Source organism: Catharus ustulatus, chromosome 4 (genome assembly GCF_009819885.2).
Source record: "Catharus ustulatus isolate bCatUst1 chromosome 4, bCatUst1.pri.v2, whole genome shotgun sequence".
Classification (NCBI taxonomy): domain Eukaryota; kingdom Metazoa; phylum Chordata; class Aves; order Passeriformes; family Turdidae; genus Catharus; species Catharus ustulatus.
In genome coordinates, this window is record NC_046224.1 from 50,261,061 (window position 1) to 50,405,239 (window position 144,179).

General features: G+C 40.1%; 4 protein-coding genes and 1 long non-coding RNA gene across 9 annotated transcripts; all 5 read left to right on the forward strand.

Annotated features, from left to right (window-relative positions):
- The first annotated feature begins 33,018 nt into the window (after positions 1-33,018).
- On the forward strand, positions 33,019-56,819 carry MDM1 (Mdm1 nuclear protein). Of its 5 annotated transcripts, none has more exons than XM_033057896.2 (15): positions 33,022-33,684; positions 34,536-34,641; positions 37,009-37,361; positions 37,850-37,966; positions 39,753-39,896; positions 41,437-41,570; positions 43,672-43,771; positions 47,767-47,805; positions 48,163-48,338; positions 48,724-49,005; positions 50,731-50,843; positions 50,967-51,067; positions 51,930-52,170; positions 53,240-53,308; positions 55,511-56,819. In XM_033057896.2, the coding sequence occupies exons 1-15, from the start codon at positions 33,529-33,531 to the stop codon at positions 55,615-55,617; spliced, it is 2,238 nt and encodes a 745-aa protein (XP_032913787.1). In that variant the 5' UTR covers positions 33,022-33,528; the 3' UTR covers positions 55,618-56,819. The 5 variants fall into 5 exon arrangements, with proteins under 5 accessions (XP_032913789.1, XP_032913788.1, XP_032913787.1 ...); XM_033057899.2 differs by lacking the exon at positions 33,022-33,684 and adding an exon at positions 34,009-34,069; XM_033057898.2 differs by lacking the exon at positions 50,967-51,067 and having other exon boundaries at positions 33,019-33,684; positions 50,731-50,899.
- Positions 56,820-60,935: 4,116 nt separating this feature from the next.
- Positions 60,936-78,864, forward strand: LOC116995305. Its single transcript, XR_004417703.1, has 3 exons — positions 60,936-62,549; positions 62,984-62,985; positions 78,854-78,864. It is a non-coding gene; the product is annotated as an uncharacterized LOC116995305 (long non-coding RNA).
- Positions 67,520-69,648, forward strand: IL22 (interleukin 22). The gene is made up of 5 exons (XM_033057901.1): positions 67,520-67,756; positions 68,542-68,607; positions 68,706-68,849; positions 69,062-69,127; positions 69,535-69,648. Exons 1-5 carry the CDS (start codon positions 67,562-67,564, stop codon positions 69,646-69,648), a joined length of 585 nt encoding a protein of 194 aa, XP_032913792.1. The 5' UTR covers positions 67,520-67,561.
- Positions 78,865-83,085: 4,221 nt separating the features above from the next.
- IL26 (interleukin 26) lies at positions 83,086-89,201 on the forward strand. The gene is made up of 5 exons (XM_042779178.1): positions 83,086-83,256; positions 83,630-83,686; positions 85,075-85,206; positions 88,948-89,013; positions 89,115-89,201. Exons 1-5 carry the CDS (start codon positions 83,086-83,088, stop codon positions 89,199-89,201), a joined length of 513 nt encoding a protein of 170 aa, XP_042635112.1.
- A 19,334-nt stretch (positions 89,202-108,535) lies between these two features.
- IFNG (interferon gamma) lies at positions 108,536-112,053 on the forward strand. The gene is made up of 4 exons (XM_033058556.1): positions 108,536-108,714; positions 110,653-110,721; positions 111,053-111,232; positions 111,892-112,053. The coding sequence occupies exons 1-4, from the start codon at positions 108,592-108,594 to the stop codon at positions 112,015-112,017; spliced, it is 498 nt and encodes a 165-aa protein (XP_032914447.1). The 5' UTR covers positions 108,536-108,591; the 3' UTR covers positions 112,018-112,053.
- Positions 112,054-144,179: the final 32,126 nt, after the last annotated feature.

A 144,179-nucleotide genomic window follows, 5' to 3' on the forward strand; every position in this document is an offset into this window, starting at 1 on the left:
TTTATTTTTTTCCCATAGGATCAACCACAAATAAAACACAAATGTAAATATTTGTTTGAGAAATGGTGCCTCTTCTAGCAGCTAAGTCAAGGCCCTGCTAAATGCAGGGCAAATTTTGATTTTAGTGGTAAAAAGAGTCTTTCACTCTAGTAAACAAATGTTGTGTGCAAGGTTGCACCCCACTGAACCTGGAGGGTATGAAGGAGAACTTTAAAAATAAGAGCTTCTATAAAAAATCCAGGAGATCATCATCTATAAGAAAGGCCCAGATGAAGTCTCTGACAGCCTACTGGATAACACTTTTGGAAGTGAAATATGTTTTAGAGATGGAAGTAACCATTACCCTCTCCTGGCCTGCCAACAGAGAGGCAGAGATGGTGAGAACACAACTGGAAGGACAATGCTTGAACAAGGTCTGAGAAGAGCCTAGCAAAAGATCTGTTCTTTGACTCACAGGCAGCAGAATGGTGACTTGTTTGGAAAATCTCTAAGTATAAACATCTGTCTTTTAAAGATGTTTGGAAGTAAAGAAAGACCTAGGACCTTCTCCAAGGTTTCTTATAAAATCAGCAGAGACATCTTACTTTGGGTAATGGCTCAGTTCAAGAAGTCATAAGCAGAATCAATCAGATTATTACTTAATATTTCAGTGAAGATCTCCTCAGACAACATGGGCCAGCAATAATGCAATGCATGCTCAGAGCTCCTGTCATCCAGGTATCAAAATTACTTTCTTAGAAATTATATAAGCTTCATCAGCAGATAAGCACTATAATTTAAAAGATGGACATGGCAATGAGAGAATTATATAATTAAACAGCCATTTAAAGACAGATCAAGGACATTTCCCAGCCTTCCTGACTCTCAGTCTCCTTTCAATACCATGTGGATAATTTTCTTCTTTCTTCTTTGAAATAAATAATTCAGCTGTTTGTCAATATTGGATGGCAATTGTTTGCAAAATTTGTGGATGAAATACTGTGCTGGATCTCCAGGAAATATGATATAAATTCCATAGGCCTGGGAGCACACATCTTTTTGTAAACCTTCAGCGGCATGTACTGAATTTTCAAAGGTACTGCAAATTAACACAACCAAGAGCCCCACCTGCTTTTCATCCCCTCACCAGTCCCCTTCCTAACATTCTTCTAGGACAGTATTGGCACAAGTGTCCAGGTTTTACTACTGTCTTCAGTAGTGCTTTACCCAAAGGAGTATTTGCTGCTGCCAGTTCTGTGGATTTTTTTTTGTGTGTTGTCAACACTTAATGAAGGGACTGAAACATGGTGAAGGATCTTACCACCACCTGCTTTTGACTCATATATTTCTCCTCTTGTGTATTTGCAGGTTATACATTATAGTCTATAGGTCAAAAAAACCACAAAGAGACTAAGTAATTTTAAAATACTATCCTTTGAAATGTCTCCTGTAGTTGAAGCAATGCTGGTTAGCTATAAGCACTTAGACACAGAATGATGAGAGTAGGCCTCCTTTTTGAGCCTTTGCATGTACACTTCCCAGAGAGTTCATACAACCCACTAATGGTGAACTAATGGGACAGAGCTTGTGGTGCCCAGCCTCCTGACCTACCACACTGCCCCTGCCTCCTGAAGGCCATGTCACCACAATTACATATCAGGAAATGTTTTAAAAAAGGAACTGTGGTACTTTAATCTGCATAATATGATTTTTAGCAGAGGACAAACACACTGTTGATATAGGCGACTTATTACAAATACTCACATTGCATGTGATTGACCCACATAGCACAAATACAGATTCTGACTGAAGTGTATGAAACTACATGTTTCTGGTCCATCACTACAGTTTACAATTGCTAAAAATATCCCTGCACTGTGCAGATGGTGAGGATCATTTAGTCCAAAAGAGTAATGAAGAAACAAGTTTTAACGATAATACGGGATTATTTTTGTGCTTGTGTGTTCCAACAGTCTTGTAAGGTGACTATAACAAAGAGAATTAAGAGAAAAAAAGTGCTGATAATCTTTGTGTGGATGGTAATGCTGTAGTAAGGACAGCTGTCCATTTTTTTTTTATCCATCTGTGCCTGAACTTTAAGAGAACTTTTTTCAGGACAGCATCCTGCCAGCACATCAGCCCTGCAGAGCAGCTCCTCAGAGGAAATACAGACCTTTTTGGTGTCAGGGAGAATACCTCTGTTTCTGCAAGAGGGGTGAAAATACATACTGAATGTGGTGTCCCTAGTGTGACACAGTAAGGGTGTCTCTTCCTTGCAACTCTGGTTCCCTCCTACTTGCACTTTCAATGATCTGGGCCAAGCTTTGACCTGGACATCTGGCAAACACATGGATAATCAGACTAACAGGGTCAAATCCAGGCATCTATCTGGCCTCACTTCAGGGTGGTTTCTGGAGCTGGAAGAATGTGGAATAGTGATGACTGACACAAGTTTTCCTTTATAAAGGACAATAGAGATAATAATCAGAACAATTATGCAAAACTCACTAAAACTTTCAGGAATTTACAAGTAGGTACTGGTAAATATTCAAGTGGCAATCCTACCATTGCAAGAGCAAGTCCTTCTTTTTTAATCCAAACAAAGCAGAGAACAAACACCAAGGGACCATGCAAAAAGTGGTTACACTGATACAAAAAAAGAAGAAGCACAGCTGAAGCAAGAAATGGTTGTTGAATGTTAGAAAATCCATTGTGGTAAGGAAGATCTATGAAAATAAGGACTAACAAACAACAAAAGGATAAATGGGGAAATAAAATTCTCAAGTTGTAGTCAAATCTTTACAAACATCAGAAGGTACATCCAGTACCTTCTTATCGAATTGTAGGCAGAGAAAAAGCTGGTTTAGAAACATTGGAAGATACTGTGTTTATACTGCTTTTATGAAGTCCTTTTCCTCCGCAGTTGTTTGTCCATCTGTTTCCATTTCAGTTTTATAGCTATTTTTGACTCACAGCAGGTCAAAACTAAGGGGGGCTGTTTCATTTTTAACAGTGTTTGTAATGCTCTAAGGGATTGTCTCTGTTGGTACCTTCCCTCTGTGCCTGCCTGGGGGTCAGGGACAAACATGGCTTAACCTCAGCCTGCCTGGCACCTCCGTCAGGACTGAGGAGCCCGTCTGTGTCTTTGACTGCTCCAATAGCCATGGCCTCCTGCTAGCTTTCCTAACACGTGCCTCCATGCTCGGTCCCATGCTGTCCCAAACACTCCAGAGAAGCTCTCCCTGAACCAGCTGCATACCTGCCTCATAATGTCTCTTCAGTTCTCCTTTAAAACTCTCATTTTTTAAATATTATCTCCATGAGTTTGCATGAGACCGCCTAGACTGACAAATATTTGTTTTATCACTTCCTTAAACTTGTCCTCATCTTCTTTTCTGCCTGTCTGTGTCTCTTACTAGCTTTAAACTGTAGGGTGTTGAGAGACAGAACTGTTTTCTCATGTTCTACCTAAAGAAGGTCTGGTAGACCAAAAATGACATTCCTGGCATGAACACCTCTTGATATATTAAATTAATTTTTTTTCTGGATTTAGATGTCTCTACAGAAGCATCCTTACGATCAGTATCAGAGTTTTAACAAGGGCTGCTGAGGTCCTGAGAGATGAACCACGGTCTGATGTACTTGTAACACCTGGAGGATGCAGAAGGCTTGTCTGTCCTGCAGAGAATCCTCCCCACCACGTTCATACCCAGTTTCAGGATTAAAGAGTTTAGTGTCAAACCCATGTCGTACACCCTGTGGGCAGGTCATTATCTAAGAAGCATCTAAGGACTAGACCCTTAAGGGCATTTAGGTTCCTAATGCCTACTTAAGTGACCAATATACCCCAATTCCAATAGGAAGGGAGGTCTCCACACAAGAGTTGTGTTTTAAAATCTGGTACTATCTTGTCACTCAGACATTGTACAATCAGACAGTAAATTGAAGACTTGTAAAACGTTCATTCTCCTAAAAGATCACAAAATTTTCTAGTTACATTACAGCCCTTGTGCTAAAAGGGCACACTTCCCCTTCTTCTCAGGGGTGCATTAGAAGATATCTGTGGAGGAATCCAAACCAGTGACTGTCATTGCCTCAGCAGTTCTTTTGCAATCTAGTTTTGCATTCAGAAATGCATTTGAGTCACAAAAATCAATTGTTACAGAGACTGTGGTGCCTTGTGGGAAGGACACGACAGTGAAACAGTATTGTGGGTGAGGGTGGGTGGGAGGTTAGAAGCAGAGTATGATCAGTGGGAAATGGGCTCTCTGGGTCCTCACTAAGCACTGTGCCGGTTTTTGTGGAGGGACCATGTTACTGTCAACACCATGGGCTCTAATCTTACTGTGCACCCTTGTTTATCAGATCCTGCATGCTAATGCAAGATAACTGTCCTTAGATCAAACAGACACAGATGAGCAGCTTTGCTGAAAAGAAAAAGGCCCAGCTGGAGCAGTTTCCTTCTGAATCATGGCAAAGTGGTGGCAAAGAGCTTCAAACATTTTTAATAAGAAAGGTTGTGTATCTCTTCCCTAGCGATCCATCTATGAACACGGACACAATGGGTTTGTGAAACTGGTTAATTAAAATCTATCAGCCATATTTATTGACCTGCCTGATCAGATCTCAGATTGACTGGAGAGGCACAGCACACACTGCTACAGCTGTCAGCAGCACCTGCAGCCCAGCCTTGCTGAACACCTGGGGGTCAGATTTCCCAGGTAGAAACAAAGTCCTTCTGGATTACCAGACTCCTTGCAGAGCTGATACACCTTTTTATGCGCACAAATTCACCACTGAAACCTGACCCTCGAAACGTTACTGCTTATTAGAACCTGAAGGGCTTGCTGCTAGGTAAATACAACTAAGACACGTACCTGAGACTGTTTGAACCCCACTAACATTTTTCTGGATTGGGTTAAACTTTGTGAGCATAATCAGCTGCTTTTCCTCCAGGATAAGCCTAAAAAAAGCCACCATATCATCTGAAAGGAAGGGGCCTCCACCCCTACTGAAGTCACAGTGGAGCTGGAGTGGGAATGCCCAAGGGTGTGCTGATGCAAGAGGATGGTGCAGGAGATAACCTCTGTTGTGCGTCTGTGTACCTACAAGGACTTCAGCAAGAAGGATTACAGAAATCTTGGAAAGGCATGAAGACCACAGGAAAAGCCTCAGATCCTTAAGGAGAGCAGAGTAATCAAGGTTTCCTGACTGATAACATCGTGGGTGCACCAACAGCCTTACTGTCCGTGCCCTGCCTTTCCAGGGACCGGACCTGTACCCATGGGCCCCATTTTAGCACTTTAGTGCTTTTACACTTCCATCTGAGCTGTGGTGCTGCTCTACAGCTATCCCTGGTCATGAACCCTCTTGACCCTCATGGAGCCTGGTTTTCAGACTGGCCTGCCCTTAGACCTGCCTCTCCACCATGGAGGTGCCAGTGACCTGGGCTCTTGGTGGAAGCCAGCTGTCCCTGCTGCCCCGCTCCCTGCCTGGAGTGAAGTCCTGCCCTGCCATCCCCCTGGTGAGACTCTGCAGGCCCTGGTCCCCAGGGAGGTGCTGGTCCAGCAGGATGCTGGGGAAACCCTGGCAGGAGCATGGGACCACAATTTTTTGCATTATACTGTAGAAAAAGCTGGTTTTTTTGTTCTTTTTTTTTTTTTTTTTTTTTTTTTTTTTTCCCACAGATTGGCTCCTCTTTTTCCTTTTTATCCAGTTGGAAGTGATCTTTAGATTTTCATGTTCTTTACAAACTCCCACAGCACTGAGGGTCTTTGCAGAGGGACTCGATAGTGCTGATACTTAGTTATTGGTGCAAACAGCATTAGTTTCTTGATGTCTTCTCCTTACTACTTCATGTTTAGTAAATGAACTTTTAAAAAAACATGTTAGGAGTGTTTTTAAAAGCTGCTTGGAGCTGCAAAAAGAGAGTGGGTCAGCAGTAAGGAGAAGTGGTCAAAATGACAATGCTTGTGCCAGGCAATTCTCAGACACAAACAAGAAGGTAGCAGCAGTGCCCTGAATACTTGGAGCCATGAAAGTGGAGAGAAGGAGGGACAGACAGGCAGAAGGTGAAAGAGATGGTCAGAGCTGTTCAGTCAATTCATAGCAGAAAAGCAAAAATGAGGATGTTGGCACTTCACTGCTGGTGTCCAGAGCATTTCATCTCCCCTGACATGGTGGGTACAAGCTGCTGGAGTCCGAGCTGCTGCTGGGACTTCAATTCTTGAAAATTCTTTAGTGTGCACTGTGTTGCTTTCAGCTGGATTAAGGCATTTAGAGATCTGTATGGTGCATTTTGTCAGAAGGCCTCTAAATAAAAGGGCTAAAATATGTGGATACTAACTCTAGAGGAGCTGGTTTCTGCAATTTTTGTCAGGGCAAATGGCCATAATTCTAACAGAGAATTTTGCTTACTGCCTTAGGCTGTGTTTTGAAAAGTATTTAGGTGAAGAAAGATAGTTTAAAACTTCTACTAAGACTTTCAGAAATATTGCCTGCTTCATAAAATTTTACTTGGGAACTCATCGGGTTTGTTTGGTACCTAAATATCTTGGAAATCTGGCAATGTGCAGGTAATAAATGCAGAAAAATAATGGAAGTTCAGATTTAAAAATTGCAATTTTTTACAGTATTGGGATTGGTACACTGTTCAACTGTTAACACAAATAAGTCAGGATCTCTTACAAGGTGCATGGAACTAAAAGATAAAAATAAAAACAGACACCTAAAAGAAAAGATAATGAAAAGAATGGATAAAATGCAAAAAGTCTGCTTTATAAAGACCCTATCTTGCAGATTCAGATAATTTACTTTTGCCTTTTTTTCCCCAACCTTTTCTCTTGGTAATTATTAGGCGAATGTAGAATTGTAAACTGAGTATACAGATCTTTCTACATTTGCAGAATGAGAGATCTGAAATCACACAATCAACATTCTTCAAACTGGTAAGGGCAGTTACTTGTTCAAGAAAGTTAAATATATCCTGTAATAGTGAGCAAATCAAACTGAGGTCTTCTAATAATGAGTATAAGCCTCCAGTTTGGTAGGCTTTCTTTTTTTTTTTTCTTTCAAGGGTAAGAAATAGAATGGTTCTTGAATATGTAGATCAGTATAATTTAATTAGCTTTTATGACCAGGAATCCTCAGAGATAACCATAAAAGTCAATTAGACTGTATTAAAATGCAATCATTTTCCTGAGGGCTGTGAAACAACCCTTACTTTTTCAAGAAAATGATAAAAGTCTAGATATCTAAATATGATATAAAGAATAACAATGTAGAAAGACATGACTGTTATTGTTTATAATATAACTGACTTCTTTCTTCAGTATCCCAGTGAAATGCATTGCAAGGTACATATCATACCTGGAGTTAATGCTGTCCTGGACAGCCAGTGTTACAGTATGATCTCACAGTCTGTTTTAAATTGGATTTGAGGAAGATTTTAGCAAAGTGTAGTGCCTCAGGGCAAAAGCCGATTATCTGCAGGAATCAGGAAAGGACCATGTCCCAGCTGTACTCCCCCACCCAGCTCCAGATGTTACACACACAGCTGGCTGAGCACACAGGAAGATGTGCAAATACCTAACCACACAGTCAGATGATCGCATCTTAATTGATGGCTCCTTTCCCCACCCTCGCCCCTCTGTACTGTCATCAGATCTTCTGTGCTGAGTTTAAAAGCAGCGCTGAGGTGGCCCTCAGTGACCATCCAGCTTGGTCTGTGTCCACCCACCCTCCCACATGGCCACAGTTAGTCTTTGCATGATGACTCTCTGTCCCAAGATGAGATTACCTTCTATGAGTTTCTACTGGATCCCAAACTTCAGGTGTCTGCTGAAGTGGAGGCTTTTGAGGGCAGGAATCACAATTAGATTTTGGTGTCTCTAATGAACATTACAGACATACATGACTACATTACAGAATATTCAACATTCAGTTTTTCAGTTTGCACTTTTTCCTCTGAACTACATATTCTGGCCATTCCAAAGAGCACGATTCTACTTTTAATTGTCCTGATGAAGTACATACTCTCTTAAATATTAGTAAACCTATTAATGCCAGGAATGGCTTATATTACTCCTGCAGGTATGGATTACCCAAAGCAGAGTTGGGGAGGGGTCAGCAGCCCCAAGTTTCCCCACAGTATCTTGCTCACCAGAAGTTTGGGCTTTAGAGAAGGAGTGGCAAAACAGCTGGACAGCTTCCCCATCACTGCCACACACATCTGGCCCTGAATTCCAGCTCAGCCTTATTTATTTCAATTAGCTCATTAGACATTTCAAGCCTCCATGCTTATCTCAAAAACAAATATTTGCTGTACAGCACGTCACACTACCCAGTATTATGTTCTCTGCATCAAGAAAGTCCTTGCAAAACACACCACAAAGAGCTGGTTTTAAGTCTATTGTGCAAATCTTCAGTCTGTCTTCACCTGATTTTATAGGATTAAAGTCTCAGAATTGATGCTGCATTAGTGTGGTGTTTCTGTGGAAATTATTGCATTTCATAATTACGTGTTCGAGTTCTAAAGGAGAGAGACAAGTATGAAGTAAACAGAACCCTTACCAAATTTTCAGCACATAAGAACAAGCATTGTCTCAAAATCTCAAATTCTTCTCTCCTTTTTTAAGGCAGAAGGAAAAATATTCGAGAGTTAGCAACCATGGCACTGAGTTGATGTTCCCTTGCATTGACGTAGTTAATCTATCAGCAATTCCATCAGCAAACCTATTTTTCAGACCTGTTAACTGTGGTCTGAAAATCAATTCCAGACTTAATCATGGACAAAGGGGTGCATTCCATGTTCTTCATGCCAGCGATACACATATATCACTTGGAAAATATATTCCAAGGTCTCAGACTATAAGAAATTTAATGCTTACAATATTTATGACAGAATAGCACCATTGTGCTAAAGAGTGTGGAAAAGTAGACAGAATAGGTGATTCAAATGCAAAATAGCTTGAGCATCTGTTTAAAATTCTTTGGCCTTCGGCCTTATCGTACAATCCAAGGCACGTAAAAATTGTGCTGGAATTTGCCTCTTGTCATATCTCATTGCTTAATTATTAAACGTGTTTGGTATGGTACAGTTGCTCTATAATAAAGTCTGTCATTACCTGAGCAAACAAAATTCCTTGTGCTATTGCCCTCACAGGTAGTCAATAGCTGATAAGGGCCAGGGCTGCAGCTCCAGGCTGAAGCAGGGCCATGCAGCTCTCCTGTGTGAAATGGTGTCACTGGGGCAGTGCTGGCACTCACAGAGCAACCAGGCACTGCATTTTCAGCTCCTTATTGTATTCTTCATGAAGGAACAAATCCTGCAGCTTTCTGTCCTGCTGGACAGACCGGGGAAGAGGACAGGACAGTGAGCCTTTGGCAATAGCAAATGCCAAAGCCTTTGGAGCAAGGGGCTGGAGATAAAACTGGCAGAGATATCAGGTCTGGACACCAAAATTACTGAGGTTTCTGCACTTTTCAGTACACTCAGGGAAGCAGACAGAAGAGCAGAGCTTGAAGAACATATTGCATGAGTAGGGAAAAGACATCCTTCCTCCTCTACCCCTGTTTGCCCAAACCCAGTTTCTCAGATGGGTGTGAAAAAAAATCTGTCTGAGACACATACGTGAAGCACTTCTGAACCTGGTTATTTTTAGGCTTTCCACTCGATTTTAACCAGGGACCCCCCAAACAAGGATTAATGAAACAGACCATGAAAAAAATTTTCGTCTCTGTAAGCCCTAGGAGGCTTAGCACCAGAGCAGCCCTTAGCAGACACAGCCTCCTTCAGTTTTACCATCACCACTAGCTTTGTGTGCCCCTACTTTTTGTTAAATTTGGGTTTGCTTGCCTGCTTTCCCAGATAGGGTTTATGAGGCTCCAATTTTTCACTGATGCTTGTTGGAATGGTGCCAGCTCCTGGCCATGAGTATCAATCACAGTCCAGCACTTCTTTGTAGGTACCCAAAAACTGAAATGAGATACATCCAAATTAATGGCTTTTCACTTCATCGGTTTCATCATTTTCTGTGTGAGTGCAAAACAGCCCCTTCAGTTAAAAAGGGAGTGAAAGAGGTGTGAGGCTCAAATACTGATGAGACACACACTGTCTGTCCATGCCTGGGCCCCAGCCACAAGGTGTGAACCCCTCTACCTGAATGTGCAGCCCAGCATAGGGCCAGGCAGTAACTCCAAGGCTACACAAGGAGGTGCCACGAATGCATGGTGACCTCAGGTCCCTGCAGCACCTTTGCCAAGGTTATTTAGCCCCAGGGATAACAAACCCAAGTGATCTCTGCTCTGGTGCAGCAACAGGATTGACTGAGGGACATGTTTAGCTCCAGCAGCATCACTGAGTTCAGGATGAAATGCAGGGTTTTCCTAAACAGAAAATTGTACCTGGGGGCTGCCTGGGAATGTCTGTAGGGTGCTTAAGTTTAGTTTTGCTCCTGGATGAGCCTGGGGAGCCAGGCAGGACAGCATCCTGGGAAGGAGAGACAGGTGGGCTGGTGCTATGGGTACTTCTGTGGGTGTGATGCTGCTAATTTATCTTCATCTGCAGGTTGAGTTACACAGCAGCCAGCAATCTGGGGCAGCTGAGGTGCAGGCAGACCCTCTTAGCCATGAGAGCAGTTCCCTCCAGTGCAGAACTGATGCTGGCAGCTGGAGTGGAGACTGTGCTGGTTGAGCAGCCTTGCAATGGGGTCCTGCTCCTGGCCCAGCTCCCTTGAGCCTTCTCCCACTGCTCACAGCCGCTGTGGGCCCCTCGGGGCTGTGTCAGCTGCAGCCAGCACTGGGTGAGCTCCCTCCCTGCTGCCTCAGCTCCCAGCACTGCAGTGCAGGCATGGGTTCTAACAACCTCTGCCGCAGAGGTGGCAAATTCTGGCAGAGGACAAGGCAGAAAGCTGGAGGGAGCTTTTATGTCGGGGTCTTATTGATGGGGATACAATTTTTCCAAGGCAGTCAAAAAGCTTACACAGGAATTCTACAGTTCTGTCTCATCTCTAGTGCAAACTGTGCACAGCAATGCCATAGCTTTACAACCATATAATCCAGCAGTATTTTCTAAAGAGACAGACTGGGAGTATTTAAAAAAAAATATCTTAGAAGTTCATTTCTTTTGAAGCCAACTAACTGAGCACTTGCAAACCTAACTTTATAAAAAGAGCTGTATGCTTAACCATGGGACATCCCACCCCACAAAGCTTTTAAATGAACTGGAAATGATTTCTCTTCAATGTCTTGACCTCAGGGCTCAAAGGGGGATCTGGCAGCAGCCGCATACAAAAGCCCAGGTGGGAAACATTTAATTTTCCGAGATGTTTCTCCCATGGTGTTCATGGAGAGGAATTGCCTCAGATATTGCAAGTTGAGTTTTTTGAATCATGAAGCTTTGCCAAAGTAGGGGTGAAATGCAAACAAATAAGTAAGTAAATATATATATATCTCCTTTATCATGCACTAGTTGGAGGGTAGTATGGACAAAAATAAAGGTCCTACAGAAAAAAGCTGATGTGAAAACCTAGTTGAGAAGATGCTTAAATTTTATCGCGGAATCTTTTGTCCAAACACTAAAGGTCTGTGTAAGGCCTGTCTGTGTTTGCTGTGTACAGGAGCCCTCTGTGTGTAGGGGGAGGAGAGGGTCCAGCCTGCATTGCCTGGAGTGGGAGCACACACGCTGCTGCAGCCCACAGCCTGAGACACTCCCCTGCCTCCTGTGCAAACACATTCGTTCTTGGGTTCATCTGTGACCTCTTGAGATATTCTGTCTTTACCACTTATGCTTTGCCCATCCCTATCCTGGAGGAAACCATGAGTTTCCCATTGTGAATTAAGTTAATGGAAAAATAATCTAGGGAAAATCAGCTGTTCTTTGGCTGATTACCTTTAGTTATCCTCCTAGCCATGTTGGGGTTCAGCACTACTGAAAGAATGAACAGTAATCTAATTAATATGCTTAGTGTACTAGACTAAAATCTAAAGACTTATTCAGCTTGCCACAGCATGCACTTTTAAATTTTTTACTCAGCAGTAACATTAAAACAGCCAGACTTCCAGCCCTGCAAACTGTGGATAATGAATTTCTTTCATCCCAAACAATTTATTCCCCGGTGTATTAAAACACTTAACCAGATCAGTTGTATTTTTACTAATGCATGCTCTTACATACAGAGCAATGGAAAAAATGAGCAGTGTGCAGTAATGATTATTTTCTTGGTATTTTTTTTCCTTAAAATTATAGGAAAAAAGTAACATATTTCTCAGTCACAAGTGAGCACTGTTTACACAACCAACATGAATAATGATAACAAGTATATTCCCTGCTGCCCTCACTCTCTTTGGATGCTATCCAGCATTTACTGAAGTCAGGGAGAGCTCTCTGTTGAGTTCTCTGGAGCAAGATGGGATTTGCTGCCTGCAGTCGGCATTCCCTCAAACAAGCATAGCCTTCAAAATGCAGTGCAGATGGAAAAGTCCCATGGAGATGGCAGAGCTCATCGTACTCAGGGTTAGTAGGTTCACCCTCTGGGCCCCAAAACAGGGTCAAAGTCAGGAGGAAGGGGAAAAAAAAAGAGTTTAAAAATAAAAGTTTTCATGCTTTTTCCCCTGCCATTCTAGTTTCCGAGGCATTTAGCTATATTTGGTTGTATTTTTAGGCTCTGTTCCAAGAGCAGATTGAAGAACCAAAAACTTTATGAAATGAAAGTTAGGATTTCCGCATGATCACTTCACTTCAAAAAGCTTATGTTCAGAAAGAAATCCCCCACCCTGCCACACTTGTTAAAATACAAATGTTTTGTACAAATGCAGTTTTAAGCTAGCCACATGAATCTGGTTTCAAGAATATCATTCTCTACTTTTAAAATTTGACACAACAGCACAGAAATGATGTTGTAAGGAGCCCATCCTTTCATCATGAGTGTTTTGGGGTTGAGTTCCATGTTCTTTTACAAACATGCATGGAATTAGGGTTCAGTTACAATACACATACACAATTTTTCAAAGCAACTCCCAGAAATGCAGTTAATCATTCCAGCAAATTGGAATTTAGGGACAAGCCTTCTACCCTTAAGAGAAATGAAGAGGAGCAGGGTTTGGCTGTGGGGGTGGGATTCATCCTGGGTGAGGTGTGATGTGGACTTGAAACAGGCCCAGGTTGTCAGCCTCTGACTGTAGTGGTAGTTCTTAGCAATAAGAGTTCACATGAACTTTCCATTCATGCATCCATAAGGAAAGAGATTTGGCTTTGGCTGCCAGCCTCTTCAGTCCTTCGGGCTCTCTGGGGTGGTTCCTCTTGATTTCAAAGTATGTCAGCTGGGGCTTTTCATGCAGTTGTAAAAACAATGTGGGTTGATGAGAGTCACTCCCCACGAGGTGACCCCTGGAAAACCTGCTCAGTCAATGGCAAGAACTTTTATTCCGTTTTGGCTGGAGAGAGATTAAATCCTTAGACTTTTTCCCATCATCAGCATCCTTGTTGTGGAAACAGAGTGGTCAATTTTTATTGTGGTTCAGCCGGGCTGTCCTCAGCACTGTGTGTTTCCTGCTTGGCATCCACCTTCCTCGCTTTTAAAGTTCATTATTGGTAATCTGCTGTGAAAGAGAATATCGAGCCTGTATGTGTTCACCACCCAGGTCTGTACATTCCTATTGTCAGATCTATACACCTCTGCTGTAATAAAAGCACTGGAGAGCAGAGCATATGATAAAGTGCTCCTGAGCAGATCACTGAATCTTATTCTTTGCCTTACACCCTGTTTAGCACTATTTCTTCTGAAGCTGTGCAAATATCTGTGCAGCTGTATATTTTTAGCACATGCCACTGGAAAATAAATTATTCAGGATTGTTAGATTACTTATAAATGACACCAATCAATTAACACCACAGCCGGCAGTCTTTAGGGCTTTTGTCACAGGCCAGGATGGTACAGCTCTTGACTCCACATTTCCCTGTCTGAAGGATTATGGTAATGACAGCTTATTTTTATTGAATTTTTAATTGATGAGTAGTATCTCTGGACTCACTGTGCTAACATTAAGTCTAAGGAGAATTAATCTCTTGAAGGAGAGCATGATACAAGCAGAGCTGCCCTTCTGCAAACAAAAAAACCCATTTACACATGGCACAAAGCAACCAAGTGAGTTTGCTGCTGTCAGTTGTCAGAGTTTTTTCACAATCCTTTGCAATGAAAATTTGTGCCTTTTCCTTACAGAGGGCTGCACAAGCCTTTGAGGACACCACACACTGACATACTGCGCTTCAGTGCTGCCCTGTAACAAGGTGAAAAAAGCAGGGTGGTTCCAGGTCATGTGAAACAAAGAGAGCAGCAGCCTCTATTGATTCCTGGGCTGAAGATGCCACATTTTGGTGGCTGGAAAAGCCCCAGATCCCCTTCTTCTGCATCACTGACATTTCCAGTGTTTCTGCTGGTGTTACCAGCAAGGCCACTGGATAGCCAGGTCGGCAGCCCTCTGACAGAAACAAACCCTAATGCTGGCCACAAAGCCACAGAGCCATGAAATAAAATACTTGCTTCCCTTTCTGGAACAAATAAACCTGGGATCCCTCTGTCCTTCCAAAATACCCAGCTCTTGGTGGTGTGTTACTCATGATGTAGGTAAAGGGTGACCCATGCAGAGAGCTGCACCTAAACACTGGCAAAGAATGATGATGAATGGTGTTATCCATGTTGCTTTAAGGAGCAGTAAAGCTTCATGATGATGGATAAATACTATTATCATGCATTAAACATGTGTGGTTTAAAGACAGAGAGTAGTCCAATACCGAGTTTTTCAATACAGGTTGAACATGTCATTGAACTGTTTGTTTTACATTAAACAAACTAAAATTAGGCTGTTCAGAGTCCAGCTGATTTAACTTAATGAAGTCACTGAGAATAGTTAAAAAAATATACATTGTATGCTGACATGGATTGATTCATTAAGGGTGATGGTAGAGCCTGAATTGGAAGGTGCAGTGAAGACGATGATGAATTTTAATGTGGCCCGTGGCTACTGTTCAGCAGATATGAAATTGGAAATCAATGCTAGCTATTAAATACAAATGGATGCTTTACGTCTGAAGCAGTCTTCCATTCCCAGTCTCTCAGTGTGCCAGTGGGATGCTGGAATGAAGGAAGGAGGGAAGCCCAGCCTTGCAAGGGTCTGCCAGGGCTGCTGCCTGTACTTTCTGTTCATAGCTGGGGTGCATCTCACCCTCTGTGAAATGGATACAAGCAAATGCTCCCAACTGCCCCCATGTTAGATGTGGTGGCTCTACTGGGTCTAAATCTCAGTCTCTGTCTTGGAGCTGCATGATTGCATCAGAATAGAAGCTCATACATATCTCTAGATCTCATGGTCAGAAGGAAAATCTGTGAAGGGTGATGAGGGCATGATGGATGCAACGATGCCTGAGCCTGCTGGCACCCAGAAGACTCGCTCAATGCAAATTAGAGTGCAAACTCTAAAAGCCAAGAGTAACTGCACTGCTGCTGGAGGGTGTTGCTGGGGGAGTATAATATCTCAGGCCACCCTTCCCTGGCCCAGGAAAATGCTGTTGGATGTCCCCATGGATGCTAGCATGGTGCCAGAAGTGGGTGGTAGGTAAGTCTCTGTCTGCCAGAGAAGAAAACTCCCCTGTCAGCTCTGTGTAGCAGTGGAGACACTGCATGTCCTTGGGGGAGCAGAGAAAGCCTCAGGGAACTCTGTGTTGTATTTTGCCTGGGACATCAATTTGCTCTAATCCAGCTGTGTTCCCATATAATGCAGAGACCAGGTGTTTCAGCTTCCTGTTGCCTTGCTTTCTACCATCCCTCTTTACAATGCATACATGGACAATTCAAATAGCTTGACTCTTTTGCTTCGTTATAAAATATTAAATGGAAAGACACACCCTAAAGTGTCTTCTCCCCCTCTAGCAAAGCAATGAAGAAATAAGCATGCCAATCTCATTTAAATATTTGTTGGCTCTGTTGATACAGGAACGTTGAGCTAAGTCCCTAATTAAATGAGAAAACAACAAACACAGCTAGTAAGCTATTGGTTTTCAAACACTGTCTAACAAAACGAGCACCATATTTTAAATATTCACCCTCTAGATCTCTCAAGCCTAATCAGTGATGTTTAACATGCCCTTTATGAAAACACTGGTTTTTTCTCCTGTGCAGGAGCAGAAGAAGGGAGAGAAGCTGTTCCTAGGATGTGGACGATAGATTGCACTGTGCACTGGAAATAAACACAGATTCTCCTGTGTGAGCATGACAGTGGTATTGGTGTAATGAGCTCTTCTTGGGAAAGCTAACACAACAAAGGGGTCTAATTCCCAGCGAAGGGTCTGAGTGGCATGCTCACCCAACACAGGAAAGTCAGGGAGGTAAGAAGAGGATTATGGGATCTTCCAGCCCAGAGCCTGGCTTTTAGCATCAGCCAGCATGGCCTTTTGCACTAAGTCCACAGACAACCCCAGTCAACACAACTGGTTCAGAGAACTCAGACACCAGCTCTAGCAAGGAGGGACAGAAGTGCAGCAGCTGCATTACGTTATTGTTTCCTCTGTGTCACAACTTGTCTGACTCCTGAGAAGCATCTCCCATTATGTACTGTAATTTTACCTAGCATGTCGTCTTTGGCCTGTGCTGGCACAGCACATCTATCTCTCCTTGTGCATAGCTGATGCATATAAATTTAGCCAGTAAGGTTGAAGTATTAGTGATTTGCAGCCATTTTGGATGACGTTTTTATACTATGAGAGGCAGATTTCAGTTTGATGTTGATTGGAGCTGGTGATCAAAAAGCAGGGAAGGGCAGAAGTGTTTCTGCAGCATCTTCGGAAAGCATCCATTTTGTCCATTTTGTGAATATCTGAGGTTTTTTTTGTTTTGTTTTAATTGATATTTGACATTTCAGCCAAGCCTGAAACCTCCAGGATTTAATTGCAGTAAAATCAATGATACACCAGGAGTAATGAGGTGTACCTGAATTATCCTGAAATAGATGTAATTGCTGTGTAACTCACCCAGCAGGTCCCACTTTCCCCAGCCACAATCAGTATCTCGTTGTTTTCCAAGTGAAAAGATGTCAGGAGCCAGTGGGATAGAGCATAATCAGTCAGGGTGCTCCTGCCTGTTTTCCTTTCAAATGTCATGCAATGAGCAGCAGTTGAGAAGAGGAAAGGGTGCTGGAAGAAGGCGATGGTTAGCTGGCACCCTGAGGGTGCTTCACACTCAGCTGGTGGGGAAGATGACTGTGGAAGTGTGATGCCAGAGTGGAGCAAGCACTGGCGCAGAGGACTTCATTCAGCTCAGAGGTCTATGTAGATATGAATGCTGTTCTCATCAGAACTGAGTTTTGACTTTCACTGCAGTATAGAGAAAATCCTTGCTACAGGCCAAGATGAAATGCTTCATAAATTATCAGCTGTCACCTACTGGAGTCACAGCTCCGAGCCATGGCAGTTCATGGAGATGAGGGACAGTAAGGTACCTGGCCAGGAGAGCTATAAAAGCTGCAATTAGGGAGTCTGTTCTCCTAGGGGATGTTGTGGTACATACATCGCTGCTCAGGAATTCTTGCAGCCAGATCTCTGCTTCCTTTCTTTCTCCTGAAGAGAAACATTCCTAAGATGTGATGAACCCAGGCTGGATGTCTTCTGCTGCCTGAGGATGCTTGACACATCCTCTGCTGGAGACCAGCAACACACCAGGTTTTAACTTCTTTTACTGCACTGCCTCTTCTGCTGCAGAGATTTCCTTACACACAGAGTAACTCTGCCTTAATTAAGGGCACTCAGCTGGGAAGGCAGGATTTGCTGCCTGAAGGTGTGATTTGGTGTGGGTCTTCCTACTGCTGCAGCCACTGAGCTACAGAGGCAGCCTCCATGGCACCTCAGAGTTGTGTTAGATTGTCAATGAAACTTTGTTTTTGAAAGACAAATAATTTGATAATTTAAACCTTTAAAGATTTTTTTGAAAGCTCAGGGAGATGTAATGGGAATACACAGTCATCTGGACTTTTACAAAAAATAATACAAGATAAATTTACCTAATGAGTTCAGCGTGTATACGTCTTAATAGCCTTCCCCTGGTAATTTTATACTGGCTTCTGTCATGCATCAATGCTTCTTTCAACACATGTAAATAATACACAGGGCACAATTCAAGTTCCCACAGAAAGCAGCTTGCATTTAGTCACAAACAGAAATAAGTGCAGCAGCAATTACATAGATGCATTCAGGCAATAGATCAAAAACTGTGCCAAATTCTGCACCTTTTGCTCACAAAAATAAACCCTGCTGATTTCCTAATGTTACTGTGATAAACTAGGCTAAATTTTATGAAAGAATTTATGTTGCAATATATTTCATATTAGGTCCCAATGCCAAAGGCATTTTTAAACCTTCCATATATCTAGCTAAAGTGTAGTGGACGGGTTTCCTACACTAATAGAGAACATAACCAATCAACTAGTATAAAGACTCTCCATAATCACCTTAGTCATACATCATCTAACTGAAGTGCTACAATTGCAAGACTTTTAAAATAGCCTATTATTTGTCAACAAGGTAAAGATTTTAATGCAAGGACCCTGTATCCATCAGCGTGGCTTAGATGAGCAGTTTGGATAAAAATCTGAGGTGTAAATTTAAATATGCTTCTGCATGGTGAGCTGGGCCCACTCTTTGAACTGTATTTAGTCTGGCCATTCCTATGTTGCTCAAAGAAGCACAGTAAAGTGTGTCACACGAGGCCATATGTAATGTTCACTTCTTGTAGTGGCCATCTTATTTCACAAGTGTCACTGGGCACCATCACATAACAGTCTGTACACCATAACCTACTGCTAATTTAAACCTGAGCTTATACCGTGGTCATGTTTGCAAGCTTTGCAAAAATGTGTGAAGTAAATAATTTTCAGGTAGACCTTCTTGAATACCAGTTTCCAAGATGGCAAAGATAGCAATAACAGCATAAGTCTTTGTTTCTGCCTTGAGATCTAAGTGATTAGGCTGTGTACATTTTCATTTTTTTCACTCTGTTTCTGTGATGATGCACCACTTTCTTATCAGGGAATCAGGAATGAGCTTGTAGGGATAATGTGTGAGAGACAGATATTTTCTGTCTGACCCTTTGTAACAGCATGGCTTCTTCCAAAGTATTTTTGTCTGGACAAAGCACTATACACAGTTCACTAGCAGAAAGGGGCTTTCAGTATGGAAGTGTGAAGTGGAAGTAGTATATGATTATCTCCTTCACCTTGGTCTTAATCTGTGTCTTCAAGGTTTAATCTTGTGCACATGAAAATCTTGCTGTTGACTTCTGTGGGATCAAGTACTAGAAACATGCAGAGGGAATGACACAAGAAAATGCTTTACAGCCAGTCTGCATGGAAGGAATTAGAAATACCAGGTGCAAGTTCAGGGAGAAGAAAGATGCAGATGTTGCGTTTTCTCCATTTAGAAACTGGCATCCAAAAATCAATATTCTTTATACATAGTCCTGAAATATGCTGCCTAAGGTGACTGGGACACTACAGTGATGTGTGTCCTCGAAATCAGATCAATACAAACATCTGCTCCAAAGGTCTACCTTAGTCATTACAAGTACAACTGCTGACTCCTCAGGACATGGGCAGCTCCTGCAGAAAGTAAGCACAGGCGTGGTCTCCAAATAAGTGTGTGTTTTGGGGATAGCACTTCAGGGACAGTTTGCCTGCCAATTTACTCATTGTAGGAATTCCAGCAGAGATCAGACATGCTTTTGAGACGTTCTGTAAGAAGTAGAAAAAATATAGTCAAATGCAGCAAATTTTGATGATAAATATATGCTGTATTATTTCATTAAAATGTGTACACTTGTTCTTTTTCTCCTCAAAATCTAAATTAATTGTGCAGGTGTATGTAATAAAAATAACAAACTAGCAAGATATCTTTCCTAGTACCTCTTGTTTTTTAACATGATCTTACAAAATTTTCAAATTGAAAAATGATGGGAAGCAGTGAGGCGTAATTTTCAAATCATCTGTTATAAGGGCAATGCAAAATTTCTTGGGCATTCTCAAAAATATTTCCATATTCAAAAGAATTCCTTCTATCTTGAAATGAATATTGTTCCAGAACATTTGCCATTTTTTGACACTCTCATTTATGTTCTGCCAATCACCAACTTTCCTAGGAAACCCATGCTTAACACTTAAGGCTCGATTTGTATACCTGTAGAAATCATGGAAACTGAACCTGTAGGAGGACACACACCCATGAAACCTTTCTGGTCTCTTGTGTTTCAGGTGAGGTGAACTAATACAGATATTCTCATCTTTCTATGCCAATGAAAGAAAAATTTTCCAGAAATGCACATACTTGACACAATAGAGAGAAATAGAAGAGGAATTTCATAACTCACCCCCAATCCCAACCGGGAGCACACAGATCCCAATTATTTCTACAGTACTGCGTTGACAGTCCCACACCAGTAAACTCCAGGCCCAGTAGGGAATGTCTGTTTAAAGGAGACCATTTTGTTGTAAAATATGTTTTTAGATTTTTTTTTGAGGCAGTTAAATGGCATGTCCAAAAGTACCACTCAAATATGGCATTATGCCACCTAATACTTTTATTTAGTAATGGTATAGTTTGAATGGAGTATCTGTTACTTTAAAGCCATTTTGCTCTCAGGAACTAAGGCAAATTGCATTTGTTTTTCTAAAATGATTGCCCTTAACGAGCCTGCAAGAAATCTATTTCTGAGAGGGGCATATTTGAGTGCAGCACTATTTTTCCTAAGAAATTAGTCATATTGCATCACCAACACAAAACAATGAAACTAAAGAGCCAGGGCCATAATTTGCTCTCACGCATACTGATATAACTCCACTGGGTCTGATTTTTGGGCACACCCGAGCTGAGCAGGGATGTGTCAGAAAAGCCAGTTATAGCTCGAAGGCTGCTCTGCTCTCCTGAGGGGTGAGTGTCCCACTGGACTGGATGACAGATGGGATGGGAGCACCATAGGCTTGGCCATCTCCCTCCATGCCTCTCATCTTCTGAGGCACCAAGGGTACGTGGCAGCTTGGTGCTGGACGAGAGCTCCCCAGAGAGAGGGCAGTCAGGTCAGGAGACTGCCTGTTTCCCACCTTCCTTTGTCCTGTGGGGCTGATGCAAAGCATTCAGATATTGAATCAGACAGAATCACTCCCCTTTCCTGGCATAGAACAATTGCAGAAGCCCATCCTTTCTTATGCCTGTTGAAAAGTAAGAAAGAAATCAGGATATTGTGGTAGACTTTGGAGACAGATGCCTTTCTTCTCTGTTTAAATACTACAGTGGTATGTGTCCTGATTGACCTTTGCAGTATTAACATTTGTAAAACATATTTTTTAATTAAAATGGGCTGGAACAAATTTCCATTCTTGGTCCTGGATTGAGCACTTTGATTCACACTGTACGCTCAGTGAGGTTTCCAACAAAACATTTCACAAAGTGTGGAGCTACTTCAGATTTCCATGCAGAGAATTAAGATCAAGATCTACCCTTGACATTTGAGCCTCCCTCCAGCATAGATAGGAGTTTTGACACTAATCCATGTTTAAGACTAAAATCTCATTCTATTTTTACTATCTAAAACCCCTCTCCTGTGCTCTTTTTAGTAACTCTGCAACTTTATGCTTGTGAAAATACTGTAGAGAGAAAAATTGAAACTAGTAACTAAAACAGCAGGAACACGATCTACTAAGCACCATCGTCTGAGCAGTTCTATCCCCTTCCCCCACATGCCAGCCTGTTCTCAAGTATTAAATCACACAGTGAAGGCTGCCCTGCACAGGAGCACCTGAGGAAAGCAGCTGTGGTACGCTAGGGCCACTTACATCCCTACGTGTGTACTCGTAACCGTGACGGATGAGGGTGAGAAAGCTACGTGGGCAGGGAGGTAATTGGAAGTAATCACAAAACAGACTTGCATAAGTGAAATGATGCGTACAAGTAGTCTTTGGAGATTAAAGATATTTGGGTTGGGAGAGGAGCTTTAATTGGAATTGACCTTGTAAAATATGCTGCCTTATGTTCAGGCTTATAATCATGGGTGGGCCATCTGATCTATTTGAAAATGCCTGGTTCACATTAACCACCCAGGTTTTAGAGACAGTTTTTAGATGCTTGGTGGTATCACAGAGAACAAATTACCATGTTTGAATATTGATCCAGCGCACTCGCAGTTAATGGGAATGAGTACAGATGTTCCGTGTAGCACCTTTAACAGCACTATCATGCAATGTTTTGACCTAAGAAAACACTTTCCTTCAGGAATATAAAATACTAATGATGCTGCTGCTCCTTCTAGTACAGATTGCCAGCTGCTGATCTCTAGATAGATTTTTAGCTGTAACAGAAAAGAGATCTAATAAGGCCAGCGGTTGTCCTAGGAAGATTTGGTCAAAATTAGTTCCTTTGATGGTAACACAGGACCAACACTAACCAACATGCCATTTTGCTCAGGAAAGCTGAGCAAAAAAGAAATGCTGTATCTTTGTGCACTCTGGGTTGGGGCATGTGAAGGGTGGGGCTGGAAAGGGGAAAAGCAGATTTTTATGAGGAAGTCCAGGGCTGCACTTGCCAGGGTCTGGATGCAATGAGTGCCTCTCTCTTTCTTTTGATCTCAAAAATAGCACACACCAATTGTCTGTGAAACAGCCCAAATTCCCACATTCCCACCCCTCTTTAGAAAGGAAGAGTGTGAATATTGGCTGTTTAGAATTTGCAGAGTTCTGATTGTTCATCCCTGATGTGAACTGGCAGGGTATTTTTTTTTTAATTAATTTATTTATTTGGCAAATACTGAGCCCCAGTAATTCACTCTGCAGTACTGTTTCAAGGTCTGCTCCCTGGGCTGTTTTCCTGTCACTGTGGTGGGACCAGGTGTCTCACAAAGGGTACTTCAAATGGGAAATAGGGTGAGACCAATCTCTGCTCCACAGACAGGGGAATAGGATAGTGAAACATCTCTGCTTGAGCTGAAAGCCTGCCTGGAAGCAAAGATCCTGGTGCAAGCTGCTGCTCTCTGCAAGCTTCAAGCTTCAGGGTTTATAAGTGTCCATGACATATCTGTTGCTAAATGGCATATAATTGACAACTGCATGTAAATTGTAGTCCCTCTCGGGCAAGGGACTTGCAGTGTGAGAAGACACAAACTGCCTTAGAAATATGTGAGAATCAATGACTGAAGCTTGTACTAATGAAAAGTCAAGTTTTAGCAAAATGAAGTTTTTTCTCAGAAATACTTTGCTTTCCTCTATGTAATATATAAAGCAGTATTTCCCCCCTTTCTTACCTCATTGGCCAACGTTGAGAGTTTACTTTGTTTTCTGCCAAAAAATCAAGTTTCCTGTAAGGAACTCTTTCTTTCTTACCCCCGCAGTTTCTGACCGGCTCCATGCGCATAACCTCCGTGACTGTAATGTCTGGGTGTAGCATCACACTTCCAGGAAACCAGACCAAATTCACATTGACACAAATGACTCAGGAACTTAGAATAATATATTAAAGTATGCTGTCTGTGTAAGAAATGGGAATTGTTAAACCTATTTTTAAAGGAATAGTCTCTTATCTTTTTTCTTCCTGCAGCCTCAGACTTCCTTAAAATCTTTTGACATGCCTCAATTTTTTTTTCAATCTTCTGTTGCTAACCTCTGTGCAGGCTTTCAAGTGGATGCTGTCCAGAAATCCTATTACAATAAATTTACTGTATTAAAAAAATCTGAGGAGGAAATAAGATATGGTCATATTATTAAGTCTGACTGTTCACCACTGCCAGCTTTTCATCCAGCCCTTTGTTTATTGTCATCTTATCCTTCACTTAATCTCATTTAAAGCATAGGTGCTTTAGTACAAGGACCTTCCATTTTCTTTATTTTGAGTGCCTTCTGCATATATAATACCACATTTAAAGCAGATATTCTCTCTCTTTAAAGTGCTTTCTACATTTATAGTGCCATAGAAATAAATTGTTACAAAGGCTTAATCAAGACTTTCAAACCTAACTGAAATGTATTTCTGTGACTCTTAGTCTCCTTTGTCATAAATACCAAGGCCAGCTTTCCTGTATTTTAGGAGAGATCAATTACCATATTTATCTAGAAATGCTGCTTAAAGGAGTGGATTAGATATCAGCAAATCTGAGTTAGAAATGAGTGGCATACTAGAGTGCATATCCCTAAAGAAATCTTGAGGATCACTTGTTTTAACTTGAATTATCTTGGGATCTCTAATACCTATTTTGAGAGCCATAATGTGGAGTTTTCCAGGTTGACAGTCTGCTCAGAGGATACCATGAGAGCAGCTCTCCCCAGAGCTGCAGTGCAGGTTCAGTGCTAACCTGGGGGCAAAATGCTGCTGAGGTACTTCACTTTAAACCTTGGGGCCCAAACGCAAGGTTGCACCGAGTGAGTTGTGTGGCCACAGCCAAAGGGAATGCGACCACCGTGGCAGCCAGCTGACATTTTTATGATGTGGTCCTAGCTGTCCACATCACTGCAGCTCCAAGTAGAAAAAAAAATAATTAAAAAGTGCCTTAAATACCTTAAATGCTACAGAAGTAAAGAAAACCCTCTTACTTATTAGCAATGGATTTTTCACTTTGGCTGGGGGAAGGAGGCAACACTGAGGTTGTGTTCCAAGCACGTTCCCCTTGCCCCATTATTCAGAAGACACTCAGAATGAAGTGCTGTGCTGATGGCCAGCGTGCTGCTGGGGCGGTGGTAGTCCTTTCACTGACTGCACGGCAGCTGCTCAGCGGAGCACCGAGCCTTCAGCATTTCTGGAGATGTTTTCTGCTGCATCAGGTTCCTGCCACCTAGTGGTGACAGCCCCTTCGGCAACGCAGACAGGGGTTTTCACATCTTTTCACGAAAAAAAATAATAAATCAGAGTATACTTTCTAAAGCACAAATGTCTTAGGTTATTAATCAGTACACCGGATCCTCCGGTAGGTTTTGTCTTTCATCTGCAAACCACACATCAGCCCTTAGAAGACTGCAGATGATATCCTTGACTTCGGTGAAAGAAAATGCCAAAGGCATGTGTTAACATCTGTAAACCTGCCTGCCCGCTCCAGCTGGCTCTGCCTGCGTCTTGAAGCCAGAGGCAATGCAGTAATAAAACAGAAGAATAGAGGAGCACTTCACTCGGGTAGTTCTCACTCATTGCCATTCCTTCATCTGCCCAAGTCATCATACAGTTGTCAACATGCATTGCCTAGAAGCCCTGGAAGGTGTATCTGAAAAAAAGAAATGTTTCTAAGTAGCTTTATTTAACTGATCTGGTCTTTCACTTTGATTTGTGCCTAACCTGGAATAGATAGATGTAACAATCGGTTGTCAGCAAACCTGCAGTATATTTCAAATTAAAATTCTTCAATTTGTCCTTGTTCAGTGACATTTTCAGCCTTGCTTAAGCAAAGTACTTATGAAGATTTCTCATCTTTTTGATTAGACAATTTAATTCAGGGAAAAAGAAAAAAAAATACAGCATCTATCCAAATTGCAGCATTGGAGTTGTACCAAGAATGAATCTGGAGCAGCAGATTTATTGACCAAAACACAACAGAAGAAATTGTTGACTTCAATCTTTCTGCACTGATTGAGCCACAGAACAGACTGCAGTGGAAATTTTCTAGTATTGTGCATTCATGTATGGCTTAATGGATTCAGGCCAATACTGAAAAGAAAGTCAGCACACAAATCTTTAGAGAAACTGTCACGCCATAAAAATCTGCATTCTTCCCACTCAGAGAGCAAAGATTCCACTTGCTGTGGTGAAGAGGTACGAAGAAATCTGAAACCCTATCTTACTTCACTTCCCAGGAACATGGAAAAATGTGGCACTTCTGCCACTCTTTCCTGGAAACTGTTAGATTATCTTTAAAATAATAGCAGATCATCTGTGAGTTCTTCTCATAAGAAATGTTGATAAAACCTCTTGCTAATACGTAACCTTTACTCTGGAACCTCAGTAGATGGTTCTGCTGTCTGTGTGATGTGTGGGCCCTGGTCTTGTTTTCAGCCATGCATCCCTCTTCCAATAAGCCTTTCTGCCACTGGGATTACCCAAAGAACCCAGGGAGAAAAGAAAACTTCTGAGTGTAGCAGAAATGATACTATGACAATAAAGACTTTTTGTGGATTTAATCTGTGCTCCTTCAATAATCCAATTCAAAACACAATGAGAACTATGTTTGAGAGATGAGCCATGCATCTTAAGGAATGTAAGAAATGGATTAGAAAAGCATCATTTACTGAAGATTAAATATTTTATAGACAGAAAAAAATGTGATAAATATGGTTTCTTTAAGCTTTCTTAATACAATGCTTTCAGTGTTCAGTGAGCACTGGGGGTGGAGCAAAAATGAAGATATAAATTAGGAGGAAAATCACCTGCAAGAGCTTCTGCATTAGAATTCCATTTTAAAGCTATAGTCAGGATAGATGCAGAATGTCATGACAGTAACCAATGTAACATCTTCCTTAACAGCAAATTGTTTATTTGAGGATGACTATATCTGGGAGGGAGCAGAGGAAAAAAATAAAACAGTGAATCTGAAATAATTTTTCTATGTTTGAAAAGGCAACAACTTCACAGAGGCTGCCGGCATGATCCACACTTAAAGGACATACTGAAAAATCGAGAAAACCCCCAAAAATACCATTCTATAAACTAAGAATAATGTATCAGCTGTGATAATGCAGTCAAGCTGGATTGACTTCTTGTATCCTGTTTATTAACAGAGTTCAATTAACATGCCAAATTATTCTCAGACATCTTCCTGCTATTATTTTTACAAAGTTTAATTTGGATAAGACCAGAGCAGACTGAAACTCCCCTGTTTTTGATTTGTTTTGGTTTTTTTTTCAAGAAAGAAGTAAAATATTTGGAAAATTTGGAAAATATTTGGAATTATTTTTCAATTGGAAAGTTTAGATTTGCTTGTCATCAAGTGATTGCATATGAAATATTTAATGTTCAGATATTTTCCACCTGAGAAAATACTCTGTGAGAAGTTAATGCTACACTGGAGGCTTGCCTTAGACCCTTTTATCCAAATGCAAGGTGGGATATAGTTTTCTGCTTGCCTTAGTGAACCCAGCACTCCTGCAAATGGGTGTTAATTAGTCACAAACAGCCTGTCTTTGCCATGCTGCTACATTGGACACTGTGTAGTCAGAGAGATATTTACCCATTTAAAAAAAAACAGTTAAAAATTAGGACCACTGGGATATTCTGAAAATGTTAACTCTACTTCTTTGTATATGCAAATCCAAACCCAGATGGAATTTTGCAGCATACGTCAGCCAAAAGAAAGAGGTTTTTCCTACACATTTCTATTTTAAGATGGATATTTGCAAACCTACCTATTACTAACATGGCTTCTCTCCTGCAACTTTACATCCTGGCACAGATGAAGGACTGCTTTGTCTGCTGAGAGAATTTCAACTTGGCTGTGATAGTAGAAGTGGTGGAACACCTGCTTGAAGTAACCTTTAAAAACAATTAAGTACCATGACATTAAAACTATGTTGGTTTTAATTCACTGTGACATTGCTCTTTAGGTTAATGCTTCACCATCCTTTCTTCAGAACAAGAGAATTTTTTTCCTTCTCTGGAGGTCATCAGGGATGTTGGTCCTTACATCAACAGAACTTTCAGGATATGACAGTTACAACTTTATCTCTTCACCTGATATCCTCATAGAGGGTTAGATTCTGAGAGCTCATTGCAACTGATGATGGTGACACCCAGAACATCTGCAGGTGGAAATTTTAATCACAAAACCTTTTGCTGCCATTTCAGATTAAAAAACAACAAAGTTTATTAAGATTTTGATGAAACTGACAAGTGGTGATTCTCACGAATGACATCAAACTACCACTCACATGTTCAGGTTCAAGCCACTGACTAGAAAATAAAAGATTATAAGACATACTCCTTTTTAGTTCTCTTAGCAGAGATGATCAGCCAAAGGTCCTATATTTAGATTTGGTCTGAGGAAAGGAAAGGGATACCTTCAGCAGACTGTAACTCTGAGTTTGCTCCATTGATTTCAGTGTGAGTCACCCAGGTGAAGTTTCAGCATTTTTTTCCCAGGTACTGCCACAGAAAGAAAAGCCCTAATGAAATTATCTTTGGAAGTGTACCATAGCAAGTCAGGTATTTTGAAATTAATCCAAAGTATCATATTTAATTGCAGATATTTTCTGAAAGCTGCTAAGTAGACAAAGATCTGGTTTATCTGAAGTTGAAAAGGCATCCAAGACTAAATTGATTGAAACTTAAATTTTGGGTACTGAGACCGAGCAGCTGTGATAAGGACCAGATTGCTGGTTGAGTGGCATTTTCCTGTTCAAGCGGTATTGGAAACTTTAGATTTAGACACAGATTGAAAGAAAATACTAGAAACCACCTTATTTGTGCAGACCAGCTGTAAAAACAGTGCCCATTTTATAAAGGTCCTGAAGGCTCCCACCACCAGGAGGTCTGGCTGCCAGGGCTTGGGAGTGATGCAGCCAAGCAGAGGTCCCCAGGCAGTGCACGGGGAGGTTACAGCTGGGACCCAGCCCTGTCCTGGGGGAGCTGCTGCCAGACCAGTCTTTACTGAGAGACAGCGCTGCTGCCTGGCCTCAGCCCATCCCCACAGGGTGGTTTCCTTCTAGCTGGGGATGTGTGGAGTCGGGATCAACTGCACAGGTCTTGCATTCAGGAAATCTCATTAACAAGTCCCTAGAGAGCAGCACGGAGCACTGGGTCTCACCCTGGGACCAGCAGGGATAGGGCCAGGCTCAGCCTGCAACTCCACACCTGTGTCCCCTACAGCCAACACAGAGACATGCTGTCTTCAGCCAGAGGTGAGTAAGGCCCTCCAGGAACACCCCCAGCTTGCTCAGTTTCCCTGGGGGAAATAATTTTTTGAAGAAACTCGAGATATCTCTGTCACAGTGACATCATATCTGCTGTAGAAGAGACTTCAGGATTTTTGCCAACTGCTGTTTACACAAGACATTATTAGAATGGTGTCCCTGGGGGGCTGCAGATGGAGAAGGAGGTAGAAAACAGCTGTGGTAGTAAACACTAGATTTCTTTGTGCTCGTATGTGTGTCAGACAGAAGTGAAGCTCAGACAATTAAGGAATTTCAGCTTTAGTAAGGACACACCGACAAGATCATTAAGATTTGATTTGTGTGGCATTGGATCACCTACCAGTGATCCAGGCAGGAGCACATGATGGCACTTCTCCTGAACTATCCAGCATACACAGTTTGTTATTTATATTGGCTTTATATTGTCTGAGGGGAACTGGTATGGTATGGATAAAACATACTCAAAACCAATAAAAACTGGAACTCTTTTTTATCACATTCAAATCACGTGCCTGCAGCACTTTGCGCCATAAGGCTGCAGTGTTTCGATGCAGTGTTCAGTGCCCTAAAATATTTCTGTGTATTGCCTAACAGAATTCCAACTGTAAAGCGGATCTGCAGTAACCAAAGGCTTATACAGAATATTCAGAAGCTCTTGTTCTTGTGAACAGCCATAACCATGTGTCAGAACCAGGTACACAGTCAAACACATTTCTTGTGACGCCTAAATAGAGGTAAGAAATGCGTACATCAGCTGATTTGTGTGTGCCTAGGCAGACAAAGGCCAGGAGAACAAGATTTTCATTCTGTCCTATAGGGCTGTTGAAATAGACTTCTGTCCATCCACCTCCTGAAGGATGCTGCCAAGAGCAGCAGGCAAAAGGATAGCTGCTCACATCCTGATTCCAAAACATAAAGAACAATCTCATTTGGACAGCATGGCTAATTTGCACTCCCTTGATGAGTCTTCCCTTCTAAATGGCTATGAGTCAGCATCATGGAAATGTGATTTCTTACTGATGTATGCATATAGCACCAATAGTGTGATAACAGATTATTGTTACAAACGGCATGCAAAGTAAGAAATGCAAGATGACAAAAATTTCACTTAAAGTTCAGTATGTCTCTTACCAAAGGTTTTCTTAATCCAACATAGGGAATTCTGTCTGCCTAACAGATGGCCCTCTACAGTGACTATTAGCTTCTTTGCCTTCCCTTTTGAGGTTGAGCTGTATTACATTGCAAACCCAGCTGAGCATGCCCGTCAGAGCCAAGGTACTTGAGACCCATCTCATGCTTCCATTGTTACAATGCAGTTACCAATGCATCAGATCATCCCGGGATAATACTCACACATCCTGTCTACAGGAGTTACTCCCTGAGGGGTTGTCAGAACAGATTATTTATGCCAGCACTGCACAATTTTGCTACTGTAGTGCACAAATTTATGCACCTTTAAAAACAGAAAGGAGATTATTTCTATAGTATGAACAGTCACGTTGACAGGTAATGACTGAGTGCATAGAGCTGCACACATATCACAAATTAATGCCCTGTGCTCCCTACAGAAACAGAGATCACTGTTTATATGTACAAAGTGAGTACAAGCTCCTTTGCTGAAGGATGAGCAGCTGTGGCTTCTTTGTGCTCTTCAGGCAAACATTAGATCAAAATGACACATGCTCTCCTTTCTTTTTTCTTCTAATGTAAAAAATGAAGTTGGCCATGGTTGCCTTTGCATAATCTACACCCATTTGAGATACTCTGTTCTACTTCTGAATCAGAATTCTACACTTTTTAAAAACTACCTTGTGCTTTTATTTAAAAAACAACCCTCATGATTAGCAGATACCAAACCATAGTTATAAATCTCATTATTCTCACTATAAAGAGGGAGGAATCATGGGCTAAGGATGGTGATTTCCAAAATGGTCTGATCTAAGACATTTTAAAGATCCAAGATCACCTTGGGTTACATGGATGTTGGCAGCCCTTGGTTATGGAAAGCCCTGCTGTATGTGTCTGGCCCTGGGGGTTAAAGTTCTCAAAGGCAGCCATCACTTTTGACAGTGTTTTTGCCCCAAGAACATACAATGCACAAATAAGTAGATGGTAGATTCAGAGCTGGATCTGTCTATCCGTATTTCATGTTTATGACCTCTTTTACAGCTATAAAGAAGAACTACAGAAGCTTTTTTGCTTTTCAGAATGAAATTGTACCAGAGAGGCAGACTGCTTTAAGATGGTAAGAGTTAATGGCTCTACCAAGATCAGGGACATAAAGCTATCTTCAAATCCAGACCCCTGCAAGCAACAAAACACTGCCCTTTAATGACTGCTTGATCAGTTCTGTCACTTGAAAAAGGGATTGAAATGAGTTCTAAAATTAAAGTAGTTTTAACACTACTTTCTAAAGGGGTTGTAAAATAAGCTGAGACAAGTTTGCACAAGAAACATTTACTCTTATGAGTAAAAACCGTGGGACATAAGCCAGGCCAGCTGTGCTACCACTCCTCCTTTCCTCCTATACCAGTGAGTGCCAGAGGCTACAGACTCTGGAGGTAGAGAACACGTTTCATTGCTCTTGTTTGAATCCCTTTAGGCTGACACATGGAGTAGACTTGTCAGGCTTCATGGCAAGCTGCGTCTAGTATTTTCTGGCTGGAGGTAGGGCTGCTGATACATCATACTCTGAATTTTGGCAAGAGACACCACCAGTGTTAAACCAAAGGAAAGAGACTTCAGGTTACCAGCTCCCTAAGGGAGGGTTGCCTGCAGTACCCAAATTTACAAGCAGCGAGAGAAACAGGTCATGGGAAGGTCCCTATTTAGTTAGGTGTAATAATTAGCTGTCCACAGGCTGAAGTTCAAGCGAAAGTTGCTCAAGTCTTGAAATCAAGACTCAAGAGCACAGGTGTCAAGAGACAGAAAAGGTCACAGATTAGGTCTGGATGTGTAGCAAGATGTGGTGATGCTAATGGGAAAACAAATTGTGAAAAGAAAAATACGTGGGTCAAAATTACTCATTTGAAATTACACACATAAAAAATCAAAAGAATTTTTGTATGTGGTTTATCAAAAGAAATTGCATCTTTTGATTAATTTGAAGAACAGCAACAAGATAATCTAGATCTGAAGAAAGAATCAGCAAGGCAAATTAAAATGCTTTTATTTGCTTTATAGGAAATAAAGGAAGAAGATGGTAAACCTCTCAAGTGTGACAGAAAGGTGAAGTAACTTGAACTCAAAACTACTAAGATGTAAATGGAGCAATACAAGTTTTAAATCCTTATTTCTTTAAACAATAGGATCCAATAAATTATACAGACCAGCTACTGATGGACATAAACATCACTCTCTGCAAGTTTGTATTCCAGAAAACTGGAAACAATCTTTTCCTACTTTTTCAGCCTGTGAGTTTGTGAATGCAGTGCAACTTTTTCTGCACACAGATCCATGTTTATGTTTCCATTATTAATTTATTAATTTATTTATTCAGCTCTCATATGGAAATACTGGTACTGGCCTAAGCATCTTAGCAATCTTACATCATATTGCCTTGATACCTGCATGCTCACTAATGTGTATACATTGAACCTGAAGTGGCTGAAGTGATAAAAAACATGAAGTAAAGACATTAGTAGCTCAATGGTTGACATATTTATTAAAGTGCTTCCCCTACATGAGCTACTCCTATCTCATAGCTATAAGGAGAAGATCTAAAATGCAACTTAAATCAATCAGTGCATAAAGTGGAATGTGAATTCCATTGTTTCAGGATAATTTATTGTGTTTTATCTTAAAAAACAAAGAGACACGATGAAATATAAAAAATCTGCATATCAGGATTGTGTGGTGTCCTACTATGCTTCAGCACTAAAGAACCAAATCCACCTCCAAATTCAGACAGCCCCAAACCATCTATAAAAGCATTGTTTTAGTTTGGTAATTCAAAAACACCCTAAAAACATATGGAAATTATGTTTGGCCTGGTTTCCAGACATATCAAAGAGGAAAGATTCCTGGCAAACCTAGAATATGTATTTTGAACATTGTATTTTTGCCAGCTGGCTTTTCACATTCTGTAGCAAGTTTGTACATTACTTTAGCAAATGTACTGAACTGGCTCTGATTGAACATTACGAAATAAATCACTGTAATAACAAAACAAACAACTTTATAGGGTGGACCTAGCAGTTTCAAGTGTAATTGGCTAGCAAATGATACCAAAATCGTTGTCTTGATCTTGAAATTCATTAATAAAGATGTGTGAAACTTGGAAACACTATCAGTGCAGAAGAACATTTTACTTCGCTCGCAAGCTTTTCCTTACAGATAGGTGCTCTCCTCTGTCTCACATGGACAGTAACAAATCGCTGCTCACCGGTTACACAGGGTCCCAGCCGACCCAAACTCTGCTCGAGTGAGTGGGTCTGGCACTGACATTGCTCCCCTTGCCGAGGCAGAGGTGACAAAGCCCCGGCTCACGAAGCTTTCCCGGGAGCAGGCGCTGCTGGCAGGGAACGGGGAGGGTCGGAGCCACGGGCAACAGGGAATGCAAACAGAGCGGCCGGGCCGGCACGTCCGTCTGTGCGCTCGGCTTTGCAGCACCCTCCCCGCTCTCTTTAACGTGACACAGTCAGGATGGAGACTAGCGGGGGGAAGGCAGGCAGAAAAGCGACTCCCGAGGGAAGATCTGAACAAGCAGGTGGATTAGCATCTCCTGACGGGGTGGTGAGGACGGGGGAGGTGGCGAAGGCGGACCGGCAGCTGCCGCGCCACCGCAGATGCTCCAGAAGGGTAGGAAACTTGTTTTTATCCTTTCTCTAAACGCTGTTTTTGTAGCAACATAAAGCAGCATGCGCGGACACACGATTGTTTTTGTAACCAGGCGCCCAAGCTCCCCCAGGCCTTGAGATGCATTAGCAGCGGGTGTCTCCCCGTTGCGCTTCCAGACACAGCGCTGGCCGCGCAGCACGATTACGGGATCAGCGCGTTAGTGCGGACACCACGGCGACAACAGCCGGCAGCACCCCGGGCAGGGCCGGCAGGGGACGCGGCCCGGCCCGCCCGGCACTCCCCGCCCGCCCCGGGCCGCGCCGCGCAGGCGCCCGGCGGGCCGAGGGGAGGTGGCCCGGGCCCGGCCTGGGGCGGCCGCGACTCCGCCATGCCCGTGCGGTTCAGGGTGAGCCCAGCGGAGCGGGGCCCGGCGGGCCGGGCACGGCCGCGGTCCGGGGGGCGGCAGGAGCGGGGCTGCGGCCGCTCCTGGGGTAGCGGGAAAGGGAAGGGCCCTGCGCCACGGCAGCGGCCAGTAGAGACAGAAGGAGTTGAGTCGTGCGGGTGACAGCGGGTCTAGGCTGTGCTTGTTCCTGAAACCGTTCATTTGAAGACATAAGATGCGTGGTTTTTTTTTTTTTTTTTTTCTTTTAAAATTTATATTATTTTTTGGTGCATGAAATGCTCCCACATTTTCTCAGCAGTACTTTTTGTTCTCCGGCGGGGGTGGGTTCGGAGCGTGAAGAGCATCCTGCCCGCTTAGCTCATCCTGCAGCAGCGTGTTGGTGTTTCCCCCTTCGGAGATTTGCTGCTGCAGGAGCAGTGAGGCAGGGGATGCTCCGCTGGCTTGACAGACTCCTCTCTGTTTGCTGTAGGGGCTGAGTGAATACAAGAGAAACTTCAAATGGAGAAGCCCAGAGTCCTGTAGCCCGTCCCCACAGCAGAAATCCTTGTGGGCAGGACTTCGGTCGGATCAGTTTGGTAAGTGCCCCCTTGGTTGCAGCCGAGGCTGGAAAGTTTCGCTGTGATGAATGCGTGCCCACGGTGAACTGGTGGTGTTTACAGTTTGTGCACATAGTATTCAAATTAGAAGTATTATCTTGGTCATCATTTAGATAGAGTGTGTTTTTGAACTCCCTGTTCTTTATGGCTACACTGAAACTTTCTTTTCAATTAGTGCTACTTATAGAAACCTTTGAAAAAAAAAAGTGTGCCCTATAATCCGGTGCGCCTTATATATGGAAAAAGTTTGGAAATTTGCTGACACCCGGAAGTGCACCTTATAATCCTGTACGCCTTATAGTCTTGAAATTACTGTAGTTTCTGATAGGCAGCATAAGCTGAGACCCAAACATGAAACATAGGTACAGTGTTAACCCATATAGGGCGTGTCGAGGGTGGGATTGGGTTATCTGTGATGTATAAAGAAATAATAAATGAAATTTAGTTTTTAAGGGGAGACTAACTTGGGGCAAAGTTTGATAAAGTTGTTATGAACCTAACAGGTACAGCTAACTGAAAGGGAAGGTCAGCCACTACAGCGAAAATCTTGTGATACTTCAGTGTAGGATTTAAGGATTGTTAATATTATCATGACAGGGAAGTGTGGGGCTAGAAAGCAGGAGGAAAAGGAAATAGCAGTTGTATTGAAAAGCCTGTATGGAGCTGAGGAGTGATGACAACTGCATTGCTTTGAAAAGGAGTAGTTAAAAAATAGCAATTATTGTAGGGGTGCAAGGCAGAGTAAAAAAAATTTGTGCAGTTCCCTGCAATTGTGCTGTGCAGTCTGTGTAGTTAGAGTACAATGCATTCATTCCTACAGTAATAAGTGTTCTGAATTACGGCCTTGTAATTAACAACTGACTGCTGGCATTAGGGTTTTTTTTAGTCAAGGTGCTAGACATTTAAATAAATAATTTAATCTTGCTAAAGGTTATGATTTAGATATATTACTGCTTTCTTCCATTACTGCAAAATACATCTTTAACCTTTCTTTCCCTAGCACTTGGGTGTGTTTATGGTTACCTCTTATTGAGGACTATAATTGTCACAAATTCTGAAACACTTAAACATCTAAGCATGTTAACTTCTTTTTAGAATGGCAGCCTATGCTTATTTTCCAGTCAAACTAAACTGCAATTTTACAAGTCTTGCAATAAACTCATGACTTAACCATACAGCATTTTCTTCTCTCACAGTGATGGTGGTTTTGTGCATGCTTGCTGTAGTTTTTCTACGTATGTGTGTTAATTTTCATGCCCACCTATCTTCTGGCCATTTAAACACCCATATCTTTAAACGTCACTCTTGGTACCTCATAGGATTTGCAGATAGTTACTGATAATTTACTTCTTTTACTTTACTGATAATTTACTTCTTCCTGTTGAATGACATAACTGGCAATTTTATGAATCACTTGGACCATTACAGCAAAAAGTTGACAGCTGCAGGTGCTTGGAGTGCCTTTCTGCTACTTTTCCACTGGAATTATTTTCCTGTCCTGTATGTGTGGTCAGACATGTGGATATTCTATATACCTTTCACCATAGGTTGTTCTCTCTTTCTATATTGCTTCTTCATGGGGTGGAAGATATCTTCTTATGGAAGATACTTCTTTCAGACAGTTAGGAGCTTTCACTGATTCTTCCATTGCAGTTGAGCTCTTTGAAGTGGATTACGATTTCCCTCCTGTGATTTTCCTCTTCGATTGTGTTCAGTCGTTCAATACTCTTCTTACAATAGTTGGGTAATTTTATTTTCTCTTGCCTGTGTAAACCCCAGCGATTCTTAAAGTAACTTGATACTCGGCTTTGTTACAAAATATTCTTCGAATTTTGGAAATATTTTTGTGTTCATACTGTAAAAGTTGTCAGTTATCTGAGATGGTCTTAAATTGCAAGTGGATAGAGATCTGTCGCAGTTAGAGGGAACCTGTTGAGCAAGGTGTGTTGTGCATGTGCAGTGAGAAGTGCTTGTAGCATACTTTCTCCCCTGGTTACTCTGTACCTGTGTTAACCACATTTTTTTTGCTTGGATGTGTGAGTTTTGTAGCTGTTCAGCTCCCAGAATCAATTTTCACACGATTGTCCTGTGGACATTTTTGCTTTATAGGGTTTAGTCCAACGTGGTTCTGGGGCACCATGTTCCTGTCTGTGTAGTGGAAAGGAAGGTTATTTGCAGATAGGAAAGAGCACAGAATTCTCAGCCATGCCTGTAATTCCTAGTCTGTCACTGCTCCAAAATTTCTAGTAATCAGTTGTATGATAAACTTTCAGTTTATTCTTGTTATAGTGTGATACTTTGTCATCAGTGAATGTTTCTGTTAAATCTAATATGGCTTTTTCTCAGGAATCACAAGAGAACCAAAATTCATTTCCAAGAGAAGGGTACCTTACCATAATCCACAGATTTCAAAGTCCCTTGAATGGACAGGAGATTGTGATTTGGATGACCCACTGGAAACTGAAGCTGCAGAGTTGTACGCTGACCACAACAACAATAATGTGAATCAGGAAAAACTTGAAACACCAGAAGGACCCAGACTCCCTCTGAAAGTTCAGTCACATGTGGTAGATTCTGGTGGTGAAATAGCTCCTGCTGTTGCAGAGAACAACATGAAGAAATCATCCTCAGAAGCTCCACCAAATCAAAATGAAGCATTTTCATCTCTAAAAAAGGAATCAGAAAAAATGGGTAATGGGGTAAGGGAATAGGTCTTTTTATTATTGACCAATCTGCAAATTACTAACAGTAATTTCACACTCATGCTCAGAGTCTGTTGTTGAACTCTTTTCTTGGTTTTGTATTTTGATCCTCTCTTGTAGCTTCTTTGTTGAGAGAACAGTGTGTTAGAGATCAGATTTTGGTGCTACTTAATTCAATAAATTTGCTCTTCATTTGCATCTTCAGAATGTGTCACCACTTCTGATTTCAATTAAACAAGATTTAGCCAATAATAATATATAGATTTTTTTTGGGTAGTTGTCTATAGTGAGAAAATGTACTTTGCATTCATTTTGTTCTTGAAACCAAAACCCAAACCATTGCTTTGAAAGTGCGTGTTGAAAGATGTTTAAGTTGCAAAATATTGAAGGAAAGGGAGCATTGTTATTTTTTCCTTTTTTTTTTTTTTTTGTTTTGTTTTGTTTTGTTTTGTTTTGTTTTTTTTTTTGTTTGTTTTCATTGTCAGTTTCACAGAGCCCTTCAGAGGAAAACAAACATAATTATCCCCAGAAATTCTGAATATCAGAGCCAGTTTGTCTGGAAGAGTCCTCATGAAAAGTCACCAATACTTGCAGCTGAACAGGTAACATTGTAGAATCCGAAAACCAAATTAATACTTTCTTTTATGTATCAGCAAAGTTTTCCTTTTTTTGCTCTTCTGGTGGGAGAGCAACAAACTTTAACGTTGTTACAGTTTTTTTCTCTCTCACTGTATGAAAGTGTAGCTTCATTGGATTTGTTTCCTTGTGATTCTTTATTGTGGTCAGGCCTAAGTATTTGTTCTCCTTAGGCCTTGTATTTTGTTCTTTCTAACAAGGTTCTGTTCTTCTGTTTGTATTAATTTATCTGTGTTGCCCCAGTTTCTTAGTCTCCCTCTCTGTGCACATACACTTCTAAGCCCTAAGGTGTGTCTCTCTAGTGTTTTATTCTTTCATGACAACAGCTTATATTTAAAAGTGGCTTTTTCAGATTTTAAGATACTCTTGTGATGTTTTAATACATCTCATGAGCTTTTGGGCTTTGTAGGGTTGAAAATGCCACTTTTTCTGGTAAGACCACAAAAAGTAACTGAGTGTGAGACTGCTTTGTGGTTTCAATTAACTGTTACTGGGATCAGGACCTAGGAGACTCAGTCTTTTGGTCATTCTGCGGTGTAAAACAGGCACTTCTGCATTTTTCTCCTCTTTCTTCACTAGAAGCGTGTACATTAGTGGGATTACTAGACATGATGGGCTCTTTATCCTCAGGTGGCGAATTTGTTCAGAAACATCTTTCAGAGGCAATAAATGTCAATAACCTAGATAATCACTATCCTGTCCTTTTCTGTTGGAGTACCAAGCAGGTGGATTTACTGCAGGATATGTTTCCCAGCAGCCCCTTATCCAATGAAAACTCACTGAAATACATCACAGTAGTATAAAGAAGCCAAAAGATCTTTTGAGGAAAAGGCAGTTTCCAGAAAGTCACCTTACAGAAAGAGTCAAAGAGAATTCCATTTGATTCTGTGTGCAATCAGTTTGATAATTTCAGTATTCATTCTTGTGAACATTGTGCTTTTTTCAGAAGAAAGACTTTTTTTCACAGCTTACATAGAAGAAGAAGAAGCAGTGAGAATAAGTCTATAGGCGCTACACATCCATGGATAACTAGAACTTAGGGAAAATTTAATTATAAAAATGGTACATATTAACAAATTATTATTCTTCACTGTTGATATGACTGAGAATTTGCCTCAATACTGACAGTCCCTTTCCCTTGTAGAGATTCTGTGAAAATATCCAAGTTATCCAAGTTAAATTCTCATAGCAAATCTATGGAAAATGCATGCTTCTCACATATGGCAAGAAATGCAGAATCCCATGAGGAGATAATATATGACCACATACTAGAGAAATTCTCTACCTTGATTTATAATACTGTATTAGTTGAAAAGGAATGCATTTTAATTTGCCCAAGCTCTACGCATCCAGCTCTAAAACTCAGAGCAGTTTTCTGTGACATATGGACAAGACATGTACTGAGGACTCATATGCAAATTTTATGGCATGCCTTTAAAAAACCATGATCCTACATACAGCTCTAAAGGTGAACAAAAAATAAAATCAATAAACAACATCTGACAGTAAACTTTAGTAAGTGTTTGATCACAGGTTTAACTGTGTCTGATTTGGTCACTTTTAAATGTATTTAAATCTCTTGAATTTCTCCTAGCAGTTCATTAGTCTACACATGCTGTATGTGTAGAGATGACTGTCTCTCTGCATATGTGAGTGTATTTGTGTGAATAAGTTAACAGATTTTGAAAATTTAGCCTTAGGGTAAACAAATCACACTTTTTTCCTTTGTTTTGTTTTCTTCCTCCTACGCAGCTGATTTGCAACACAAAGAAATCCATACCTCCGGTTAAACCTCCTGCCATTACTTCTGAAACTGCATATGAGAGAAATTCCAAAGGGTCTCCTCATGTTAAGAGTCCACAAGAGAGAGGTGGTTCAGAAGAGAAGGAATTTCTGGTGTGTTAACAAGCAAATACGTCCCAGAAAGAAAAGCTTTACTAGTACTTCTTCAGTTTTGATCTATTCTATATGGGGGTGGGTTTAGGTTGAAATTATTTAGTGTTGCTGGTCACACTGGACTCAGTAGTGGTTTTGGTGTAAAGACCAAAAAGAATTCTGTACAGCCCTGCTCTTTGGGGGTTCTGTAGTAGGTCCTCTATAGAGCGTTTTTTTTCAGTTTAAAGTTTCTGAGTTTTGAAGTGATTTTTTTGTTGTTGTTCCCAATTGACACTTTGTTTTTTGTAATTAGTATAGTTTCTGCAATCTATATCTTTGATTTATACTCTGATTGGTACCAATGTTGTGTCTTGATGTGCAGTAGGGCTAGATGGGAGATCTGTAACTTTTTGAATGTCATAAATCAGAGAATTTTTTCCCCACAGTGGCAAGCAGTATCTTTGTATTCTTTCCACATCACCTGACTGTTTCCGCTGGGCATACATCTTCCCTTTTTTGCTTTTCTGAGTCAGCTCCCTTAGGACCTGTTCCAAAAAGCTGTCATTCTGTTTTTTTAGGAATCTTCTGCCCTGGGTTGTACTGACTGTGTGATGCTCCCAGTTAATCTGAGTCTCCTCACTACCCATCTCTGTTGCTGATAGAACAGAAAGGGCTGTCAGACAAGGAGTTCATAGGACCACTGCTGAGCAGGTGTACTTAACATGCAGTGCCTTGGCTTAAACTAAGCCATTGGTAATTCTGAGGGAATTGTTGGCTTGGAGGTTTTGTCATTTAAAACTCAGGTCTTTAAATCCCATCTGGGGATGAGAAATTTTATGTCCCCTTTTGCCCCTTTAAGTAGATATGAAGAAAACTTGAAAAGCCCAAGGCTTTCAGGAAGCATTTTTCTGGTTTTGGTATTGGAATTTCAGGTAGTTTTTTGCGAGCAGCTAATAAATGAAGTAAGAGGAGTTATGAGAAGGGAATTTTTGCTAAAGTACCTAAAGATTGGTTGTTTATACTAATACCTCATCTCTGATTAATATCTTGAAAAAGTTTTTGGGGGTTTTGATGGGCTTTTAAATTTTTTAAAAATTGACTTTGAACAATATCTATGGCGATCTCTAGCAGAATTAGAAGTCATGCTTTGGATTTCTGAAAGAATGAAATAATCAGGAAAAAATATCTTTGGTATAAAACCCTAACAAATCAATCTAAGCATTTATAAAACAAATATTTAGAATATTTAAATATTTAAAAATTTGTCTTTTGGACTCAGGTTAGAATGTGCAGATGTTGTATTATCTTATCGCTGTGTTTCATGTTGAGTTAATTCTGTAAAGTGGTCAAAATGCATCATCTAGCTAGCAGAATCTAGATGATTAACTTTGGCATTTTGCTAGTTTGTTTTTGTGTTGGCAAAATAATGTGATGTTTGTATTAAATATTCAAAGCGACTAACACTAAAATTAACTATTTGCAAGTGCTTGATGTCAAAAGAAATATGAGGGTTTTCAGATTGTTAGCTAATGTGGTATTTTTAAAATTATCTTTGCCTTAGAGTAAGAGGGAAGAACCGTTTCAAAAACCAGCAGAAGATGCAGCAAAACAAGGGAAATCAGAACAGAAACATCCTAAACAAAATAATAAGCAACATATCAGTCCAAAGCCCCTCACTTTACATACAAGTCGTGGGTATGTATAAAATAGGAAAACCTAGACTAGTGAGTAGGTGTACAGCAGCCCAGTATTTAGAAAAATGGACTGTGGACCTTTAACCACACCTATGCTGCAGTTGCAGGGGAAAGTGCCCCTTGCAGTGCTGAGATTGAGCTTCTTGTGGGTACATCTAAACCTGGTGTTAATTGCCATCCTTTTCTCTGGGCAGTAGCAATTTTGTAAGGTCCTGTTCAGTTGAACCCTGTGATGCAGTAATAGTAGTATTAATGAATACAATGTGAATGAAATGGAATCAGTGCAGTGCTGCTGCTAAACTTTCAAGTGCTTTGGAAGTCATAGTCACCTTTTCAACTGCTTTATCTATCACTGTGCCCACTCTATGCCTTAAAACTGTGCTGATTGTACTTGATGTCTGCTTATTCTGGTCTGTGAGACCTTGTGTGCCTGAGTAACAAAAGGGAGCACTCGAGGTAAAGATAAGAAATCTGTCCTGTTTAGAGTGATCTGGCAAGCATGGAAATGAAATGGTATGTTATTGAGTGCTGTCAAAGTATCTTTTTATTTCTGTCACATGTCTACATTGCAAGATTTGAACTCGTATTTCCGTTTCATACACATCTGAGATATGTCAGGAACAATAAAAGCCAAGAAATAGGCTTTAAAATGCATAGATTAATCCATCTCTCCTGTGTTTGTACTTAATGTATGCCCCCGCCATTTCTTTCATTCTTTATGGCAGTGTTAGGGCATTAGATTGGAGATGGGAGAGGAGACTTACCTGTCTGAATGCTGTTGGATATTAGGAGTTGTTTACAAAATGATCACCCAAAATTCTATGAAATAAAATTGGTTTATGGAAAAGTGATATAGTATAGCTAAAACTTCTAACTGTTTGGTTTGTATACTCTTTGCAGTAGATTGTAGTCAATTTTGAAGTAAGTAATGTGCAAAATTCTTGATTGTTTGCTGGGACTCTTTTCATCTAAGGGCAGATTTCTGCCTCTTACGGCTTCAGTGTAGTAGCACAAGACAAAATTATCTTAAAAAATCACTGGGCAAATAGCTGTCAAAGTGTGCAAGTTCTCAATGTGCAGACAGGATTGTTACTTGAATGCAAGTAACTGTGTTGCAATGCATGGGCTGCATTTGCAGCAGAATGACTGGGATCGAGGCACAACAGTGTTGTGTTTCTTGTGCTTATCCATTGGTTTTGCAACCAAAAGTGAAGGATTTCTGTCAGCTTTAAAGAAAGCGACGTATCAAGAGAGATTTTGAATATAAAGGGGTTTTTGACCTTCGTATTTTTCTTTTTACAAGGTTCATTTTATTCCCTGACTTCAGGCTTTTATGACCTATTTCTGAAGAGGGATTGAAAATAGGGCTTTTCCACCCTGTGCTGAATACATTAAGTTGATAATGTTCTGAAGCATGATTAAATCCAAAAATATCTTTAGATATCCACAATTCAGTGCTTAAGGACTTGAAGTACTACTGACTGCCTACCATAGGTTACATGATGTTAATTTTTCTGTGTTTGTATGTGTGTGGCAGAAGGGAAAAATGAATCCATCTTTTCAAGTACTGAGGCCTTTTGAAGAGCAAAGCCACTAGAACATAGATGAATTGTACTGACCATTGTTCTGGCAGTCAGATGTTTCTAGCCCCAGAAGCTCACCCCACCCATATGCAAAGTGCCTTTAAAGTGGATTTCATAGAAGGAAATGTCTCAGACACATTAATGCCAAACCAGGCATTTTTACTTAAACGTACCTTCATCAGTGACTTAAATCAAGGTCCCACATTTTGCATTGAAGTAATTGAGGTTGATGTGTGTATTATGTTCTGCTTATTGGCTGTCAGGGCAAAAGCTTCTGGTGGAACTGTTGCAAGGAAGGAAAAGTAGGAGTAGCTACTTGAAGGACCACCAACGGTGAATGAATATTTTTCACAACTTTCCTAGTTGTGTTGGTTTGAGTTGTTTGTGCATTATTTTTTTGCATCTCACTGGCATTTAGGTACAAGTATATTTATGCTTGAGTAACTTTAAAAGTGCTCTTAAAGAGTATTCTGGATATCAAACTTTACTTTTTTTCTCTCTTCATTCTTGATTTCTTAGGAAGATGAACACTGAATATAGGTCAAAATTTTTGTCTCCAGCCCAGTATTTCTACAAAGATGGAGTTTGGTCTCGTATTAAGAGTAAAGCTCCCAACCAAGTGAGTATTCCTAGAAAATCTGAAGCCTGAGTATGCTTTGTATATTGATTTTTAGATGCAAAAACTTTGAATTGTGGTATTTATAAGATGCAGATTTGAGATTGTAATGCTAATGACTCAAGCTCCCAAAGGTGAGTATACAAAGACAACTAGTTCTGACAAGTCAGTATAATACATAGGGGAAAAACAAAGATGATGAGACTTAAAAAAAATATTAATGTGACCTCCAAAGTGAGGAAGAAGTTTTGTTTCCCACGCAGTCAGGATCATTCAGAGCAGAGTCTCTCATGACAAGTAATGTTATTCTTGATGTCCAACCCAGGTGTAACAAGCAGAGGTGTTCAAAATACAGCGCTGAATAATAAGAGAGTCCAAGGGAATAAAACCAAAAAGGACAACATATGTATCTGCCTGGGTTGGCTTGATGGTCAGGCTCAGTTCATTAGCTTACCATACATTAATCCATTCAAAGCAGTCAACTGAATTCTGTCATACACAACGCAAAACTGAGAATTTTTCTTGCGAGTTTCAGTCATTGTATTTTCTTGTAGTTTATTCAGAAACTGCAGTCTATATTATATTATATGAAGTCATTTCATGGAACTGTAAAAATGCTGAGTAGCTTCAAGACCACAACATTTCTTAGCATTATTAGGTGTGATTCCTGCATTAGTCAAGGAAATCAAAACCATTAATAGTGTGCTAAGAAACTGCTAGAGCTAGCTCTGCAACATTCTAATTTCTCTGAATTGATACAGTCTTCTCCCAGCTGACACAGGGAGCCTTTGTGAGACACTGTGCTGCTATCTGTGTGCACTTGGAAATGTGAGTTTCCTCATCAATGTGGTCCACGGTAATGTGGAAGGTAGAACTGGAGGAAAGGAGAAAATGGTTCTAGGGTGCTGGACTTTGAGAATATAGGTTCTCTGAAAATAAGGTTCTCTGAGAATTGCAGGAGTGGTCTGGTAGCTTTCAGTTCTGTGTTTTCTTGCTCAGTTTAATCTAGTAAGTAATTTTCCTGTTAGCAAAAAGAATTAATTATAGAACACATACAAAACATTCAATCAGAAATGTGTCTCAATATTTAAAGTATATTGAAGTATGAGATAGAGTTTGTGTACACATGCATGACATAGCCTCAAGAGGATGTTAGAGGACTGAAAAGAAACAATATTTAAATTTTTATATACATTGATATATATGCATTATATTTACTGTAACTAAGGTTTCAAAATGTTAGGAACTACTGCATGCAGCCTAAGTGGTATACTGAATGTTTCTGTAGAATATTATGTCATTTTTCTGGCATATAATACTTTAATTTGTTGATGTTGCATCATGAAACATTCAAACCAATAAGGAGCAATGTTCAGCTTCAAGAGCAATTGACTGGTAGACAGCTAAGGATTGGGCCTTGGGATACAGTGTGTTTGTGGCACATTCAGCTGGGAGGATCCACTGCTGTACAGTTGAGGGAAAGAATGAGGAGACTGCAAGTGGAGGATAGATAGTCAACTTTACATGTGGCATTTAATTAGAGTTTATGAAAAATCAAAGATTTCCTGCACTATCAAGATATGTTTTGAGTGCATCAGAGTTTTCCACAGAGATTTTCTTGCTGGAAAGGGAATTGGAGGAAACTAGAAGGAAGTTACTGCAAATGCCATAATGGAATCTTGGTGTGACCTTAGCCATAGTGATTACTTGTAGGCTGCTTCTCTGCAATTTGTACAGTAATTTCACAATTATAAGCTGCACCATTTTGACTAAAATTTTGGCCTAAACCTAAAGTACAGCTTATAATCAGGTGCGGCTTATATATGGACAAAGAACAAAAAGTTACTGTTTTAGTTTGGAGGACAGGTGTCTGCTGAGAAAGGCAGGAACTTCTCTTTGAAATGGAGAATGTAAACCCCCTCCTTCCAAATTATTATAATTTTGAAATCAAGGGGCTTTCAGGCAAAAATATGGGAATTAGGAATAACAGTTCTTTTCTAAGGAAACTAAAATAGAAATACAGTACTACAAAGAAACAAACTCCAAACCCTGACAAAGTCAGAGTACAACCTGACACCCTGTCAGGCAGGGTGTTGGTAGCAGTCCCATTAAATGGTGGCTGCATCCTCCTGCAGTGACAGATGTGATTCAGTTGAAGCAGTGCTCCTGTAGAAGGTGCAGTTTCCCTCCAGAGGTCCAGTGGTGATGTGGAGAAATCCGGTTTTCCCCTGGAGTCCAGTGGAGAAAGGGGCTCCCTTAGTGGCCCAGAACCTCTGTTTTTATCTTGGTAAGAAATGTTGGGCTCTTTCCCCTGGCTGGAGCAACTTCCCATGGGATGCAGTAATTTTATCAGTCCCACAGTGGGACTCAATGGGCCATTAGCAGAAAATGACTCGCTGGAGGAGGGATGGGTTGTGAAAAGATAAAGAACAATGCCCCGCCTGGTTTCAATGGATGGCCCATTAGCAGAATATCTGCCGTTGAGATAAGGATCACTGCCCCCACCCTCAACAGATGGTGATAGAATATATACCTTTTATCACACTCTGTATTGTAACCTGCGGCTTATAATCAGGTGTGGCTTATGTATGGACAAAGAATGAAAAGTTGCTGAAACCCGGAGATGCGGCTTATACTCAGTGCGTCTTATAATCTTGAAATTACTGTAATTAAGGGTGTTTTGCAGTAGTTGAACAAAAAAAAAGACACTGCCAATGATGCTTTTGAAAAATTAATGTGGGCAATTCATAATCGCAGTAGGACTCTCTAGAGCCTATGTCCTGCTGAGTTAATGCTGCCTGCTGAGTCGCTGCAGGAGATGGTTGTCCTTTGTACTTCTTCACAATTCACTGGAGACTTAGTATTCTTCCTGCTCCTGTGGTACCCTGCTGCTCTGGATTTACATTCCTTCTGTTCTGGCTATCAGAATTAATTTTTTATTCTTCTAGTTAAAGTGAGTAATCCAGTAAATCACTTGCACATCAAATTTTTAAATTCTCCTCTGAAAATGGCAAGCATATATTTTTAATGGGCTATTCTTTGGAAGTTTAGTAGGTCAAATTGTGGGATGTTAGCTGGATATCCGTCTGCTGTGTCCAGTTACTTTTAGTGGGATTAGATGAGTTTAGCCCACTAACTATTCCTTACAGTAGGAATGATGTGAAATGTATCATGAAGGAAGGGTAAAAAAGAAAAGCTATAAAAATGTGGTAGAGGAAATGTCAGTATTACTTTCTTGGTCTTTGACAAAATACTTACTTCCTGTGGACCATTTTTTAGTAAGTCAGCATTCACACAATATCACAAAGTTATTTTTAATAAGTCAAACATAAACTTCTATATTTACTTTTTCTCCCTGCACTCTAATTATGTTTGGGTGAAGGACACAAGCAAGTGTTTAAATGGTCTTAACTGTAAAAATGACGGTGCTTGTTTGAAGAGGGGGGTTATCACTTTTATTGTTTTGGAGTAAAACTGACACCTGAATGTTTTGTATCTCATTCTTGCAGTTACTGATAGCCTAGAAGGAATAATTTTGATCCTATGTCTTGCATACAATAGCACATAGAGTTCTTGTATTAATCTTAACTTTTCACTAATATTTGTTTAGCTAGAGACAGTTGCAGTGTTTTCAGCATGCAAACTCAGTATTACACACGCACATAAATCTGTTGATTTGAATTTATCATAAATTAGTGTAGAATGTATTTATAAAATTTATAGAATGTATTTTTGAGTGTTGATGTTTAGAAATCTGAACTAATTTCCTCAAGTTTGGCAAAAGGCTGTTGGAATGCCAGTGCTGACTGTACTTTTTTGAGAGCTTTTTACTGAATCTCAGGGAGGCAGCATAGAGCTGTGTTGACAGACTTTTAGTATTTAATTTCTTACTTAGACTGAAGTAAAGTTACAAAGGTAATAATAACAATATTGCTCTTGAGTGTTTCTTGAGAGGAAAAATAAGAAATTTAAAAATAACTCTGTATTCTTCTCTTTAGGCATCTCAAAACACCCTAAATTCCATGTGGTATATGGAGGTTGGTTGCATCCAAGTTCCTCTTTCAGTGTTTGGAGCACTGTGTCTGAGCGCTGATGAAAAAAACTAGAATCCAGCACTAAACTTACTCATAGTTACGGCATAAATTTTTGTGCTCGTGGAATGAATAATTGATGATTCTGCTTTGGCTTCATGGCTCAAACATGCTTATTGAATATGTTATTTTTGCTTTCCTCTTCTTACATTTACTGTGATGTGCAATGTTTGTGCTGTGGCTGGCCCTGTATTATGAGTAATTTGCATTTCTAGCTGCTAGTAGTTAATGCAAATATTTATAGTAGCCTAAAAGTGATGTTTGAACAACTGTGAAACTTAAGAAACTGTGATGTACGTGCAGGTGAGAGAGCTTCGAGAAAGAGCGAAGGCTTACAGGCAAAGAGTAGAGGGAACACACTTCTCCAGATACCATTTCAATCAGATCCTGTCTGATAATAACAGTCTTTGGGATGTGTCCTCAACTTCCAGTTCAGAAGAAGGAATCAGCAACAACATCAGAGCACTAGATCTTGCCGGGTAAGATCATTATTCCTGCCTGTTATTCTGCAGCTTTGAAACTGAGCAAAATGCTGAATATAGGCTTGTATGGAAATAGTTTTTTGAGCACTTCTCATAATGTAATTTGCTATTGAAATTGAAAAAACAACCCTATTTTACATTGCATTTTTGGAAATGGTAATATAGAAAGAATCTTCATAAAATCTAGTTTGCAAATGGGATGTGCTTAAGCATCAGATGAAACTGCAGTGGCAATTTAACTGTTCATCGTATCAGCTGTACTGCTTTTTAATGTCTGAGCTCTACTTGCAAAAAAACTGAATTGGATGAATGTGTTCTATATAGACACATATATATATTGTGCAAATCAGTGATAACAAAATGCTGGTTCCTTCTTACCTAGTGTTTCTGAAAAAGAGGCTGCACCAAGTCCTGAAGTGCTACAGCAACCTGACTCCAGAGAACAGCCACATCAGGACAGCACAAAGAAAGACATGTCAGATGCTTTAACTGTTCCAGTCAAAAGACGTTTAGTTTGGGATGAACAAGAAGGTACTGAAGAAAGAAAAAATCAACGATCAACAGAAGAGAAGGAGGAAGAAAAGCCAGATGAACAGGCTGCAATCCTGGCTCAGCAATTAGAAGAAAACAATACGGATGCTAAAGAAGACAAGAAAACTGAAGGGTAAAACTGAACCATTTTTTGATACATATATGTATATATGTGTGTGTGTGTGTGTGTATTTTCTCTAACAGATCAGAAATTTGTAGGTTAAGTAGTTTTTGTATTTAAGAGAGTGTAAATTGGTGTGGTAGTACTTCTGTTTTGAATAATATGATAAGGAATGAAAGTTTAAGACACAACTGGTTTATAAAAGTGGACCTATCATTAAAAATACCGTGTATCTAACTTGCAAGACAGGTTTGTAGACTCATGAATGACTCTAATGTTTTTCTCCAAAACTATGAAATATGCAGTATGGGCTTCTTACTTCATTGTATAGACTCTTCATTACACAGCAGCCAAGTTTAGTGAAAATTAAAACTCATTATTTGCTTCAAGTTGACAGCGTAGAATTTGATAGGACAGGATACATGCTAATATTGTACTTAGGCATCTATTTTGCCTAGAAGATTTCATGGACAAAGATAAAAGACTTAGGAGAAAAAAATAACTAGTATCTATTAATCATTGGTGTTTAAGTTACTAAGCATGGGTGAGAAAAACATGGAGGGGTATATGCAAATAATAGGAGATCAGCTCAGTGTGTGCATAGTACTGTATTTGACATTTGAGAGATCCAAGTTGTATGTAGTTTCAGAAGTCTCCGGCTTTTTACTGTGCAAGTTTTGCGTACCTTTTTTGTAGAACGATATTTTCGTTTGATAGACATTTAATTCTGAATAGCTTTGACCCTTGTAACCATCTCAGCTACATATTTTATCTTTGGTTTTGCAGAACTAATCAAAGGTCAGAAACTGTAATCATCTCTGTTTGGGATACTACCATGTATTCAAACCAGGCAAAAAAAATTGAGATGTTAGGCTCCAACAGATATTAAGTGCAGACCTTCAAAACCATCATCTAGAAACCTTTCTCAGTTTCTGTTTAATTCTAGAGATAGTCTAGTCATAGATGTCTCTGATTGACATTGTCAGTCTTCTGTCATCTTGCAGTGAGGTTCTGTGTGTTCTGGGATGTGTGCTGGACTCAGCCATGCAGAGCAGCTTAATGCTTGCATGTTACACCTTCCTGAGAGCTAGAAATGAGGAATTCTTTGCCTAGATGTGTCTATCATGTACTGATAGAATCAGGTTTCTCCACATTGTGGGTATGCTGCCACCTCCTTTTGAAATGCACCTGGAGCCAGAAGACCAAAGTGGTAGTGCTGATGTAGATTACATATACGTATAAAATGTATTTTTTTAATATATAATATATATATATTTATATCATCTTAGGACATATATTTAATAACCTAGGGGCTATAGCAGTTACATAAATTTGGGATCTTTGGCTTCAATTCCACATTGACTGAAGAATGTCAAGCCCACATTCCCATCTCTAGGACAGCAACCATATTCAGAGTTTTTCTGGGTTCAAAGTTTTCCAGCCCTCCTGTTGAGCCTCTGTGTTGTGCAGAAATACCCTCGGGGTTTGTCAGGACAGAGGGAGCCTGGATTTGTGGCTTGAGACTGTTTAAAATACAGAAATTGAGGCTTAAGGGCTGGAATCCAGGACTCCCCTTGGCAAGCAAATACTTTAGCTATAGGCTGCTGGGTGTTAAGGCCTTAACTGTCTTGCCTTAGGCTTCATTGTGAGAATGGATTGGAAACAGAAATCTTGAGTGCAAAACTGCTGAGTCCTTCCTTAGCTAATCCTTTAATCATTACTCAATTTTTTTTTCAGTGAGAATGCCTTAATATTGAACACTTCTGCAGCTGTGTCAGATTCTTCTGAACCCTCAAGGAAAGGTAGCAGGACCCCAAGGACTCATCATGATCGCGCTACCCAAGCTGTTGGTAAAAAGACTTCTAAATGCAAAGCAATATTTCAAGAACTAAAGAAAAAAACCCACGTAATTGAATTAATTTATTAGGTTATTTAATGTAATAAGGCATTTTTCATCTTTTCCAATACAATAGGAGGTACTGTTCTAGTATCTGCTCCTAAAGTCAAGTCTTCATCTTCACCTCAGAGAAAGCGAAACTTAGGAACAAACCCTACAAAAAAAAGGTCATTGCAGGTGAGCTAGAAAACAGGCTTCCTATTATGAATTTTAGGAATGTGCTTTTTGATTAATAATGAATCATTTATTTAAGAAATATTTTTCTTGAGTTGCTTTTTGCTGTCTTAAACTTGTCAGTATCTGTGACTACAAAAGGCATGTCTGAATATATAGTTTTTTTGGCTTGTCAGACAAAAGAGTTGAGACTGCTGGAGTGAGATTAGATGTACTTCACTTTGACTTCTTTGGCTAAATGCATGGGATCCCATTTACAGAAAAATAAAACGGTGGCCAGTAGGATTCCCCCTTAATGTTATCGTAGCCATTGACATAGGGCACAGCTCCAGATTGCTTGAGATCACTTGCCATAATAGTTTCAATTTTCCTTTCCTTGACTGTTGTGTTGCTTTTACTTTGCAGCTTGAGTAGTTACTAAAAGAAAAATAGAAACGTTTAGTTGTTGTTATCCTTAAAATTTTGATAGTTTTTTGTCAAGTTGTTCTTGCACTGTGTTCTACGAAGAGCTACAGTTTAGTTGAATACATCCTCTGTATAAGTTCTGTAATAGAAGCAGATACAGTTGCAAGAGAAGTTGATTATGTTGTTGTAAAATGTAAAAAATCACAGTTTTAGAAAATAAGCTCTTGGTTTGACCTGATTGGATTACTTCTATGTTAAACTGTTTTTATTAGGAACAGATTTTCTTCACACTCACAGACTTGGAATACTTTTTCTTTTATTACTTGCGTTAGAAGTATAGTAGTTATAAAGTCAGCATTTGTTACATATTTGAGGATCTGTAGTTGGAGGGTGTATATGAGATATTGTGGTTTTGTGCTTTTTTTGATCCTTCCTTTTTTTTCTTTCTATTATGTTGTAGCCTGATGTGAAAATGGAAGCTGCTTCACTCTTTAACTCTGCACCTGCTCGGCTGGGAACTGTGGATCCTCTGCCACTTAGGCAGGATCAGTTACCTTCTAACAGGGTTGCTGTTGAACAAGTTCCTCTTGCTTCAGCCCATCAAGAGCTCTCAAAGTCAGCAGAACGGTGCTCTGTGCCTTGCTGGAGTTCCTCTCATCGTATTCAAGGGACTCTTAAGGATCCAGAATTCCAGCATAATGGTGAGTTTTGTTTATTAAGTCTGTGTTAGAGTGATGCAGGATGTAAATTACTATTGTGCAGTGCTCAGACCAAGAGTTGCTGAGCTTGCTGCCATACACTATTTATCAAGAATGTGCTCTTTATAAACAAAAGTTTTTTAACTTGGTTATATTGTTGGTTAGACTTGCTGAGGAAATGTCCACAATACCCACCTTCATTTCAGATTCCAGTAATATCACTGTATTACAGAGATCAGTTTGTTCTCTGATTTTGCCTTAATAATTTCAATAAATACTCCTCATGAGAATAATTTGGTTTAGCATGAACCGCTCTAAATTGTGATATTTAAGCTGCAATTGGATGGTGTGACACTTTTCCAGCTGCAATTGCTAACTGCAGTGTGTGAGACCTTTATGATGTAGTATTATGTAGTATTATTTTGAAAGAGTTGTGGATTTATGAGAGGTAAGCTCCTTTAAATTATTTCTGCAGGATAAGGAAACTGGAAAGCTTTCTCTAGAAGGTTTATTGAATATTGAGAAAAACCTTTTCTTGGCTGAGGAGGGATTTGTACTGAAGTATTTCAATAGTTTATAACAATGTTTAAGGGTACTGGAGATGTAAATTTGATAAAGAAAAGACTCCTTTCCCCTTAGTGTCCATTCCAGAAAGACTTTCCATAGCTGCTTAAGGTCCCACACTTCTTGGTCCTTTGATTACAGAGATTAGCTAAAAAGTAGTATTTCCATTCTAGAACAGAACAAGTAGTTGTAAGGTAATTGGGAAGATGAAATGCAGAGAATTTCCTCAGAAATATCAGAATGTTTCTAGTTCTGCACCTTGAGTGCAGTTCATTAAGTGGCTTGTAGCATGTACCAAAGAACAGTGTCTTGAGAATAATACAGTGGAGCAAGGTTATTTTACCTCATGGTAAGGTAAAGGAGTTTGGTAGAATTTTTATGTGTGCTCTTTTTAAGACTCTTGTTTTGGAAATAATATTACAACATTTTTAAATGTTCTAAAAGGAAATATTACCCTTAGTCTATTTTGAAATGATTCAAAACTGTGTCTTTTGACTTCTTGTCATAGGGAATCTTGGCAATCCAAAAGTGAGAACTTTACAATTGCCTCTTCGGGAAAGAAACCGTAATGATGAAGGTATTTCTTGTCCCAAAGTATTATTGTGTATTGTGTATGTAACCTAAATAAATTTTAACTTTTTGCGTGAATGTGAGATGGTTCTGAATGCAGTAATACTGGTTTATGTGTTTGTTGAATAACTACAGTGTATTTTCATCAAAATAATTTGAATGTGTTCAACCTAGTAATCTGAAGTACGAATATGAAGGTATAGGGTAGTAGGAATAAACCATTAAATGTGGCTGAAAATTATTAGACCATTGTGGCTCTTGATATGGTTACTATAGCTTGCCTGTTTCCATACCTAAAATTGTTTCCTGCCCGCACATTTTTAAGTCTTTGTGTTGATAGGAACTAAAGGAAACTGCAACACAGCCCAAATTGCAGCTGGAGTAACTTTGGTTGCAACTGTAAAGGTACCGCAAACTTTAAGTTAAAGGTTTTGATGTGAGACTTTAGCCCCAGATGTGCAACATAAAATGGTCCCTCTGACTTTAATTTTCCCACCTGTCTTTTGCTCAGTGTGGTAGGGGTGCTTATGGCATGCTGCTATTCTAATTGCTGTTTTGGCCTTTTTAAAAAAAATATTTATTTTAAAGTTAATCTACGAGAACAGCCATTGCACAGCTGCATCTTCTTGGCCTTTTTGTGGGCAGACACAAATAAACTCTTTCAGTAGCATGAGTCAACCAAGGGCAGTGGATCTGCCATATACTTTTTCTTAGTGCGGTGTCTGAGGTTGAGCCTGGTGTAGTGCTGTGCTAGTTGCAATCACCTGTGTTTGGTTCAGATTATAGGCAGAGCAGGTTTATATCTGATTGCAGTTTATTTATAGTTACACCCCAGAACAACCAAAAGCTTGTTTCTGTACCCCTTGGTGCTTCTTTGCTTCTTGGGTTTTAACCAAGGTTCAGGCTGATTCTCTGTTTTACTCATTGCAGTTGGCTGAAAAATATGTGGGTGATGCAGATGGCTCAGCCAAGCTTTGGTGCAACTGCATAAACCATACAAAATCCTGTATTATTCTGCAGCTTGCTGCACACAGATTGCTGCACACAGATTAAATCCTGTAGCTGCTGTTTCTTTTTTATTTTTCCATGTGAGCTAAATTATAGTGTATGAACTTCCAGGTGAAATGTGCCAGCTCACAGATATTTTGCATGCCCATATTTGTTCAGGTACAAACCTGGGAGTTTTCCAATGACATGTCAGTTTGCAGAAGTGTGGTTCGCAGTTTTGTCACACATGGGAATATAGTTGTTACACATAGTGTGTGATCCTGTTACAGGCTATTAGGATCACTGTATTTTAAGAATTTAGAAACTCTGCTGAAAAGTTAATTCAAATGCTGTCAGAATACTGGTGGTGTTTGGATTAAGTTGAGGAATTTTTTCTTGGATTTGTTTTTTGTTGGTGAGGGGTCTGGAAGCTAGTGATACAGTTCTTTCTAATCCATCGCAGGAGACTGTGTGTAATTAAGGTCATTTTTCATAGAGAGCATCTTGACAGACCTGTAGCAACATTTTAATAATGCTGTTAAAGAATTATAATGTGCTTTATCATGCAAATAATATTGAAACTGATTAGTTTTAGGAGCTTTACTGTGTGTGAAGTGTACCCTGTATTCAAAGGAAGACCCTTCAAAAGTATAGTTCTAAAGCCTACTTCTTCTTGTCTTTTTGGTAAACTTCCGTTGTCTTCAGAAGACACATTTCTTTTAGCAGCTTTTGGCACACTAGCTGGATTTGGCATAGAAGAGTTCTTTTTGGCAGTGGGTTCTGATATTTTAGTCATACTATTCTAAGGTTGTCTGCTTTGCTTGAAGCAGTGGGTTGCTTTCAAGAATGTGTCATTACCAGAGTCTAGTCTATATAGATTTCAGTGGCAGAGGAACAATTCCTGAGGTCTTCTGACACAGGAGAGTAAAGATCAAGATGACTTGGAGAATTGGGCAGTTCCCAGGTGAAAACAGGGGTCTCGTTCTGGAGTTTCTCAAGAGATGGGCATGTAAATCTCTTAAACATACCTAACTAGAGGCTTCCTTGTGAGGTTCTTCTCCAACTTGTCAGTTGCCAAGCAATTGAATTGAGGTGCATTGTGGTACTGTTTTAGCATCCATTGTGAAAGAGGGCATAAAAAATATTCAAAAAATGACAGCTGAGTTTGAATATGTACGTTTAATCTTCCTATTTACTTTTTCCCTTCTTGCTTTCCCCACAGATGACAGATTGTCTCAGATTTCTGCTCGCTCAGCAGCATCTAGTTCTCTTGCGTCTCAGATACTGGAACGAGCTCAGAAGAGGAAGGATTTCTGGGGCAAGGCATAGCTTCTCCTTCCTGTTGTATAGAAACTACTCTGTAAAATGATGTATTTTGCATAGCTTGTAATGTACATTTTAAGAAATTGTGATTGTAGGTTTCACATAGCATCTTTCACTTGATATGGCCCAAGTTTTAGGACTTACCATCCCAGTTAAAAATTAAATATTTAAACGGATGACGTTGAAAATTAATGTTCTTTATATTTGAGAGTTAAGTCTTAATGCACTATGTTACAACAGTCTTGTGAGGCTTTACTTTTTTTACAGTGGCACCTTTTGAATCTGAGATAATTATTTTTTTATGGAACTTGAGTATGACTTTTAAAGGTATTCTGCTGCAGTTGTGCCGTATGACCTGGAATAGTGTTCAGGGGCAATACCATTGTTCACCAATTACCTCAGTTGCTTTGTTTTTATGAAGTTATCTTAAAGGGCAGCTGTGGTATATGTGTTTATGTATGAATTGCCAACATAACGCAGCACTGTAACAAGGAGTTGCTTTTACTAATTACTACTTTTAACCTTTTACCAAAACATTCGTATTTCTCTAATGACACTAACATAGAGTGTCATTAACTGTCAAACAGGACAAACAGAAGTTTAAGAAAAGTGAAGCACGATGGTTTGTTCATTGTCCACAGGTTTTTGGCCAGGATGACTGTCAGAGTTGAGTACAGTACTGCAGTTTGTCAACTATACTGATATGAATGCTTGTCTTGTAGACTAAGACCTATGTTTAGTGTTAATTTCAGCTTCTCTAAAAAAAACAAATTTAGCCACCTTAGCCAGTGGTGTTCCTCAGTTCCACTTCAAACTCGGGTATTTAGGATAGAGGCTAGTGATCTCTTTAAGTGAACTTAAAAGAGTGTTTTTTTCCTTGACTTTGATATTTTAATTACCTCTTATCTTAGTTTCCTGTTTCAGGGAGACTGATAGCATTATGATTGTCACAGTGAAAAGTCTTTGTGATTTATGCTGACAAGTCATTTTATCTTTCCAAGTGATGCAGACCAGTTAAAATGAAGTAGAGGAAATAGGTGACTAGCACGCAATTTAGTAGTGTGTGGCTTCAGGTTTTAATACTACTCAATTTGAAAATTTTGTACAAGAAAAATTTGAAATTTTTACACACTTGACTGCATTTTGATTTGTATGTAATTATGTATGCATATTACTGAAAATAAAAACGGTTGTTTGCTTTGTTTCTATTTAAGTTATGCTGGATAATTTGGTAGAACCTATTACCTTGGCACTTCTCTGTTTAATTCTCTGTTTTCACCTGTTCAGCTGGAGTATCTGTAGACTTAAGAAAGACAAGATGTTACCTCAGAGCTGATCTTCAGAAAGAGTAATTTATTGAAGCTAGATATGTTGACACTAGAAATCATAATTTACTACAGATATTTTGAATGGTGACTCGAAGCAGATAGGTGCTGCATGGGCTGGAAAGGCTGCAATGCCCAAAGGGTCAGTCCCCAAGAAATGATTGAGTGAATTAGTGCTGTCCAGTACTAATGATGTTCAAAAACGGTGTTCCCTTCTTCCAGAAATTGTATGTTATAGTGGAGTTGTTTGAAACAAATCAAGGTATTTGATTTTATCTGAAGGACTTCTGGGATTGTTCTATGGTGTCTGCTTAATATGTAAGTTATAATTGGTCATAAAATTTCTGCTGAAAGGGAAAATGTGCAACAGCATTTATGAAAATTTCCATTTTTCCTCTAAAATGATAGTTTTATGGTGGAAAATGTAATGGCTAAAAGGAGAAATATCTTTCTTCAGGATGGTATATTACTGATACAGGTGCATTAATTTTGCTATGTCTATCTACATTATTCATATCAATATGTTCTTTTTTTCCTGGCCAAGAGCACTCATCATCCATTATTTCTCTGTGATACCTGTTAATTGACTTTTATGAACTGTGTTCTCTGTTTTTCTATATTTGCCTGGGTTTCCTGGCTATCTGTCAGCTCTGTCAAGCTGTGCAGGTCTGATTTTCAGGCCTGTAAGTCATAGATATTATAACACCATATGTGCCAGTTTTGCTTATAGTGGTGTCTGTACTGGTACAGGTGAGTCTGGTACATCTTAGTCTGGTACATCTCTGTTTGTTAGATGCGTGCAGTGTAGTGCATGTATATTGATTTCTGCCAGGGAGACAGTAGGTATGGGAAAGAGGGAGACATTTTTGTGTCATAGGGGTACACACCAATTTAGATAGTAGAATGAAAGTTCATGGTGTCTCAGACATCACTGGACATTATTTCCCATCTGAACAACTTTTAGTATTTGACTGAAATGTTCTGATTGAATTTGCTTTTGGACAGAAGTTTTTAAAGGAAAGTGTAGACGAAATACCTGGTTTTGAGTTACCCTAGTGCAAAGCTTCTGAAGTGTGTTCTGTAGTCTTCAAGGCAGATGTAAAATTCTTTATGCCTGTTCTCTGCTATTGTTTATATTGTTCAAGAGGGATTTTGGTTTTTCTAAATATTTCAGACCAGCCTTGAAACATATTTCCTGTTTTGTTTTCAAGCAAGCTCAATGTGGAAAAAAAATTTCAAAAGTTCACCCTTTATTAGTATTTACAAGTATGTGCTGTGCACCGAATCTGTATTGTTTCCTGCCAAGGAAACTTTAGAAGCCTTGAAAGTGGAGAGACCAAGTAGATAAATAAGGAGGAAGGCAGTTGCCAATAGGAGGTGTATCTCAGGATTAAACAACCTTGTGAGCTTGTCAACTTAAGATCAAGATTTACAAAACCAATGCATGATTACAAGTCAGTAAGTGTTGAATGTCTTCAGCTGCTGTTCCCAACTTGTCATCAGCTGGTCAAGGGAGGTGAGGGAAGACCTCATTTCAGTCTGCAATTTCCTTGTGAAGGGGAGAGCCAGACAGTGATCTATTAAATGTGGTGCCCACTGACAGCACCCAAGGGAATGGCCTAAGGTTGTGTCAGGTTAGGTTTAAGATGGTTATTAGAAAAAGGTTCATCACCCAGAGGGTGGTTGGGCATGGGAACATGCTCCCCAGAGAAGTAGTCACAGCACCAAACCTGACAGAATTCAAAAAGAGTTTGGACAATGCTCTCAGGCACATGGAGTGACTCTTGGGGATGGTCCTGTGCAGGGCCAGAAGTTGGAATTGATCCTTGGGGGTCCTTTCCAGCTCAGCTTACTCTATGATTCTCTAACTGGTTTTGCATATACAGTCAGAATAAGTCACAAAGCCACTCAGTAAGTAGTCTTCTAGTGATACTTTAATCACTATGAGTATGTTGTTATAGGGATTTTTCAGTCTTTTTTGGTCAATAGATCCATATTTACTGAATTCCTGATGGATTCCTATGTGGTGAGTAACAATCTTCTGAAAACAGGTTTGGCTTCACCAATATCTTACAAGTAGCTGGAGTTCCCTCTGCACCCAAGGGCCACAGTCCAAAACCCAGTGTTGCAGTAAGGTGACAGGAAATGAAATTATTTACCAGTCACCAGCTTTTTCCTTCACTTAAAAATTCTTGGAGCCTAGGTAATACGTTCTCCTTATCTGACTTTCGGTGTCATGGCTTTCTGATCAATAAGAGAAAGAAGAAAAAGAGATTTCCAAATCCATAATGCTCAATGAACAAATCTGTACTACTCGAAGATGAGGTAGGAAGCACAGCTTCTTTGAACAATTTAGTGTGTGCTTATTTGCGTGATGCTGTGTTGATTCATTCCATCTTCCTGTTCGGCAAGGCTGAGCTGACACTTAATGTTCTGGTGTCACGGCAGTTCTTAACCATCTGGTGAAATTTGTCAGCAAGGAGCCCCATCACCATTTGATGCAAGTGGAAGTTTTGCTGTGATCTTGTTGACCAATTTTCACTGTAGCCTGAAGAAAAGTTGTTGCATTACCTAGATGCATACAATTGTGTGATAAAGAAAATAGGACAAACAGTAGCTTTAATTGTAAGTGGCCTAAAAAAAAATGGTATGTCCTGATTCTAGCAGTTATTCAGACCTTTCCAGACCTGAGCTGGGGAAGAGAGAATAGCGTAGTGGAGCTGGAGTTAACTTTTAGGTGTGCGGTCATTTCTTTGGTTTTTTGTGCCCTGGAACCCAGTGGGAATGTGTTAATCACAGTAGCAGTGACCACACCAAAAGTGACATTTGAAGAGCAGTCAGTGGATGGTAGGTAACAAGAGAACACCAGTTTCATGGAAATTCAAGTTTCAGTTTGCTTTTTGATTAATTTTTCCCACTGTGTCAAAGAAGGCCATCTGGAGTTCCATGTAGAAATGTGAATGAACTTTCTAAATGTATTAGTATTTCCTACAGTTCATCTGAGTGGGACGTGAGCTGACCTTGTGAGGTTTCTCTTTTGCAGACCATGTCCTAGAGAGAAGCCTGTGGAGTGCCTGAGGAAGCCTGAACTTGGCATGTCAAACGTACTGTGCCTGGGAAACTGAAGGACGGCGCTTGGTGTTCCTGTGTGGTGTCGTGTTAGGGTGCAGGACTGAGAACTGCACGAGATTGGTGTGCAGACTGACTGTCCTTTGGGAAAGCAAGCAAGGCCTGCTTTATGTACAGCTTTCACAGCTTCTGCTTGTTGCCTTCATGGGGCTCTGTTAAAATTGTGAGAGCAAGAGCACTCATTTGCAACGAGCTTGCTCTTTGCAGGGAGAGTTGGATGGTACAACCGGGGCAGCAGATCCTGCTTAGTGTAGATGGTTCTTCAGTGGAGGGGGCAAAGGACAACTCAAGCTTCTTACTCCCCACTTTCTTCAGAGGTCATAATAATGTTTTCTAGTAAAGCATGTCAGCTTTGTAAATGTGACTGACTTACCTTTATGCCAGGTAACCTTATGCCAAGATAACTAAGGTAGTAAATCTGTGAAGGTTTCAAGTGGACCTCAGAGTTCTTCCTTTCAACTATGCTTAAATCTGATATACACATGTACTCTCTGTGTCTCTGTATGTATATATATGTGTGTGTGCTGGAACAGAGTTATTTTTTTCCATAGTAGCTAGTATAGGGCTCTGTTTTGAAATTGTGCTGAAGATAATGTTGCTAACATTATATGTTACAGAGGTGTAAGCTGGGAGTGCACAAGAAATTGTGAGGAGACACAGCCAGGACAGCTGACACCAACTGACCCAGGGGATATCCCACACCATATGGTGTCATGCTCAGCATATAAAGCCAGGGAAGAGGAAGGAAGAGGGGAGACATTCTGAGAGGAAGGAAGTGGGGAGACATTCTGAGATGGTGTTTTTCTTCCCAAGTAACCATTATGCGTGATGGAGCCCTGCTTTCCTGGGGCTGAACATCTGCCTGCCCATGGGAACTGATGAATTAATTCCTCATTTTCCTTTGCTTGTGTGTGGATTTTGTTTTACCTATTAAACTGTCTTTATCTTAACCCACGGGTTTTCTTATATGATTCTCTTCCCCATGCCATTCCAATGGGAAATGGATGAGTGTCTGAGTGGGGCTTAGTTCTGGCTGCAATTAAATCACAATTGTGTGTACATATATATATATATTTGGTTTTTTTTAAATTCAAGGTTTCCTTGTGTAATACTGTCATATGCTGGGATGTCTCCAAAGCACCTACTTTAGGATGTGAATTAGAACAGGAATCACTGGCAGGACCTAGAAAGCAAGTACTTTTGGATTTCTCCCTTTCTAGGCCCTTTTCTGGTTACCGGATTCTTGTGACACATAAATTTAATCTGCAGATGCACCCTGTTCTGGAGAACTGGGTGCCCAGGTCTTGCTGCAAGGTTGGTTGTGTGCACTGGGGAAACCTGCTGAGGCTCAGCGCTCTCCCAGCTAGAGTGGGCCTGTGAGTTCCCAGAATGGTGTTCTCGTGAGGAAGTTTATTTGTGTTTCCAGTGGGAAGCTGGCTCCAGCCTGTTGTGTATTTTAGCTTACATGACACATGGTTAAAAACAGATAACCCAGGAAAACAGCATCATAATTCCTTTGCTATTGCTGTTTTTCTCTGCCCCCATAAATCTCACATTCTTGACAATAGTTCTATTCGAAGAGGAAACTCATTGACTCACAGAACTCTCTTGGGAGATCAGCAATAGCTTAACCCCGGTCTGGGGAAGGGCTGGGGCAGGGGCTCTTATGTTCCTAGGGGTGGACACAAGTTAGAAAGCTGCTGTTAGGGACATGAGAGTTGTCACCTGCTCTAATGTTATAGTCAATAGCTGAGCTACCAGGGGCTCACTCTCAGGAGATGCTGAGCTCAGAGTCTCAGTGGAAGTGTTGGTATATGAACTGTGTCTGGGCACAAGGACATCATCCTAAATAATGTTGCTTCCTTTAAAAACAGCTTCATATACTCTGTTACATGATAAAACTGCTAGTACTTGGTCAGCTAAGGTGTTGTGGCTATTTCTTTACCTGAGTGACTGCTTATTACTGGATTTTGAATTATAAGCCAGTTTGCAGAATTCTGTTCCCATTTAGAGTGGTTTTCATTGAGCTACACTCTGTCATTAATTCCACTTCATCATGTTACTGAGTCACGACTGTGCAACCACACCACACATTAACAGGAAGCTCAGAAGTTTCAGTTCACCTGAGCTGGCTGTTCCCAAGAGATAGCTGGATACATGTAGGTCACTGTATAAAGTGACAGAGTTTTATAATATGTATGTGGTTTTAAACGCTGAGTTAAAAGAGTTGCCATGTGGTGGAAGGGTTAATAGTGGTGCCTTTGGTGCTGTGAGGCTGTGTGCACTGACAGTCTCAATTATCTTTCTTTTCCTCTGGTTAACTGAGTGTTCACTGCTATTGATAAGTCTTATTAATACTTCTGTTTATGTTTTACTGATGTTGGCAAGAGTTTTCTGAAGAAGCAAGACTGCTGGACTGACATCTATTGCAGTTACATTGACACAGGTTTTTGTGTTTTTTTGTTTTTTTGTTAATTAGTTAATGTTTCTGAGAATAAAGTTATTTAAAACAAAGGTTTGGGTTTTGTTTGTTTGTTTGTTTTTTTATTTTTAATTTTTTAAAAATTTTGTGTGTGTGTGTGTGTGTGTGTCTGTGGTTGTTGTTTTGTTGGTTTGGGTTTTTTTTTTTCGTTTTTGGTTTTATTGTTTTGTTCCAGAATGTAACTTAAAGTTGAGGCAACGGGTTCCTTTCCACCTGGATGTCTCAAGATATGAAATACCAACTTTATGATACAGCATAGTTAGGAGATCTAAAAATGATGTAACAAAACCAAGTGAAGGTCAGAGACAAAGATCTTTGATGAAGTATCAGATATAAAAACCTAAGTGTTACTCTCGGAGGAAATGTGTTAGTCTGCGTTACAAAAATGTTACAGCCAGGAAAGGTAGGAAATAGCACTGCAAAAACCCTGAGTCAGCAGTGCCCTACTGCGAGCTGTCTCCAGAGTCTTTTTCAATCACCTAATATTCCCAGGCTAAGCAATTTTGTTAATGCTATTCATTCTTCTTCCAAAGGCCTCACAATTCCTTACATAACATTAAATGTATTAAAAAACAAACAAACAATCAAACAAAAACAACAACAAAAAAACCCCCACAACCCAAACCAAACAAAAAACTCCTGAAGCCAAAATACAGTGGACAGATGTCCTGCATGTCCTCCCAGTCTCTGTATTGGTACCATTTCCTCTGTAGAAATTGAATCCCTTCTGCCATTCCTAACGATCGTGCCCAGAAGACGCTTGTCTGTGTACTATGATGTTTCCATAAGGAATGGCTGGGTTACAGAAAAGCTTATTTTCAGGTTGTGTAGAAAAGAATTAATTTCCATTCCTGAGGTTTTCATTGCTGGCCAGAGAGCTGATTACAATAAGAACTTACCAGAGCTTTAGCTGAAACAATTCTATAGTCTAATCTTTGGAAGTTTGAAAGTCTGGACAAAAGCAGAGAACTGAGATAAAATGGACCTGACAGCTGACTGCTTCACAAATGAGCGGGAGCAAAATGAGGGGATGAGTGTGACCTGAAACCTGAGATGGGGTGTTCTCTTTTACATGACCTGTGGCCCATCCATACAAGTGGTTAAGGGAGGACAATCTCCATGCCAAATCAAAGACTCAAGAGCACAATACACAGGTTCACTTTTTCATGTGCCAACTCTTGACAGTATTTCTAGCCCAATGGCCAGTCCTGACATTTCCAATAACGCAGGATAATCCTGGCTCAGTGAAAATGTACCAAAGCCCAAGAAAATTCCTGCCTGCTAGTAGGTAGCTGCTGATACACCGCAGCTGAATATCAAAGTACGGTATTGATTGCTCACCTGTGACCTCATTCAAAGTCAGAAGGAAGTGTCTGTGGCTTTAGAAGCAGATGTGATGCAGAGTTCCAGTCCTCCTCAAAAAATCCTCTGTCTTAAAAATGGGTCAAGAAGTCATTGTCGAGAATATTTACCACTATAGTTTCTTAATGAATTAGGGAAGTTCTGTGTAATTAGTCTTGAAAAGTTTATAGGTGAGTTAGGTGATAGGACAGGTGCTTAACTCTTGGGGCAGTACCAGGGAGAAAAATTGACCTGTGAACAATTTCAAAATAATTTCCTTAATTGATTTTACTTGAAAAAAAATACAGAGAGTACTTTATAGAAAATCAAATATCTTTAGTAGTTTTTAATTAAAGGGAAAGTAAAGGAGATATATTTTCTTGTAAGAATTTTGTGTTTTAAACAGTGCTACTAGCCTTACACATTAAAAATATAAATAAACCTATTAAAAGATCATGAAATAAGAAAGGAAAATTGCTTCCCCATCATTTGTCAGATGCATTTTGTACAGTTTACTCTTTCTCCACAAAGCAAGACCCTCCAGTGATGGTTTCATCCAGAGTACCACATTTTAAATGAAAGGCAGTTTTCTTTTCTCTGATCTCTCCTGCTGTGCAGTTCAGGGTAGCCTGTTTGGGAAGGGGAATCTAACCAAGCAATTTCCCAGAGATTCACCCTCAGTGCTGGTTCAAGACTTTGTTTTTCAAAAGTCTATTGTATTTCCTTCTCAAACAAGAATAAAAATAAATCCTTCCTCAAATGCAGCAAAAAATACCGAGCTGAAGTCTCTGGACTTCAGCTGGGGACTGGAGCGAGGTCCAGCACTAGTGCAGGTTTTCAGCCCCATCTTTCCCTGGGATGTATCACTGGATGTCTATCTCCCACCCAGGGTGTTGTAGCCGGTGGAAAGAGGTGGCAACTGTGACTAGTCTTTGTTCAGTGCAATCTCATGACAGAAATACAAGACCCTGGGAATGGGAGGCATATCTCCACTTCCAAAGAAATTCTATTGATACGTTACAAGGAATCACTGCAGCCGTGACCGTGGCTACCCCATAGCTCTGTGGTACATCCATGACCAGCATTCCCAGTCCTGGGAAGGGGCCAGGAATGGTCTCATGAACATGGAAACTGTAAAGTCTGCTCGTGTTAGTGTCTGGTAACATCTTGGCTGCTTGATTTTGGGCTGGACCATACTCAGAGTAAGCTAGAGGGACGAAAGACAGTTGTAAGTCACAGCTGCAAACAAAAGGGTAAATAATGCAAAAACTTTAAGAATGTCATAAAAACAGATTTATAAAACATGAATTAATGAAGCTGAAATTTGCATTTCAGCATCTCAGTGCCTAGAAAATAGCAAGGTGAATTAAACAAGTGAAACAGCCTCAGAAGAAGGACATGATGGCACAGCCAAAGAGTGGCATGGCTGAGATAGCTAGCAATACAGATGGGAGGGTAATTTAAGGTGTTCTATGAAAATAGGCACATCCTAGTGCAGTGTATGTTTTCAAACAAAAAAGCATGAAGACAGAAGACATCCTGTAATTACTGCATAGGGAGGGGCAGAAGAAAAATTCAGATTAATTCCTCATTAATCTGCCTGATTTTGTTTAAACATCCATCAGGATAAGGGACGAGGTCTGCTCCTCATAGTGGTTTGAACTGATGGGTGTGGCACAGCACCTACTTATGTCATGCACCCTTTCCATGGGATTGGAGCCACAAAAAGAGATCCGGGAAGCTGGATCTGTGTCTGATGAGTGAGTGACCAAAGGGACGGAGAGGTGACATTGGCCAGAAGGATAAGAGGACAGGCAATCTGAATGCCTGTCCACAGCTCCTGTTCTGGGTATGGGATTTCAGTTCTGATGGATGAGCTGGTGGAGAAACCACAGTTAGAAGCAGAATTTGGTTATCAGACTGTGTTTAACACCTGGGGAGAAGTTAGTGGAAATGCATTTCAGGGAGGGTTAATACTTCAAAGCAGGATTCATCAGGATTCTCCCTGTTTGGTTATAATGCCTGTCTTTTGGTTAAGTAAAACTCAACCTTTCATGTTCTCATTAACCTGTACCCTCCCTGGAGCTATTAACTTGAAATATATGTGGGAAAGAGTTTAGAAATATTTTCTTGCATACCCTTGTGATACATTTGGGTGTGGACTAGATTGTTGACATCCTGGGTCCGGACTCACTTTCTGCTGCCTGCTGCAGCCAAGATGCTGTTGGAGGCTGGTCATGGGAATGGGTGCCATGGACGAGCACGGAAAAGGAGGTGGTGATGATGGCTCCAGGGTGCAGCTTCAAGGGCACAGATCTGTGCAGAGCTGATGTAGCAGGTGTCTAAGGGCAACTGAGGCAGGACTGAGACATGGAGGGATAAATTCATGCTGCAGATGCATCAGAGGGGGCTAAAGAATAAACCTCGTTCCACTCGGCTTTTAACTGCTTTCTTTCAGGTGTAAGAAAAATGTCTGGGCTTTTCAGAGCACGAGGTTAGGCTGATAATGGTTCTTGTTTGAGAACCCGAGCCACAAAGAATGCAGCCCAGCCAGACAGATACCCACCCTCAGAGCTCTCAGGTATCCATTCTTAGAGGCAGAGCTGAAGTCTTGGTTTTCCAGATCTATTTTCTCCTGTTTTCATCTGTGTCTAATACCCATAATACCTTATGGGTATTAGAAAACCAGGAGTTTACATTTGTACCAGTTCTGTGTTCTCATGTACTACTGTCTAGAGATGGTTGTAAATTACCCTCTGAAAAGCGCAGTTTCCCGTTTGGAACATTGCATGGGGTTTCAGGCTGAAGGTGCAGCACTGCCTTCATGTTAGCAGAGGAGCCTTAGGAACATGGAAATCACCCGGATAAGTAGATGACCACAGGTCTGGTCATTATAACTGATTACAGCCTTAAATACAAATAATATTTTTGAAAAAGGGAATTTGGAAATCAGGCATGTGATAAATGTGCTGCTTGGTCCTACACAGCTTCTATTCCCTCAGAGAGGATTGCACAGTGATGTGCAGACGGCCAGTGACTCCAGTGGGAAAGGGTATTTTCAGGGTAGGAACCACAAGTGGTCAGTGCTTTGGTTCTGGCATAGAGTGCAGCAGTCAGCAGTGAAATCAGTCTTGTTCCACAGAAGATTTGATGGTTTTCTGCCGTCAAACTGTCAACCAAGTAAGCGCATTATAATTGGGACAGGAGGCACAAAGTCATAGAATTCTCAAAGATTTTTATGCAAAAAGATTTCAGAATTCCTACCCTGGTAAAAGCCCCTGCTTTGCCCCACATTAATATTTGGGGTTTTATTTATAGGAAACTGATGATTATGATGGCCTTGAATTTGTATTTGTGGGTTTTGAAGTGGTTAGGTAGTTCTCAGAAGAGGATACTGGAAAGTAAGAGACTTGCTGATGTCATTTTTATTTCACACCAGTACCCTAAAAAAAAAAGAAAAACAGCTGAGAGAGATGTTGGTGGCCCTATATAAGGTGCAGCTCACCTCCTGCAGAGCACATCCAGAACCACAGCAAAGGTAAGGCTTGCAGCCTTTGTGCTGCTCTCACTTTGCTTCACCCGCTCTCCTTGGTGCTAACGCTGCCTTCTCTCACATCAGGGCTGAGTCTGGTGTCTGCAGCCTGCTGGGGCAGAAGATTTCAGACTGTGAGCCATGGCCTCCCTGCAGACCTTGTCCAAGAGCTTCCCAGCATGGGTTTTCTTCTGCTGCTGTTGCTGTCTCCCCCTTCTTCTCACCAGCTCTCTGCCTCTGAAAGGGGCTTCCACTGCCCAGCACGCCTGCAGGCTCAGGAAGATCAACTTCCAGCAGCCCTACATCAGGAATCGCACCTACACCTTGGCTAAAATGGTACAGTCATCCTTGTGTTCTTCCTGGTGGGATCTGAGGGCCTGCTCCTCTGTTAGTGCCATCACTGCTAGCCTTTGGCATTCCTCCCTGTTTCCCCTGCCTTTCTCCAGGAAAAAAAAAAAAAAAAATGCATTTGCAGTGAAGGCAGAGTTTGGGTGTGTGGAGCAGGTCTATTGCCTGCTGGCTGTGTAGCCAGGGGAAGCTGCTGCCTCTTCTCCAAGGGAAAGGCAGCTCCTGGGACAGCACAGTTGCTTCTTTTCAGGCAGCTGCTGCCAAGGTGGGTGAATTGTTATATACGGCATTAAATTTCTCAGTTTCCTCAGTCCATTTGGAGCTGGGCCTGTCCATGACTCCAGTCACAGCCAAGCAGATGCTCGGGTGTCTTACCGTGCTCTGCTAGGGCAGGTTTCTTGGCTGCTTTTGCCATGGGTGGGTCTCCCTGGGTGCACACCATCAGCACTTCCCAGCAGCACTGTGGGCCACTGTGAGGTCAGACACCTGCAGCATCTGGTTTAGTCACCATAACCACGACAACTTCTGACTCTGAAGTGGGGGGTACGAATTTACACTTCGGCTTATTTATTTTCCTGTGATACTGGCCTTGAATCTCACCCATCTGAGGAGAGAAAGGGACGTGATGTCCAGTCTTACCTACCTGTAACAGACTGTGGTGTCCATTCCCTCATTTTGCCTGCATTTTTATCACTGATGAAAACTTCTGGGTTTATTATTAATCTTTAAGTAAGGTTTCCATCTCCACCTGACACTTCCTTTTTTCCGCTCAGGCCAGTGCTTCAGACAAGGACACAGACAACAGATTGATTGGGCAGCAGCTCTTTGTTAATATCAGGGTAAGCCTTACGTGAGGAGTCTGCTCTTTGCATCCCTCTGCAGCACTTAGTGGTCTCTTACCTTGATTTTTAACATTGCCTCTTACTTTCATACGTAGGAAAACAACCGCTGCTACCTGATGAAGAGGGTTGTGGAGCTTGTAGTAAAAGATGTTCTCCTCACTGAAGTCAAGAGCCAGTACCCTCACGTGGAGGAGGTGGCACAGTTCTTGGCATCCCTGACCTCAGAGCTGAGAAGTTGTGTGAGTAACACTTGTGCTCTTTCCCTCTGACTCTCATTGCTGCTCCTAAATCTCAGAATGCTACAAGCAGTGGCAAAAGGCAGTGATATGAAAGGAAACCTCAGATCAAAGATATGAAAGTCAGTGTTAATACAAAGGTGTGAAAAAGAAAAAAATAGTACACCGTTGCATAAAGCCATCCATCTTATGTCTGCATGTTTCCTTTCTTCTAGCAATTTTCAGGAAAGAGAGAACACATTGAAAAGAACCTGGAACAAATGAAGAACAAAATGGAGCAGGTACATTTCCCTCAAGTATTTAGAAAGAGCAGTTTCAAACCCCAGTCATTTAGTTGGATTAGGGCTGACCTAATTATGAAACAAACTTGAGATTATTTAGGATGTGAAGCCTACGAGGGGATTAAAGAGGGGATTAATGATATTTCCCCTTCCAGCCCTCCCTCACTGGTCCTGTTAGATCTCTGCACATGTTATGGTAATTTAAATCTTCAAAAGTTAGGTTGCAGGAAACTTATATGCTAGTCTAGATTTGAACGAACAAATTTATATCTTATAATACAGTGACACTAACAGAACTGTGTAAGAGAATTAGGAAAGTAAATTATTGATTCAGTTTCTGTGACAATCCTAAATTCAATTTTCTGAAAAATAATAGTTGCTAAGATTTGCCTTCTGCTCTTTTCTAGTTGGGAGAAAATGGAAAGACTAAAGCCATTGGAGAGCTGGATTTACTGTTTGACTACATGGAAAACGCCTGTACTGATGTCCCAAAGAAGGGAGGTAACAAGAAGAAAAACTGAAAAAATTCTGGATCAGGCTTGAAGAGATGTCTCTGCAGACCTCTTGCAATACCTCAAACTGATTAACTGCAACTATGTCCATTCCCCCCAGATGCATTGTATTTTTCATTTGTGTCAAAACTAGCAAACTAAGTGGGCAGAGACAGGGTGGATATTGCTGCCTTCTCTGAAAATGAGAACTCCAGGAGTCTGCCTCTTGATTGCAACACAGGGCATTAGTTATTTACAAAAGCACTGTTCTGTCCTCCTCATCTTCACCGGAATGAGGCAACCCTTTCTGTCTTTTATGTACTGAAATTCGATGCCTATGAATCAGTTTTGATCGAGGCAGTGATAGTTTGATGTGATGTTTTAGCCAGGATGTTTTGAGCCTCCTAGATGGAAATGTCACTTGCATGTGTTGCCCCCTTCTGACCTTTGCCTGAAAAGTTGGTATTTCAGACTATTACAGAAATAATTTTTATCATTTGTATTTAATGGTAACTTATTTTAAGGTAATAATTATATAATACTTTTATTTATATAGATTAATTAAAAAATATCCAAGGAAATGTATTTATGAAGCTTTACCAGAAATCAACACTGCTGTGTGATATTTATATGCAGATGGAACGTTTTATAAATGCTTGTACTTTAATTTATTGTAATAAATATTTTGGTCCTCAAATATGGCCATTTGCAGAGCTTTTGTCTTTTCTTCAAACACAAGGGAGATTGGACCTGTGGAGCTGCTGGACAGTGGCTGTATTCTTGTTACCAGAAAGGATGCAAGCTCTGCCTGGGGCTGTGCTTCTTCACCATAAGCCTGCAATTTCAACTTCTCACAAGCCAGGGCTTGTGGGGAGCATGTCAGTCAGCCTTTCTTGTAGGGGATGGTGGGAAAATAACATCACTCCTGAAGGTCATGGTTTGGTTCACTGGTTCTGCCTCTGTACACGCAGAAACAAGATCCCCCCTTGAATAGATGCTGATGAAAAGTCCCAATCTGTCCCCATGGGTCAGATGATGTGGCGACAAACAGGCAGCAGCTGCTGGTGGAAACTCAGAGCTCTGCATTCCCGCTGCCCATGCACAGCATACTGAGCACAAATGGTGTTCTGCAGCATCAGGGATCTCAGTCCTTCAGAAGAGAATGTTTGGTGCCTAAGCTCAACACAAACTCCGAGACAGAAAAAAACCCAAGTCCCTGAAACACTGTTTAATCTGTCATTATCATGTCATGTCCTTCAGCAATGTCCTCCTGGCAAAGACAGAAGAGTTGCTCTGGTGTAGCCAGGGAAAGTGGTGACTGCACCAAGGTTAAAGGGGTGGAAAGATTCCAAATAATCAGAAAGCCAGAAGAAATATATAATAGCAGATTCCAGCAACTGCTGAAGTCTTCTTGAACAAGGTCTTACCATTTATTCATCAGGGCCACAAGTATTCTCTCCACATTTAAAAGGTGTTCCTCCTGAACCAGAGCAAACTAAAGATGGATTTAGAAGCATCCATCCATACCTATTTTGAACACAATTTCTGTGGTAGAGAAAGAAACCTCATGAGCTGGAGCCCTGGAAATGCCTCACAGCAAACTTTGTAGAACTTCCTTCTCAGGTTTTCTTTCAGGGTACGTGTGACTTGTGGATGTGTGAAGGATGGTGGTGATGGTCGGTTTTGAACAAACAAAGGAAGTAGAAGTCAGAGCATCCTTAAGGAGGATGAAATGTCTGGGACATACAATTACTGACCCAAAGAAAATAAAAATGTAGTTTCAGTCAGGCAATCTGGGTTTTAATTCAGTTAATAGTTCCAGCTCAAAAAAGGAAAATCTTGCTGAAATGTTTCATTCTGACATTTTCTAAATAGTTTGTGTTTTGGTTTTATGTGCATTTCTTTCAAAGGTTGAAAAGAGAATTGAAAGTAAAATGAACTGTTTCACTTTGAGTTGGACAACTGCTTTGGCCCTACCTAAAATTAATTATTTTGGTTTAATTTTTCGGTTGGGTCACCAAACAGAAACTCCATTATTCGTACAATTCTAATTTCTGCTGCCCTATTTTCCTTTCCACTTTCTTCCTCCAAGTCATGGACTGTTCACAATTCCCAGAGATCCCTGACTAGCAACCTTAGGGAAAGCATCTGCTCCTCACCCTTCATTGAGGACACCTCCACTGTGGGGGCTGCAGGACCTCTTCCTGAGCAAAAATTCACACACCATGCTACTGTCAAATATGCACTTCATTGACTCTTCCTCCCCTTCTCTTACATTTGGTGAACAAAACAGACATGGGTTTTTTTCTACGCAGATAATTATAAAATATTTATAAATCTGCCTCTGAAATGTCATACTGTGAAGAGAGAACCCAAAGCATGAACAGAAGTTTCCACATCCTGCTTAGTAAGCATTGGTGACAGTTTAAGAAACATGTCTTAAATACAGTGCCTGGAGTCTTACTCAGTTAAGAGATTTACATATTCAATGTATGAATATACACTCCCCAAGTGACCCAGATTAATACAGGGTTGATACTTCCAATTTGCTGCTGGAAGCATATTCTAGGCAATGCAAAATGTTGGAGCTATCCTGCTCATGAATCAATGGCATGGGATGATACCTGCTTGTGCTTTAAAGCACAGTTAGTTGAACAATTCAGTGCACAGCTAAACAACTGCAGTGAACAGCAGTAAATGTCTGACAAACTTTTCAGTCACAGTCATCATCAGTAAGGATGTTTGTAAAGTCACTGTAACTGGGAGCAGAACTGGCCTGCTAATGTGAAGCAAGATTGGCAGCGACGTTAGAGTCAGTCTCAGGCTTATGTGTGATACTGCCAGGAGCAAGGTAATGACCACAGAAAGAAGGAAAAACCTGCAGTGCAGCTCTACCTAAAAATATGTTACATAAAATAACATCTTTAAGTAATGCAATCTCTGAGGGGATCCAGACCAGTATTCTATGTCACTCAAGAATTTGTCAGAAAGTCAAATTTGGGTGAGGTAAACTACAAAACACAGATTGTGTTGAGGCTGAGGGCACTTCTGGGGCTACGTATGATTCATAGCACATATCCATTTGTGACACCTTTGTCATGGTTAACACAAAGCTGCAGACATTATCAGATTAACTGCATGAACCTCACCGCTAACAAAAGTGCTAAACAACAGTGCAAGTGAAAAGATTTCTTCTCAAGTCTAGGAAATCACTCTCTCTGTTAACCTTTAAAATACAAATCCCTGGCCAAGTTCACATGTCAGTTCACAGTGTCAATTTCTACAGTTTAATTTGGAATCAATGATGAATGGTTAGAAAAGAAAAGATTCCTACATTTTTCCTTCCGTATGGAGAAATTAAAGCAAAAATTATATTGAGAAGAAAAATTTACCCTCAGCAAACTAGCTCGTGGGACCCAAATTGAAATATTTTTCCAGTATGAAGGATTAAAGCACAGCATTTAATATTTCCAGGATCTGGCCATTTTTCTTATCTAAGTTCGAATTAAAGAAAAAAAAAGGTAATCTTCTAAACTAAAAATATTCTCTGTTCAGATGAGTGCAGCATGGATAAAAGTATTTTGAAAAAGACCAGACTGATAAATATGTCTTTAACTGGCTTATTTGAAACTGTTTTATGGTTGTTTTTTCAAGAATAAGTGAGACTTTTCCCCTGGAAATTGTAACCCTAGTTTCAAATGACTGAATGCAAAGTAATGCTGTTTTCCAAAAACTGCAAAATTGCACCAATTTAAAGTTCACCAGTTTTAGTTCACTTTTTTCTACAGTTTTTTCCAAAAGAAAGATTTCTGACTCCTACTGCACATTTAAAGAATAGTGATGATGTTCCTTAAGATGTGAAAAGAATGGGGCAATCATGCATCTGTGGTAAAGTCTAAAAGCTGTGCAATCATGAGGATTGACTTTCTGATTAGGCCTTGTGATGTAAGAGCACCCCAATGGATCAGTTCATCCTGCATCTGGTCCTGCTCCACAGAAGGTAGAAAGCAGGCACTTATTGACTTCAATGTGTGTAAGATCAGACTTGTAGCTTGTGTATTTATAGGGTTATTTATATCACCAAAAAAAAAAAAGAGAGGAAAGAAGAAAGGTTTCAACACAGATAATGGAGTAATGGAGGTGATGAATTAGACTGTTCTGATGAAAGTATTTTTAAATAAAAATCTGGTGTACTAGCACTTATTTGAGAAGCAGAGGTTCCAAAATACAGTTTAGATGCTGCTTGTCTTTGCAGTGACCTTGTATTTATTGTTGGTGTCTAAAAGTATCCAGATCTTGTCCTCTTGCCAAACACACCTGTAAAGTTTCTGGTTTGACCAGCTTTTCTCCTTTAGTGGTTATCCTTTATAATGTAAGTCCTGACAGTGTTGAATAGGGGAAGAAATTTCAGATTCTCTCTTTTTCGTATGTTGTCGGCAAATAAATAAATTCTGCGACTGAGATTTTTAGGTAGATATTATCAGATTTGGGGATTGTCAACTCTGGGGCAAATTTTTACAGCTCAAAAAGAGAGAGTGCTTGCTTGTCAAGGACAGTATTTGGCAAAACGTATGATTAGTTTGTAGTCATTAACGTGACCACCAACACGTGTTCATTTCTCCTCTATGTAATAGAGGTTCAGTCAGGCCTAGGAAAGCATCACGGCTTGGTGGGAACCATGTGTGTCTCAGAGAATGCAGGACAGCTACTTGCACATGAGATATATGGTTTAATTTGGCATGTGAGTTTGTAGCCTCCAAAACAGAGAGCTGCTCAGTGCTGTCATTGTGCTCTCATTTTAATATCTGCCAATGATTCACTTCTTACACGACACAGATTTCTGGGAACTTGAAACAAATCAGTGACCAAGACTCCAATCCTGCAAATTGTTGCAAGACCACATATTCTCCTTTTTGATAGTAGCCTTATATGAGTCACCTGCCCCAGCTCTGGTGGCAGAAGCCAGCTAGCAGAGCTGAGGAGCTGCCCACGGGCACTGGTAGAGCCAGGCAGAGGAGAGCCTGGCCCCCATGAACCCTGCAATGAGCACACACTCAGACATCAGCCTTGGATCTGCAGCTGTGCCCTACAGATTCCAGGCATGGACTTCAGGGTCTTGTGCTCTTCATGGATCAAGCTAAGGGCAAGTGAAAGAACCAGAATCAAGCAGCCTTTTCTGTGCCCTTTTTACTTTGGAAACCTTTCAGCAGTAAGAATGTAACTGCATTAGATTTCAATTTTCATTTCCTACCTGTTTTCCATTGCTACTTGCAGTTATGGATTTCACTTTCTGTTGGCAACCCAGTGAAGCTGGAAATGAATAGAGAACGTTCTTTTTGGGGAGGTGGACATGTGAAGTTTCTCTGAAAATAGGAAGACAGGAGCAACTAATATTTTTTTTTTTCTACACTGCTGAATAGTAAACCAGAGACTTTCTTAGACCTGCAGTATGAAGTTTTGGCTGGCAGGTTTAGGCTTATACCATAACCTCATTATCAGAATCAAGATAAGAGAGATTGATAAATTGCCTCCTGTTCCTTGCTGTGTGTATATGATAAATAAAATGTCTGCATTTCCAAAGTGATAGATTAATAAAAATAAACTTTTATGTGTTCAGAGGTTTGGGCAAACATCTCCAACCTGGAATATTTTTAAGGGCTTGCCTGAGAGTTTTGAATCATGCCTGAAGATCGAGTCAACAAATGTGTGTTTTATGGAGCTGCTGAGCTAAATGAAGTGAAATCTGGTACAAAAATGCCTTTTCTCAAGAAAAAGAATTCTCAGATGCAAAAATTTGCTTTCAAATAATCTTACCTAAACCTGGAAATGTGAAGAAACCTTCTACAACCCATGTATTTAGAACTGATAAAAGCTTTTCAGAAATGGATACAAGTACTGAAAATTTTTAGAGATGGGAAAAAAAGAAATTAAAATCATGGCTACCTTGTGATTTTTCCAGCCCACACAATGAGCTACAGAATTAACCTCTTTCTAGTGATCTAAGTAATACAAATAATCAGAAAAAGTATGGCAAAGGGTTTTTTGGTTTTTTTTTGTAGCAAATAGTAGCTTTGAAGATCTTATTAAGTTTGAAAAGTCTTTTAAATTGGATTTTAAACATATTTTTCTGCTTTTCTACATAAGAGTGTTTCTCTCCTGGAAACTCAAAAATTGATAAGCCCAGCACTGATATAAAATTGTAAAAAACCCCCAAAAGATGTCAATTTGTTGTTCTCTGCAAACTATATTTTAAAAAATTAAAAGGAGCTATTTCCATATGGAGAACACTAAGAACTTGCTAATTAGTTTTCCTTCACTCCTACAAGCATATTAGATGATGTAAACTTCTGTTCCAGTTACAATATTAATTGGATGTTTGGGAGTTTGCAAAGTCAGCGCTGAGATCTGTAACTAACTTTGCGTATAAGGGTTCTCTGAAAACTCTACCAAATCTGAAAATATGAAGAGATGGAATATTTCTGTTTTGTTCAACAAGCTCTTAAAGAAGGTATCTGTTAAAACATTTCTGTAATTTAAAGTGCTGTGCATGTGTTTATATATTGTGCTACACGTTAAGTAAAAAGTAGACCCTGAAAATAGGCTACAGACTGAAACTCCAAATAAGAAAGTTATCCAAAGTTACATATAATCAGTAGCCTGCTTTTTTATTAGGTTTCTAAAATAAATTTCCTAAGTTCCTAAAATAAAATGTTTCTCTTACTTTAATTGGAAAAATCATAAAGTTTCCTGATATAAAGGGAAAATCTCAGTGGGTATTTTGACATCTGTAGCTTTCTTTCTTTCTTTTTTTCTTTTTTTCTTTCTTTCTTTCTCTTTCTCTCTTTCTTTTTGTGATATTTTATTTTTCTATAACTTTCAGGAGTCTTGACAATGCAATCTCTGTTTTATAAATTCTTCCAAAAGAAACTCAGATTTTACAGCACCATCAGGTACTTCTCTAATGACCTTCTAATACTTTGGAACTTCTCATAAGTAAACAATTATTTGGCTCCTTTATCTTTCCTAGCAAAAAATTGCCAGTCGTGACCATATCTGATAATTAAATGAGTAAAATTTCCCCTGAAAATCCCACTACTGATGAGTTCATTGAAAGTACCACTTAACAAAGAAGGGAATGCAGTGGAAGTGGACAGTCTGAAGCCATGCAGGCGCTGTTGAATGGAAGCTGGGGAGATGGTTCTCCAGCAAAAGCCTCTGACTGAGGGAATCCAGGATGCTTCTGAGGGAAAGACAACAGAGGGAAGCACATTTGTTGCCATTAGGTTTAAGCTCACTGGAAGGAGAACAGCACTTCCAAACAGAAAAACACTCTGGGAAATAATTTTGTTGCTTGTTGCACTGTTGCTTCTGTAGCTGTTGCTCTCTGGTCCTACACTGGAGAGCCAAGGTGGCAGACGCCCTGCAGGAGAGTCCAACAGAGTCCAGCCATGGCCAGGATTTTGGAACAAATCTCACTTATGAGACAGTTGATCTGAGAGATGACTTGGCAAGTTTTTACATTTTCCTGTGCAGGCGGTTTTCTTTGCTGTTCAAAATTGCCTGGCTAAAGCTAAGATTCAACTTTCAGTTAACAGAAGGACTTTAGCTCCAAACCAAATGGATGATTTCACTTCTTTACTGAAACTGTAGAAATACACTGCAAACAAATATTTCCTACATAGAGTATATATATATTCTTTTAATGAAAGACCATTCTTAAAAAAAAAAAAAAGTGATTTTTTATCTTGTGGTGCAATTTATTGCCTGCCATTAGCATGGATGTATCAGCTGAGAGATTCAATGCCAGTGTTCCAGCCCAGCTCCCAGGTGCTGTAACTCATAGAGCTGTATGAGCAGCCTGTGCTGGCATTGCCAAGATGCTCAGGAATGCCCTGGGTTAAGAAACAGAGGGGCAAAAGAACCTTTAAATAAAATTGAAAAAAGAAGCAAGAATGATGATTAAAAAAGATCATGGGGGGAGACACAAAACTGAAAAAGTGGTTCACAAAAGAAGAAGGAGGACTAGCTTTCCTGGATAGGAGCAGTGCCATGCAAACTGACACACTTCTACAGCCTAGCTGTGGATATCCTCCTCCTCCAGAAGCAGACTCAGGTTTCCATGAGGTTAGCTTTTTCCTTTTGCAATTTGAGTACAACCTTTCATTGATGTCATGATGACATTACAAGAGAAAGCAGGTCACAGGCTCTTGAGCACTCCTGTATGTCACAAGAGAAAGCAAGGAGTTTGGAATAGACACCTTCCCACGTGGAAAGGCTGAGCTGTTATTGCTGAGCACAGCTGTACACACTGCAGAAATACTGCTGTGCTGGGATTTCCTGGTGGCAGTTTGGTGGTGGCAAACAAATGTTTTCTAAAGATTTTGGGGATTGAATCACTGTTGCTAAATGAGATTGACTGATGGGAATGATGCTCAAATATTTTTTTCATATTTGTCTTGTTCATAATCTCTTTTTCTCAAATGCAAGACTACATGAATGTGACTAGCAAAGGCTATATACCTAAAGGTTTTGTGTCAAATTCACTTCCTTGTCCAGCCAAGAAGTGATTACTGATTTTTAACTACAGAACTGGACATTTGAGATATATCTTGAGTTACTCAGCACTGAGCATTCTTCTGAAGAAGTTAATAGTTGGCCATAAAAACTGCTACTGCTTAGGAAACTATTTTTTTCTGTTGTCTATTTCTGTGCACAAATGCAAAATTTTAGTTCTAGTACTCTTGGTGGTTTCAAAATGGACACTGAGTATACTCAGTACTCTGTCTGAAAAGAGTGAATGTACTGAACCTTCCTATCAGATCTGACACCGACCTGAAACACCAAAGCAGGCCAGTAGCACAGGGAGATCCACCACTTGAACCAGTCCTGAGAAGGACAGAGGACTGACAGCATGTTTTATAGCAATTTACATTTGAAGCTTACTCGGAAGTTTTTTGCACAAAGTGCAAAGAGGTGCAAATGCCCAGTGAAAATGTAATTGTGTTTGGGTTTTTTTGTTTTTTTTTTGGTTTGGGTCGATTTGGTTTCATTTGTCTTCTTTATCTGGGTTTGAGTCTGATTTCTGCTCTACTTAACATCTTAAAATTTTTATGAAATTTGTGTAAGGCATAGAGTGAAAAACTTCTGAGAGAATTGGATTTGTGGACCTGGTGTTAAAGTACCACAGTGACAGTTAAGGGACTGGAGAGTCTTTTGTCTGAGGAGACGCAGTGAGATTTGGGACTGTTCAGCTTGGGGAAGAGTCAAGGAGGTCTCCCCAATGTGTACAAATGCCTGAAATGAGGAGATACAGTCCCAGCCAAGCAGCTGTAGGTGGCCCTGCTTGAGCAGGAGTGTCGGACAAGATGACTTCCAGAGCTCATTCTGACCTAAATCTTCATTGCTCTTTGGCAAAGGCAGTTGAGACGCACCCAGACAGGCAGCATGAAAAAAGGGTGAACAAACATAGGGATTCTGCATGTAAGGATGGGAAAAGCACCAGACTGACACCCAGTCCTGGACATCCAGTGATTTTCATTTTCTTTGCACTGTCCTTATTTCATTGATGTGGGTTTATTTTTCCTATCCAGATCAGTGTGTGTACAATATGTCAGCTGTAGCTGCTGGTATACCATCTATCTGTGCTATTCTGCTGCTCCCCTGATGTTTATGACTACTGAGGCTACTGGCAGTGGGCCACTGGCTGCCTGTGTGCTCAGTTTGCGTGGGTAGTTTAGGTATCCTTGCCTGAAAAATTGGCTCATAATAGTTCTGTATCTGTACAAAATCTAGAGCAACTCCAAGGGATCCTATTATACTGATAGAAGGTCACAAGAAACAGTTTAACTCTGGTAGGTATTTGGGGCTTAGCTATACGTTCATTACAGCCATTTTTAGAAAATAGCAGACTCACTATTGAACGCTAGGAGCTTCTCTTCTCCAAATCACTCTCACCAAGGCAGGTCACCCTCAGTTTTTGTAAAATTTCTCTAAGCTTCTTTGTCATTTATCAAATCATGTTTCTGAGGACAAGTACTGCACCTCTTCATGAAGAACTCATATTTTTCAGCCAAAATGAATCAAACAGGTAAGGAAACAAAAGAAATAGTAGAGAATAGTCTTAAGGGAAAGCATAACATTAGCAGCAGTTAAGCAAATATGAGTAATGTTCATAGGAAGTACATGACATTTGATTCTAGTTATACTAACAGGAAATGAAATAAACAGAAATTGTGAAAAGTGAGAAGATTCATAAGAAAGAAACAAGACAAGACTTTTGGTGGATGGAGATCAAAAAGCCATTTAAGCTGCAAAACAGCGAGTACATGTGATTGTTACCTTAAATGGACTAACAGAAATTTGCAGCAGTGGCAGGTGTATGTGCTTGTTCTCCCCAGATCAAGACAATTTAATTTTAATAATATCTACTAAGCTCACATAGATCAAGACAATTCTGTGGCTCACAATAAGGCAGGGAAGGAAGGATTTTCCTCAGGTTGTTGTTTTTTCATGCGCTCACATAGTCATACACAACTTTCTTTGAAACTTAGTCCCTACACAGAGTAAATCAGGCAAGATTTTCTTATCCAATAAGCTGGCTACTCTGGTGGTTTCTCTTACAGTTTTTTCTTAGTTATTTTCTTTCATGTTCATTCTTGTGGTGCTAAGCTTTACACATTCTGTATAGATGTAACACATGAACTTAACCTGTGTTATCAGAATTGTATTGTTCCTGAAGTATTTGCTGGTAGTGTACATCTAAAATTTTCCATTAGAGAGAGAGCCCATTTCCTCTGGGGCAGGGTCCTTGAACTTCTCTGGTTTCCAGCCTGCACATGGAAGCCAACATGCTTTGTGGTGTGCTTTGTTGCTGTCCTCAGACTGTCTCTGGATACATCAGCTCCACTGCCCATACAGAGCTTTGTAGGTGTTTTCTGCCTTCATCGCTAAAAGGGCTGGTCTCTGAATTTGCTTTTTCTTCTGCTTCTTGTATCTTTAGAATACTGAGTACTGCTGGTTCTTTGGTATTCTGGATTATTTATACCATAGTTGTGTCTGAGTGCTGAAGTGGCACTAAAATACAGCGTACAAAGTGCTACTACACGAGACTACACAGATCTTTGTTCTGAACAAGTAACACATGGAAAAGTTGAAGAACATTGGCTATTTTTTGACTAGAAATCAAATCGTTGTATCAAAAATTGTGCAAGTGTGATTGATTTTTATAGGATTTTTTATTAAATGATTCTTTTATGAAAGGAGTGATAGGAAAACCCTATGTTATTTTTATTTTCTTTTTAAAGTATTGCTACCTTGCACTTGCATCCATCTGCATCCTTTTACACCAGCCAGTTGAAAAGTTAGCCAATTCAGTAAGACATTTACTGATTCACATCCAGAGGTGTCCGGAACCCAGTGAAAAGGTGTCACTTACAGCCCTGTAAGTATGGTGATAGAAGTTCACAGAAGAGACAAAATGAAACTTGTGGGCTCAAGGGTTTTCCAGCAACATTAGAAATTTCAGAGATGTTGAACATTATTGATTTTCTTATGAAAAGCCACTACAGACTGGCTACATGACCCATTTGTTCCATTTAAAGGAAAACTGTTGGCCAAGGAGTGCCACACCAAGGCGGTTTTGCATTCTGACTGTATCGCTTTCACGCAGGATCCTCTTCTAGGAACAAACTAGAAATAAGAGGCTAATCTGCCGTCCACATGTCATGTATGCTGAGGTTCAGTGCACCTCATCTGGAAAGCCTGACCAGCATTTAGAGTGTTTAAATACAGACCACAGTTCTCATGAACACTAAAATGCACATAAAGCCTCAGACCATCATCATGTCCACTTTCCAGAAGTCTGGGATCTCCTCCCCTTGCTGGTTGTTTTTGTCCCCAGATCCCATCAGCACTTCAGTGTTGGTGAAGCTACTGTGATGTGTGGATGGTTCTGTGGAAATATTTCCCAGAGCTGTTACAGGTGGGATGCTTGAAGAACCCTGCTGGGCCTGTAGGCTGCATGCATGTGTAAATGACCAGTGGGATTGAGGCTGGAGTGAATTAATTACCCAACTTGTCTCACCTTTCTTCCTCCCAGAGCTGACACATGTTCTGGGCACAGGTGTGCTGGTGGCCACAGAGGGACAAACAGCTCTGCTACTGGATCTGACAGATCATGGTCACTTCAAGTCATTTCAGTTGCAGTTTAAACCACTTTCTCTGATCTATTTCAGGCTTTCTGTGCTGCTTTTGAAACATTAAATAAGTAAAAACCTCTCTCCTTTGTGAATATTTCAAGGGCTTACTTTTACATTCAACGAAAATGGTACCAAGGGAATTTTGTTCTAGAACAAAACCTGCTTTCTTTGTCTTCTTACACACATCTCAGCCAGTTCCTGGATCTTGACATTTGACTTAAAGCTGTCCTTGACTTAGCAGCCTCACATGGCTGGTGTCACTTCAAGACTTCCAAGTCTATCCTTGGAGTGATGTTCTTGCCTGTCTGGAGTGATACCTGAGAAACTCACAGCATTTTGCTGTCTTGGAAACAGGCCAGGGGCAGAGATTGCCCAATCTCTGTTTGACCACATTTGTAGAAGAGCGATCATCAGTTTCTACAGTTTTACTTTTATCACCTCTGTGATGGATGTGCTGGGACCTTGCACATTATTTCCCAGTGCCTGCGACTCTCAGTGGGCTCTTAAAGTGGCTTGATAGCCAAGGATGCCCTGGTCCTTCCACAGAACCCTCCCTGGAGCCCTCCCTTTCACAATAAGCAGCCTATTGCTCCTACTGGGACAAAATCTGTCCTGGAAAAAGACTAGAGAATTTAAAATAGGTAGCAAATACCTTTGCTAGTAGATGCTACACCCTGGAAAAAATACTTATCTCAAAACTGAACAGGGAAGTTATAAACACTGTGCAGTCCAGCTTCCTTATAAATAACAGATTTTCTAATGCTTTTCAGGGTAAGTTAGGAAAGGGTTTTTTTTCCTTTCTGGGGCATTGCCTTTCAGAAAAGTACTGACATAAGGTTTTGTGGAAAAATTCAAAAAAAACCCCAAAAACCTAAAATGCATTTGGCATACTTAGGTGCGAAACAAAACTAGCGCTCAACTACCTTTTCCTCACTTGACCACCACTTAAATGAAAGACTTCTCATATGATAGGGAAGTTCTTCTTTCTTGGAAACCTTGACCCTGTTACCAGTAAACATGGAGATATAGTTTAGAAAAACGTCACGGATGATTGTGGTCAAATTTGTTGAAAGTGGAGCAAGATGTATAAAAAAGCACAGCAAAAATACCAATCAGCCACCACATGAGCTGTAGGTTATCTGCGTGAGCATCTCGGGGAAGAAGCTACTTTGAGGGTTAACAAAATTAGGTTAACCTCTGTCATCTAACCAGTCTGGCTGCATCACACATGCTGCTGTGACTGTAGAGGCTCGAAGATTTGGGAGCGAAGATGAAAGGATGTTCTATTTTCAGATCTGGGCATTTTTTATTTCTGCTTTGTCTTTTTGCTGTGGAAGGCAAAAAGTCACCTACAGGAAGACATACCTGCCGAAAAGGACTCCTCTCCCAGGTGACAGAGAACCTGTATATCAAGGCAACTAGTTTAAAATCATCTGTTCCTGTAAGTTGATCCCACTAATTGAAAAAGTTTACTTTACTTATAGATGGTTCTTTATTAGTTTAATTACTGAGCTTCTGGAAACTTTAATAAGCTGAATGATCTCTGCAGTCCTGAGAGACAGGATAACGCAGCTACTTCTTTTGTAAAGGTGGGAGAAAATGACGCATAGAAGATGCATAGAGAGGCTGGGTGAGTTTTCCATGAAATAAATTCGCAACTAGGTTAGGATAGGAATGCAGATTTACTGAGTCCTCATCCTACATCTGAAGATGATGAAGACTAATATTATTGTTGAGTTTTGCACAAACTAGACTTGAAACTGTCTCCCTTTCTCTGCTTGGGTTAATTAATACTATTGCATTATATTTTACAGAAGGATCTCATCAAGACCACGAGACTGCTTAAAAGGACTACAAAAATGCTGTTTATGGTAAGATTTATACTACTGGTTTCCCATTTTCTTACTTTGGCTTTTCTCTGGTCAATAGAAACAGGAATATGTAATCAAAAGCAATGAGAGCTGACGCAAAAATCACTTGTGTTTAGTTGGGAAAGACATTTATAAAAGCCACATGCTTAATGAAGTTCTCTGCTTAGAGGAAGAGTGTAATTCTATTGCAAGAAAGGGATATTCCCCTGAACATGAAGGGACAGTTAATTATGGTATGGGGAGAAAGAGGTGGATTTGGAAAGCCTACCTGGAGGTATTTCTTTGTAGGCAGCTGAGTCATGCTCTAAGTTGGAGTGAGGATGTTTGTTGACTTGGGGTAGCACTCACTCCTCCTGTGAGCCTTCCAGGAATGCTTCCAGGCACCAGCCCCCACAGGAGGACCAGAGCCACAGCCACTGTCCTGCAGCTGAGGCACCTTCTGCTGAGGCTGTGCAGCACCATGGATAGCCCGAGGATGCTGCAGAGAGCTGAGCTGCTTGGAGCTTAGAGCTCTGCAAGTGCGCTGAAAGAGGGACATCAGAGCTCCCAGTGCAATTCAGCACGGGAGTGAGAAACAAACCTTGGGGTGTCTGATTGTAGTGACTGTAAGTGTGTGAGATATTTCAGTTTTCTTCATGCAGAGATCTAGTCAGCAGGGCCAACTGAGTTGGCATATCCCTAAGTATAGACCTATGGCCCTTTGATGTCCCTTGGATTTCACCAATTACTTTGGGAGTGAAAGTTCCTCACTTGTCTATGAGATATCCACAGATATCCACGTTTGAATGGTGTCATCTGCAGCTGCATCACCCTCCTGTCAGGAATCTCACACCTGACACTTCATTCCATTGCCTAAAAATAGGCATATAGTCATTTGAAACACCTTTAGATGTCTAAGAGAACCCACAGGTCAGGCAGATATGACACAGAGTTGACAGGATGACTGTCTGGAGCTCTCTTTTCTGGAGCAGCAGTTGGGGATGGGCTGGATACCCAACAGCATGTCAAATGGCATGGGACAGTGATGTGGAGGAATGGAAAAGTGACACCCATAATGACTCCTACAATTTGGCCAAGATGATCTGACTTAACCCCTCAATTCATCTTGCATTTACTCTTTGTGTGTTAATTGATTGCTGTCACTTCTGTTACCAATAATCCTGTGCCTGCCAGCACAGCATCCTCCTGCCTTTCCTTCAGAAAGCACAGAGGCAAATTGAGTTGTTTATAACAAAAGGAAACAGATCAATCAGATACTAAAATTTATAAAAATGGTTTTATTTATTGTACACTTTCTGAACGTACATGTTGTTATGAGGCTGAAATTTTGGGCCAAAGTTCACTTGCAAGGTGTTCATTTGGCAAATCATTACTTGATTTGTTTTCAGACAAACTGCAGTGTTCGAGATCAGCTCCTCTCCTTCTATGTGAAAAATGTTTTCAGTCGTCTTGAGGTAGGAAGTGACAAGTTGTACTTTATTAGTGCCTTCCAGGTCCTGCAATCAAACATGGATGCCTGTGTGAGTATATTCCTGAGAGCTAAGCTAACTTTGTCCGTCTGAAAAGTTAGGGAAGGGCTCCATCTCAGCAGATGGAGAGGCAGAGGGTGATTCAGAGTCACGGTGTGTCCCACTCCACAGGGGACCCAACTTCACGAGGGCTTCTCCACCGGGCCCAGGGAAGTTTAACCCCGTTCATTCCCTCCCAGAGTGACCTTGTGGTAGTGATCCCATGGAGCCAAGCCACTTCCCTACTGATGATGTCACCTTGTGCTGCCCTCTCATCACTAAAGCTCAAAGAAACAGGGTGATCACAGGGAGAAATGTGGCTGCTCAAGTTTCTGTGATGTAACAGTGGTAATGCTTTCCTTCAGCAACACACCCTCTGCAGGTGTGCAATCTTCACTCACATGTCATCTCTGCTCCTCCATACTGAATTCTGAAAGAACTGGTGGTGTCTCACGAGTAAGCAGGGACCACAATTGTGAAGCACGTGGGAACAGTTCCTATGTGTAAGCTGTGCTCCCAGGCAGAGCAGGTTGTCACAGAGTGATGCTGCTCACCAGCAAAATGTATCCAAATGGCCCAGAGAAGAGGCACTTTTACCAACTCTGCCTAAGTAACAACAGGACAGCAGTTAGAGCACGCTTTTGCCTGTGCAAATATACTTACTAACATACTAGGTAGGATGCTAAGGTGATGTCATCACTTGCTGGTCATTTCTCATCTAATTTTCAGGGGTAAACAAATAGCGACTGGGTGTGTCTTAAAACTAAATGTCTTATAGATATTTTTCTCCACTAAACCTGAAGTCCTCACAAATAACAGTGTGCTAGGAAGTGGAACCTGACCTAGGGTGAAATATAGCCATGGATATGTAGGCAAACATCTATTGTGATTTTAAAAAGTGAGAACAGGATGGCAAGTCAATGAATGAATTAATTAAATTAATTGAAACTTCATCTAATCTGAACTGCATGGTGGCATGAAGGAAAAGGACAGTGGTTCTGCATGCACAAAAATATTTGGAATGCAAAAACAAATAGCTGCAGAGATCTCTTTGCAGAGTTATAGGTCAGAACTAAACTGAGATATTTACATAATGTACAAAGATTCAAATCTTAATGGGAGAAAACTTCACCAGCTTTCAGGTTCTGCATTTCAAACTGCTAAACAGTTGTGATTTACAGCCATTATTCACAGCAGTCTGCTGTAATCATATTGCTGTAATTATTTGTCTCTGTCAAAATTCCAGATAATGTTGTACTTCCAGAATGTGTTAATATAATTTCAGATGGTATAATATGCCTTATAGAGATTACATTCTTGTCTGGAAAAACAATTACATTCTATGCAAATGCCAGTACCCACAGGAATTTAGACTGTCAACTGTGACTGAATTCAGAATATCAGGGACTGCAGCTTGCTAGAGAGCTTAGTAATACATTTGTTTCTGCGCTATATGGAGACAAAATGTTGCAGATTTCTCAGAGCTCCTGCACTCTTTCTCATAATTAGTGCCAGTGTTTTATCCAACAGAAGTCTAAACATAACAACTTATATTTTTGGGTCTTAAAAAGTGCTGGTAAAAGAGATGAGACTGCCCTTGCTAGCAGAAAAACAACAGTTCTTTGAGAAATGATGGCTTGCCATGATTTTCTAGGAGACACCTCATTTCCGGAAACTTTTTTTTAAATGTTTTGAATATGTTTTCAAATGTATTAATGTAAACTCAGCATTACAAAACTATATGAAAAAATAACAAAAATTATTAACAAAGTGGAAGTAATGGGTCCTTTGCTAATAGTAAACTTGAGATTTTTTCATCGTATTATTCCTCAGTAAATTAGCACTCAATTAGTCCATGTGCATAAGCTCTTTAGTTGTTATCTAATTGAGCTATGTTTATCAGAAGGGATTTCCACCATGACAACATATTTATGCAATTGATTTGTTACCTTTCAAGAATGAAGTTCTCTATACTACTAAGGGAAACAGTGATACCTTTATGGACATATATGACCTTATATTCTTTCACACATTTGGGCTGTAATTCAGCCAGCTAGAGGCATGTGTGCTACCTAAAAATCCTGACAATATTTGCCTCTCAACCACTTTCAATGACTTTATACTGCAATATTATTATTCTCACCCTGCCAGTTCTTGGTTTTGTCCAAACAAGGAAGCAGTAATATTTTTCAATGGTATAGAGGCCCAAGTTCAGTTTTTTAGAAATAAATAAGTTTGAAAATCTCTAAACGGATTTTCTGCAATAAAGTCAGAGTTTTTCATTTAGACTATGACTGCAAAGTAAAGGGAATGGCATTTTTCTCTGGATACTTGGAGCATCCACCTGCAGCACCACTGACCTCATTACTTGCTTGAGTGCCCTGGTCAGCATTGCTGAGAAGAGTGTGAAGTTGCTTCTGAGGTTGGACTTATGTTCCTACATCAGTAGCACATTGTGGAAGTGTTTTCTCATATTTGAATGGAGTGCAGAAGGACAGCATATTCCCAGCAGAGCCTTTAATATTTAAGTAGAGCTTGTAGACTTGAAGCTGAGTAATATTTTCAATACTTTAACTTGCTGGCTAGTTCATTTAGTTACTTGCAGTGTACACAGGAAGATAAGAGTCTTGATGTGTATCACCACTAAAGCCAATATGCTCATTTCAGGTCCATTCTGCTAATGCTACCAAATGATATTTTGTGGAAATCTGTATCATACAAGATGGAGATAATTTAAAAAAAAGAAAAAAAAGAAAAAGAAAAAAAGGCTCTGTGTTAGAAAGAACTGCCCTGGTTGGAAGATTTTTTAAAATTTAGTTTTATTTACATTCTCTTTTAAAGATTTGCTTTTTTTCCCCACTTTCATCATGTGAGGTGACTGTGGGAAGCACAAAAAGTAACGTGAAAATGTTTGTGCTCCTTTTTAAAGTATTACATGTGAGACAGAAAAGGACTAACCATTCATTTCAAAGGAGCTATTTTCTTCCAAGAGTTGAGATGAGGACCTTTGCCTTTTTTCTTTCCAAACACGTTGCTCTTGTTTATATATTGGAAAGCATCAAATGTTTCCTTCTTTTTTTTTCCATTTTTTCTGTGAAATAATTTATCTTCCCTTTTGACAATCCTCAGGTAGCTGAGGATCAGCAAGCCATGTTGCTCAATCTGGCAACTCTAAAACAAAAACCAGCTGAACAGCTTTGGGTGGCCAGTGCTGAGTGGCCAGAGATAGGTGGAGAGGAGATAGCTGAGTCCTCCAGACTGTAATTAGTCAGACAGTGGAAAAATGGGCAGGGAAACAGAAAAAAACCCCATAAATTAACTTTTAAAACATATTTAAGGGCTTGCAGAAATGTGCAAATTCGCTCTCTGTGCTTTGCAGTGGTCTTTGGCCCTTAACCTTACCTTCTCTTGGGTTCTGATGGTTCAGAGTTAAAGGACCTTGAATCTTAGAGCTAGAATACAATGTGCAAAAGCTGTATCTGCAACTTATGGAAAGATTCCGAAGATAAACAAAGTGTTTAATAAGAAAACTTAGAGGTGCTCATAGTACCAATTTTGGATGTTGTGAACTCAACTTGGCAGGAAACATGGAGGTAAAAGAAAACATTTGAAGCATTGGGAGATACTGAAATGATGCTGAGATCACACATTTTACAGGCAGCCCTACAGTGCCACATAGGGGCAGAGTGGGCTGGACTCTTCCTCATGACTATGCCTTTATGTCAGCATCTTTGGGTTTTTTTCATCCTTCAGCTTCCGTGTGCTCCATCCACAAGGTTAACTTCTGCAGTCAGAAAGTTAAAGAGAATGTTTCTTAAGGTAAGAACAGGAGTTGCTGGCTCCCCACTGCACTGTTTGAAGGCTGTAGCTTTTTTTTAGTTCAAGGACTTTCCTTTCTAAAGGCTTTATCTTCTCAACAGCTTGGAGATCAGGGAATTTACAAGGCCATCCATGAGCTGGACATTCTCCTTCCCTGGATTCAGGCCTACATACAAACCATCATATGAAGAATGAGGAGGTGACAGACAACGTGCTGCCTCTGTGAGAAGAGTAGATCAATACCCAACAGGCCTGAAAATGAGCTGAGAGCCGGATGAACAACATGTCTGGCAGTAACCCCCTCCCATGGAAAGAGACCCTCTGCAACACAAGCAGTATAGAGAGGGGTTTTCATGAGTTTTCATGGCTAGCAGCTTTGCCTGTTCTGCCTCTGGAGCAGTCAGAGCAGCCTGCTGTGCTTCCCATGCTGCCTGCCTGCCTCCATCTGCCTCACAGGCAGTCCCAAACACACCACACCAGCAGAACGTGGAATCTGCTCCCCTGTGGATCAGACACAACGTCCCATCTGCTCTGAGCATGATCCTGGCTTGTGCCACCCTGTGTGAACACAGTTCAAAATAACAAGGATCACTTCGGAAAATCCCACCCCTAAGCTACATTTCTTTTGGGGCTTGTGGATATATAACTGTATATACACAAGCTATTCTACATGTAAATAAGAAAAATAATTATATACTGCTTATCTTTATTATTAATTTAAGGTAATAGTTGTTCCTTAATAAAAATACACAATTAATGCAAAAGCATTTTTTCAGGCTCATGAATGACCTTTAGATGTCGCATGATCTACATGAGATCAGACACTCAGAAAACACAATAAATGGATTGCTTTCACTGGGATTGTAAAATGATTTGTGAGAAGTTTATGAAAGTTGATGGTAGTGGTTTCCAAAATGTCTTTCATATAGTACAGAATGAAAATGGAACTCTAGTTTTCTCACATTTTAAAATATTAATCAGGAGAAAATATCTAGACAATGAACATATTCCCAGTCTGTATGTTTGGCTGTTCCATGGGACTGAGACTCTGCAAATCTTCAAATGTCATAGTTCTACTATGTCAGGAGCATTTGAAACCATTAGTGTGATGACACTGATGAGCCTGAGCTAGTTCCTCTTCTGCAAATATCTAACACAAGGGAGTTGCTATGAGAAATACTTTTTTTTCAGCTGAAGACAAAATAGTTAATTAGAGGGACAGTGGAAAATTTGATGTCATGGTCTTTTTTGAGCATCTAATTTAACTTTTAATTAATACAATGTCCTTTTCATGGATATTTTCCATGCAGCTCACCCATTAGTTTTTGAGATTCAGATTTGCTTTCAGTTTCAGTGGTTTTATCCTAACTCTGGTGTATGGAACAGAAAATTGACCATGGGCATGGCCTCTCCATGCTTCATCAGACATAGCTGCCCAGTACTTACCGCTGTTAGGGAGCAGTAGCTGGGATGTGGGAGCCCTGTGCCTGTGGGAATTGGAGGGACTGCTGCTTCTCTGCCTCAGAAGGGAGCCAGTGACACCTGCAAACAGAAAAGCTGCCATGTTTAATTAGGAAGATCCATAGGCAATGGTTTCAGGTGATTCAGGTTGCCAAAGACTTCTCTTGTGGAAATTTTGTGCATCCAGTTAGGGGGTGACACATGAAGACATGAAGAGACAGATGACCTTTAAAAAGGGCAAGTAACACTTCACTGCCACACTGCACCCCTGGGGTCAGCCCTGCAGTGGGTATGGGCATCCAGCAGGCCTCCTGCAGCAGGGCTTGAGGTCAGGCTGCAGCAAGGCTCAGCCTCCATGCATCTGACAAGGAAATCAAGATATTTTATGACATAAAAGCTTAGGATTTGTGTATTTCAGCCCTCATTTTCCATATGGCTTGGGACAGTTTGTGGATTCTTAGTTGCCTATAAAATGAGAGTACCTCTGGGAATGATGCATCCCTTCATACAGTAGTAAAAATCACATTTGCAAACCAATTAAACACTCCTGGATGAAAGCCAAAATACAGCATCTGCAAAATAAAGGACTTACCCTAAAGCAAAAATGCTGTGGTAAGTGATACATGCCATATGCAGGCCACCTAACAACAAATATTACTTTGAGTCTTCACAACAACACAGCAAAATAATTGGTATTAAATATATTCAACTGGCAATTCAAAGTAATAAGTATAGACAAAAGCTTGTTGCCTTTTAAAACCAGACAAGTGAAGGAGTGCATTTTAATTTTACAGATGAGACTCTAGGTGTCACTCTTTGAAAACAAGACTCGTGTTAATCCCAGTCAACTGCTGACTTCAGTTGGTGGAGAAAGTGTTAGAGCGTATTTCATAAGTAGTTTCCTTGGATGGAAAGTGAGATAGATATGTAGTTAGAAAGATTGGATTTTGGAGGGTAAGAATGATGGGCATATAGCAATAAACTGATCATGAATTTATTCTCTAGTTTTACTATAGAATTCTTATGTGACTGTAGATAAGTTCCTGTATTAAGGTACTGTCGTCCTTTGACAAATGAAGAAACCATCTATCAATTATTTGTTCAAGTTAATTTAGCCTACAGAAATCCTCAGAAGGAAATTATTTCCCATGTAATGTTAATTGATGTCACTGTTGCTTAGTGTGGCTTGTCTTATCACAGTGTTTTGGTCTTTTTGAAGCTGTGACTCTTATTACATGGAAAAAAGAAGCATTTTATGACTGTTACTGCAAAATCAAGAATGAAAAATATGTGGCTGTGCATTAAAATTGTCACTAGATCACAGCTTCTTGAAAAACACTGATCTAGTGGAAAGTAGCAGCTGCACATGCAGTTTTGGTATTATCTAAAGAGTACAGCAACAGTCAGCGAGACAATTTCCATCACATACAAGATAATGCACAATTTTATGGTTTCCTTGAAGTGTTTTTTTTGTTTTTTTTTTCTGAAGTACAAAATCTTCAGAGCAGAGGTTATCATTTAATAAATAATTTCTGCTGTAGGTCCAACCATCTACAGCAAATTCCTGATCTCAGTTGCAGCCCTGGTGTTATAGTGTAGTCACAGAATCATGGAATCATAACATCATAGAATTGTTCAGGTTAGAGAAGATCATTCAGATCATCCAGTCCAGCCATTAACCCAGCACTACCAAGTCCACCATAAAACCATATCCCCAAGTGCCAAATCCACAGGTCTTTTACCTACATCCAGGGATGGTGATTCCCTTGGGCAGCCTGTTCCAGTGCTTGACAGTCTTTCCTGGTTGCAACTTGACAGTGCTTTCAGAGAAGAGTATTTCCTAATCTGCAATCTAAACAAATCCTGGCAAATGCTGGGACAGTTTCCCTCGGAGAGCATTAGAAGGATTAGAAGACTAGAAGACTGTTTCCTGAAACATGGAAATAAGAACAATATTTGGACAGTGATGTAGCTTGTGTTGGATTTGGCTGTTTGGTCACTGTTCCTTTGTGCCCACAACATACACTGATTTCTAGAGACCGCAATAGCAGACTCTTCACTGAACAGATGTGTGGCCAAAGGTGAAATGCTTGGACTTTCATGGGCAGTTTTAATGAGATGCTCCCCAAGTGAGCCCAGATACTCAAATGAAGTCATCTTCCCCTCAGCAATTGAGGGGCTGCCAAGAGAAGGGGTGCCTGGGCAGGCAGTGGTGTTACAGGAACAGGAGGGATATGGGAGCCCCTGTACAGCTGCAGTGGTCACCTTACAGCTTCTCCCATCTTTAGTCAACCTTCCTCATGCTGCAAACCATGACTGCCCTAGGGCTACCCTCTCTGAAATACTGGAGGAGCTGCTGAGCTGTGGAATAGTCACTCTCCAAGAACTCGTGTGGAGAACAGTCTCACCTCAAATCTGGTTTTATTGAAACATCAGTGTTTAGATCGACATTCTTGTTCTGTTGGCTTCAGTGGAAGAGTGATTTGGAAACATAAAGGCAGCTGGTATGTTTATTGCTCTAAAGGAGCATTTATTGCCAGAGGGAAAAGGGAGGCATAGGAATACCACTGATTGAGGGTGGAGCTTATTGTGGAATAAAGATACCGGTGAAATACGGCATAAGTAAGTCTGAATTGCAAAACATTATGGATAATGTTTTTTTCAGTCCTTTGGATGGAATGGGTTGATGAAAGCATCGATGATCATAAAGGCACAGGGTCCACAGGATAAATGAGGCTGTCACAGGACTCTGGAGGCTCCTGGCCTGAACTCCTGCTCAAAGCAGGGCACACCAGCAGGGCAACCAGGCTGCTCAGGTCTTTATCCAGTTGGATCTTGAAAAATCTCTGCTAGGAGCAATGGAAGGCTGAGTTTGAAGGGTCACTGCATCATTTCTAGTTAGGTAAAGCATTACAGAGATGAATAGAGCCACAGCTGAAGAAGAAGGGGCATTGCTTCCATGCTTGAAAGGAAACCCATGAGAACTGCCTGGTCACAAAATGTTTGTGTGAGATGAATGAGAAATTGCAGGCAAGTGTAGAGTCCTGTGAGAGGAAAGGGTTGAATGAAATTTGAAACAGAATTATGGCAGATGAGAAGTCTCAGATGTTTCACTTCTGAAACATCTTTCATCAATAAATTATTTCTGAAGGCTGCAGGCTCCTCTCAATTTATACTGAGGTTTTTGGCCCAAAGCACTGGGGATGGAAAGTTGGCCACTCCTGACCTGGCTCCTGGCTCCTCTCCTTGCAGCATGGGCACTGCCAGAGAGGTTTCTAATGTGTGGCCCACAAAAGGGTCATGGCAGATCTCCCCACTCCTTGGGCATTGATTCTGGATAGCCCCAGAGTGCCATAGCTTCTCATCTCAGGTTATGATGTCCTTTTCAGAGTCTTGTTGGCTTCTAGTAGATTTTCTGTCCCAGTAAACTGACAAAGAACAGAACATGTTATGCTAGGACGTCAAAGTAATATCAGCTATCTGATTACTATTCCCTGATTTTTGAACCGTCAGAGATAGAAACCTGAGAAAATACAGATTTAATTCTGTTTAGGGCCTGAGGGTGTACAGATGTAGAAGCAACCTGAGAAAGAAGTGTAAAAGAGAAGTGATGGTGGGTGAACAGAGGTGTTTGGGTCTTATCCTTATATTTCAGCAAATTGCTGTATTTTGAACATCAAAATAAATCTACTTAAGAAAGCTGGATGTAAAGTTTCTAGCAGCTGGAGTTGCAGAGAAAAAAAGAAACTTAAACAGAAATTATGAATGAAGTTATATATAGGCATTAAGGTGCATGTAGAAATTGTAGATACTATAGATACTAGGATATTGTGGTGTGAACAGGTTTGATTTTGCTTTTCAAACAGCCCTTTAATCAATGATGTTTCTTCATATTTAATAAAATCTGATTTTTCTTCTATTTAAGACTTCAAAAAGGTTTTCACACTCTTGAGTTAATAATAGAGTTTGGGGTTAGTGACGTACATCACTTGTTAATATTAACAATGGATGCTTTTCCTTCCACTTTCTGCCATTGCTGCTTATTCAAGTTGTTTTGGGTGTGCTTTCAAACGAGCTGATGAGAAGGAAGTACCTTGAAGTAGCCGTGGTGCAGGGGGCCCTTTTGTTTGCTCGTGTCTTCTAAAGATTCGATGAGCAGTCATTAACACATCCTGGTGGTTTTGTTGCTGTAGGTGAAGCCTGTAGCCTGTGTTGGTCATTGATAAAGCATCATCAATTATTTTCTGATTTTTCCCTCCCCACATGAAAGATGAAGTGGTTTGTGCCAGCCCAGCTCATCGTCCCTAACCACGTGTGAAGAATCCGCTGACGTGTCCTAGGTAAATTTTGTCATGTCAGTCTAAATGTTTTCTCTGTTCCTGCATGGTGACTAAGGAATAACCAGTAGCAATTTCCAAGTGATGAAGAAGGCCTGCAGAGATAAACCACAGGCGCCTCAAATTAGTCACTTGATAAAGCTATTTACAAGAGAGACTCTTAGATGTGAGGAAAAAAAAATTTTTGTGAATGAGAAACCACAGGCTGTCAGTGGAAAAGACAACCTGTTTTTCTCCCCGCCGTAGGGGAAAGAGTGCTTCACATACAGCGACACCCGCGAGGCCACAGATGTGAATCCCAGCATGGAACGCAGCTGCAGTGCAGCAGGAGCAATTCAAAGTTTGGCGAAAATCGCAGGATTGCAGAAGGATGCAAAAGGGGGTCGCAGCATCAGATGCAGAGCTGCAATTTGAGTCAGTGGTCAGCCTCTTTGAGACCAGCAAACTGAGCTTGCATGACCAGTGCCCCTAAAAAGCTTGCTGATACCAAAGGGTGATTGTGGCAAATGTCTGACTGATACGAACTGTGCTCAGCTGATAGATAAGTTCAGCACAATCTGATCCCAGACCATCTGAAGCAAGATCCTGGTGCTTATTCCTCTATATAGAGAAAAGACAAGTGGCTCTTTGGGGAGGTTTTATAGAAGCAAGGGAAGAGACCATCCAAATCTAGGGGCAATCTATTAAAGAGTATTTCCCCAGCCTAAACTCTAGAACGAGGGTTTCATTCATGAGTGTAAAAAGACTTGAGAATCATTACAAACTGTGTGTGTTGTAGTATGGCAAAAAGAGTGTATGTATGTGCTCAACTCATCTGTGTTAGGACTACTGAAAGGAAGCAGAAGGATGTCATTTTTATATGTTGTTTCACTATTGATTTTCTGAGTCTGCTCCAGCTTTTCCTTTCTGTGAAACGTTGGAATATTGCAAAGGATTTAAAGAATGATAAGAAAATTTGGCCTCTGGTACAAGACATTAAAGATATCAGTTTGATCCCATCAATGAATGGGAAGATTAAAAAAATCAGCCAATTGCAATTCATCTACAGAAATGACTTCAGTAGAAACTCCATGTTTCCTCAGTTAGATGGAAGAAAGCACAGCAAAGTTGTACTCTGCAGTGTTAAATCCAGGAAATTCAGTTAGGCTGGAAGTAGCAGGTAAGACAGATACTGACCAGGCCAACTGGTATAAATGATCACTTTTAAGACTGTAAATGGACATAATTTACATCCTCCAGATACTCAACACAGGAGTGGAATGAGTTCCTCTAAAATGTTTAACCTATGAAAACTATCTCTGTTTCTTTTTCAGGAAGGTTGTTGCAGAATTTCACATTCTGATTGCCAGAAGTCTTTCATTTTCTGACCTGAATTTACTCACAGACAGTTTATATGCATTTTGTCTAGTGTCAGTTTATTGTTAGCCTACATGACTAACTGAATTTACTGTTTTCCCACTGTAATGTAGTTCAAATAACAAATTGCTTTCTAAAGCTGAACAATCCCAACTTTTCTAGTCTTCTTTTATAAAACAGGAGCTCTCTGCTTGTTTTCTGGACCATTTCTACTTTTAACTAATCCATATAGCACAGGGTAAATCCACAAATGTACATTGGCATTGCTCCCCTCAGTCTTCTGGAAACACCTTGCCCAGTTAACCTTCACAGTGTCCACTTCCAATGCATCATTGCCTTGATGGTTCCTGTGATGAGTGATGGCACCATGGAGTCATTCTCCTCCTCCAACCTTCCTTTGTGAGTGCCACTGTGGGTTAGTTATTTGCCATCCTGCCAAGCCCAGTACTGAGTACTTGAAGGTAGGGTCTACCACTTCTTTGGGCAGCTCACTCTGACATTTAATGTTTCTCATGCTGAAGCAATTTGAGTCTGTTACACCATGTCCTTTCACTGTGCCCTGTGGGAAAAGAGCACCTCCACCTTCTTTGGAACTACCTTTTGGGCAGTGCAAAACTGCAGTTAGATACCACTGAACCTTCTTGTCTTGTGGCTGAAAAAATCAAATTCCTTCTTCATAAGTAGTGACCTTCAACACTTGCATCACATTGGAGGCTATTGGCAGAATATTCTCACATTTTTCAGTGTCTCTCTTTAGCTGGGGGGACCTAAGCTGCTGCACTGTGCTGGGTGTGGGCTGAGGAGTGCCAAGTAGAATGGCAGAGAGAAGGTCCTGTGACCCACTGGCTGCAGTTCTGCTGATGCAGCCCAGACACCGCTTGCCTTCGCAGCTGCAAAGGTAAAATCCACTTCCATTCAGCCATCCACCAGAACTTCCAGGTCCTCAACAGCAGACTTACAGTCCTGTCTTCTTTTTTTTTTTTTGTTAACTTCTGAGGCAGATTCTAAATAATTGGCACACAGTTCCCACAAAGACTTCCTTGGAAGCAGAGGAGGAAGTGATGCATCCCACCAAAGTCTTTCATGTGCAATTCAAGCTGCAATGCCATAAATTAGAGGGATTTTTAATGTGCTTCCATGTGTACACATATATGAGAAGATCCATGACTTCTTTCAAATATTTAATTGCTTCTTTCACAAATACTTATTGCTATACACTTATCTATTTGAATCTGATTATTCTGGTTCAGGGTCTAGTACAATGAACATTTTAATTTCATGCTTCCCATTGCTTGGACTGTTCCTTTTCAGTGCTTAAACATTTCAGGTAAGATGAGAAGTTGTTGCAAGATAACTTATGTCTTCAGTAGCAAATAGGAGCAGATTAAGTTACAAAAATTTGTGTTGAGGACCCAACTTCCACACTGTGCTTGTTATGAGTTTATTTTGAACCAACTCTAGCTTGATCCTGTGGCCTGAGCTCCTGCTAAAAACAGGATAACATCAAGAGAGTTTCTGAAAACACTTTCCAGTTTTATTTTATCTGAAAGGAGCTAAATTTTGCTGGGTCCCAGAGTGCTCCCAAATGCAAGACAAATTGAAGCGACTGGTGATCAGGAGATTGGTTTTAAATTCCCATACGTAAAACAATCGGCACACAAATACAGAGGAACTTGTTAAGGAAATTTTTGCCTTATTTGGGCAGAAAAAAAAATATAAGTCAGTCTAAAATGTCTCTGGGCTTTTTTTTAAAGCAACTATTGAACCAGAATTGATGGTTTTCCAGAAGAAAATTCTCTTATGGAAAGGGCAGAGCAGTTCAAATGTGTTGATGGAAACCAGAGTTGGTGTGCCAGAATTCTAAGCTCTCTGCAATTAATACTCAGCTTGCCTGTGTACTTTTGCAAAGTATGAAAGGACTGTTGTACTTTGCTTGTGCACAGGGAGGCAGAGGTAGAACACCACAGTTAAAGTCTGGAGTATCACAATTCCTCTGCTACTGATATCCACACTAGCTAGACTAAAATAATCCCATCCTATCTATTGTGGCAATGTGCTGCAGTTTCCCCTTCAATTTTGCGGCATAAATATGCACAGAATAGGCTGGTGTGGCAAAACCAAAGCCACTGAAAAAGGGAAAAGTAAGAGCCCAGAGCCCTGTACACATTATCAAAAAACAGAATGACCAATTTAGGTGGCAGGGGAAGATTCCTTTCACTACTCTTCTTCATAAGTTTTGGAAGTTTTACATAATTACCATATAGACTTTCCTAGATATAAATAGGGATATTACTAAAATTAATACTTTCCTAAGTCATTAATAACTCCTGAATTATTGATGAAATTGATACTCTTTCACAACAACTAAACAGCAGTGCTAGTAAAGGTATTCCCCTCCTTATGGTAGCTAACTCATATAGGCCCTTTAAAATACCAACATGTTGGTATCATCATTAGTAGACTATCTTGCTGTTGCTTAGCTGTCAAATTCAGTGAAGGTGGCAGGAGTTAAACTAGCTGTGAGACTTTTGAATCTCTCAAAATCAGAAGAAACTGCTGACTGCTCAAAAGTTACTGACAAGGAAGGAACTGACAGCTAAAAAACTGCATAAGTTTCATTTCCTTAGGAGAAGATTACCAACCTGCCACAGTACCTGCATTTTAATTACTTTAAAGTATGAAACTTGAAACTGTATTTTGTTTTTCTTGAAAATGTATTTTTGCAGTTCATGGGGAAAGAAAGTGCAGTATCTGTTTATTTTATTGTATTTTTAAAAACTTGTCTTATTTTAGTTTGGAGTCAGAAACTCATCTGTCTGTTAAAAAAACAACATAATTCAGTTTCTCATTTCTTGTGTTAGGATTTTTTTGAAAAGTAATTATTACTAAGTAATCCAATCTTTTCCTAAAGAGGACTAGAATATGTTCATTCAGAGCACTTCACAGTTGTTAGTTCAGGCCTTTGAAAAAGGAAGATGAGCAGCTTTAAAGTGAAGTGCATCTGCTCTCGACCCACAGTAGCTCTTCTATAGGCAGCCTTACTTCCTGTGGAGATGAAGAGGAAATGTACTCAGAGTGTGAAGCATCTTCTTCATTTTTTAACTACCAAAAAGCAAAGTTCTTGCACATTTCTTGTTTCACTTTAAATTCTAAATCTAACTGAAAAATCATTGCAAGTAAACTCATCTCAAGAAGTCCAGTTCTAAGTAAAATGTTATCTGTGGATGAATTGCTTGTAAGCCTGACTTTGTGGCATTCTCATATGTGTCCTGGAGGCTGGGCAGAAAAAGGTAGGACCAAATCTGTGTACTGATTTGCTTTTTCTCTGTGAGTAAAGATGACTGGCTTGCTTAGTCACACGGTTATGAATGGCACTAAAGAGATTGGCAGGTGAGGGGAATCCCCACCAAACCGTCTCCTGGATTCTTTTAGAAGAAAAGATTGCACCACGTAGTAGATTTCTTCTGAGAAACATCCTGCGGAGGTTTCCAAATGATTATGACAGAAAATGTCCACTCTCTAGGCTGGTTTGAAACATTTAATGGATATTTTCTTACCTACGCTTGAAAAAGATAATTGACTTCACTTCCAACATGTGCCCACACCTACACACTTGTGTTTCCATGCACATACGTGATAATTAACAATTAAAAGGTTGTGTAGCAGATAACAAGAAAATGATCAGATTTTTTCCCCCAGATGATGGCATTTCAACTTACAATATTCAATAAGAAATTAAAGCAGGATTGTTTTCACTATTGTGTACTTTCAAATTTAAATGTGAGTATTAATTACTAACAACAAATATGTCTGTAAGATAAAGTGAAACAACCGTGACATTTATCCTGTGAAAACAAATGCAACTGTGCAATGAAAACTCAAATGGACTTGAATTCCTCATTAAAATTAGATCAAAAAACTCCAATGCAAATAAAAGCCAGCAGCAGAGAAAATCAGTGTAAGAAGAAGGAAAAAAAACCCAACATGTGGAGAAAATTCTGTAAGTATAATGAGAGGAAGACGAACAGGACTTGCTCACTGACAGGTTGATGGTCTGCAAAGTTCCATTTTGGTAAAGCATTAGGAATGTATGAAAAGTATTAGGTTGTTATCAATCTGCAATCAATTTTCAGTTGAGTCCATGCTATTTTGTGAGGTTTCAAGCTGGCCTCCGATGAGGTTAATGGAGATCCCTGGAAGGATTGACCTCGTACCTACAGAAACAAATGTCTGGCTCAAGACCACATCCTTTGGTCTTCTCTCTTTAAAAATGATGTAGCCTTCTGAAAAAGAGCGTTGGGCACAAGGCTCACAGATCACAGATACTTGAATGTCGAAGTTCCGGCGGCTTTTTTGCTTCTTTTGAAGGTGGATCTGATCCTATGAAAATGAAACTGAATAACGGACAGAAAATAGCACACATCTCTGTACGGAGAGTTGAAGTCTAGAGAAAAACATGAATTCATTTACTGGGAATTGGGGAAAGACACTGTGAGCAAAACACAACATTTTTTCTGTCAGTACTGTACAGCAACGGTAGATGTATACATATATATTTACAGGAAATATCAGAGAGTCAGAATGACAGAACACAGCCAGGCCAAATTGCAGTGGAATTGTTTTCTCCTTGAATTAGCTCTCTCAAAGTGGATTACAACATTACCTTGAAACTAATGTGAATATTCGTGGTAAATGTTATCATAACACTAGCATGCTAGTCTTATGAAGAGCAGGGCTATCAAAGAATCACAGAATCATAGAATATCTTGAGCTGGAAGTAACAGAGGAATTAAAAAACCTTGGAAGATCACTTTGGGGAGAACTACTTTAATAAAATATATCTTTATTTTGGAGAATGCTTCACATCCACCAAGGCACAAAATGTCTTACCTGAAGTCAGTATATGGCACTGTTAGCATGGGATAGATACCATTGTCTGCTTAACATTAAAAATCGACAACATGAATGCTGTCTGTGCTAGTGTCTAAAAAGCCTAGGCAAAAGTATATTTCAATAATATTATAAAAAACTTTGAAACAATTGTCTTTAAATAATTTGTTTTTCTATTTGCTCTATTCTGCTTCTAGAAGTTCATGTTTTCTGTCCTTCCACTGCAATCACACTAATTAAAAAGTGATTGGAAAAAAAATCCCAACCTGAAAACTGTAAAATCTATCCTAAGATTCATGAAATCATATAAAACAGGAAGCTGGTGCTTTAAAGTGGAAACACTGTAAGATCTATGGTATAATGCTTATAACAGGCAGTATCCCCAACAGATATGGTGCTGAACACAGAAAACTTTGAAAAGTGCTTTATTCCTCTTGGAATAATGAAGAAGAGAGGGTGAAAATGGAAGATTTTATGTCGAAAAACCTGTAGACAATCTATGGTTGTCTCACAGGAGGTATTACACCAGCCACAATTTAGACTGCTGATGTGCCAACAGTTCTGCTGCTTTTTCATTTATATGGACTCAAACTAAAATTGAATAAGATTTAGAATTTTATTCTATTTTATCATCAATAGATTTCAATCAGAATTTGAATAAGAGGAAAAATTCCAGACAGTAGAAATACAGGGTAAAATGCACACTATTTTTGTCTGTAACTGTCTGCTACATTGAAAGTTTTTTTCCATATTTTAATACAAGAAAAAGAATATTTTGGAATTTCACCTCCCTTTCTCATGGTTAGCTCATACAGGTACCTTACAGTTTCCAAAACATTCATACATGCAGACTGTGTCTTTTTTGGAAAGCTGGAATACCAGTTTGTACCAACTTGAAATATGTCACAAGAAACAAGAAGGATATGTCCTCCATTGCATATTGCATCCATGCAGAATTAGCAGTGAGAAAATGTGTGTTTTACAGCTTTCTTTCCAGGCTCAGAATTCCTCATATATGTCAATTCAACAGTCTCTCAAGGAAAAGAAAAGGAAGACAGAATTCTGCTGATTTTAGAAACAGGGACATGAACAGCTATCAATGGGGACAGATGTTCTGAGGAAAATATTTCTTATCATCTCCAGAAAATTATTTTAACATGTATCCTGAATATTTATATTATGCTACTACTAGACTGTTTAGACAATACAGAGCTGATAGTAATACAGTTAGGAATTTCCATAAAGTCCACTGTAATGCTTGAGAAAGGCCAGTCCAGAACAGCTATTCCTGGCTATCCTCTTCTTCTGGGGCAAAGCAAAAGCTTGAACTCTTACAGGAGAGATGAGTAATTCCATCATGAGGGGTAATTATTTCCTGTTGCTTATTCAGAAAGGAATCATTAGTATTTGGTGGGGAACTCCGGCATGGGTTTACCAAATTAAAAAACTGGAGGAAAGTATGAAACAGATGTCTTGTGTGAATCAAAGTACCAAGATACCAATAATTGTGAACGCACACTCTAATCATTTCAAGTCATACCCATCAGCTCATTATCTGTTTGGACATCTGTCTCTCTAGATGTCTAACACCACCAAGTGTTAGTTTCTTATTCCTTCCCTTTCTTCAGAAGACTCAACAGCTAATGTGTGTGAGAAATTTATGAGAGGAAAGAGGGCTCAATAATATGCTTTTTTCCTGTCTACATTTGTGTGCAGACAGGAGTATTCAACGGAGGCCAAAGGGCCTTCCTTGTGTCATATTTCAGATTGTACAAATTAGTTTCCCAACTCTCTCATACAAGATAATCTCCAGTGTCCTTGGAATGGGCTGAAATTTTGTTTCAGAACTTCTCCCTACCCTGAAATTTTGTGGTATTGATGCCTTAAGTTTTAGCTTTCATATATTCCAGATTCTGTGCTGCATTAGTATATAACTCTGAGTTTCTTATAAAGTGTTGCAACTTCTCCTCACAGTTTAGACAAAACAATCCTTTTCCAGCTGAGAACCAAGGACACTGTTACAGCTTCAGGCCCATAAAGTATAAACAACAGCAGATTGAAGAGAGCGGTCTGGGAGGATGGAACTTCATAGCCTGAGGCTGTAACTTGACAATTAAACCTGATATATAAATGGACCAAAACTTATAAAAGTGTGAAAACTCGTGACTCGGGGATCCATCTTGGGTGGAGCCATGACTGGGCTCTTGTACTGTCCAAGGTGTATTCTTTGAAGGCCTTTTAATAAATACCTACTTTATTCCTTTAACAATGTCTAGCCTCTGTTCTAGGTCAGACTCTCAAGGTATCATATAAAACAAAGTAGATGATTTGTGCCAACATTATCCTTACTGATCGCTGGAAACACCCTCTAAATCACAGAGATCCAGCGGTCAGAAGGAGTAGCCAATTACATCCTCCATGTGTAGCACTGATGAAGCATATCCATAACTGTAGGAGAGTTATGGGTTGGTTCTTTTTATTGGATTTTTGATTTTTGTTTGGTTTGACTGCTATGCTGTTTATTGGTTGGGGGGTTTTTATTCTTCGAGGGTTTTGTTGTGTTTTTGTTGTTATTGTTGCTTTGTTTTGTCTTGTTTTTGACAGTGTTACAATATGTTTGTAAAGGTCAGTTGCAAATTTGTAGGATCATAGAAAGGTTTGGGTTGGAAGAGACTTTAAAGATCATGCAGTTCAGCTAGATGAGCAGGGAACCTTTCTCTAGACCAGGTTGCTTGGAGCCCCATCCAACCTTGTCTTGAACACTTCAAGGAATAGGGACCCCACAACATCTCTGGGCGATGTTCCAGTGTCTCACCACCTTCACAGGAAAGAAGTTCTTCCTAATGCCTTGTAATCCCCTTCCTTTTGACAGTCTGAAGCTATTCCCTGACCTATCACTACACGCTCTTGTAAAAAGTCCCTCTCTCATGTTCTTCTAAGTCCCCCTAAGTCCACCTTAGTCATGAAGTCTGATTACCAAGGCATCCACTTTGCAGATCGTAGCAGTGTGAATAACAATGTTTAGTAATTACATAGCACTGGTACAATGTGGGCAAAGTTTAATCACTTAACACCCTCAATCTGCCAACCCCCCCTCCACCACCCCAGCACTGTGAAGGAGGAAACAAAGGAATTATTTCTGCTGCTTTGTAAGAAAGGAAGACTGTGAAGTGTGGTAGAAGGTCAGAATGACAACTCAGAGAGGGTTTTCCAACCATGGGCTGCTTTCCTGGGGCAGTGAAAATAGAGAAAACCACTCTGCTTTAGTGAAATGAAAGTCAGGCAGAAATCTGCTGAATTGCCATGGGCAGTTGCTCACTAAACCACTCAGCACTCTGAAGAGAATGCATAAAACAAAAAATGAAAGGGAAAAAGCTGTAATCAGGGGGTCATAGTGAAATCTGTCATGACTTTGCAAGGGCAACTTCGGGTATTTGGTGTAAGGTGTTGCATGAACAGAAGGGTGTGAAACCTCTGCTTTGCATGATGAGTCAGATAACTTCCAGGCAGCAGAATGAAAAAATGCCTTGGTTTCACTTCCTCCTGTGTTTGGACCAGATGATAATCCAGCTGTGACTATGGAGTCTCACAGAAGGACCACTTCAATTCTATGCAGCACAAGGTTTTTCAATCCTATTCTGGCATCTCTTTCAGCTGGAATAGGGCAAGTGTTCAGACAAAGAGCTTGTGTTAGTGTTGAGTGTTCAGTCCTCTCCAGCATGCACTTCACAGATATCTGCTAGAGAACACAGATAAAAAATTGCATGCTCTTAGTGGAAGGTGCAGGTGTTTTCAGGATACCTCCTGTGTTTGTAATGATGTTGGTTCCCAGGACAGGCAGTTCAGGTGAGCCATCTTCCTCATAACCTGACTGCTCACAGTTCTTGGGCAACAAGACATACACTGGACAATGGTGATCTGGTTCATCACTTTAGGGCAGAATGGGAAGCAGAACAGGGCTGGAAGAGACACAGGACCCTCATGTTCTAACCACCTGCTGCAGGCAGTTGCCTAATTTCAAAATGATTTGGAGACATGATACTGTGTGACAACAGAAGAGAATATTATGAGACTAGTAGGTCAACCATTTATTAAAATGTAAGGGATTTGGAAAAGGGATGTTATTTTTCTGTATTAAAATACATGCTGATGATTTACCACAGAATGCTTTGTGTGATAATTTAAATGTGGAGATTAGCAAAATATCTGAGTCTAGCCTCTCCAGGCAAGAGAGTGTACCTAAAATTCAGACCTGCACTCAGAAGATAGCATAACAAAGACAGATGTCATGGCTTTTTTCTTTGCTTTTTGCTTAATTTCTTGCCTCAGTTTATAACAAAATAATGTACATGGCATTGTGGGCAAAGTGCTGTAATAGGACTAGGAGACCCTGTTTCTGTTCCTAGATTTGCCTTTCTCAGAGGCTGAATGATCATGAATTATCCCATTGCTCTGTGCTTCTATTTTCTTACCTGCAAAATTGGATGCTTGGCAAGTGGCCTTCTCTGAAGTGAGGAGATTTAGTGATCAAATTAGCCCAGTAACCTGCCAAACCTATAACCAGTATTGACAAAATATGAGTTGGCAAAAATCCTTTTTTTTCTGATGCTTTGTCCTCCTGCTATTCTTAGAAGTTTAGTTGTAATGTGAGACCAAAGGGAGGTCATCTGAGGGGCACAGCTTGCTGTGGATGAGATGTGTGTCTGACAAGTTTAAAGGAGCAGCCTAATCCAGCACAGTCACTCTGGGTAAATAGTTCTCTGCAGAAGGCAGTATTCCAGCCTGAATATTTCACCTGGAATTACATCTTCTGCTTGGCTGGAAAATTACAGCAATTAGTTGTATTCAACCGTGTTGTGATTTGTTCTTTATGTGTTAGGAAGATTGAGCTGGTTGAGTGAAGAATCTCTCTCAAACTCCCTTCTTTCAGGTCTTCTTTTCACTCTCGTAATTCAGCTCAGAAGCACTGTTCAAATTACAACCTGTAGTGGCAAAAACTGGGCTTCATGACTCAATCCCTCTTCCAGTCATATATTTTTGACTGCATAAAGAGTGCCATGGGTAACAGGAATCATTTTCACTCTCCCACTTCACACTTCCTTTCTAACACTTTGCCAAAGAATTGCTCCATTGACTCATGGTCAGCCAATGAACCTCAGCAGGTGTCACCATCTTGTAAAATGTGCTTGATTTTCCTGTGCGTCTAAGATTACATTTAGCTGAGCCATATAATGTCTTTCCAATGTTTCAATCCAGATGTTTCAATCAATAGGTTTGTTCAGTGTGCTGGCATTTGTGAGTTCACTGTGAATTCTGAGTCCACTCTGAATTTTGATGGGACCTCCAGTTTGTCACCAGCCCTGGAGGTAATTAAAAGGCATGTGGATGTGGTGTTTGGGAACATGTTTTAGTGGTGGAGTCAGTAGTGCTAGGTTAGAGATTGCACTTGATGGCCTTAAGAGTCTTTTCCAAATGAAATCATTCTATTATTCTGATTTTTGGCACAGCATCACAGACTAAAAATGGTTTGAGTTGGAAGAGACTTTTGAAGATGATCTAGTCCAACTTCTCTGCCACAGGTGGGCATGTCTACTTTGCATTTGTTTGCAGTGCTTAGAAGTATGCTTGAATAGGACTATTACCTTACCTTCATGTCAACACTTCTAGCAATTAAGTTATTACATAATCAGTTTTAACTTCTTAAACTAAAACAAAGATACCTGTTGCATAGTGTTACTACCTCAAGCAGATTACTGAACTGTTGTTGTGCAGTACCACATTTGTTGTGAGATGTGCCCTATCTGTCTATACTGCTTTTCCAGGGAGTTCTTGAACATAGCTTTTGGGCCTGCCATTGTTGGTAAAATTTGGTTCTTCTCCCTGAAAAATGACAATTTTCCCTGGTACTACTAGAGATGGAGGTCCTCTTTCAAGCAGCAAATGGAAAAGATTTTATGGCATTACTGGTCATTAGCTGAGATGGAAGGAGCTTCTGGGGAGAGTTTCTTCCAAGGGATATCCAAGGAGTCATGTGGGGCTGAGATGGAGAGCTCTAATCTTTCCTGTTGGGAACCACTTTGATTTTCATCTGTTTCTGATGAACTACAGTCATCTTCCATTGCAACCTGTGTGAACTGAGCCCACAAGTGCCCTCTTTCTGATTCTCTCTCTTTTCTTTTCCCTATGGGCCTCTTTTCTTTTTCTTTCTTTCTTTCTTTCTTTCTTTCTTTCTTTCTTTCTTTCTTTCTTTCTTTCTTTCTTTCTTTCTTTCTTTCTTTCTTTCTTTCTTTCTTTCTTTCTTTCTTTCTTTCTTTCTTTCTTTCTTTCTTTCTTTCTTTCTTTCTTTCTTTCTTTCTTTCTCTCTTTCTCTCTTTCTCTCTTTCTCTCTTTCTCTCTTTCTCTCTTTCTTTCTCTTTCTTTCTTTCTTTCTCTCTTTCTTTTCCTTTCTTTTCCTTCTTTTCTTTCTTTTCTTTCTTTTCTTTCTTACCTTTGTAGGTTCCTACCTACCCTCCATTCATGTACTGAAGTCTAAAATCATCTGATTTCTTCAGAATAAGCTCTTTTCCCATTATATTATTCAAAGCAGAATTTAGCTCCTATATAAAAACATTTCCCCCAGCTATTCTCAATACAGTTGTTTCAGGGTTCTGTATGCACTCAGAGACCACCCTGTCTGTCTTCTTCAGTGGGGCTTGTTTTCATCCATGTCCTTCTGTTTTCACATTCTACACACATTAGTGCAACTGAAATGTCAGGTGGGGAATTTTAACCATTGCCAAGCAGAAATGAGTGTCTAAAGTACTAAATATTCTACTCCCACAGATAGCAGACAACCAGAGAGGAATTTAATATGATACCTCATTGCATTCATGCTGGAACCTTGTTTGTCCTATTCTGAATCTGGAGGTGAAGAATGCAGAAGCAGCAGATCTGCACTTTACACCATGGAAAGGATGCAAAGAGTGTTTCACAAAAGTACAGCAGCAGAAAGAATGTTTAAATCTTTCAGTGTCTGTATAAAGCACCACAGCAAACTCAGTGGTTACTTCAAAAGAATACCAGAAATGAGTTGACTGTTGCACTGACCCTTTAACCACAAGATAAGATTTTTTTCAGATGGTAAGAATAGGTTTGAGCCACAATGCATATTCCTCGACCAGCATCGTAATTTCCCCCTTTTCCCCAACCACGTGTAAAAGAAACTTCATAGCCTGCCACGTAAACGTTACCCATTGATGAACCACTGAAAAATTTTCCAGGACCATGCTTTGACAAAGATGCTTTCGAGGGATTCCCTTGATTAGCCAAAAAATGAAGGGTTCTTATCTAACACTATCTTGTCTAAATATATACAGCCTGTGATGACGAAATAAAAAAAAATTCAAGACCAGGTATAAATACCACTGACAGGATGGTGAAGTTCAGTCGTCTACTTGCTTCTAATAGAAGATTAAACTATTAGAAGTTGAAGCTCCTCTTAGACCTGTTCTCCCAGAACTTATCTGAGCAATATAACTGAACCATCACCAAGAAAATGGCTTTCCAAACCTACAGCTTGTTTGTTCTGTCTGTCATCATGATTTCTTTTGGACATGTTGAAAATAGATTGACTCTTCTTCAACTTCAAAATGATATAGACAAGCTGAAAGCTGATTTTGTAAGTATAGCCTTCTACTGCATTTCTCTTCTGCTGCTGCTTATGCTTTACATATGGTCTAAACTTGAGCCCTGCTTGACATACTCAGTATGTACCAACAGAGGGTAATCATGGAACAAATTTTTTTTGACCATACCTTTTTATAACAAGAATATGGATTTTTTTTTTGTTTTACTAAGTTCTTTTATTTACCTGATTCAGTTTTTCAATAGTCATAGTTATTGTAATAATTTGCATTTATTTTAGGGATGTTCTTTCTTTCACAATTGCTTCTTCTAGCTCATTTCAGCTTTGATTACATGGAATACTTAGTAACAAAAAACCTTAATTCAATTTATGGTGAATATATCAATCTTTATTCAGTTCTGACTAAACACAATTTACTGACTTTTAAAATTTTATGTTAACAATGTCAATGGCAGACTTAGTGCTGGTTAGCAATACAAAAGAATTGGAGATGAACTTTTGCTTTAACAAATGCATTTGTTACTTATTTTAAGTTGTAGTGGTGTGTTGCTCAAAGGTGATTTTTACTTATTGTTTTGCATCCTCCAGTGATTTTACTTCCACATGTGTGACTATGATCTGGCATGGGAATGTAATCTGGCATGATATTCTTTCTTGTCAAATGCAATTTTGGTAACTTGATAACTGTAATGTTAATTCACCAATCTTCATCTGGGAGGAATTAAAGTAGTCCACAGTTGAATTCAGCAGAGATTAGTCACAGAGACAACAGATCTACAATAGAGTCACTTTTAATTAACAGCTTTTATTTTCAATAAATTTTTGTTGGGGTTTTTTCCTCCCTCTAAATGCATGGAAACAACTGCAACAGTCTGCTCCTATTTTCAGCTCTGATTTTTCCATGATTTCATCATAATCTTGTGCAAATGACAGTTGAAATTCAGTAGTCAGAGAACCACCCTGAAGTGGTAAAGACTAGTGTGATAGTTCAGTGTTTGCAGGAAACTGGCTGTAAAAGTGGCATTGTATCTTAAATTTGTGATTAGCATAGACCAGGGTGAGTCTTACTAGACTATATATAACTCTGTGGAAGACATCCTAAACCATGGTGAACTTTTTGCACTGACATTTGCTCCATAGCAGGTGCTCCCCACCTTTCAGAAGCAGAAAAAAATCAGTTTGGTAGTGTGCTCAGCCTGGGGAGCCAATCAACCTAGGAGATTCCTGTCAGACTGCAAGTTTTCTCTTTGCATTCATTGTATTTAAATTACTGAGCAGTCAAAAGAGGGAAATAGTAAGTGTTGTATACAAAAAGGAAAAAAAGACACACAGAAGAGGAAATGATTCAGTTTGCCTTTCCTTGGAAGGAGAGTACTGCTCTTTGTTTCCTAGAACCAGTTTCCAACATCTGATGGTTAAACTCCATCCCTGTGAGCCTCTCAGTAGCCCACTAATCTGGCATATCCCCATACCTGACTGTGGGCTACTGGGATATTCTCCAGATCTGCAGATTATAGTTTTATACTGAAAACAGTTCATTCTTGTTCCATATGAAATTTTACTGAGACTGTATGAATTAAAAGTCACAGATTACAAACTGATGGACTTTGACTTATCAGAAAACATGACAAGAGAGACCTAATGATTTCCTAGCCAGTTACTGTGCTTATGACCTTTTATTTTCATCTGTCAGTAGCAAAATTACAGGGAGCATTTGGGAAAATAGATGTACTCAATGTGTCTATTCAGATGAGTTATAGCAGGAGATGACATTGAAAAGAGGACTAATACAATTTCTGATATCAGACATCCAAGCAATGGGACTTGGTGGTTAGAGAAGTGAAAGTATTATGATAGCTATAGGCCAGATGTGCAAAAATCTGGATTTTGATGCTCATTTGAATAACAAACACAAATTTTCCTTGTGATAAATATTGTTTGTGTAATACATATGTTTGTTTCTTTTTCCAGAACTCAAGTCATTCCGATGTAGCTGACGGTGGACCTATTTTTACAGAGAAGCTGTCAAGCTGGACAGAGGTGAGTCAAAGCCAGATAGGATGGAGCATCTCAGGCACGTTTTTGGTACAAAGCAGCTCCCAGCACCAGAGTAATTAGCCGTGGTAGAACGAATGTCAGCAGAGTTCTCCTCGGTAGCTTGGAAATGAGACAAAAATCCCCATAAAAAACCTTTATACTGCACCATGGACTGACCCAGAGGTACAGCCAAGCCCAGGAGATGAGTTGCAACATCTTCTTTATCATCTTGTTTCAAGTGGCAGAGAATCCCTGTATTCTGTGTTATATCTTCTTTCCTTACCCTGCTTGTGGGCACTCATAGGCCTTTCTTTTTGATTGTGTTTTTCAACAGAGAAATGAAAAAAGGATCATCCTGAGTCAGATTGTTTCCATGTACTTGAAAATGTTCGAAAACACTGACAGGTCAAAGTCTCATGTTAGGAACATCGCTGAGGAGCTCCATACTCTGAAAGAAAGCCTTTCTGATGGCTCAAAGAAGATGGAAGATCTCAAGGACCTGACAAAGCTCCAGGTAAGTCTCTTCCTTTGCCTCCAAAGCTTGTGACATTATATTTTCCAGTTGTGATTTGAGTGTGATTTAACATAATAACACTTCTGTAATCTATATGGTAATCCCTGTGTAGCTCAATTCATGCTGGAAAACCAAATATTTCCAGCTGCAGAGGCTGCTGCAGGTCTACAGTGTGGGGTAGGGCTGAGTCTTGCTGCAATCTGGCACAGAGGTGCTGGCAGCACTGTCACACAGTCTGTACACGAGAGCTGCCACTGGCACAGCCCTTTGCGGCATAGAAATTGGTTGGGAAAGCTGTGCCTTGCTATGGAATGCTCCATGGCTGTGGCAGCCCTTGGCTCATGGTGCTCATGCCAATGGCACAGACCACTGACCTCCTCAGAGGACATCAGAAAATGCCCCAGTGGAGCCAGCTGCTTTTCACTACAGGGTAGCTCTGTTTCACAGGACTGGTCTGTGACTGGTTGCAAACTAGCACAGAAGGTGGAAAACAAAAATCTGTGGCATGATGGCGTTTTGTTGTGGGAATTAGGTAGTAGGGAATTGAGAATTGCACACGTCCTTCTGGTTTACCCTGGTAACAGGGTAGCCTGTGTGTTGTGGTTAGTAAACAACTACAGATCTTGGCATGACTTTTGTTCCATTTGTTCCTTGTACAGATGACTGACTTGAAAATCCAGCGCAAGGCTGTGAATGAGCTCTTCAGCGTCTTACAAAAGCTGGGGGATACCTCAGGTTCTCACAAAAGAAAACGAAGCCAGTTTCAGAGGTTGTGCAAATGCTAATGCCATCTTATGTTCTTCTGTACTGAGCTACTGAGCAAATCTTGTTGAGACAAGATTTTTTTTTATACATTTATTTATTAATATTTAAGTGTCTTAAGTAATTATTTATAAAGAAATACTAAAAAGTATTTATACTCCCTAATATTATGTAAGAAATGACTTTGTCTTAAAATTCTGTCTATTTGTTATATGTTTGTTGACCTGAAAATACAGAATGAGGCAGTGTTTACCCAGTTTCTGTGATACAAATCCTGAAATTACATAATGGTACCCAGCTTTCTACCTGGTGCTGTTTTGTTATGAGATTAATCTATTCTATTTGACATGGAGATACAACAGCAGTATCGGGAAGTTACTCTATTCAGGAAAACATATTTATGTCTGCTTACTACTGAACATATCTAAATCCAAATCAAGCAAGCGGACATGCTTAAAGACAAGCAAATGTTGAAGCAAATTTCTGAACTAGAGGACTGATGATTAATTGCTGGTTACTATTATTAATACTATTATTATTGTTATTATGCACTGAAGTTACCAGGAAGGCAGTCTACTTAATATCTCAAGAGAATGTGACTAACTGTATTGCACTGACTTAACTTAAACTCTCAGATTTAAAAAATTTCTGTGTTTTCTTTTTCTTTTTTTTTTGTACTGAACCATTCAAATGTGTCTGTTGTAATTTTATTTATTTGGAAGTAGTAGTATGGAAGATTTTATCTCAAGGACGATATTTTTGCACTGGAATATTATAAAGACTTTGGATTTTTCAACAGATTTTTAAAAATTTGAATAATAAATAAATAAATAAATAAATAAATTTTAAAAGTGTGTTTTCATGATTATTCACCATCATCTATATGAAAAGTAAAATGTTAATTTTGTTCTACATTTTCACAAAGGACGGTTCTGCCCAGATGCATAAAACACTTTTTTTTTTCCTCCTGCTTGTCCAAGACTTAGCAAAGTCTTGGACATATTTTTAAAGAAATATGGCAAAATAGGTGTCTTTTTGAGAAAACACCATTTTGCATGTGGGAAATCACTAATCATTTGAAATTTGTTGTTACTCTGATCTAAGATAAAAAACACTCTCAAGTTTCTCTGTGTCAAAGCTGCAGAGCCTTGACTGAGCTCAGCTGTCTGCTGGGCTCTCCACAAGGGACACAAGCTGGAGCCCTGGGGCAGCTTGGGCACCTCTCACAGGCTTCCCAACGCCCAGGTCCTCCGGGCTCTGCCATGCCAATCACCTGGGGGCAGACTGGCTGCACTGACTGGCAAGAGGACAATTTTCCTTGGCATTCCTGCCAACATGAGACTTCTGACTACCCCGAGCTTTGACTGGATCCACAGAATCCTGAAATAGCACCGCATCACGCTGAAGCTTAGCTGCCGCAAGTCCTACAAGTTTAGTTGCAATTGTTGCAGCCATTCCTACTCCCGACACCTTCATTCATATCCACATTTGAAAGTCATTGCACAAAGTGACTTTGTGATCCTGGAGACTCCAACTGATTTTGAAGGAAACAGCTGTTCTTGTTTATGTTCATCACAGACATGCACATGCATGGGAGATGCATGTGAAATTTCTCTTGTAGGGTTTCTCCAGTTCCAGGACAAAGCACGAGAAGCCTCAGTAAGAATTTAATATAGACAGTGTGTCCTGTGCTCATGCTCTTTCATGAGGTATTAAAGGAGACTAACTCTCTTTTGGGGATACACATCCACGTGCAGCAAGTTCTATCGAAAATAATACATTAAAAAAAAAAGGAAGAGAGAAAAGGAAAAAGAAATTGAGATGAGACGAGACGAGACGAGACGAGACGAGACGAGACGAGACGAGACGAGACGAGAAGAGAAGAGAAGAGAAGAGAAGAGAAGAGAAGAGAAGAGAGGAATGAAAAACCTAACAGAAGGGTTAAAGCTTCATTAGTCTTTGGCAGGGACAGTGTTTGTTTCCCCACTACTCCTGAGTGAAATAACACTCAATTTCTTGAATTTAAAGCCAAGACTGGTTAGAAACTACTATGAACTGAAAAATCTACAGTCCTTCTACACCCTGCTGTATGGTTCCATGACAACACAATTAAGGCAATTGCATCCAGAAGAAATAACATTTCCCAATCCAACCTGCTTTTGCTATGCTCCACTTTCCCCCACATTCCTGAAGTTATCACATTAAATTTGGCTCATATAGCGAGTATTTTGTGGGGAGGTTTTGCTTGGTCACACAATTTCCTGGATTCTGCTCATCCTAGTGTGGGGTAGCAAAGAAGTAGCAAAAGAATGAGCAGTGCAGAGATGGAGGAGCAGCTGTCACTGGTGACAGGATATGTTTTTTTCTCATGTCAGTAGTTTGATGATTTGGTTTTTTGTTTGTTTGTTTAATTTATTAGTTGTAATTTTTTTTCTTCATTTTTTTTCCCTCCAAAGTATCTTTATTTCCTGGAATATTCCAGGAAACTGAAATTTTTTTAAGCACCTTGAAACCTTTAACATTAAACATTAAACCTGACACTAGAGATTCAGTAGCACTACCATAGTTTTCTAATCATTCAAAGAAATCTAAACAATAAGTTTCTCATATTGACCTGACTTTTCCCTGCCCAGTGTAACTCTGTGCTATTTCTCCAGGGTGCTTAAGATAAGCTACTGAACATTCCTGTTTGTTCTGTTACTGTGACAATAGTGTTAGAGAAGAATATCACAAAAATCAACGTCTACAAAGTAATTTTTCCATCCCATCCCATCCCATCCCATCCCATCCCATCCCATCCCATCCCATCCCATCCCATCCCATCCCATCCCATCCCATCCCATCCCATTTTTGTACGGTATATAATTATATACTATACATATTAGGTGAATCACTTTTAACATGAAAACCTGTCATCTCTTCTCTGACATTAACAGGAGTCCTGGATCTCCTTTTCTATGTCATTCCTTGCAATATCCAAGTGAGGAGGGCACTTTCAGCTAAGCTCCGTAAGGGTGAAATGATGTTTCTGTAGAAAAACATAGCAGAAGCTTTGAACATTTTTGACTGAAGGTCAGTGCAATTTCTTCCACCTACAGGATCTAAGAGTGTTAATACATGTGCTTGCTTGTGAGTAAAGATATAATCTACTATTTAGTAGTTAAAATTAGAAAGGAAAAAAAGTCAAAAGGAGAGACAATTGTCTGAGAATCTCACTTTGTTTTACACATCACTTCCGTAGCACATTAATTCTGTCCTTATTCTCTATTACCAACCCTGATTTTAATCTGCCATTTTATCACCTTATCACTCTGCATTTTGTAGTCCTTTAATAGCAGTCTAGCTTGGGAGCTGGACCTCCTCTCTGAGTCCTGCATAATTTAGTACATCAGCAAACTTAGTTATGAATATTAATAGCTTACTATATCACCAAACTTAATTGTGAATATGAATGACTAAGTTAACATGAATAACCTAGTACACCAGCAAGCTTAATTCACAACTCCCCCTGTTTCTCAAGCTACTGATGGCTACATTTCAAATCATGGTATTATTAATGTTGGAAAAGACCTCTAGGACCATGGAGTCTGACACCATTGTGTTCACCCCTAAACCATGTCCCCAGGTATCACATCCACGTGCCTTTGGAATACTTACAGAGGTGGTGATCCCAGCACCTCCTTGTGCAGCCTTTTCCAATGCATGAGCAATGGCACAGGCCCCAGGCAAGCTCTGTCATGGCTGAACCCACTTAACTGCAAAACCCTTCACTGATTCCTGCTCCTTTTTCTTTTATTTTAACCAACTGCACATTTCTATGAGGAGTTTCTTATCATGTAACAGCTCAACTTCTTTGGTAGCTTTACAGGGAGACTCATCAGGGATTGTTTTGAAGCTCAAAGATGTGGTTGTATTTTGTCTCCCTCTTGTCTGTATCCCCTGACTCCTCACTAAACTCTACTACAAACAGTTTGTAGTACATGTCACAAATGTCACAATATTTACTATTTCCTTTTGCACTACATTTATCCATGGGCCCTGCCTTGGTACTGCGCAGCATGGGTGTCACTTTTACTGGTTTGCAGTTTTCTGGGATTCCCTTGAGGCCTTTTGGAAAATTAACATCCAAGAAGTCCATTTTGTGCATGCCTGGTGTAGGGTCAGATGTGAGAGTGGGTTGGGTCCTGCACACCCCAAAATCTGTAGTTCAACTGTTTTACCCTTGAGCCCTGCAGGACTCCCAGGTGAGGGCTCAAACCTGTCCTTGCCATCATCTTCCTCCACTAGTCTAGGAATGACCATGGGATATTTTTTTTTGTAAGTGGGAAGTAGAAACAATAAAAACGTTTAAAAATGTCTGGAGGTGTAAAAAACAAAACTTGTCAGATGGGTGTGGGATTTTCAGCCCTAAAATAGCTAATCATACAAAACCTTCCACCTACTTGTCTTATGTGGGGCAGAGTGATAACAACAACTTCTGCAATGCATGGGATGTATGTAGGCTGCTGGAGTAGGTGAGGAGCAGCACAATGGCCTTGCAGAAATATTGCTTCTGGGTGTCTTGTCTAGTTGTCGATCCTCATCCAAGATAGTAAAGTAAGGCCATCTGCCTTCCAGGTTTCTCTTTCATTCTTTTATTTCCACAGTTCCCTCTCACAGTGAGCAGAGACTTCCTGGCAAGCAATAAGAAAGGTGTATACAAAAAATCTACCTGCAGAAAAAAGTAGTTCCTTGATCCATAGCAAAACCAGTTGTGGCTGTATAGTGGTCACATTATCCAGAGGGAAACTAGAATTGAAGAGGGTTCCATTCCCCATCACATGAAGTGGGGAGGAACCTCCTGCACCACTCTGTGCTCCCTGCTCTCGGGGCAATTGTCATTTGTGAGGTTTCCCCTAATCACTGGTCAAAGATAACCTTGACCTTTTCAAACAGAAAGCAAACCAGTCAGGTAAATTTGGTCTCTAAGTCGACCCTGGGTTGTGAGTTTAACAGGAACAAATGACACTTAGTATTTCTTCACAGATTGGATCTATGTTATCAAAAAATGACATAAAATACATCTCTGTGCATAAACATTTCCACAGAAAAGTATTGAAAAATGTATCATCATATACAATGAACCCAAAACCAATGAGACTGAAGGAAAGTCATTTCACAATTGATGATATTATTTTATCCTGAGGCTGTTAAGGCCACCAGAGGTAAGGAAATTCCCCCCCAGAGTCACCCTTCTGATGGGTTCTTGAAGGTCAAACATGTTGCTAACTGGCAAGTGTCCCTCTGGAGCATGCACAACTGCTCTCATTCCATTTTCATGACTTCTTGCATTATCATCTGGTGTCCTCCTCCACAGATTTCTGGTTGCATCCTTAAAAACTGAAAACATCAACAATTTATAAGGACAAATTTAGACTTCCCACTTTCACTGCATCTTTAGAAGGACTATTGAACAGAAACACTATGCAAATAATGCTGCTCTAGTGATGAAAATTTATTCTCAGGAATTTATATGATATTTTATCCCCACTTGGGCTACATGATAACACTATTTCAAGGAACCATGATGATAAATTGAGTTTGAAACATTGAAAATTTGGCTATCAGGTTAAACAAATGCTAGAGAACTCCCTCTCACCAATTTATTGCAATAACTATGTAGAGTTCTTTACTATCTCTAATGAGAATCCAGTGGTATGCTGTTCACTTGAGGTATATATTCCTTGTGTTGTTGGTGCTGCTTGAGGTTTCTGTTACATGTTGATTTATATAAAAATTCATAGAAGTCAATGGAATGACTCTTTTTGATTTAAAAGTCATTGGAGTTGGGAAACTGGAATCTGCATACCAATATAAGGCGCTTTTTAAAAAAAATCCTCGTAACTTGAGTGGGATGCCCAAATAAATTACTCTAATAAATTAAAAACTATAGGAGAGGTTGATAGTTTAAAATAGATCCTGCACTTTAATGAATTCATATCAAAACCAATCAGCAACGTTCACATTATTTGCTGAGAATATTTCTATTTTCCCCAAACAGTCTCAAAATTCCACATATTCGAACCTGGTGAACAGTCTTGCCACATCATCAGAAATCCAGCTACACACCACGGACTCTATTTTATTTGCATGGTCCAGGCTTGCTTCTCTTTTGGCCACTCCAGACACTCGGGCAACACCTTTTACTCAGTGATGGAAAGATTTTATTACTCACTATAAAGCTAAACTGTTTTGGTTTTGATTACAAATAAATATACTGAAGTACTTTCCCTTATATAGGACAGTAAAAAATGTTTGGAATAAAGTAGTTGTGAATTTATGGAAAGGTCATAATTTATTGATAAATGATAAAACTCTCAAGTTACATAAAATGACATAAAATTATGAATTTAAAATGCATACCGTGCCTTTTAGAGACTTCTAGAAAATACTTAAAATGCTGTCAAATGCCCTATGCCATTCATGTGCTTGTTCTCTTAGTTTGTTCATTAATAGAACAGTTTCATAAAAATGATCTATGAATGAACAAATTGTTGTGATTTTTCATCTGACACAAACATGCAATGAGACCAAAAGTCCAGCTGGTGAAATTCATGTTGCCAGTCTAGTAACTGGATATTTTTTTTCCCCCAAAGACTTTGTAAAAATCATTTGCTTCTTAGATGGTGAAAAAATTGATGTGGTTTTCAGATGGTATTTATCACAAGTGGCTAGTGACATGGATATAAACGGAAAAAATTATTCATTTTAAAACCTTGAGCTGGTCTTAGTAAGCTAGCTCTTCATTTCAGAGAGTTCTTACGAATTCTAAAATTATGTGTAGACCAACCACACAAATGAACACACTGTACAGAAAGAACAGCAATTAAAAGAAATTTTCATGCATTTGTGCCTGTATCAAAAATAAACTACACAGACATGGGCAAAATAAGTATCTTTTAATCTGCACAGAGAAAAACAAAGTCTCAGAAAAGTCAAACCCTTCAGCTAAGTAGTTTCTGTTCCGTGACAGAAGTTGCATCTCAATAAGGTTTTCACATGCCATTCAAAAATAAAACCCAAACAAAACAAACTCCAAACTTAAATTTGCACATTTTACAGAAATGGTGTTTGACTACCTGTGGAACCCCCTTACAGAAAGCTCTGTCTCAAACCAAAGGTGCTCTTTGAGGCTATGAGAAGCACTGTCTGGCCTGACTGACTAAAGTTAAGGAATAGTTGTGCTGCTTCCACAATTTTTAATAGCCCTAGGTACCTTATTAATCCATTCAGCACACGTCAAATATTTTTTACTTTTTTAGACCATATACAACATCAATTTTGCTAGGCCATTTTCTTCTCCAAAGGGGTTTTTCTGATAAACTTTCTGAAATGGTGAGGAAATGGTTGACAATACAGAACTAGAATTTCCAAGAGGACACATTTAATACTGGATAGACTTCTTTTTGATTTATTTGTCAGGATGATCTATCATTCCCATTTCTGCTTGTGTGCATTACTCTGAGGGGCATTTCTGAAAGCACAAAGCAGTGATGTGGCAGGGATCTTGGGAAACACGAAGTTAGGATCACAGTCTGAGTCAGCACTTCCCTCTGGGTGGGACAAAATACAAAACACATCTACCCTGACCCTCTTCCCACATGGATAGCTCTGCTCCTCCTGGTGCCTATGTTTCCTTGCATCTTCTTTAATCTTAAATTCAGAGAAAGCAATCTACAGCTGAGCATTTGCTCAGTGATTCAGATGGGTAAATGAACAAAGCCTTGGACTTAACCTTCCTCCTCAGATCTTCTTTCTGGTTCAAATTTGTTCTGCTGTGTTTTCTTTCTAACCAGTCACTTTTCTCTCTGGTCACATTTAACTCATTTTCTCCCACTCCCAGAAAAGATCCCCATTTTTTTTTACCCTGCTTGGCCCTTCCCAGAGCCCAACCTTCTCGAATTCATGAATAGGGCCAAAGGAAATCTCTGTCAGATGAATGTATGTGTGTGTGTATTTATACAAACATGAATGCATAGTAATACCTGTCTATTTTCAGTAAAGTCCAAACCACCCTTTCTCCACCTTCAGACCCCCAATATCCTAAGAGCACATTATTCAGCCACATATTTTAGCCGGTTCTAAAAATAATTATTTGACTTTATTATGATCTTTCTAATTTTCTCTCTGTTCTTTATTCTGTTTCATCAAACCCAGTTGCACCTGGGTTTATCAAATTTATTAGCACCTTGTGAGCTCCAATCAAATATCGGTAGCTAATTCATTCGAGCTGATATTGTAATGCTCTGTCCCTGTCATCTTTTGTGGTATCCATTATTTGGAGAGATTCTTATGAACATAAGAAATAATGAGTCTACCATTTAAGTGTGGTAGTTTTATCTCTTGTCTGGCTATTTCTTAACTGTAGTTCATCGATTTAATCCTCAGAGGAAAGTCTGTGAGTTTTGCTCCTTTTTACTATTATTGTTTTCTTCCTGGTAGTTATTCTCAGTTTGTCTGTGCTTGAGTTAGAAGAGACCTCCTGTACAATGCCTCTTCAGCCACAAGAATATGCAAAGATATATAATAAATTTGGCATCAAAGTAGCTTCTGCTATTCTGACATATCAGAATAGCACTATTACTGTTTTTCACCTCCAAGAAGGAGTGAAAGGGAATAGACAGTCTTGAGTTTAAAAATGTCTGGTTGAGGGTTAGCTCAAGAAGAAAGATTAATTTCCTTTCCACTGTCATCTTGCTCTGCCACCCCAAAGTACTGGTACACAAAATTTTATCTTACTGAGAGGTACATACACCTGTGTAACTTGCCCCAAACCCAACTATTCTGCAGCAGGATTTATTCATTTGTGCTTAGCAGCTGGACTACACACTTGAGATAAACCATTAAATAAAATTGTTCAGAAGGAAATGCTAGCTTTCATGTGCTTGAGAAGGCTGTGGTGAGGGGAAGGCCTGTAGTAAAATTCAGGAGAAAAGATCCCAGGCAGTACCACCATCTGATAGCCTGGTTTTGTCTCACCACATCTCTCTCAGGAGTACCAGAAGCAAGCCAAATTTTCTCTCCTGCAGCTGCACAGTTTTAAGACATGGCTGAGCTGTGTGGGCTGAGATTCACCCCTGGGCTGAGCGGCAAAGCGCCTGCCAGGAACACCTCACGCCGTTCAGCTCCAGCCCCCGCCTGCCTTCAGCTTGCACAGGTGGCTAAACCAACAGAAAACCAAACCATAGACCTTGTAAAATGGAGGGTAATTGCTACACAGCTCACAGCAAGTAGGGCTCAAAGCAGCCCTGGATTCCCTGCATATGTCTAACATACAGCATCACATACCTGCTCTTGCTGGACCCCTTTCAAGCAGCGATGGTCTAGTCAAATGCATAAATTTGGGGGTGAACAAACCTTTATTAAGAAGAGGAATGAATCCTATTGTGATCTTACTCAGTTGCGGTCAAAGCTAAGCACTGAGCACAATTTGCAGCAAAGGAGCAAAGACTTCAAATGCAACACATTAAAGTATCACTGGAACGATCTTATTTAGGTACGCTTTGGTGTCGCTGTTTGTAGAAACAAAGGCACTATATTAGTCACAGTGTATTAATCCAGTTGTCTGGCTGACTCATAACAGCAAAGTGATAATAGAGTAATTAAAAATATGGTCAACAAAACACAGTTTATGGCTACTTTTCCATGATAATAAAGGAAACAGGGAAAAGGAGTGGCTAGTGTCAAGTCAAAGGTGGTTATTAATATTATAAGGACATAGAGAGAAACTGATAACGCTTTACAAAAAAAATTCATGGTTCATATCCTTCAAAAATCAAATTTTAAAACAATGCATTAAAATATCATCCCTATCAATTAAAAATTGCTTAGACATATCTGTGATGCAGAAAGGCAGGGCAGTCAAACGTCATGGAAATAATTTTCTCACCTAAAGAATGAGAAGGTAAAAGTGGCTGGAGTTAAATGGGTTTAGGCTTACAGTGTCTGTAAAACACTGTAAACAACTCCTCAAGTCTTCCTCTCCTGCTTCCACCAGTTTTCCAAGGAAGGTGACATTTTCCATATGTGGAAACCCATATGCAGTGATTTACCCATGTTTGATATCTCACACTAGTAAAGCAATTCAGTGTGTAATTTCATTAATTCTGTTTTTTGTAGGCTTCTTTACTCATTTGCCATTAGGCTGGAACAGGGATTACATGTGTCACTTGTGTGATGTGTGACTTGAGGTGGAAGTGACTTATATCCCATTTTTCAGTAATGCTCTCTGCAGTGCTGGGAGTACTGTCCATTAAGTCTATCTGCTGAGCAAACAGGATTCCCAAGAGAGGACAACCTGGACTGCAGTGGCTGTGGGAATAATCAAATTACTTTTGCAGAATTTTCAAATTTGTTATTAAATTTACATAGTATAAATTCTACATTTTGTGCCAGAGTTTACCTGGGAATCTTACCATTTGTACTTTTGTTTAAGGTGGAGTTTGGAGTTTCCCAGATGGAGGCCTTTCTCACAATGTGTCATTGTGATCATTTTTGTGAAGGATGAAAATAAAAAGGGAGCCTTTTTCTTATTTTCCTTCATTCTAATTTGCTTATACATTAGGATTAGGTATTTATTATTACACTCATATTCTTCTTGATACAGACAGTAAGGTAGATACCTTAAAATGAATGTAACAAGGCTGTGAGATCATACACAAGAGAAGTTCATAGCTACAAGAAACTTGGATGGTCTGTATTTCATCTCTCCACTTTCCTGCTGATGCAAAAGTTGCAGAAAACAGCCCAGATTCACTAAATTAGTTATTTCTGCTGGCTAAAAAATGTCCGCTTCTTTTTGGATTCCTGAGGCAAATAGCCTGACCTCACATTCTCTGCTTTTAGACACAAGACTTTCCAGCTAGAAGCTGTTAAATCTCTCAGTGTTTTGCCTCAGCTCTATGCTCTTCAGAAGCCCCATCAGGGTGTGCCATATGAGGCTAACCAATTTTCCCATTGCAGAGGCTACAGTTCTGAGAGGGGTGTTTCTGCTGCAGAACATGTCTAGTGAAACCACAGGCTGCTCCTGAGCCTTGTGTGCCTGCAGTGGGCTGTGGGCTCAAAGCCACTCCCAGCCAGCCAGTGCTGACATCACATTATGAGCACAACTGCCTCAAGTAAGTGCTCATAACTCTTTGCCCAGGGAGTTTCAATTGCAAAAGTCAAGAAAATATGTAAGTACTGGTAGGTCCAGTAGGTTTTACCAATTTATGTACACAGATTTGTTTAATCAGCTTTTGACTGAAGCATGGTACCATAGAGTTTAAAGACCAATTTGAAGCAGACATGTGGTCCTACAAGGCTTTTATACCAGAAGTAAACCAGTATTATCAGTAAATAAATTATACTGATTTATTATCAGTATTTACTGATAATTTATACCAAGCCAGCAGATGTGTAGGTGAGTGAAAAATCTCCACTTTGCCATAGTGCTGGAAACAGAAAACCACCAGGTTTTAAAACAGCCTTGATTTTTTCACAAAAATTATATCTATGATACAGTTCAATGTGTGAAGCACCAGAAAAACAGCCTTGGGATAAAAGACATCTCTGCAGCACACCCTACATGAGAGGGAGGTTAAAGAGCCATGCCAATGCATGCAGGTAGATTTTGACACAAAGGAGAAAGGAAAATCTGCTGAATGATGCAGTGGGAATGGGAACCTGGTTCCCATTTGGAGAATGCTTAGATTGATATATCTTGAGTCAACATGAACAAGAAGACTGCATTGCTGAAAGCCAGAAAAAGGGTATTGAAACACAACAAGAATGAAAATGAATAGGTAATAAACACCTGACTGTTAATTTTTAGTATTGTAGATTAAAACAGTGCTGTGCTTTGTAGCAGTGTATTTGTATATTCTGTAGAATTTACGAGGTGACAGCTGAGGTGTGATGATTCATAGGCAGTTGACCAAAAGAGATACCTGATTTGCAGGCCTGAGGAAAGCCTGGTAGCCTGGATCCAGGAGGAAGCAAGATTCCATTTGACACTGCTGAATTGAACCTGGTGTTGGTCATTCAGAGAAACCACGGGGACAAGCAACGAGGGTGAAGAAGATCCTCACCCTAAACAGATGGAGATACAGGTAGGTCAAGGGAAAGATCAGAAAACTCAAAATATTGGGACAAAAAGTGCCAGGTAACTGTTGAATGAGTATGGGATACTGACTGTGAGTCTGAGCAGGGAGAAGCCTGGTAAGACTGAGAACATCTACTCCAGTGGCATACAAGAGGCAAAAGACAGATTCAATCATTTGGAAGGGTGGACATTTTCAAGTCTGTGGTTTTATATGTGGACAGGATCATCTCCTTCCACGGTTTCTCATGATGAACTGAGGCCAGGCTTGTCAACCCTCAATGAATGCAACTGATACGGCATGAAAAAACATGAAAAGTACAACTAAACATAGAGTCTAAGAATAGACTAAAAGTGTCAGCTGAGAGGAATGAAAATGAAAGTTAAATCAGGAGGAATAAAGTAATTGAATTTCAGAATGGTGAAATCAGATTTCACACTTGATAATTCCAGATCAGGTCAGTCTAAAATTGTACATTTAGCCCAAGGCACAAGGACACTGCTAGATCTTGGATCAAGTTCTTCTGAATTGTAACTCTACATGCAAATTATAGAGCTGTTCTTTCCAATTTAACAACAAAAACTAAATTTTATTTAGTGGGAGTTTTTGGTATGATATAAAAGCATTTGTGTGTTTCTTTGATAAAGTGCATTGATAAAGTGCAATGAAAATCACTCATGCACACTAGGTTCTTCACTAAGTTCTTTTTACATTTCTGTACCAAGTGCTGGAGAAGAGACCACTGAATTCTTCCTATAAATTTTTCTGTGGCCTCCAGCAGCATTGGGGGCCAATGGACCTGTGCTTACAGACCATCCTGTCACTCTGCTTCCTTCAGTAGTAAAGCACCTTCTCCTTCACTTGCTGAGGCCAGACCTCCCTGCTGTGCTCTCATGTACAATGCGACCTTCTGAAAATACTCTCACCCAGTTTATGTTCCCCAGGGAATTTGTCAGATGCCTCCTCCCTCCTCCCAAATCAAAATAAAAGTCTGCCCTTCAAGTTATTTATACACTGAGAAGGAACACCTTCTGATGAGGAAAGTAAAGAGCCTGCAGGTGAGGCACACCTTGGAGATGGATCTATCATTGTCCAAGTCAGTTTACAGCTTTGAACAGCAATTGCTCTATTACTGGAACAGAGCACAGTCAGGAATTTTGAAACAGCATCCAAAAATCTCCTGCTTGCAGAGCCAGGTATAAGTCTGGGCTATCCATAAGTGCATGGATATTCAAATGATGGCTTTGTGGATTTAATCCAACAGCTATGCTATATAAGGTTCCTGCCATAAAAATCCCTTTTTTGTGTATGGTTTCTGTGATACTGCTGTGAAGAAATCCACTTTCTTGGAAAGCTTTCCCCACAATGTGTGAGAAGGACAGATGCTGTGGGAACTGCACTGCCAGATCTGTGTGACTAAATTAAAAATACAATGGCACCAATTAACACCATGCCTTTCCATATACCCCTTTATGAATCTGTTCCATGCAACATACAACTATAGCAACATGCAGCCATAAATTCCTGATGTAGGAGGAGTCAAGTTAGTGAAACTGTCTCTTCTATGTTTTTCCATACAGTCAGTATGCAGAAAATGGCTATGAAAAGGATGACACTCCAGGTTATCTGGAGAGGAAAGGCTTGCAGTGCCACACATCAGGGAAGAAGTCTGCTGGGCTGTCTCACAGCCTCCTCATCCTGCCACAGCTGCTCACCATATGCTGCCCTCGATGGCAGAGCCCTCTGATGGCTGATCTAACCCAGTCCAGGGGACACGGGGATGTCATACGTAACAGCTGGCAACTTGTGGGAGATGATGAAGTCATTTGTCATTGAACAAATCCAAAATGTACTCCCATATAAGTGGAGTGCACATTGTGAAGAAAACTAACTCTGCCTCAGCCAAAACCAGCACATGTGGTCATAGCCTGTACACTGGCCCCAGTGAGGGTGCAGAAGCCCTACCACACTCCAGGCCTGGGTCAGCCCCTGGCACACATCTAGGGTGAGTGCAAGGGCTATACACCACTCAGCTCTGCATATCTATGCATCACTAGCTCTGCCTATGGCTGTGTGTGGGATGTGTAAACAGATTCAAAAGGTCACGTTGGAAAGATACCTAAAATATGAGCAAATACACCCAAGAGAAAAGTTTTTCTTTCTCTTCATTTCTGTCAGCCAGTTCAAAGTGTTGCCAGCACCTTTGCTGAACAGTTTTCACCTATCCTAGCCCAAAACACGATCCCCTTTGAAGAAAACATGCAGTTTTCCATGGTACCTCTGTACTGCAGAAACAATTTCCTCTAAACAAAAGCAAATTGTTCAGCAGAGATGTGAGACTATATAGCACCATGCATCTTGTTTCTATACTGACTTCTGCAATTCCAACAGCAAATTCACACATGTGAATATTGAATCATCACATACCACACAGTTTGGCACAAAGAACCCCTCAGAACTGAATGGTAAATCCTCAAATCTCTTTGCATCAGCCAGCTTGGGCACAAACTGAGTCAAGGCAGAGCCCTCTGGATTCAACCTTTCAGGAGGGCAAAGTGCTCAGCCTGTCTGGTGGTTGCAAGGTTCAGTAAACTCTGACTCCATCCTGGATCAGCACAGTGCCTGCTTATGAAAGATCAGCTTGAGGAAAGCTTATCAGCTGAGGAAAAAAATGTGCCCATTTGTTTGTGTTTGCAGTCAATGGAGAACAAAAAGTTGAACAAACGGAATTCTCTCTTCTGGATGATGAACATGCTGACATAGGAAAGAATTTTACGTAGGAATAACCAACAAAAATGGATGCTGCTACTTCTGATCACCTTCCTTTTTGCCTTTGAAAGATGAAAACCCGTAATTTTCGTCATCAGCATTAGTCACTGCATGTATCTCAGTCGGAAATGTCCAGTCACAATTGAAGCCCTACAGAGTAAAGCTTCAGCTACATATACTTTTTAATACTTATTGATACCTTATACTACACGTACCTAATGGCACCAGTCACTTCAGTTTAACTCAAATAAAGTAAACCCCATTGGCCTTGGGGACTATGCCTTCACACATTAATGTGAGACCACAAGTAAGAAATGATGATGTTCTTGTTCTTATGCCCAGCTTAGAACACTACAGAGTAAAACAGACCTTTTGCAAGCTCCTTTAGAATTGACTGTTCACTAGAAACATCCCCACCCATGAGCCTGTGCAGAGTATCAAGCTCATAAGCCTGTGCAGAGTTTATTGTGACAGAGGACAATGTCTGCAAATATCTTGAAAATTATTTTTTGTTGTATGCTTTATTCATGCCTGCCATGACTTGTGGAGGGACAGCAGTCAGTCCAGGCACTGTTATGAAAAAAACAAACAAATAAACAAAAATAATATTTCTCATTTGTCAGACTGTGTTTTCTTAGTTTCATTTTATATTTCTAGCCACAGAAGGCTTACAGGAAATTTCAGCTGCTAAAATTTAAATTTACCGTCATTGTGTAGTAGTACCAGATGCAGCTGACCACAAGTTATGTGCTTTAGAAAAAAAAGCGCTTGCACTAACAGGGTAATAAATGACAGGAAACAAAAATGCCTGATGCTAGCACAGGTTTTTGACCCTGTGAGTCTCAGAAAAAAATGTGTACCATACCTCCAAAGGACATACCATGTATTCTGGTGAGATTTGCACAAGGAGCAAGATATATGGTAGAGAAAATTAGAACTGCAGAGAAAAATGAAGTTTTTGTTTTGTTACCCTATACATGCCTCTCTGCAGGCTGGTGGGACTACTGGCACAGAGAGCAAAAAGTTCAACCAGGGGCATTCCTTCTTTCCGGTAGGGCAAGGAGGTGTTTTTCCGTGTGAGGCTTGTACAGAAACCACAAGCAGAGGTTTTAGAGCTAGAAAAGATCTATTTTCTAACTTCAGTCTCAGACACCAACACTAGGTGCAAGCATTACAGAGAATTCCACTTTGCTCTTAGCGACAGGCTTAAGCTTTGGGCATCCCAGGTTGACCCCAAAGCTGAATATCTCATTGCTCTGCTGTGGAAACACTGCCAGTGCCATAGCTGGTGTCCTCCTCCAAGTGGCAGAGGACAAGCAACACTGTTGAGTCATCATGACTCTGCTTTCATGATTCTCTCTTTCAGCCTTAATTTCACTGCCCCTGCCTCTCTGATGGCTCTTTGTGCCGTTTCTTCCCCTCCTTGCATCATCTTCTGTGTCTGAAGTTATCTGTATTCACAGTGCCAAATCACCATTGCTCATCCTTAGAAATTGCTAGTTTACTTACATCAGCAGTCTTGTCTTCAGGACCTCAATAAATAATACTTTGGAATTCCATGAGAACAGAGAACAATATTTATGAAGTGTAAGAAAGAAAAACAACAAACCCACACCACACAAATACCCATCTAAGTTACTACTAAGTTACTGAAATTGATGACACAAGACTGACCCAAGCAGCTGCATTTGGGGACCAGCCTGTCCCTGCTTTTCCACACCCATCTTTGAAGAGATGGGAATTTGTGTGGCTACGACACAAATTGTAGCCAGGAGAAGACAACAGGCAACAGGCAACAGGAGAAGACCAGGAAATTTAGTCAACTGTCCTGCAGGATATAATTCCCTTTAAATGACTTCCAAACTAATCACAGAGGGAAGGAGTGTGAGAGGTTTCATCTCAGATTCTTGGTCAGGTAGAGCACCTGATCCAACTGGATGATGCCAGCAAGCATGGAGATGAGGGATTTGGGGAAGAGCTACCATGAAGTCTTCAGTCAAAGGTGCCAGCAACTGCCTCGTGCAGCCCCATTGTAGACTATGAGAATTTAAACTCTCAGAAAATCCCAGTAGTTGTAAAGCACTAGTAATTCATCCCATCACCTTCTGGAAAACAGGATTTCTTGACAATCTTATCTTCGCCTTTCCATATGGCATCCAGTTCATCTGCTTACCAACTTTTTTTGAAGCACTGGAGCGTTTTCCCACTGGTTTTGTGGAAAACAACCTTAATAAACTGAGGAACAACAGTAAGCTCAGCCTTGGCAAAAAAATGAAGATGAATGACATGATGGTTTTAAGGACTTGACATCTGATCAGCTGAGCCAGCACAAGGTGCATATGACAGACTGAGACCCTAGAGTCTGCAGGTGGCCAGAGCACACTAGACAAAGTGCAAGGGCAGGCGACAATTTTTCTAGCTTGTTAAGACTGCTTAATTGGAAGCTACTCCTCAGGAAAACATACCAAAATATGGCACAAATGTGAGACTAACTACAGCTACCACCTGGTCACAAGAACAGGCTTTGCTAGCCAAAGAGGATGAGAAATGCTAAGGGTGACATTTTCTCCTCCTTTGCAAGTGAGTTCAGAATTCCTGTCTCAATATGTGAAGATATCTAAATGTAAATATATAAAATCCCCTTAATGTAAAAAATAAAAAAACTCTCAAGAACCTTTTTGAGACAGCTTGTATACACATAAATAATTGGAATGCAATTACTTTGCTTTTGCTTTTTCAAATAGTCAAATTGTCATACCAGCAACTGAGAGAGTTCCTTGCTCTTTACTAGTATGTAGTAGTGCATTTTACCATGTAATGTAAGGTGTTTATATATAATACTTATACTTCATTGGAGCAAAGTAGCTCAGCTGCAAATGAGGAACAAGTTTTCAAGGACAGGAGGAAACTTCTTGTGTGCTTTGGCTCCTTTAGATGGTTAGGTAAACTATAGAAGGAAAACCTCATCCAGTATATTCAAGCAGAGTTTCAAGGTACAATACAGGAACTTGCCTGCCAAAGAGAGGAAAAAAACCCCAAGACCTTGTCTCCAGTAACCTCTGTGGCAAGTGTATGTGCTAATTAACCACAAAAAGGCATCTACAGCAGCTACTCAGGTTTGCTAAATATTATATAAAAGTTTGATATCTCTATTAAATGTACCAGGGACCAATCCAGTATCTCCAGATTTCAGTAAAGCACATTCCCTTTACTTCTGTAAACTTCGAATTATGGTCAGAGTGAAGATGCAACAGAGACTTTAAGACAGTAAAATGGAAAAGAAACTGACTCCTTATGTTTAAATTTAAAAGTTATTTGTGTCACAGATATAGAATATTATAAACTCCATGTCTGGACTCAGAAATTGCTTCTCTTCAGTCAAGTAAAGCAATATCTTTTTGGGCTATGTGTTGTTTTCATGTTAGAATATCACTTCTATGAGAGAAATATCCATTGTAGTGAACCAAATATAAATGAAATCTTAACAGCACAAACCCTGCCAGACAAATCAAGAATTCAAGCATATTTCTCAGATTATTGCTAGTGTTTTATATTTTTTCAATAATATTCCATCATGCCTTCCTTGCAGAGAAATGTGTAAAGCATGCAAACACCACTTTTTTAGACACTCAACTCCTTCAACCTCCTTTAAACCTGTTTTAAAACCCCGTAGCTGATTCTGCAGCATGTAAAACTACAACAGACTAATAGGAAATTGTATAAAAGTCATTGTGGATGACGATAGGTTCTATCAACTTTTACACAAACCAGGCAATTTCAACAGGAAGAGTAAGCATTTGAAACCTATCTTTTTTTAGAGAAAGGTGTGAAGATTCTTGTAGAGAATATAATGGGTTAATAGTTCATCCCTGAAAGAGGAAGTGTTTGACTGTCTTATTCAAGAAACCTGAAAATGTGGTTGATTTTACTGCCAATTATTTCAAGGTGAACCACAAAAAAATTCCACAGACTTTTGACCATTCTTTACCAGATGTTAAATCTTCAGCCCTACACATAGACTTTCTCTAACAGACATGCTGGAGAAAATAAAAACTTCTCATTCAGATGCTGCAGTTTGATTTGCCAGGTTTCACAGCATTTTACAGTAGATGGTATGGAATATTCTAATAAACTCAATTTCAAATTATGTGAAGAACCTTCCATGCAGAAAATCTATTGATTCTAGTCCCCTCGCCATGCACAGGGACTATATTTCACTAGTTCAGGTTGCTCAAAGCTAATCTTGTCTTGGACACTTTTCAGGTATGGAAATGATTTGGTTGGGCAACCTCTTCCAGTGCCTCCCCACATTCACAGCAACAGCATTTTTTTCCTAATATCTAATAGAAGTCTGCTCTTATTTCAGTTTGAAGCCATTCTCCCTTGTCCTGTCACTACAAGCCCTTGCACCAAGCCTCTCTCCATCTTTCTTGTGGGCTCCCTTCAGGTACTGGAAGGGCACAATTAGGTGACCCCAAACCCTTCTCCTCAGGCTGAACAAACCCAACTCTCTCAGCCTTCCCTCATAGAGAGGTGCTCCACCCCTGATCATCTCGGTGGCCTCCTCTGGACTTGCTCCAACAGGTCCATGTGCTGTGCTGGGACCCCAGAGCTGCTGCAACTCTCTGTGTCCAGATCCCTCTGGATAGCATCCTGTCCTTCAGGTGTGTCATCTGCACCACTCAGCTCGGTGTCACCTGCCAGTTTGCTGAGTGTGCACTCGATCCCTTCGTCTGTGTCATCAATGAAGATGTTAAGTAACACTGGGCCTCTGAGGGACACCACTTGTCACTGATGCCCACTGGGACTCTGAGCTGTTGAAAACTGGATGAGACTGACCGCTGGATGTGACCATCCAACCACTTTGTTATCTCACAACAGTCCGATTTAGAGAGAATGATGTGGTGGGAGATTGTGTCAAAGGCTTTAGAGAAGTCCAGAAAAATGACAATTTTGGAACCCCTCCCTTGTGCACTCATGCAGACACTCTATCATAGAAGGCCAACAGGTTCTTCAATTTCAATATACCTTCTTCAGAACTGCATGCTTTGAAATGTCTATAATATTCAAGACAAGAAGACACAATTGTTTTCATTTTTCTGGCAATAAGCTGGCACCTCAGAGACTGAGAGTCACTGAGGTGTGGGAGAACAGGGTCGTCATTGCAGAAACACAGCATCTGACCTTAGATGTTATTGTGGTAACATTGGCGTGGTGCTTAGGAAAGCTTCTCTTGTTTCTATTTAATATTTGTAAGAGGTAAAATACATTAAAAATTACACTAAAAATAGCTACAGTAAACCACATATGCCACATTTAAGCCAAGCCCGGAGATTAATCAAAACTCTATTAATCAGGTTTTTTCCATTAGCGTTTTCCTACTCAGTTTTTTTCTGACAACCTAAAACTTGATTAAATAAACCTCTGGATTGAATTAATAGTTTGCAGCTAATGGTGAGGTTAGTTGAAAGAAACCCCTAAATCCCAAAATAAAAAAACCCAACAAAACCTCCATCCAGCTTTCTAGCTCCCTCTTTAGGAGAGAAAAGGAAAGCTGGAAAAGTATCCCACCTACTACTTTCATTTTAAGCTCTCTGGCTCCTCCAGAAGGAAAATGAGTGAAGAGATGTCTACCTGCTGCGAGGTGCAATATATTCCCTTCTGTAAAATTTCAAAAAGCTTTGGGGGACATTTTTCTCATATGATTTTGTACGGGGCATCTTAGGGAAGAAGAGCACAGATTAAAAACTGCATTAGAACTGATAAAGACAAGTAGAGCAGAGGCAAATTCATCTAGCAATGTGTGAACAAGCTTTGAAGGAACAGTTTCAATGCCATTACCATGTCTTGCAGGTTCAGAGCTTGGGTGTGCAGAGAGGGTCAAGCACAGGCAGGCTTAAAAAAAATGACCATATTTTCCTTCAGTAACCCAACATTTTTGCAAAACCATGGCATTAAAATATTTCCTTCTGCAATTTTCCTATGTTGCTATGTCGTGTTTTGTCAAATGCTTTCACTTCTAACAATAGTGAAGGAATAAGCAAGAAACTGAATCAAGTTGAGGACACAAAAGTGGGGACTTTGCTTTTCATGCCAATTCTGCTAGGTTGGGACTTCTTCTTTCTTCTTTACTGTAAAATAAAACCCACTGAAAAGTGTGAAAACATTCTGGTTTTCCTTGGGTATGCTTTCTTTGTAGAGCTGCTCAGGAGCAGAAAGGACATACTCTTAACATGAAATGGGGTGCTTGCTTCCTGTGGTTATGTATTTCTCTTTGTTGAGAAGCCCAGCAAAGTCATTTATACCTCTGTGGCTGCACCAGGTTATGTTTGACTGAGGTGTTTCCTTTAAAACTGCCTTGTTTCAGCTTACTCATCATCTGTTTCACTTGAAAACTAGCTCCTGCCTCATCATCAAAATAAAATTATCCACCATAAATTCAAAGGCTTTGGACCAAAGCTGCCCCGAGGTCAGCAGATGCAGAAATCCTCTTTGCAGAAAGATGGTAATTTACTACAAAATACAAAATCGCCTAGATAATTCCTGTTGTTGTCTCCATCATCACCTTTATTGTTGTTATTTTTAAATGACTCTCCCTGAATTCTCCTGTTTTGCCTTTAATAGGGGCAGGATGTGTCCTGTAGACGGTGCAGCTTTCTAACATTTTGTACAACCTTTTATCTGTAGGCAGCACAGGGAGGCATCTTGAGTGCAAGAGGTGCATTCATTGCCTGAAAATCCCCTTCTGACTCTGATGGTGTTATTGCACTAAGAATCAAAAACTACGTTAAGACAGGTGAAATTAGCGGCTATTTGTCCTAATGACTTCGTTGGGTTTCTGAGTGGATATGTGAGATGTGTGAGAATTGGATCTTCTCAGGCAGGCTGCAATAGCAAAAAGGCTCTCAGTACATTCATGATTATGTGGGGGAATACTTTTGGACTGGTTCTATTACATGGATCCCTGTTTAGTGTGGCCCTGCAGCCTTGTATCTACAGTATTGCCACTCCTAGAAACAAGCCACGGACTTTGCAGTGAGTTTACAAAGCCTCAGGCCTTGCTTTACCTGAATTTATCCTGACATACCCGAAGCTTCATTTTCACTTGCTTAAACAGATTTTTTTTTCACATCGTGGGGTAACATGCACCATAAGTTTTTACTTGCCTCAGTTTCCAATGGCAATTGCAGTTCAACGCCTTGAGCCTCTGAATCTCAAGGCATGAACTGGGACAATGAAGACTAGCCCATTGTAAAAGAAGATCATGTTTGAGACCATCTGGGGAACTTGAAGAGATGCATCCCAGAGTCCCAAGTGAACTGGCAGATTTAGCACTTTTCACTGTATTTGAAAAGTCACGGCAGTCAGGTAAAGTCCATGCTCAGTGAAAAAAGGGAAACATCATATCCTTGCTTTTGAAAGGGTAAAAATAACATTCCTGGGAAGTATCAGACAGTCAGCCTCACCTCTGTGCCCAGAAACATCATGGAACAGATGACCCTGAAAGGTATGACAAGCATATGGGTGACAAGGAGGCAATTAAACACAGCTGAAGTGGCTTCACCAGGGGCAAACCACGTTGTCAGTGAACAAAGAAAGAGCTACTAATGTCATCTACAAGGACTTCTGTAAAGCCCTTGGCACAGTCCCACACAGTATTCTTGCTATTAAACTGGAGATATTTGGGTTTGAGGGATGAACTATTTGATGGATAAGAAATTGTCTGGATTGCTCCATCCAAAGAGTTGTAGTCAATGGCTCAGTGTCAAATGGAGACCTACAAGTGGTGTTCCTCAGGAGAGTATTTTGGGATGGTCACTGTTTAATATCTTTATTTATAACAGAGACAGTGGCATTGAGAACAGCACCAGTGAGTCTGCAGATGACACCACGAGGAAGAAGGAGCCACTGACATCAGCACTGTATTTCTCTCTGCCCCAGACTCGGGTGGTGGATAACTTGCCACATCCCTCCTCACTCCCCAGAGTGCAACCATCAACATTAGGAGTCAGGGGGGCAGTGGAAGGCTGAGCACAGCATCAAAGAAAGCGGTAATAGCCAGGATGTGTGTGTGTAGGAATTTGACTTATTGCATCTTCTCCTCGGTAACAAAATTCTTTATTTACTTTTTCTCTCTTTTCCCATAATATCACATCTGTGTTCATATTGATGCCCTCATTACACTGTTAAGATTTCAATTATGTTAACAATAAATGCCCTCTACACACAAAAATAATTTCCTCTTTTCCCATAGCAAGTTATCACTCGTGATGAGACCACTGCTGCAGCCCAACTGGTTCGCTGCAGGACTACTGCTGGAGCCAGCACTAACTCCTTTTTGCTCAGGAGAACTGCTGGTCAAGGCATAACCTAAAAGAAACATGATGTGGTGCGCTAATACTGCCTATTACAAATAATGCTGGGTTGAGGAACACCTTCAGTGCAGGTGTCTCAGTGTGAAACTGCCATGCTAGCAGTAGGCTGAGCTCTGGGAGCAGGAGCACAAGCTGAGACATGAGGCTGTGAACTGCCAACCCCTTGCAGAACAAAGGGTGTGGGGCCCCGTGGTGCAGCCAGGGGATGGGACACTCAGAGGCACAGCAGGAGCTGAGGACCTCAGACTTTGTTTCTCTGTGACTGTGGGGGTATAAAACCCCAGCTGTCCCTCCTTGGCATCCTTCCTTGGAGGCACCTAGCTTGATCTGTTTCTTTTTGGGTTTTTTTTTTTTTTTTATTTATTGCACCATGATTAAATTATTTTAGGGATGTGGATGTCTTAGACTCTTCTGTGGAAAGTGTGTGGTCAAGCTGGTAAGGATGCCTGGTGTGACTGTGTGAGTGGGAGACTGTAGCTGCAGAGGGGCTTTCAGCCCAACTCAGGTCATACAAGAGTGATTGCCAGAGTGGCTTCTGGATGGTTCAACAGGGAAGTTTCCTCAAAATGGAGAAAGACAGCTATTTCTTAAATACTTCTATTTGATGTAGGAGTCCTTAAACCCTTTGAAAAGGGTGGACTAATTTGTGGGTGAGGTATAACCTGGACGTGGAAATTAAGTTTGGACCAGGAAGAAGATAAATGGTAAATCATGGTGTTTCTTGGTAGAGCTAGAGGGTGGATAGATGTCAGAAATAATGTCTGTCAGTAAGTAGTATTTAGGCAGTGAAGATATCAAACCCATGGCAAACTGAGCTATAAGCTGTTGAAAGCAAGTGGCGGATGTGCTTTCCCACATGACTCAAATCATTATTACCTGATCCTGAATAGGAGGAAAATGAGATTGTTTGCTTGATATTTTTCCCTTTTTCATCCAAACCCCCTGCGGAGTTGTGACCTGGTCTGTGCAGGTGCTCTCCCATTGCTTCTGTGGGGCAGGGTTAGGGGCTTTGGTGCCTATGGGCCCACATCATGTAAAAGGCAAACACAAGATCCAAGGAGGGAGGCAACCAGGGGACGGACACAAGCCTCCCTGGTGGGCCCCAAGCAGTGAGATGATGTGCTGGATGAGTAACCATCCCCTCACCTCCTGATCTCAGCATGGCTGGGTCAGATCTGGCTCTTTCTGGCCCAGTGCAAAGCTCATGCCAGAAACAGCCATTACCATCCACTTCCTTGTGCCTGGCACAATGCAGCCTGCCAGACCCCTGACTGCTTCCAGCTCTTCTATTTGCTGCTGCAGCACTGAGGGCATCTGACACATACATGAAAATAAACTAAAAAGTCCTCACAACTGTTCTGCAAAATAGATAAAAATTAATTAATCAGAACAGAAAGCCAAGCATAGGACAATACTGACCAAATAGAAGTACTAGAAAAACACATCTCAGAGCTGTCCGTGCCACTCTCCCCAGAACGGAATCCAGCTGCAGCAGAACTGGTGACAAGGTTCCTGTCAAATTGGAGTCTACTTCATTTTTTTAGAAGTGAGAAAACTACAAAGAGAGAAATGTGTTGTAGTCATCATTTATCATGAGATTTGGAGTGTCCAGCACAATGTAAATCTGAGGGGCAGTTCATCAGAGACAGGACCAGCCTTGAGCCAAAAGCATTTGGAAATGGAGCAGCTTGCATTGACTAGGACTGGAGGGCAGAACAACCCACATGTATCCTCACTCTGTGTCAGTGAATGAGGGGACAGCATAGGAGCAGTGGGTGGCAGAGGAGGTGGTAGTTTCTACTAGACATCTCACAGATCTTGTTGGAATCTCCTGTATGTTCTGCAGATTTGCAGAAGCTGAATAACTTCTTCAGATAATTTTAACTTGAAAATTGAAACACTTCTGCCAAAATGGTGTGTTTCTATTTCTCTCGTTCCAACAAACTCAGAGTACCAGCTGGGAGAACTCTTATTCTTGAACTATGTCCTATCTTGGAAGATCTGGAAACAACTGTACGGGAAAAATTCTGCTGCTATCTTTTGAGTTTCAACCAGGAGAAATCTGCTTAACTGCCCTTTGATGATGGTGTTTCTCCAGTCCTGCCACCTGCAAGAGTTCTGAGAAGAGGCATGTATGGCTGGCTTAGAGCTGGAAGGACCAAGAGCTTACACAATGCTTGGTGGGGAGAAAGGCTCATCAGCACTTTTATCTACAAAGATGGAAGTCTTCTAAAGTGAAAGAAACAGCACTTTCTTGACCATTTGTAAACCACAGTTTCTTGAAGTGTTTATACCATGTCTGTAGTTTTTCTGGCTCTCAAAGCAGCAGGAGTAAGGAATCCTGACGCATAATGCACCCAGTCCTAGGTTTCGTTTGGCAAAGAAGCATAAAAGCTGTCAGAAAGATCAACAGGTTTTTTTAACACCAACATTGCATTTCATTTTAAGTGATTAACCAGATTTTGGAAAACTAAGAAAATATAATCACCCTGGATTGGACTCCTAGCATGAAAGACTTGAGCATCTAACAGGGTTATAAACCATTAAAAAAAAAAAAAAATCTGCCATTGGGGAGAGTCCAGCCATGCAAACATTAGATAGTATGACATGCTCTGCCTTAAGCATAGCACATTTTTTTGCACATGTTATTCCTTCATTTTTAAATGTTAAAATGTAAAGAGAGTTTAATATTATAACTTTACTGGGAGTTGGAACTTCATGGCAACCAATCTGTTTGGCATTCAAACTGACTTTTTATTTTAAATAAAAAAGAAAATAAGGATGGAAGAGGTAGGAGGGGAATTCAGGTTTAAACTACTTGACAGAGTAATTTATAGTTTTAAGATGCTTCAACTCTGTTGTTACTGAATGAATAAATGACAAATGAGAAACTAAATAAAATGTTACAATATAAAATCTAACACCATAACACAGTTATGTTGGCTTCCCACCTTGACAAGGAGCCAAGTACCTTTTCTGGCGAGATAATTGGGAAAAGACTACAGTAGTTCTCCAAGTAGGAGCAAAACAATCTGGAAACTGGTTAGAGATATCAGAAAGTGCCTGGAGATAAGTGCAGTGCAAATGATGGTCTCTCCATAGCAAGAACTATGGCTGCATAGAATTGGAAATGTTGGCTGAACTGAAAGGTCAAACCCCCCATACCTCAATAAAAATGGAGATAAGTTGCTTTCTTAGAAATCTGCAATATTGTACTTCAATGTAATACTTTTCAGAAATATTGAGGAATGTTTTCTGTATCCCAACAAACTGTAGATGAGGTTTTGTTTCTAGTGTGAGCTTCAATTATCTTCCTGACCACTATGAAATAGCTAGAGGGTAGGAGCAGAAGCTGGCTTAAAAAGTGCTGACTACTTCCTCTGCCCAGAATTCCATCTTGTTTTATTAAAAATATAAATACTAAATTTTTTAAAATCAAAAGTTAAAGTTTGGTGTTTTATGGATTACTTTAAAACCATTTTTGCATATTCTTCAGTATTTCTTTCTGTTACAGGATGAGTTTACCATCAAGAACAGAACTGCTAAAATATTTGATGAGGCAACATGTGCAGCCAGTTATCTAAAGAAATGTGGTGTTCATGCATGGTACTTTCAAAATAGAAGAGCTTTGCATAAACCAAAATACTGCCAATTCTGGAGCACTTTCGTCTAATTAAAAATGTGTGGCTAATTCCTCCTGGGTGAAATGTTGTTTAGAGCTGAGATTGCTGCTGAATGAAATGCAGAAATTACAGCACAGTATGGAAGCAAAATGCTGTTGAGCAAATTTTATGCAGCATTTTTAGCTTTAAGATTTTGCTAACGTTCTTCTCTATGATATGAAACATCTTTCAGAGGTGACCTTTTGCTTCAGCAAATGCTCCCCAGCTGAAATAAACTTTCAGCTAACTAAAACCTAAATATTGATTTCCCATCCAGCCATTGAGAAAAATGCATCGGGGAGTTTTTAGACATTCATTTGGATAGATGTAATGAATGGGATTTATTGTATTGTGTTTTAACAGATTAAAAGACTGCTTTGCTAATGTTCAAAACCATATTGATATTTCTATCTTGAAAAGCAGGGCTGAGCACTAGGGACCTCCAACCACATCTTCTAGTGGGAGAAGAATTTCTGCACCAGTTGTTGTGAGGTGTGACAGACTCAAATGAGTAGTTCTTACAACTCTGCAGTGAGCTGTCTGGGGGTTCTGTGCCACTGAAGATCCATTTAATTTATCCTTGTCTCTCTCCCCATTCCACCCAGCATGTGCCACCATCTCATGACCCAGGGATGAACAGTCCTGTGCAGTCATCCCTGAACTGGTCAGGTAATTGGACTACATGGCTGCTGTAGTCTTTTCCAAATGCAAGTATTCTATTCTATTCTATTCTATTCTATTCTATTCTATTCTATTCTATTCTATTCTATTCTATTCTATTCTATTCTATTCTATTCTATTCTATTCTATTCTATTCTATTCTATTCTATTCTATTCTATTCTATTCTGTTGAATCCCATTCCATTCCATTCCATCCCATCCCATTCCACCAATTCAGAGCAGCACTGCACACGTGCAATGGGATGTGCAAGCATGGAGCCTGCTGTGAAAGTCGGCTGGTCAGAAATGGTTTTGTGCATGCTCTGATAGAGGAGGTGGAAGCCTTATTGTCCCTCTGACGCTGCAGCAGCCACAGAGGAAGGGTCTCTGAGCTAAACAGATCTGAAGTTTTGAAGAACTAATTATTAATTACCTGATATTTTGGCAGACAGAAGTTAATAATCTCTCTCTGGAGCTTGTTCAGACTCACTGAGGGAGTGGAAAAGATCTCAAAAAAAAAAAAGTTGAAGGTAGAAAGGGGAAAAAAAGGTTAAAATTGCTTTTTATTTACAACCCAAAAGTCACTCAGGTGAAAAATGTCCTGGTTAAGCTATTTATTCTCACAGATGGTCACAGGTTTGTTATGAATACATCATTAAGCAAAAGTGTAGTAACACCAGCCAAGATGGTCAGGAGTGAGATCTTATTCATATACAGGTCAACGCCACCAGAGAAATGTGCTGCACCTAGGTAAAAGAGAAAAGAAAATGAGTGAAAACCAAAACCTCTGCATGGCGATTGAAACTGTTCAAACCAAATTCATATGAGAAGGAGTAGCCAAATTCAGTTGCATAAAATCAGAAAAAATAGGTGAGAAATTGTTTTTCTTCTTGACTTAAATTCTCAGGGCAATGTAGAATATTTCAGACTTTTTACCCTCTGACAGTTTTACTACCAGCTGGAAAGGATCCTACTCACACCTGCTTAAACAGTTTCCACTTGGTCTCTGACAGAAGCTGTCGAAGGACAAAACAGTTATAAAAAAGACATTTGTCATTATTGCCAACAAAATTAAAGTAAAAAACTTGGCAATTAAGCAGTCTTGCCATAAATATGTGTGGTGTTTGTATATACACATGCACAGATATATACACAAACCTGCAGTAAGAACTACATATGCAAACATCACAGTACACCAAGCATATTTCTAAAAGAAATTTAGCAGAACTACAAAATTCCAACTATTTCTGTGTTTTTTAGCAAGGCTGAGGTGACTCCATCCTCTCCTCCCTCTTCCTCTACCCCTGTGGCTGCCAGCTCACTTGCTGGGTACTGATTTTAGAGCTGGCTTTCGCAGTGGCACCAAACCTTCAACAGGTGTCCTCTGGGTGGATGTAACTTGGAAGGAACTCAAGGAAAGCAAGCACTGGAGGCAGTAATTTTGTTCCTGCAAGTTGGGGTGGTGTTTGAGTGAGCTGGTTTTGAGCAATACCATGACCCAGAGACATGGGGAGGAGAAGGAGGTGGTTGTGGGGGGAGAGGAGGGATGCACTACTCAGTTTGGGCCCTGTAGTGAGGAGTGAGTGGATGTCTCCTATGTTGCCTCATAACAGGAGGAGACTGAGGTGTTGCTTGTCCTGAAACGGTGTCAAGATCTGTAATGGGAATTTATTATATTAAGGTTTGTCCCATTTGAATTACACCAGTCATTGAATGGTCCAGTCCCGTTGGACACCTTTATTAATGATCTGAACATGGGGATTGAGTGTACCTTCAGGAAATTTGTGGATGACACGACGTGAGAGCTGTCAAGTACAAAGGGACTTGGGGGTGCTGGTTGGCAGCTGGCTCAATATGAGCCAACAGTGTGCTTGGGTGGCCAAGATGGCCAATGGCCCCCAGCAGGACTGGGGCAGAGATCATTCCCCTGTACTCAACACCAGCAAGGCCACGCCTCAAGTGCTGTGTTCAGTTCTGGGCCCCCCACTTTAAAAAGGACAGTGAGGTTCCAGAGCATATCCAGCAAAGGGCAACAATGCTAGCAAAAGGTCTGAAAAACACGTCTTATGAGGAATGGCTGAGGGGACTGGGTTTGTTTAGTCTCAGGATGAGGAGGCTCAGAGGGACCTCACTGAAAAGAGGTGGGGGCTGTGCCTGCAGTGGGAGGACCAGAGGAAATGGCCTTATGCTATGACAGGGAGATGCAGATTAGGAAAAGTTTTCACTGTCTGAGAGTGATCAGGCATTGGAATAAGCTGCCCAGGGAGGTGGTGGAACCACCAACCCTGAAAGTGTTTCAAGGGGTGTCTGGATCTGGCTTTGGGTGGTGATTTAGTGGTTTAGAGGTTATGCTGGTAGTGCTGGGTGGATTGTTGGACCTGATGATCTTAAAGATCTTCTCCAACCTTGATGTTTCACCCAGAAGTTCTGTATGACAATGCCACAACTGCAGAGTAACCATCTTTATACCTTTGCATAATATTTTTCTCTTGCAACAAGTAACATTTGAGCCCCTAAACACCATGTAAATATTTTTAAATAGCAGTCTAGGTAAATGCACCTAGTAGGGATTAAAAAGAAAACTAGAATCATGCACAGATACAGAAACTCATACAAGTGCAGGCATCCTAGTGCTTTAGGTTTGTTAATAGACCTTAAAAATGTGAGAGGACAGTAAATCAAGTGGTGCATGAGTGTCACTGGGAAGTTAATTGATTACAAATTAGAGTTTATGTAATATGACCAAAAATAACTATTCTCATTGGGTTATTCAGACATGTATACGGTTCTACACCTTCCAAAACCTGCTGATTACAAACACACCTCACCCTCCATTCTTTCAGTAGAGAGACACACAGGAAAGTGTCTTATGTGTCTGTGATTAGACTTAAACTTCGAGAAATGAGTAAGCAGTTACTTTTGATCTAATACCAGCATGTATTTTGTGGCAGTCTTATCTCACTAAGGAGATTCTTATCTTGAAACTGCATTTGGATTTCACCTTAAAAGAGCTTTTCTCTTAAGCTTTATTAGTGTACTGCAGACTTACAGAAACATTTCTCATTCCACCCACATGTAAAGTGGGGTTTCAAATTGCATTTGCTATGGTAGATAAGAGATTTGACATTCTTGCTTATAGTTGCAGGACGTCTTTTAAGTAACTATAGAAAGGGAAAATAGAACTGGTGCTAAGAAGACTCATGGTTTGATGGAAGGTACAGAGTTTCTCTATAGCTACAAATGAGTGACTCTAGGGAAGGAACTCACCAAGTCTTCTAAATTTAATGATTCAGAATTAAGTGATCTTTGAAGGCATTTAGAGAAAGTGATGAATATGAATCAACAACCTTAAATTTTCAGAGAAGGTCTTATGTGTTTGAAAGGGTCAGTTCTTCTTGCTCTTAATTGGGTGGGCCGGACCATGAGTAAAAGAAGTAGACCTTTTCATTTTTTTTTGGAAACCCTCCCTTATCCTTCCAAGGTTTCAGGAGGGGGATGGAAAGGGAGAAGATCTGAAGAGGGTCTTCTTCTCTGGGGGAGCAAATCTTATCGCCACAAAACAAATTCTCTGAGATTCATCGTCTCATTGAATGTCCTTCAAAGAACTAATACTCAAACTTTGATAAAATTAGATCAGAACTCCATGATGGAGCTTAAATGTCAGGGCAAGTTTAATTCATAAGAATTACCTCTTAAAGTTACATCAGACTAGCATGAGAATGATGACTTAGGCCTGGATGTTTTATCAATAGCCACATACTTAAAAATATTATATACCCTTAAGGCCCCATTATTTTTTATAAGATATATTTAGGACTTCCTGTTAACCATTAGGTTTATTTTGTCAAAAGCACTTAAATTTGCAAAAATTTCAAATTTATTATTTCATAAAATCTAAATAAATTATTTTGAAATGTCTGCAAAATAGGGAATTTTCCTTCTCATTAGGATCCTTCTCATGTCCCATCAATAGCTCACTTTCTCCAGCATGGTCCAGCTAATTTTTCTGTGCTAGTGTTAAATGACATGAGATTCTGGGGATACAATTGCCATTTGCGGCTTAATAACTTTTGGGAAAAAATTAGTTTATCAACTCTGACTTCAAAATCAGTGCTGACGCATGGTAGAAAGTATTGCAAGAATTCAGAGAACATGTCACTTAGCATCCAGCCAATCCCTTTAATTGATCAGAACAGTTGTGTTTTGAGAGCATTATTCAATATGAAATTGCTCCAAAAGAAATAATGAAAAAATCAGGACTCTGCAGATAAGCAGAACTTGCTGCCATCCCAACAGTAGCAAGTTGTTGAATCAATGTCCACAGCTAAATGGGTCCAGGGACCAGTAAATTTTTTAAAAAATGCACTGGCCAAATATTCACAAAAGTTTCCAGTGTCTGCCGTAGCTATGCCAACATATATGCTTTTCACCCTTTCTACTACTCAGGAATGGAAATCCCTGGAGGAAAACATCTGAGTGGTAGTAACAGCCCTGACAGGCTGTGGACCCAGTTGTTGTTCATATGCTTACCCAATTATCTTTATTTATTTTTCCCAAATGAATGCCTTGCCTGCATGATGTGGCCCTCTTGCCTACAAAG

Bases quoted from the DNA above. Each gene is read 5' to 3' on its own strand.
- IFNG (XM_033058556.1), top strand. From the start codon at position 108,592: ATGGCTTTCCAAACCTACAGCTTGTTTGTTCTGTCTGTCATCATGATT. The intron at 108,715-110,652 runs GTAAGTATAGCC...TTCTTTTTCCAG, and splicing joins ACAAGCTGAAAGCTGATTTT to AACTCAAGTCATTCCGATGT. The intron at 110,722-111,052 runs GTGAGTCAAAGC...GTTTTTCAACAG, and splicing joins AGCTGTCAAGCTGGACAGAG to AGAAATGAAAAAAGGATCAT.
- MDM1 (XM_033057896.2), top strand. From the start codon at position 33,529: ATGGAGACTAGCGGGGGGAAGGCAGGCAGAAAAGCGACTCCCGAGGGA. The intron at 37,967-39,752 runs GTAACATTGTAG...CCTCCTACGCAG, and splicing joins CAATACTTGCAGCTGAACAG to CTGATTTGCAACACAAAGAA. The intron at 49,006-50,730 runs GTAAAACTGAAC...TTTTTTTTTCAG, and splicing joins GAAGACAAGAAAACTGAAGG to TGAGAATGCCTTAATATTGA.
- IL26 (XM_042779178.1), top strand. From the start codon at position 83,086: ATGAAAGGATGTTCTATTTTCAGATCTGGGCATTTTTTATTTCTGCTT. The intron at 83,257-83,629 runs GTAAGTTGATCC...TATATTTTACAG, and splicing joins GTTTAAAATCATCTGTTCCT to AAGGATCTCATCAAGACCAC. The intron at 83,687-85,074 runs GTAAGATTTATA...ATTTGTTTTCAG, and splicing joins CTACAAAAATGCTGTTTATG to ACAAACTGCAGTGTTCGAGA.
- IL22 (XM_033057901.1), top strand. From the start codon at position 67,562: ATGGCCTCCCTGCAGACCTTGTCCAAGAGCTTCCCAGCATGGGTTTTC. The intron at 68,608-68,705 runs GTAAGCCTTACG...TTTCATACGTAG, and splicing joins AGCTCTTTGTTAATATCAGG to GAAAACAACCGCTGCTACCT. The intron at 68,850-69,061 runs GTGAGTAACACT...CCTTTCTTCTAG, and splicing joins CCTCAGAGCTGAGAAGTTGT to CAATTTTCAGGAAAGAGAGA.